This window comes from Anoplopoma fimbria, chromosome 12 (assembly GCF_027596085.1).
Source record: "Anoplopoma fimbria isolate UVic2021 breed Golden Eagle Sablefish chromosome 12, Afim_UVic_2022, whole genome shotgun sequence".
NCBI lineage: Eukaryota > Metazoa > Chordata > Actinopteri > Perciformes > Anoplopomatidae > Anoplopoma > Anoplopoma fimbria.
Window position 1 is genome coordinate 19,057,937 of NC_072460.1, and position 140,133 is coordinate 19,198,069.

Genomic DNA, 140,133 nt, shown 5'->3' on the forward strand with positions numbered 1-140,133 from the left:
CAGCCTCCTCAGTACTGTGACTCTCAGATTTTACTGTCATAAAGGACATTTGAGATTGCAGAAGTCCCCTGACTTAAACAGCCGGACCACATTAATCAGAGGGAACATGGTGATGGAGCCAATTAGCGAGCCTGTCTGTGCTGCAGCTCCGCACCAGACCAGGGCACTGTGGCTCCGGTCTCTCAGGATGACACCCACCATTACTTTGACATAAGACAGTGTCCCGGTGAAGAAGAGCCATGAGAGCACCTGGTGAGGGCAAAAGAACATAGTGGACTTTTGAGAATGATGATCTGGGAAATGTTTAACACATTTGTGTGAGAAAAACCAATCAGGATTTCATATTAACGGCCCAAACATGTTTTATGTCATCAGTTATGAGAGTGAGCAGAGTTGCTCAATACTTTGGGTCTTTCGTAAAGGAGGGGTTGAACTTTGCCACAGATATTTCCCTGATAAAGCCACTGAGAAATGTTTTACTGTATATTTGCTTTTTACACCACATGTCTCTTGCACAACATGTTTGAGTGTCACTTACAATGATCATCTCTCCCGCCAGAGTGCCTTGAAGCAAAGGACATGGACTCATAGCTGCCATAGCCATGTTATAGCTGCCAAATCCTGTCCCCAGTGCCGTCAGCACGCCGAGAAACACCAGCGACCTGAAAACAACAGAGGTTTGTTATCCGTTTCATCATTTCTAAGAATCCACTACGAGATAAAAGATACCATTTTTATCATCCCACATAAACCATGTGCCCGGAAATGAATTTAAGTTGCCTCTGTACTAGCTGCTCTGACTCAATACATATAACATCATTCAGCATTTCTGTCTTGTCTTTCTGACAAAATAAAGCGTGGAATATTTGCTGTCTACATTTTGTAGAGCATTCAGTTACAGGTCTGTGACTTTGGGGGTAATGGTGTTTGTTAAATGCATCTAAAAGACAGAAATATCAGTTATTAGATATAATATTTTTTAAAAGTATTTTGGTTATGAGTATTATTAAAAATGTTAAATGTTTTTTGAATGCGGTTTTCCTCTGGAAGAGAACCCGGAAGTTCAGATTTATCTTTGGCTCTCTGTTAACTTCAAATAAAGTTTCAGTTTTCAAACTAAAGACTAGGACAGCAATATAATTTGCCTTTCTAATGTTGCCACATGGACGTTTTGGGCAAGACGCCCTTCTTTGAGTATTTAAAAAATACCTGTTTTGGAAGAACATTGCAATGGTGCAAGCTACTGGGTTGGCCACTGATGCCAGAGCAGCAGAGAGGTGATAGGCCAGGTTCCCGTAGGGCTTACAGGAGTACGTCTGCACTGAAGGCAGCAGGCCGTTAGTAGCACAGTTAACCCACACCACCATAAAGTAGATGAAGGTCAGTTGGTACACAGATTGTTTTGGGTCAGCCAACAGGGGCTTGTTCTGGCCTGCCCCCTCACCCCGGCCTTTCACACCCTCTCCATCAGTCTCTGCTCCGGGGTTCTCCAGGCCGGAGCAGACCGATGCCACGGTGTCTGGCATGAGGTTTTCGGTAGACAACTCGAATGTCCGAGGAAGCCTGTTCAGCGCAGCAAAAGCAGCCAGGCTTATGCACATCATGACTGCTAGGAGGATGAAGAACACCTCTGTGGAAAAGTTGGGAGGGAGATACTCTGTGTGTGATGACCACAAGCTCCCCTCCGTGAGGTTTCCTGCAGGCTGAGACGAGTTGACGCATTTGCCGATGCCCACACTTTGTGCCAGAGCGACTACGCCAGGAATGAATCCACTCAGCCCCTCTCCAATGAAGTATGTGGTGATGTATTTGGCTGGAAGCTGCATCATGAAAGGCAGGAATGTAACTGAGGAGGTGCAGTCCACCAGAGAGAGGAAGAAGGTGATGATGAAGAAGGCGGTGCTACGCGATGCCCCCGCCACTATCGTAGTCTTGTCCCAGAAGAAGGCGAGCAAGATGCAGGAGAGGACGCCGATGGAGAGGATGCAGTAGATGACGACGTGCTCTTTAAGACGACCCGGGCACAGTTTGTGCATGAGGGTGACCAGCAGAGGTCCCAGGTTGGCCAGCTGGATGATGACGGTCAGGTACGAGGGCAGATCCCAGCCCTCCGGGAGAGTGTTGACGATGAGTGGCAGCTCCACCCACAGACCGTTCACTGCCACCCAAGAGCCCAGGCCGAACGCACAGGCCAGCATGTGGATGAGCAGAGCCATGGTGCAGCCGGATCAGTGGGAAGAAAGCTGAAGAAGAAGAAGAAGAAGAAGAAGCCTCCTCAAATGGTTCCACCTCTGCAGTGTGTCATACCTAGAACAGAAAGTCAGTAGCATTAAACTTGGCTATTATATTTTGTTCCAAGATTATAACTCGCATCATGTGGCATCCGGATGCAGAATGTTTGGTTTTCATTTTTGTGGCCAGATTTTGAACCACAAACAAAATGTCTTCCACCTGCATTGTATTGGGATGGAGGCTGAAATCACTTAGATGGAGAACATTAAAACATGACCAAATAAATCTATAACTATCAGGGTTACCGTGTAAAATAACACAGACACATTGTGTCTTGTATGAAAAGGAGGATGGTCCTCTGTACATTATTTATCTATAAAGCTCTACTTAAAACAGTTGTATTTAAATGAGCAATGGGGTGTGGACATCAGAATTTCTAGCCATGAAAGCATGTGGTCTGTGGAGCAGTTGAAGGTTTAAAAGAAAGTGATGCAGGGAGTTTGTCAGCTGTAGGAGGGGAGATGCAGGAGGAACCACATAGACCAGTTTATATAGCCCAAAGGCCCAGGTTAAACCTCTGAAAACCCTCCACCTTCAACCAAATGCCTACAAGGGCCAGAGCAACTACAAACAAATTAAATGTCAACAAACGAATGTAGCTTTGTAGTAAAACAATACAATATTTCCCTCTGTAGGGTGTAAGGTAGCAGAAAATGAAAAAAGAATCAAGTGTCGCAATATCCTTGGTTGTTCCAGAGGCAGTAAATCCCAGGTAATTCATCAGAGCAAATGTCTGTTGAGGCCAGCTGAGTGAGTTAATTAGTCATTATCAGTAAACATAAACTCCTGTGCATTAATGTAACACAGCAAGTCAAGGACAAGTGTCTTTCTTGGTAGATAAAACCGGTGGGAAGTCCAGTCTCTCCTGACAGAAACTAACAGCAGAATCATTTTAGATCACACCTACAGAGCGATCCTCATGTCTCAGTCAGCTGATACAGCTTTCACATCCCTTTTTCAGACGTTGTGGAGAAAATCTCATCATGAGATTAAAAAAAAAGGATCTCATGATGATGTGCAAAAACAATTCAGAAAATGTTTTCCCATGTTCGTTCAAGAAACAGTTTCAAAGCATCTAACATAAACAGTATTGTGTTTTTAAATACTGTAAACACTTGAGATAATGGAAAGAAAGTGTGGTCTTCATACAGATTCTAATGTTTTACAAGAACAGAACATACAATGTTTACCAAACTCTCACTGATGATCCCCACAAGTAATCTGCCTTTTAGAATTGGAAATGTACTTACAAGTTCCTTCAGTCCCTGGAGGCGTTGAAAACGGCTTGTTGTCATCTTATAGAGGGGTCAGCCTCAGACCAGTTCTTACACGCACATGCTGATGAGACTCACATGGGGCTTGTGGGTAGGTCAGAGTCCACTCTTGCTGTTGATCTGCTCCGCTGGATAACAGAGGGCAGTGTCTATATCAGCTGAGCCTTCTTTACTGCACCTACCCTTTAATGAGGTCAAGTCAGTGCTGAAACACTTCAAAGTACCCTTGACATTTTAGCTGGCACATATTTGCCAGACCCAGCAGGCAAATAAAATGTGCTGTAGTGGTTGTTTATGGCTGACCAGGCCTGCAGTGTCCCCTACTGGCCTCAGATGGATCTGGCCACTGAGATCTCAAGAGAGTTCACTTGTACACACAGCAGATTGTTGCACAAGACTCCAACCCTCTTACTCAAAGAGTTGCAAAATGATCCTAGGAAGTAGACACTTCTTCATTCCTACTCAGTTATATAAAGAGGCCACTGTCCTCGTGTCAAAGCCCAAGCCATCTGCCTCTTGTTAAGTGGGTGAACTCAGCTGATACAGTTTCAGTGTCACTAAGTGAAATCAGGATTTACAGTTTAGTATGTAAGTTTAACTGACAAAACTGTTTGCACTGATTTTATTCAGTTGTTTCTTACAACTGCTTTAACAGGCTTTTTCAACTCGCACATTTTGGTTTATGTAATAGTTGGGAAAGCACAGGTCTAAATAATAAAATGAATAATGACTGAATTCCACTTAACTGCTTCAGTGTCAGGGTCCTGGTAGTGTGCTCGTTGGCTTAATGTCAAAATGATTCCTATTCCATAAAAACATACCAATTTAAGCATGTTTCGATTATTGTTTAGTTATTGAATTAAATCCAGTGACTTAGCATTTTCACTATGATAATGCTATCATGTTTATGTTCCCCTGCATGTTAATTAAGCTTGTTAAAATACAGCTGATGCTGATAGGATGTCATTAGTTCTGCAGTTATTATAAAAACAAAGTACTGGACAAATAAGAATTTTGACTAGATGAAAAGTTAAAGAGTTCACCAAAATGTTTACAGTACATCCTGAGTGCAATATGAAAGTGTGGACCAAATGTCATGGCAATATATTCAATAGTTGCGGATACATTTTACTTCAAAACGCAAAAGTCAACCTCACGATGGCGTAACAGGAAAAGTCAGAGGATCAGCAAAGAAAGAAGGATTCATCCCCTGCTGAACATGGATGTCTAAAAGGGGATCACAGCATTTCTTTAATAACACAGACACAGACTTCCTATAAATGCTATTTGTAACATGTGCTTTTCCTGAAAAGGGCCTAATTATATACATTTATATACAGTGCCTGAATTGGAACAAAAGAGGTGCCAGTACCCTAATTATGTAGTTGCATGACATGAGCATTGCATGTGTCATGGATATATTTATATTCCTAAGTACATGTTGTTTATATATCACACTTCATTACATAAATTAGGCCTACATAAGAAATAATTTGACAGTTTGTACATAAATGTATATTTGGTTAATAACGGTTTGGTTTTATGTAGCTATAAATACCAATCAAATTGTACATAAATTCAGCGCTGTTTTCTCAGCATTAAGCTATAGTACTAATAAGAAGTAAGGGTACTCATGTGGACAAAAATCATAAGTACCAACACCCAGTACTGTCGAGTCTGTGGCTTACCGGCCCATTTATTTATATTTATATAGCTATTATTTTGACTTGACAGATGGAATAAGTAACATTAACAATGCCTCTGTATCCTAGTACATGTCCCAGTAAACCAGTATAAACATGAGTCCATAACAGGCTCACCTAAATGGATTGCAGTCCTTTTTAATGTTATCTGTTACACCTGAGACGTGTGAAAATGTCATGAAATCCAACATAATAGTCAGTGTTAACATGATTTGCTGTTCTTTGTGCTCATTATCTGGCAGACAGGTGTTAATGTCTGTTGTTTTTTTCACATGTTCTCTGTTCTGCTTTTCACTCAACGGCTGTTTTCGCCCACCCTAGCTTTAATGTCTGTTGTTTTTTTCACATGTTCTCTGTTCTGCTTTTCACTTTGCTTCAGGCTGCATCGTTTTAAATAACACACCCATTTGCTATTTTTCCGCATATGTACTTTCCTGACACCAACAAACTAGTTATCTTGCCTGTGGGCTTTAACAACTCAAATAAGAGTTATCTACAGGAGGCTGCTCGTGATATCATTTCAGCACAACCCCAGTGACGTTTAGCACTGCAATATTATACCACTAATAAAGTTTATTTATACAACACTTATACAGCAAAATCTGATTACACAGTGATTTACAAAGGGCATGCATGCAAAAAATGCAAATACACATAAAGATATATATGTATTGTATATTATGTGTATTTGATTAGATAAAATGTATTTTATTTTGGCCTTTTTAATTTATTTATTGCCTGATGCCATCATCTGTCACTGTCAAAGGTAAAAACAACAGCTACTCCACTACGACCATTTAGGCAGCCTAAAACACTTGTAAGAAGAAGGGCAACTTGGATTCAAACATAAAATCTGTTTCTTTGGAAATAGTAAAAACTTTCAAAATTAAAGTCTTGTAGCAAATCCACCTTGGATCACAAAGACCCAGCTTTGCTAAAACGCTAAATCCACTGAGGACCAGTTGATCTATATGTGATAGTCTAAATGTAAATAAAGCCACTGACATTGACCTTTTGATTAACGGCAGAAGACGGGGTTTGAGTAACATTTTCTCTGTGTCAATGCAGAATTACTCAGTTACTAGTAATAGCCCTGCATTCACACTCTTACTTAAGTTAAAGTACAACAGTATTAGCATCGCAATATACTATTCTATAACAGTATCAAAGTAAAAGTATTCATTTTGCAGAATGGTTGATTTCAGAATATCATTGGAATATGATTAGTTTTGGATTAATTAATTGATTAACCTAAAATAATACATTTATTTTAATTATTTTAATGTATAAATTGGTTTAGATTTTGTATTAATAATCTAAAAATGCAAAGTTGTGACATAGTGGAGTAAAAAGTACAACACCGGCTACCAAAATGTAGAGGAGTTGTACATGTACATTATTAAGTACATTAACTTAAATACTGTACCTAAGTACAATTTATGATTCTTAATACTTCTACTCCACTGCATTTTTAAAGCTGTGTTTATGACATTATTTACTTGTTGCTTTAACAGATTCAGATTATTAATACAAAATATAAATCAAATAATAAATTGTAATGTATAATTTTAGGTTAAGCTACCTGGCAGTTAATAATAAACATAAAAATGAGCCCCACCTTTACCAGCTGCAACATTTGTGATGTACACATTGTTTTTGTATTAATTGATTATAATCAATAGTTATAATGCAGTGATATAATGTATTTACTTTTGGGGGCAATCTGCATGCGTAATTTTACTTTTTCCATTTTAAGTATATGTTCATACTAATATTTAAGAGTTTTATTTTAACCTAAGTAAGACTTTGAATGCAGGACTTTCACTTACTAAATATCTGAGTACTTATTCTACCACAGCAAACCTGACTAAAATTTCACAAATAAAGAAATGGAGCTGTTTAGCCAGTAAAACAGGAGTTATGAGAAGAACTAACTCCATGAACTTTTTAAAAATCTATTTCTTGGCTGAGTATGATTAAACAAGATACAACATACTAAATAGTGAGCATTAGAGATGTTTGGTGGATTGCATTTCCCTTCAGGCAGAGCCAGGGTAGTTGTTTCTCTCCATTTCTAGTCTTTATGCTAAGCCAAGTTATCTTTATATAAATCTTCTCATTTGACTTTTGAGAAGAGTGAATAAACTTATTGGTTTTCTAAGTGCTTACACAACACTTCTGCTACATGTGAGGGTAGTTAAAGGGCAGACGGTATATGAATGAACACTGTACATAAGACAAGTCATTATGTAGAAATGCTCCATATAAACTTTCACAACTAACTACTACAACAACACAAATGCATGAAAAGCATGATTTAAGATTTATGAAAGAAGTGGAGAAAGTAAAACATATTGTCACATGAAGTATCAAAGACAGTTTCACAAGTCAGACAAACTGCTCTGACATTACACTGGACCAAAAGAGGTAGCTGATTTCACTTCCATATTCAAGCATGGTTTTAAACGGGGACTTCTGCAGACCTACAGTAGATTTGCATACTATGTATATACCTATCAGATATAGAGGTATAGAAACACAACGTTCACTTTGGACAATTATCAAACGGAAGAAAAAAAGCCTTTGTGACAAAAGGTGATCACGTCCAAGCACCTCGCTGAGCTGCAGTCGTGCATTTACACCACGACCACATGGGAACCATTATTATGCTGCGTAAGATTATCCCAACACACACACTGTGGAACATATTTCATTAGACATCTGGCCACATGACAACACATACTTAACATTATTTGCCGAATCAAATGTACTTTGGAGATTTCATTTTAGACCTTGAAGGCTTTTATCTCATAACTAACAACGTTTAGCGAACTACGTCTGAATACGTTAAGTGGCCATTTTTTTTTTAATGTTACAAAAAGGCAACACACAAAAGAGGTACACTCAATAAGATTATTTATGTTATTGTACAATCTGCATTTTAAACAAATAATAATAAAAAAAAAAGATTAGTAACATGTACAGTATTTCGAATGATCATATCTGGGGTGGACTGAGGACTCCACCTGCCTCGTCACATCGAGTCCACCCGGAGCTCCAGTGATGGGGAGGGGAGGGGCCTGGAATGACTTTCATGAATGCTCAACAAGTGTGTGTTTACATACACACATTTATACATATACATATATATATATATATATATATATATATATATATATGTGTGTGTGTGTGTGTATTTGCGTGTACCTGTTATCGTATAGGTCTTCTACTAGTTGTGTGTGTGTGTGTATACAGATACCTTTGTATGTGCGTATGTGTGTTCATATGTTTTGCTTGTATGTATTACTGTGGACTTCAGTCATCTATCTGCTGTGTATACAGATATGCGTGTGTGTGTATGTTTGCATGTATCTGTTATTGTATACGTCTTCAGTCGTGTGTGTGCGTGTGCGTGTGTGTGCGTGCTCAGTCAAGGTGTTGGCAAGAGGTGGGATGTCACATGGCGGAGAGGATGGGGGGAAAAAGGGATGAAAGCAAAACAAAAACAGAGTTGAGGGGGAACAATGGAGGCAAATGTAGCAGGGGCTCAGTTGTTGTAGATCTGACCCTCAGGTGGCTGAGGAAGCTTCATGTTTTCCTTGCAGGTCATGAGCCGTCGCAGCTCCAACAGCACCATCCGGATACTGTAGGAGTTCTGCCACTTGGCCAGTGCAGTCACCGCATTCACGTCAACCTGCAGGACAGAGAACAAGTGAGGATGGGTGGACGGCTTCTACGTCACAAACACAACAGAAATGTCTTATCTAGCATATGACATATCGTTAATTTACCTTTCTTAACGACTAAAATGTTAGAAGTTTAAGTTTTTTTATAGTATTTCATCACAGGGGACTTTATTTAAGTTTGATTGCACTTGATCCGTGGTAAGTTCATGCAAGCTCATTTTGACATAGTGGGAAAATAGAGAGCAATAAAGGGTCAGCTATTGCCACATTTGAAAAACTTAAGAAAGCGCAACCACTTTGTGAAATAAATTGTAAAAAGAAGTGCATGTTCTCTATTCACCCCTTGGGAAAACGGTGTGCATCATCATGATCATTTCTGTGATTCTAAATCAAAAGTAATCGACATACTACAGTTTAACTGAAATGTATCTAGACTACCTCCTTCAGGTGGATCCTGTAAGGTTTCTTGGTCTGGTCTTATTATCAGGTTTTTAGAAGAAAAAAAAAAATATATCAGATTGGGACCTAACTGCTAGAGTGAAAGCACCCTGAAATGTCTAAATAATAGCATAGATGATTTACATCTCATATCTTATTCTCGTGCCAGAATTAATGCAATGGTTGCATTAGCAGTCATGCACATAAATCAGGAACTTTCTTATCTGCACTGAACAGTCTACAGAGCAGGCATGACTAACCTGTTTGTCTTCCTTTCATTGTATTCACCATTCTAATGTGTTAACAAGCTTTCGTGCTGCATGAACATACTCTTTGGTGTTATAAAATATACAAGAACCAAACTGTGTTCTTTCTCCCAATGTGTAGCAAGATCTAGAGCATTATCTCTTTCAGCTGAGGCATCAAAAATTGCGTAATCAAGACAGCATAAGTAGATTTACATACCTCCCCGCTGGAGGTGTGCACGCCATTCAAGTTTATCTTTGTCACAAATTTGACAAACGGTGGTGACTCTGGGTATTCTGGCCCACATACAACTTTCAGATTGTACATCCTGTTTTCAAAGCTTGTCTGTGGTCGGAGACAGGAGAAGAGAGATGAGAGAACAAAAGCACACAATGTTCAACCCCAAATCCTGGTTATGAGTTTAAAAAAACAAAAACAGTCAATATGTTTGCTGAGCCAGCTGTAGTCTGACATACGTCAATGGTTGCAGTCCTCTGCTTCAAGACCTTGTGGTACTGAGGTGTTGTCTAGCTCTGCACATTACAGCGTTATATTGAGCTGCACTTGTACTAACCTCGCCCAAAGGCAGACAACCTAAATTTAAATTAAATATTGTAAAATATTACCAGCATACATTAAAGCAAATACTACACTTAGCTTCTGAAAAATCAATGATAAAATGATGACATTCAAAAAGAAATTAAAGCAATTGTGATGTTCACTCTGAGTAATGTGCCTTATCGGTGCTTCCTGTCATTTTGTGATATTATATAGCATTATTAATTTCATTCCATCCCTTTGCCTTTTGACATAGCTCCTGATTGGTACACTACCATGACAATCTGTTGACCTCTTAGCCACTGTAATGCTCATTGCACAGTCCTCATGTACGTGTTAAAAAAAAAAAAAAGTGGCCCTTCTCACCCTTTGGGGGCCGAGGATCACCCCTCTCCAATGTGTCAGGGTCATGTCATCGTCATCCTCCAGACCCCAGCTCACCGTCCCATCTCCCACACCTTTCTGGCCTTCCTCCAGCTCTTCCAGGAGCCGGAAATTACGAGGGACTTTCACAACTGTTTGTGGGAAGAAAGAAAAAAAACACATACACACACCAAAGTCAGACTGTGCTCACACCCAGTTGATTTATTTACCAACAGAGCAAAAACTGTACATGTACAAGAGCTTCTGCCCAGAGCAATGACTTGCAGTTATGAGCTGATGACTCATTCAGACGGATAGAAAAACAAGAGAAACGCCTCGACTGAGGGGCATTAATCCGCCTTTTACAGACTAGCAGACGTTGTTCATGTCCCCATAAAATGTGGCATCTGGCCTCGACGGTGCTGCATCACTTGGCCTCTGCAGTGGGGTTGGACGTGCTGCACCGTTAACTGATGCATGCATGCAAACACACACAGTCACGCTAGCAGACGGTGCAGCATCCATAGCTCACATCACCGGCATCCCGTTGAAACGCTGCACAGATCAGCTTTTCTTGGTTTGCATAAAAGTCTCAAAAAGGGGTGGGGAGGGAAAAGGAAAAACAAAAAAAAAACGTACCATCATTGTTGACGTTAAACAGTCTCAGGTTAAACATACTGTGACACTGATTGTTGATGCACCATCTAGTTGTGAGGTTTCACGGTGGGCTTTGAGACACATCCGTCCTCTTGTATCGCAGATTGGACCAAACACCACAGGACACGGGAGCGCAGCTGCGGCTCACTAGCATCGGTGAATTACCGTCATTAACCCACGTTATTAAATAAAAAAAACCTGCACATTAACTAGTATAAACGCACATGAGAGGTGTTGAATGAGTATTGACCGGCATAAAACCCCGTTATCTGCAGCCGTAGCGCATCCCTAACATCGGCTACGTTAGCTTAGCTTGTAGCATCGCTTCCTATTCATTGCCTGCAGAAGCTCCAGCTTAGCATTAGCTTTCGTATTTCCACGCAGCTGGCTTGTCGGTAGATATTCAACCTCCTAACGAAACTAGATAGCCGCCTCGTGGTATTTAACTCGGCCGATTATTTCGTTTATGATTGTGATGTGTTTCGCTCGTACATTTACCTGATCCGGCGGCGACCGCCATCTTGTCGCTACACACAGCGGAAGCGCGCACGTAGGTTTTGCTGGTGGTCGTGTGCGCGCCCGTGGAACAAACGCAGAACATCGTTTCCTTTGTTGTCCCTGTGGCGAGTTAGGAAACGAGGATTCGAATGCAATACAAGCACTTAACTCTTTAAGTGTTGTCCTTTAATATATCAAAGTGTGTAGTATTCCTGTTTAATATGAGATAGACAAACTATTACCAGGCTACATAATTAATAAATCAAAACAAACCAAGAGCAGGGAGAACATGGGTGGATTAAATAGGCCTGAAAGAAGAAGGCCTTCCCCAAAACGCAGCACATTTGTTAATAATTTATAGTCCTTTTTCATTGCAGACATTTTTACTTGTCATAGTAGGGAAAGGGCATCCAATAACATTTACAATACTCTGTTTATCTGTTTTTATTTCTTACTGTGAAATCAAAATGTCTTCCTTAAAAACACATAGCCCTCTGCTGGGGCTGTTGGCTTCTTAAAGAGTGATTGTGCAGGCAGAGCAAGAAGATAGTAACAAAATAAAGGATGATAAGCCTTATTATATAAGAGAAGGGAAGATAACTGTATTTATACAGAAGGAATTTGCTTTGTAGCAGTTGCAATACAAAGTTGGTGGAGTGCAAATATAAGTCTAAAATGATAATAATAAGGTGCAAATCCAAAATATATACAATGCTTAAATCATGCTAACAGTGTGGATCTTAAAATAAATAAACAGGCTAACAGTTAATATCAGTGTAGGTAGAGTTGCTTATAGATATGTATGTACAGTAACAAATTAGAAAAAAGTTAACAATGCAATCCATGAGACAGTGATCCAGAGAGAATATATATAAAGCTACAGAAATAATGAAACCAGAGAAAACAGGTAGCAGTAATTATCAACGGTTTATTTAGTTTATTTATAAATACAGTTTAATATGTACATTGTAGGTCTCCCCAATGGAAGACAACAGAAAGGCATCAAGGCATTATTCTGATATCGAAAACTCCATCATCACCATCATACATAACCAACTACAACATCCATAAGATTTGGGTCCCAACTCACAAGGAGTTAGAGGCAAGTGGAGGGAAAATTGGAGTGTCAGTAAATGGTTTTCTTATTTCTCTGGCAAGATCTACAGTGAATCCATCAGGCAGAGGATAAGGCAACTCAATAAGATAATTACAAATGTGTTTTAAAAACACAGCATGATAAACATACCAACAACTGCCCAACCCACTCACCAACAACTTAATTTGCTTTCACAATTTCAAATGAGAAAATATTTAGTTAACCATAAATTGTCACAAAATACCTTCAAATCCACTTACGCCTGTCTCTAAAACAAAAAAAACAAACACAGCTTAATCACAAATTCTACCTCGATAACAAGGGGCTGAGTTAACTGTACTGATTTACGGTTACAATAGAACCTATAATTCATTTTTGAAAATAGTTTGGCCAACAGACGAAAAGAATGACTTAAACATCTTTTATCTATCAAAGGCCTTCACTTGTTTGTATTTTTCACAATTTCATAATAACCTACTTAACCACAATCCTGAGATCATCTGGAGAATAAGAATGAAGAATAAGATAATGCATGTTAGATCTATTCTCACAACCAGACTCCCAAGTAGTACAAAAAGCGACTATGGCAAGCCTGTATCCAAGTTAAGTTCGTTATGTGGTGGCTCACCATATATATTTATTGCGAGGTTGTCAGTTTTGTCAATCTCCAAACTAATTATGGCATGTCTAGTATATCTAACCATTATCCTTTAATATTATATTACAAAAACACAAAATGCCATCAAAGTTGTCATAACTTTCATATTATCCCAAAAAACAGATTGCTGAAGTTCCAAAACATCCATTAGAGCCAACGGCGAAACTTATATTCATAAAATAAGTTGTCAACGTGCATGAGAAAGAGTCTACTTGCCCAATCTATATTTTTTGCCTAATACTGATCAAAAAAGTGCTACAGAGGTCGAACTTCTACAAAAGCCTTAAACTTTGATGCAGTGACAGATAACGGCATCCCTTTACCAGCATCTATCACACTACCTAGAACACACAAAACTGCTTCTCACAATACTCTACAAGCACTATGCTGTCTGCAGTGTATTTCTGCTGTTGACCTATCGGGAATTATTGTATATAATCAAGTATGAAGGATTCAAGAACTGGAAAATTACATCATATAAAGCATAATTTTGGCTTCAAAATTAACTATACCGATCTACTTTAAGCACAATATCAAGATCACTAAATCAGCCTTTTGACCCCTTCAACCCAACTAACGGAAAGGTTAGCTCCACTAATCTACGCCTGAAAAAGATTTATTAGATAACATTTTGATAGTTCAAACATGGGACCACTTGGTCAAAATTTGCGGTCTTCTTTAAAAGCAGCCCAATGCTACCTAGCCAGTGTGTGTTTTACACCAACTCAAAGGGAAGCTGGTGACTCAGTATATCAAATGTTTTATGCATGCACGCATTCTTACCTAGTTACAAAGTAATTTTGTCATGCTGTTTAAGTAGCACAATTTTTAAGCTCCTGTTTTCCAACTAAAATAGCAAATATGTGTTAACTAGTAGAAAAAGAAAGGCATTTGAACCTAATCAGATGAGTTAAGACATATGGTTAAGGGCCTCGTATTACACTGCATAGTTATTCGCGATACAATACATTTACAAATTACTGACCAAAGCATTAAAAATAAATCATCCAACGAATCAATGAACAACATAATCTCTAGCAATGAAGAAAGTCCTGGATCTTTAGCGGTCAGCAAAGCAAATCACCCGAGTCTGCTTGTCACAGTTACCCAGACGGTACACGGTGGCAGCATCACTCACGTTGAATGTTACGCTCTGAAAATGACAGCTCCCTCCCACATTACAAAAGAATGGCAAGACGTGAGGAGTGAAAACAATGTGACACTGTTGGCACATAACTTTGGAGAATCTGTGTCTGACTAGCCAAGACACAAATCCCAGAAAGACACAATTACGGTTGCAACGACACAAAGAAGTGCAGCAAATTAAACAAAACGACAACAAAAAGGACACAAGTACTGCATCTGTGTGTAAGGCAGCTCGACAAAACTACGTCTGCCTCCATCCTGCATTCTTTAAAAACTAAAAAAGGCTTTTCGGAGGACACATGAGCATCGAAAAAGATTAGTCAGTTGGACCAGGATGACTGCGCAGATCAACAGCATTAAACATTTGTAAGTGCCCAAATTTTGAATGGCCTACCATCATGATGACTGCATACATTTCAATGCCACTTTTTCAGATCAAATTACTCATTTTCTGTGTTTCCTCTATCATCAAAGACCAAAATGCAAACTGTTCCAATGGCCAGATAACAATCAAAGTGCCAGTTTAGTGTCTGACAGAAATCGGGGGAATTTGGTTGTACGTTTTTGGTTTGTTGAAATTAAAAACCTGTTTTCTGAGCTGTCAGATCTGTCATTTAGCATCCTGGAGGGATGGTTTTGATTTTGGATTAGCATTGACTCCTCCATCGCAACTGTAGTCATTGTCTCAAATGGAAAATTCCTAAATAAATTATCAAATATTGTCATCACCTCTTTAACAAAACAGCCCGTAAAGCGTGCAGCTGAACCCAAATGTGCAAGAAATCAACAAATGTAGTAATTAACCATTTTGTTCTTTAGCCATCAACATTGGTATAGCATCCCAAAAAACATTATCACCCCTGCCCTTCTACTTGCAATGGCCTTAATCCAGTTGTATTACTTGCACATGAAGTAGACCCTAAATGAGGTGGAAATGCAAAGACGTATCCAGAGATATTAAAAGAAGTGCTAAATATAACGTGACTTATCCACTCTACAAATGAACAGTTGCGTCTCTGGAGGAGAAAAAAGTGAGCCTTCACTCTTTCAACTATTCTTTTTTTGGGATTGTTTGATTTTTCTGACATGAGGGAAATCTTTTAATCTCCTTGGAATCAAATCATCTTGTATCTGACTTTAAAGCATCTGAATGAACCTTCTGAGCAAACGGTTTTGCAAATCACCTCAAAAGTGATGAGTTGTTTTAGTAGACATACAAAGAGTTTAGGATATATTGCGATTTGAAATGAGGATCTCCACAAGTGAGTGATGAAAAATTCAATCCACAGAGCCCTCCTCTTGTAAAACAGACAAACTGTGCAAGACTTAAAGCTATGGCATCAGAAAGTGTTTGTTAGTTTTTTCTTTCTCTGGATTACAGTTTGTGTGAGGCAAAAAAAGGGGGGTGAGAAGCCTGGACGGAGCCATGGGTCTTCTGAGGTAGGGTGCAGTTAGCCTGCGGCGTTACTTCACTTTTTGAGCCCATTTCAGGTCGTCCGCCCTGGGCTTCTCTCCCGTAACACTCTGGATGAGATCCTCCAGGTTCCTCCAGAAACCCAGCTTCTCCAGAGGGTAGTTCAGCCAACCTGGAGAGACAAAGCTCAATAACAAATCTGCCCGACTCTCATCCCATAAGCTGCGAGATTGTGTCTTCAGAACACTTTTTACAGGGTGATTTGAACCTGTATAACTATAATAAAGACAAACCTGTGGTGATGCAGAAGTACGTCTCATGAGGGGAGACGTGATGGACGCGGTGGTGCTTGCGGGGGAGGATGACCTGGCAGTCCTGTAGGAACACCACCCAACGAGGCAGGCCGAAGTATGTGTGCGACCACTTGTGAATCTGGTTGGTCAGGGTCACAAATATGGCTAATGCGAACCAGTAGCAGTACCAGGGGTAGATATGGTAAATCTCCGCTGCAAAAAAAAAAAAAAAAAAGGAGACAGAAACTCTTTTGTTTGGTGTATTTTTTTCCCCCTCTGCATTGAAAATTGCATGAATATTGCATGGAAGGAACAGTTTAGAAAAATCAGACAGAGGAAAATGTCAGATTCTGTTTGTTGATGAAAAACTCACCGGGGGAGAGGGTGAGGAAGCTGAAGGCCATGTTTGCTAGAGGGACTATGGTCAACATGCAGTTGTCACCATTGGTCTCAATAAAGTCGTGACGGGTAATGGCTGTGGGGTCGATGTGGTGCTCTCGAAATGGTCGTATAAAGGCCTGAGAAACATGAAATACGCACTGTGAATGCAGGAGAATGTCCCTTTTTTAAAAACAGATTGTTTACAGTTTAAACATTGGATATCTTACCTTTCCAAAGATGGGTAAATCCACTGATCCCCACGTATCAGCCCCCCAGTGAACAAGGCCGGATGCAAAGTCTGCAGTGAGTATCCCCGTCACTGAAAAGGAGTTTGAGGAGGAGAAAAAGCACAGAAAAAAAAAAGGATGAAAAAAACCATTCAAACAGGCTAAAAAGAGAACAACCGACACTTTGTTTTGGACTGCCGCTCTAAAAACAACAGAACTCATCAACCAGTGACGATACAACAACGGATCATTACATAATGTTCCAGTCAGCACTCACCAATGCTCAACGGGATGTACCACAGATGTCCCAGGTGGAAATTGGCAAGAAGGTGAATGAAATTGAAGGCCATGAGAGAGAAGCAGAGGACGACGCTTAACCATTCTTGACACCTTTTGCCTTAAAAGATAAAAACACAAGCAGACGTATTGTTATGATTCAACAAATGAGCAGCAGTTCTTTCAAGCACAACGTTACGGAGAAAAAAGATCAGTCACATTATGTCCGCGGACCATATCACCTGAACATGATGTGACATAATAGGATCCAAACAAAAACATGGAAAGACATGATTAACTATCAGATGCTTCATTAAATCAGTGAGGCAACATTCCTCCGCACTTTCTTCGTTACATGACCTAAATAACCTGTCAACATCTTACAACTCAAATGAGGCCACAGTCTCAGTGGTTAAAATAAATGTCTGATCAGCTGTCGGAAAAGGTCCGATATGAGCAGCTCAAAAGGAATGAAGTATTTGTACAAAGGGTGTGAAGGCCTTTCACTCAATGCAATGAGTTCATATTGAATGAATGCCCAAATCTACCTTAGGGTACAAATAAAGTAACCTGAACCTGATAAAGGAAGTACTGCCATCTCTAAACTATCCAGACCATTAGTTTGTGGTTATGCATTGCTCTCTGAGTTACAGTCTGTTGGCTGACTGTTATGAAAGGTCACAGCAGCTCCTAAAGCAGAAAGCAGGGGATCCTTCTACCCCGATCAAAAAGGTCAAAGGTCAACAGCGACTCAAACACACACAATCAACCTCGATCTCACATGATTCCTGTTGAGTAACAACTAAAGTATGACTCTGGCAAACACGGAGCAGTCGCTCATGGCCACTTAAGTCCACCAGAAGGAGCTCCAGAGGGGGATCGACTCACCTGGTGAGTACAAAGTAGCCAGTTCTCGGGCACCGGCGTGCTGTGGACCCCATCTGGCCGAACCCCGGCCCGGTCCCTGCGGCTCCTCGGTCTGTGTCTCCACTCCACAACCGTTCTCGGTAACCATTCTCGCCATTTCTCCACTGTGGGCCCAGCCCCTTCGGTCGCTCTCTGCTCGCAGTCAGTAAACCAAACAGATTCAGCCAGTTCTCAGCCCACAGACAGCGCAGCGATTTCAACCAATCAGGTGAAAGTCGTTGAGCGCCGCAGCCAATCACGGTGAGGGAGAACGTTCCACGGATAGTCGAGTGACCAATGGGGGATCGCGAAAGGGGAAAGACCGCATTTCCTGACCCCACCCATCCTGTGTGGTGCCCGCTCTGCTGGATGCTCAGTAGATGGAGCTCTGCCTCCCTCTGTAACATTATATATGTTGTCAAACAAACCAACAGGAGGTGTTACAGCGACATCTGTCACCCGTCACATTCTGTGATGATACAGCCTCAACCAGGTTATGGAAAAGACCCAAAGTTAGTGGACGAATTACCGAGACTTTGTACTTAAATTAAAGTTAAATGTATATTAAATGCATTAAAACGCTTAATTCTCTACAGTCAGGGTTAGAGGTGTGTTGCCATAATTGCTGTTCTGCTATTCTACTCCACTACTTTTCTTAGAGACATATTACACTTTTAACTCCACTACATGTACTTGACAGCTGGTGTTACTGGTTATTTTTGCAAATAAATATTTTTTGCATACAAACTTAAGTTTATGCTATAAGATAAGATAAAGATAAGATAAGATAAGATAAAATAAGATAATCCTTTATTAGTCCCGCAGCGGGGAAATTTACAGGGTTACAGCAGCATAGAGGACAAGATAAAAAAAAACAAGTATTATATAAATAAGCAATAAAAAACAGTAAAGAATCCACAATAACTGAAATATTATATTTACAGACAGAAACTATTATAACTATAATTGCACAGTGTATTTGTATTGCACAGGTTTTTAGTTGCATGTGTTATGTGGTCTACAGGGAGCAGAGTTGGTTGTGCAAGCTGACAGCAGCTTTCAAATGAATTGTTGTAACTGAGTGCTACTTTCTTCTTCTTTTTCTACTTCCATTTTAACCCAGATATGGGGGTCACCATTTCTAGTAATAGCAGAAAGCAGTTGTACAAAAAAACCCAACATAAACTGTAACACCGGTTCATGCAGATGATGGGGGTCCAATTGCTTAAAGGGGAGTATGTAATAAATCTGGGAAAGGCAAGACATGTTTTGAAGACACAAGTGTTTTTGGCTGCACACCAGTCAAACAGTTTATGTAGAGAAACACATGTCCTAAACATTTATATTAACTCTGATGCTGCAGTGTCGTTTGTGCACATTGGTAAAGCTCACCACAAGATGGCAGGAAAGCCGTACAATAACACGACATCACTTAGACCTGATAGTCAAGTTCTGAGCAGCCTGTGTGCATCCAGGCTCATTGAACAGACTGAGCATGTGTATGACACCAAGACCTGTTTTGGCAAAAGAGCCAAGTCACTGTATCCGGTTCTTATCACCTGTTTGTGAACTCTTTATTGTTCGATGTGATGTTCTGAGAGGAACATTATGATGCTCAATTGAACATTTAGGGGGACATCTTTCAGAGTTTTAGTCATAAGCCAGGCTGACTAAATGCTATACACCCACCCTGACCCTCATACACTGTTGGAGTGGATGTATCATCTTGTACAGTTTGACCACGCAACAACAAACTGGTTTAAACTAGTCTGTGTTTGTGTTGTGGGGAAACAGCTGTCTGGAGATGTGTCTCGGTCTGCTTTCGTGAGCATCGTTATAATGGCGTGATTACGCATGAACCTGGTTGACACTGAGTTGGATTTATTTTTTTTTTTTTTTTTTCCCCCCGTTATTGTGGACTCCATGGCATTTGTCTGCATGAGCGGCGTGAATGGACGTGTTGTCCACAGATGCTGGTAAACAGTTGTCCTGCTGTAACCATAAACATCTGGGTTTAAAAATATACTGGTGATGGTTTTTTTTTTTTCTATTTTCACTTTTTCTTTTGGTTGGTTTGGTCAGTTTCGTTTTGATACAATGCTATGGAAAACCACTTGAGTTGACTTCTGCTGCTGAACTCTATACCAGAAAACTCATTGTCATAAATGCCTATAACAAATAGTTACATGCAGGGAAAAGTCCTCAAAAAAAGCAGCACGTGCTATCCGGTTGGCTCTCCGCTGCGCGTCACACACCTGCCCAGCGCGAGCCCCGCCCCGCGCGTCTAATAAAACCCCCGAGACAGGAAGGCTTGTCAATCCCTCCCGATCCATGAGCGCAGCTTCTTCAACAAAAAAAAAAAAAAAAAAAAAGTAGTTTGACTGCGTGCTGTCACAGGCGGTGACAGAGGAGAGCTTTTTTAAAAACTCGTTGCTGTTCAGATCACTTCAGCTGTTTCGCAACTGAGGCAACAACTGAATAACACGCAACAACACAACTCCACTCTGGGCGTCTCACCTCAGCCCTCCATGCTCCTTCAATCCGGCGGGTGTTAAGATCCATGGAAGTGGCCGGCTTCTACGACGAGGGCGGCTTTGCTATTCACAGTCGAGACAGCATTATCAGTCCCATCGGCAACAGCTCATACTGGAGGCTCGGCGACTCGATGACGGAGCTGGGCATCGAGGAGAGGGAGAGAGCGATAGACTTCAGCGTTTACCTGGATTCGGCGTTGCACTGTCCGCAGCTGGCGGCGCAGACGCACCAGCAGCACCAGCAGCAGCAGCACCAGCAGCAGCAGCAAGGGGACGTTTTCTCAGATTTCTTGGCTGAGAACAAGCTCAAGAGAGTTGCAGCTCTGCAGAACTACAAGAACTACTCGCTGCTGAACGAGCTGGAGAGCAGTCAGTGCGACAACAACTTGAGGGACCCCAGGGAGCCTTACGCGCTGGGTTACAGTACCGAGCTGCAGGAGACCCGGGTGGACAGCGTGCTCAGCCCTGATCTGGTCGGGAGCCGCTACAGAGCTGCTGCTGCTGCTGCTGCTGCTGCTGCTGCTGCCGAGAGAGGAGACAGTCAGAAAGACGCCAACATGGAGAACGGCTCGTCTGGTTTCTACATCCATTACCAGTCCACCAGCGGCAGCATCGGGAACATCTCCTCCGCGTCCTCGACCTGCTCCAGCCCGCCCGGCACACCTGCGCCTTCAGGTAAAAGCAGGTCACCCTCTCACGGTGGCAAGATGTCCTCAAAGTCAAAGAAACGCCTGGATAAGGACAGCGACGAGTACAGGATGAGGCGGGAGAGGAACAACCTCGCCGTGAGGAAGAGCAGGGACAAAGCCAAAGTGCGCAACATGGAGACCCAACATAAAGTGCTGGAGCTGGCTGCAGAGAACGATCGTTTACAAAAGCGTGTGGAGCAGCTGTCCAGAGAGCTGGGCACCCTGCGCAACCTGCTCTCTGCCACCGGACAATGTTAGAGAAACACCACCCCCCCTCCACCAGAGACTCCATGCGGGCCGCTTGTCTAATCATTGATGGACTTTAGCATCTGGAGGTGATCCACTGAACAAGTGTTTGGAAAAAACGGTACGCTTCAATGGGTGAAGAAGACAGCGGCCACCAGTTTACAAGAGACAGTTTAAATGGGACTGAAGGAGTGGGCGCACGGATTGCGCAATCATTCACGATTCTTCACATGTCACCTTGGCTTTATTCTCAGATGTAATTTTGTGTATATGCAGTATTTCGGTGCATATTTCTACATACATACGAGTGAATTTCTACATTTTGTGTATCTGGAGCAATGGTTGTTAAGGGAAGAGTTGTGCTGCAGTGAAATGATGCAACTCTTTGTAATAGTATTGGCAATGAATGAAATAAGTCTAATTATTTAATATTGAATGGTTAAATGCTTTAAATGTACTTGATATTTTATTGAATTAAACAGATTTATACTTTGTCTAAACAATTCCATTTGTTACTTCTTATTTTTTTGTCCTTTTTTTCGAAGCAGGTGCAGACAGGGGTGTTGTGCTTGCCTTAAATATTCACACATTCATAGTCAGACTGTGTATTGCGATGTGTTTCAATTACAACATATTGCAGCTAAATATTGGCTCGACATTAAGGCACATTTGCAATCTTTAAATTCAGACTGATGTGCCAAAAATTGAAAGAGATATTAACAAGCTTAAGGAATGTGATGGGGTTTTTTTTTTGATAGGAGTGAATTTTATTTATCTTGTCTTCACCAGTGAGGCTAAAGACATTTTAATAATGCCTCAGATCACCATCACAATACATGATATTACATATACACATTATATAGTGTTTCCACAAAGCAGAAAAGGCCATTCAGTGGTTCGATTAGTGCCCTTACATGGTGACAGAAACCTCATCTGTTTCTGAATATAAAATGAGGATTGCTATGCGATGTTGTGTTCTTCTACCGCCATTACACAATAGAAAAGTGAATGGATTCTTAATACCAGACTGTTCATGATGTTATGTGTTTACTCCTAATGTCAAGGCAATGCATTCCTCTGATTATTCATTGAATGACCGAAAACTCTTCGGATCCTAAAATACATCCAACCAATTTATACTGAAACGATACTGCTGAGAGCAGCAGAAAAATTCTGAAAAAAGAGACACGGTCACACTGCACGTAACACAGAAATGTTAGCTTTATCTTTAGCACACTGCTCTGTCAATAGTCTGCTGGGTCCACTGGCCCAGAGAGGGGTTCAAGGTTGCATGGAAATTAATCAGCAACTAACCTCCTCACACCACCTCAGGTCACGCTTCAACAGCCAGAAGACCTGGCTGGGAGGCGACATACGAATGATCCTAAGCAAACCTTGTTCAAACCTGAGGTGGAAAGCACTCCGCAGAAAATGAAGAAGTTACAAATGGGAGTGACTAAGTAGGTTACACCAGACATGATAGATAAGTAGACTACTTGTTTTGCAGTGGAATTTAACCAAGCCGCTGCATTGCACTGCAAACTATGAAACTTATCTGTCTCAAACAAGGCAAACCCCAGACAGAGAGGATAAAGAAAGAGGCATGGTGGGATTTGTAAGTGATCCATGACAATTCAGGGTGGAGAATGTTTTTCTGACTCAGCAGAAAAGAGCAAAAAACACACCTCATGTAGCTGTTTAGAAGGAGACACTTTTACTTTATTGTCATTGAAAATTCATTCCCTTTATATTCTCCCAAATAAAGTATAAAAACTGTTGCTGTTTTGTGTATTGGAAGATGACATTTTGAACACAGTGGATGTTTCAACACACTCAATGATGGAACAGTTTAGCTTTTAACTGTTGTGCAATATCCTCCCTTTCCAACACATCACCACTTAAAGAATGCTACACCCACATTTGAATAAGACATTGTTATCCTCCATGAACATCACAATAGCTGTAAGAAGTTGTGGTTTAGCTTTAAGCCTTACTGGGTCTGAAACAGTGCCTCTAAACATGATTGTTTTCTTTTTACAGCTTTTAAGAAGAGTTGTAGATACTTTAAAACATAATTAACTAAACCGCAGGAACTAATTAATGTTTCATATAATGTGTTAATGATTTAAAAACCGTCACTCCACTGTTGTGACTATTTTCAGCACATTTTCAGTTCTTCCTGCTCTAATCGTAGCTGTCGTAGCTGTCAGTGTTGGCAAAGAATCATTTAGACATTCTTTGCATTTTTTTCTTCGATGACCCCTCGTTTTCCTATTGGAGCCCCAACGCAGTCATTCCCTGCTCCTGGCTCCCATGCTGACAGGAGAGAGGGAAATTCCCACACAGGATGACCTCTTTTCTTGAAAGTTTAGCCCAGCCCACTTTCCACATTTTACCGTCAATGGGCAGTGTCTGTCCGTAAACTCCTCGTTGCATCACAGCCCCTCCACAAGCCAACTGGCCTCCTAAAAAACTCCTCTGATAAGGCAATACAAACACACACACACACACACACACACACACACACACACACACACACACACACACACACACACACACACACACACACACACACACACACACACACACACACACACACACACACACACACACATCTGTCACTCTAATGTCCACTCTGTACTAGTTGTCTAGTTGTTGAGAAATGGAAGATTTTTTTTTTACTTATTAGTCATGTTTGTACGTTTTTTATGTTCATTACAAGCTGTTCCTCAAGTCATTTTTCTACAACTTTGTGTTAGAGGTTTTTTCCCAAATGAATCAAAAATGTGGATGATAAAAACTCAACCATCTATTACTTAACACATTTGTTAAATTAATTTCGCTTTGGCACAGTTTCTCTTGCTTGTTTAGTTTGACAATGTGTCAGCTAACACTACATTTGTTGCTGTTTTATATCATGAATAAATAACATACAGAAGTGTGTTGTAGTTAAATTGCAATGTGAGCAACAGGGAGCCAAACAGATGAATTAGTGGTTAGTTGCATCTCCATAAATAAGGTTATTTAGGAAAAGGTATGACACAAATTAATAAATGGTAAAGAGCTGCAAGAATTTGTCCATACATTAATTAGTCGATCAATTGAAAATTAATTGGCAACTATTTTGATATCAAATCACAGTTTTAGTATTTTTTTTAAGTGAAAATGTCACATATTTGCTGTTTAACGGTTCCCATATATGAGTATTGAATGATTTTCATTGTTACACATAAACAGAATATCTTTGGATTTTGGAGTGTTGATAAAAAAATAAAAATAAACATTTTGAGGATGTCACGTTGGCCTTTGGGAAATTATATTTTACATTTTTTTTACTAACTTCTGGCATTTTATAACAAATCAATACATTTTAATAAATGTATCTCCAGGTTAATAGTTCATAACATACAATCATTTATTAATTAGAGCAATTACAAAATCCCAAATCAGCACATAACACAGTGATTACTATTTTCTGCTACTTTTATTAAACTTTTGCTTTTAGACATATAGAATGCAATCCATATAAAAGGGATAAGGTGGGCAATATTTGTAATACAGTCAACAGAGACCAAAACCAAAAGTGTATTATTCTAGTCTGTCGATGCGGTTATGACTTCCCTGCCTTCTCTGTTGAACTCAACCCGAAGCTCATTGGTTCCTACTTAAGACGTTAATCTTTAAAAATAGGTCATAAAAACATACTCTGTATGAATACATACTAGTTTAACAGTTTAGTACTGTGGTTTTTAGCAAACCTCACTCAAGCAAGAATAACATTTTCAATTTTTTGTGGACTATTTTGAGCCACAAGACAAACATATTTGGTGCTCCAGTGAATATTTACGGCAACAAGATGGTGTTTGTGGAATTGAGTGAAAAGAACCTACCCACCGTCATCATAGGGAAGGAACATGTCACTCAGGGCAACTATGTGGCTGGAAAAACAATGAAGCTTGATGCACCAAGCAATTAATCATTGTATGGGATTTGTTGACAATTAGAAACAGAGAACATTATGAAAGTCTTTTTTTTTCTTTCTGACAGACACCAGTCAGTTAGTTTCTGTTTTATCTCTTTTAATGTCTGTTATTCTAAATCCACCTGATCACAGTTAATCTGTGGAGTACCTCAAAGTTCTATCCTGGGTCCTGTTTTCATTTTATCGTTATATGTGTTTTTTTGCACATTTCTTCCTTTAATGTCTCAAATTACCTTTAGATAAAACGTAGATGTTATGAGGCTATTTCTAAGCGATACTGCTCAGTTGTGTTGTTTATTTTATTGTATATAGAACATATTCTATTATTTACATTATTATTTTTCATAATCATGTGTAATCTCATAGATTAATTTATAAACAGAGCAAAATGAATAACCAAATAACCCCAAATTTTGAAAACATGCATTGACTTGCAGTTGATTTTAGGACCATTTGGGATCCTCAGATACTACAATGGTTTGTGTAGAAATAATTGATAATGAAACGGTAGGTACTCTTTAAGAATTTTGTTTTGTTCTGTATATTCATGGTTGCAGTGTCACATCATCCCTTCTATCTTTATAATATAAACACTGTTTGCTCAGATTCAGAGTATTGAAGATTTTTAAGGCAAAAAATGATTGCCAACGTAAACTTTCTAATGATTCTCACAAACCTTACCAAAGGCTAACTGTATTCAAGGTGTCTGGACACTCTGAAACTCTGAAATACTCATTAAAACGTAGCCAAACCTGTGTTGTCTTTCTAGCCACAAAAATTAAAACAAATATTTATAAATGGTGATTTTAATACTGTGATTTTGCTTATTTAATTACAGTTCCTCCTCTAAGTGAAAGGAACACCGGACATCCGGACCATGGGTTGTAACGGGAAGCCAGACCGCCTGAGCTACGGTAAACCGACCAGAACATGATATGTCTTCAAGTGCACCAAGATTTCAACATCTTAGTTCACTTCTGCTATTTTCACCGTGGATGACTGTGAAAACACTAAACTGACGTGCAGAAGTGACTTGCGGTGACTACACAGTATCAAGTGCCACTGCCCAGATCTTGTGTAACACCAGGCCATCCTTGCAAAATGACCGTTAATTCTTAGAGTAACATTTGTGTGTAAGAAAAGTACATTTCAATATATTCACAGTGTATGAAGGTATGATAATGGTTTATGTGGAGTGATCAACAGGTGTTTCAAATCCATTTATAGATTAAAATGTAAAGGAGGCCTAATAAAACTTTTCCTTTTCACTGGGCTTTTACAAAATTTGGAAATATGACAGGAAAGTTGTTCATTGAAGCTGTATATAAAATGTGACATATTTGCGATAATAGTGGTTTAGCTGACTATCTTGTTAAAATAAGGAAAAACTAAGGATTTCATGAGAATTTCCCAATTGATAAATAGCAATACAAGAGCAAAAACGACATCTGAGGATGATCCTCCAGAATACATTTGAATTTATTTGAAAATGTATTTCTCTTGTATATCTCCGCCAGATGTGTAGGCAATGGCCACTGCTGTATTGTGTGATGAATGAACGCGACCCACGATTAGCTAACCCTCGGTCTAGACCACAATTTATCAGATGTGTTTTTGACTCGCAAGCCTTACACAACAGATGTGCTGTCATTTTAATCTATCAGTGCAGTGCCCATTGTAAATGTGCCTGTTCAGAACGGGCTGAATGCTTGGCCAGTGATGGTGTTGTTGCTTTCTTGAGTGCCGCTGATACAAATCATTTTACACTCATCACCTCGCTTCCTTGGGTCCTGAGCAATACACCTGCCATGAAATATTTGCATCACACACCCAAGTTGCGGCTACTCGCAGTCAGAAACAGCGGTGAAATACTCTCTAGTTAACGGAAACACAGAGGCTGACTTTACCGTTAGTCGAGGTAGGCAACCTTGGCCCAGGGCCCCCAAAACACCACAAATTATCTTAGATTCATTATGATTTTAAGAAATAAAAAAAATATTGATTTAAGTTATTCAGACTCATTGTATCCCAGAAAGGCTTACAAAAGGCCCCCAAAGCACTTACAATTATATACAGCTCAGCAGTTTAGCCTTCAACTTACTGTGTACTTTTACTTCAGAGAAAAACAGTGTAACAATACATTTACTTGACAGAGAAATGTCACTGGTTACGTTGCAGATTCAGATTTGACTCACAAAATATAACACTTCAAATATTATGCATCATTATTCATTAAACTGTCCAGTAACATATTAGAATTGAAAACTCCACGTTGATAAAAGCGTCTGCTAAATGACTGTAATGTAATGTAATGTAATGTAATGATGAGATGTTAAATACATTTAAGTACATTGTGCTGATAATGCCTCTCTTTCACTCTTCACTCTTTCTAAGTAAACATGCAGGACTCTTACCGTGCAGTATTGATTATTATACTTTATCCCTTACTTTGGAGACATCTTTGAGTATTTTTCTTCAAGCCAAACACACTGTCCAATACATAAAAGATGGAAAACTGTTTTCCCTCTAGACATACAGTCTTTGGTTTCCCCCACTGTGTCTTTGGTATATATATATAGTAGTTTCAGTAAAATGTACTAAAGTAGATGCACAAGTAACTTATTGAAGTAAAAAGTAGCATTAAATGGTTACATGTTTTAAAGAATAAATAAAAACTCATACAGTACAAGTACCTCGAATGTGAACTAAAGTTCAGCAGTAAATTAACCTCTTTTTACATTCCACCACTGAATAAAAGATGGTATTTGTTACACTATATTATAGAGATCTATTACAGGGTCATGATGAAAACCATTCACAGTGAACAAATCACTCAACAGCGATGAGCCAACATTGATTTAGTACAAACTGGCTCCTGCTCACACATAGTAGATCCCAGTAATTTATTATGTAGTTCATTATTGCAGAACTTTATAAAAAGGAAGACATCCAACTCGTCTTTCACAATGCCGCAGTTTCTATGTATATTGAAAGTTCAATCCAGTGCGCTATTCCTCAAAGCTCACCTCTAAAACTTTCCTAGATTACCAGACACTCTGACATGCAGCTCAATTAAACTGATATCCTGTTTTAGTTTGACAACTTGGGCATTGGAAATTGTGAGTAATATGGAAGTGAACCTCTAACACATTCAAGAAATGCCATAAACAGTTGTGCAAACGTAAGGCATGTTGAGGGCACGTACTGTAAATTGTACATTTTAATTAAATCGGGATGAAAGATGAACGCGGTTTGATGGAACCAGCTCTGCAGGAAGTTAAACATTTACTTGGTATAGCGGTTATTTACTGACTTGTCATTCTATAGCTTTGTGGGAAATGTTATTGATAATAATGCAGTTAAAAAGTTATATTCAGGTCTTTTATTCCAATTTAAAGACTTACCTTAAAGAGGGGAAAAAATAAGACATGTATTTCGAGAGAATACATGTGAATTTAGACCAACTATAGGAAAACTGTGGGAAGATAGTTCCCCTCTGATCTTATGACTGCACGTAAGAAAGCCTGACAGAGACTTTTTTTAAAATAAACACTGTTTTGTCGCTGCAAAGTAAGATAATAAAATGTACAGTAAATTGTCACCTCTACACTCATTAAATCACAGATACCTTGACATAATAGTAGGAGTCATGTGTGGGCTTTGACATCTACAGATTACTCAACAGGAAGTAGGGTGTGTTGACGACTTTGGCAGCAATGAAAACATTCCACCCACGATAGCTTAACTATGTGACCATCCCCACGTTCACGTCTTACCTTTCACCTCATTCCCAAAAGTTGTTGTCACAAACACACAATCATTGACATGTGTGTTTGTGTGCTTGTGTCACAGACTCAGTGATGCATCGAAATCAAACTCGGATGCATCGATTTATTTTGCTTTTATTTCCACAGTTGCTATGAAAAAAGCAACAACAATAACCCAAAAGAACACTGTGGTGACATCTGTGGTGAGGCAGGCAGGTCAGCCAGCTTTGTTTACATGTGGACTATTTATCGAAGAGGACGTCATCACTCCTTACGGGGAGCTTTGAACCAAGGGGAAGCACCAGCTCCAACCTCTTGGTATTTACGATATGACCTATATACATGAACCTAGCCAATGACAGTCAGAGTACTTTATGTGACATTGATGTCTGACGTTTTGTCCACAACAGCAACAGACGAGGGGGGGACAGGAACAGGAACAGGAACTGCTCACGGGTGAATGTCTCCACAGATGCAACCAAAGACATCAGCCTCTGAAAGAGAGGCTGCAGTTTAATAAGAACAACAACACAGTGGTGGGTTTTTTCGAACCCATTCCATATTTAAAAAATCAATCCTGCTGCTCGATTAGGAACGCAGTTTTATTCTTATGATAGAGCACGTAAACATGCCATGTTTAAGTAAGGACTAAATGCTGGGCTGATGCTTAGAGGCACACAGATCTTTTACTCAAGTACTAATAGGACAATTTAAAGAACTCCAATACAAGTAGAAATCCTGCTTTCAAAATCACAGAGGTATTATCAGCAGAATGCACTTATATCACCAAAAGTAAAAGTACTCCTATTGCAGAAAAATGTCCGCTGTGACTGATTTATTATGACATTATTAGATTGTAACTACCTTAATAGCATTTTACCGTAATAGCTGGTTGATACGGAGCTTCTGTTATCTAAGTTCTATACAGTTGGATAGTTTAGTCTACTGATTCCCAACCGAGGGTTCTGGCCCCTCCACAAGATAAATCTGAAGTGCCACACATTTGATACTCAAACCTGTTTTGCGCCTTGAACAGTTATTTAAATTAAGCCATTAGAAAAGCTTAGTAAGCTTATAAGGAGCCCCAACTAGACACTGCTTTTCAACGATCAATACCAGTCTCATGTCTGTATGCTAAACATGAACAACCAGTTAGCATAACTTTTTTATTTTTTAGCATATATTGAAGCATATGGTACTCAAATGTAATGCTAGTACCCCATAATTATACTTAAGTACAATACTTCAGTAAATGTATTGAGTTGCATTCCACCACTGGTCGATACTGAGGGCTGACGGTGTCTCACTCACTCCCCTGTCTTTTGTAAGTTTTGAAATGATAAGGGCATGAAGAGACATGGTACACCTGACAGCCCGCTTGAACTTCCTTGTATCAGGCTTCCATTGAAAACCGCTGCCGTGTGTGGTGACTCAGACTTTGCAGAGTCACACTTGGAATGGTCTGACTCCCCTCAAATTCAGGAATTTCCTGATGCCTGCTTGGTTCCCTGCGCAAAAAGGATCTGCAGGCTAGAAAAGAGATTTACAGTCAAAGATGGTCCCACCCACCCTCACAGCTGGCCAGTCATTGGGAAGTTCCAAGTTAATAACTAAACTGAGGACACATGCTGGAAGAGTCAGCAGGGCAGGGCAGATATCCTTTTGGGTCGATTGTGAATGTGGAGTCAGCATTATCCACAATTAAGCTGAGCAAGGAGGCTCTGTAGTGCACTTCTGACATTTGTTCAAGTGACGTTACTTAAAACTGTCATATTGTGAAGAGCAGCAATATGTCATGTTATTTTAAAACATTGAAATGCGTAGGCTTTTGTGGATGACATACATAGATATGATATACATTAAAAATAAGTAACAAAATGACAATACTCTTGACCACAAACAGTCATGACAACACTGTGTGATCAGACGGTCTGTAGTTTCAACAGAAAGAACTGTGGCTTTAAGAAGACTTCCGGTCCTCGGTCACACCTTGATTGTAGTTTTCCTAGATGAGTGCAGCTTGTTCCATCATGCCAGATTGCTTACGTCAGCAGTGAGCGGTGGTTGGGAGTGCTATTACTCACTCTGTTTAAGTTGCATTTTTGTACAGCACGTACGAGCCTCTTATTTCCCAAACAGGAAGTTCTAGCCAAGACCGTTGCCAAATCATCTGTACTATATCAGTGTGGTGGAGTTTACTCAAGCTAGGCATGTGTCAAGACATGTTCTTCCGCCCTTTAGTGTTCACTGACCATTATTATTGTTGTCCTTTACACTTAAATTAAGCTGAACTTATTCTTGGGCTTAGCGGAGCAGTTTGGACATCAACCTAAACATTTTCTGGGTGTGTTTTCACAACAAACTGTCAGAATAAATATAAGAATTTAGTATTGTTATGTTCTATAGTAGTATTTTTCATGTCAAATCATCTTAGTGTAGTTGGAAGCCTATAGATTATGAACAAAATGAGAGCAATATTTGTGGCATGCAACGTCACAATCCCCGTAATGACGAGAGGCCGTTTATGCTCTGCCAATAGAGGATAACTCATGACTCCGTTTACAGTAAATAAAAGTACAAAGGCAATTAAAAGTAATTCATGACTAAACCCAGGTTTTATACAGAAAACAAGAAAGGGAGGGGGGGGGGCTGCAATAAAAGCCAGGGCTCCATATGAGCAGTCAGGAACCAGCATGTTTTACAGTTCAACAGAGCCACCTGGTGGTGTTTTTAAAACCTTTCACTCAGACTCTGGAAGCAGAGAATTATCAACACTCACCAAGCTGGAAGAAGTACTCAGATCTTTTATAATACAAATACTGTTACAATTGACATCAAATTATACGTACCTAAATCAAAAGTACTCATTATGCAGAATTGTCCATTTCAGAATAACACATATAAAATCATTGGATTTACTTAGTGACGCATTAATTAGTCCTTAAATGTTTTTGCTGGTGAAGGTGGAGCAAGTTTCAGATACTTAATATATTGCTGGCTAGTGTAAAACATAATAATACATCATCATTTATTAGTTGATAGATTGGTTTTGTAATAATAATCTAAATCTGCAAAGTAACAAATAACTACATCTGTCACATAAATATAGTGGGGTTCAAGTACCTGAACATTTTATCTATGTACTGTACTTTAGTAAATGTACTTACTTACTTTCCAGCACTGTACTCATATTGTTAAAAACTAAAATAATAAAGGAAATGTAAAGTGACATAAGAGTACAAAACATTGACATCCTACTGGAAGATTTCCTGACATCCTTGGAGATATGTTGGTACCCTTTGTAAAGGATTTACAAGTCATAACTAATGTTGGCTTTATTCATTAATAGATAATTTACTAATGTCAGTTATAAACATCACACACGGTCATGTATGACATTTTATTACCATAGTCATTACCACAGTCTAGAAGTGAGAATTAGAATGAGGTTATAGATGTAAATGTGTTGGAAAAAACCTGCACAAATCAACAGTAGACTTTGTTTTTTATTTAAAAAGTAAAACAACAAATGTAAATAAAAAAATACATGTTTTTGAGCTCAGCATAAGTAGAAAAACAGGAAAACCTGGTGCGATGGCTGCACAAGTGCTGAGATGTAATCTCTTGCTAAAGCAGAAAAAAAAAAAAAAAAAAAATCAGAACACTGAAACCTGATTTGGAAAAAAATATATATATATCTAATAAGGGTGCGTCCTTGAGGACTTTCATACATTCTAAAGTAAAAGTACAGCTGTCTGACTCACGTACTGAACTTTGTCGAGTCACAAAGGTAAACTGAATGCTAGCAGCTTAGCTAATCTCTTTTTATGACAAAACCTGTTGATTCACAAATGCAGCATGCTAAAATGAAACTGGTTCATACAAAACAATATTGCCAGCTGAGGGCCGCGCCATGACACAACGGTTCATCGCTACAGTGTATTGTTTTCATCCCTGTGCTGGTGTTGGATTTTTGGTTTGTTCAAAAGACCCTGGTTCCCCATTCAAGCTCGAGAGTTTGACAAAGTAAAGGGTGACACATTATTAAGTATTTTTTATTGCTGGCGAAAAGAGTCGGGTGTTCGCTACTTTGTGTCTCAATAAGCTGGCGTTCTTGTGTGAAACTAAACAGACGTAACGATACAACAGCGTCATTCAGGTTGTTACACATTCTCCTGGAATGAAAAGCCACAACACAATTTAAACTACCGTGACTGAAAACACTGAATGGCCAAAGCCAGGTGTTATTTCCTTATTTAAAAATCATCTGCAGATTTTTTCCACTGTCAATGTTGTGAATGCCAAGCAAACGGAGAAAGAGACAAACCACCCTGTGCCTGCACCATTTTGTTTTTAAAAATACTTGTCTGTGTCACGTTTGAGCCACCAGGGAGAGAAAATGCAGAGGGAGTCAATTACCAGGAGACAACTCAGTCTACATGTCCCATTTGACTTAATGAAAAATGTTATATTAATATTTCTCACTGAGTAGATTTAACTCAAGCATCAGTCGAAAGCTCCACTAACTACCTCTCACGCAGATGTCTACACACAAACACACACATACTGCATGTACTCAAATCAGCAGGCCTCCTGCAGACCTACACAGGCCATCAGTGAGGACAGATAATCCAATGCCCACCCCAGCATGCATCGCTTATCTAGTGGCACAGAGTTGCTCCCCTCTAACTTTCACATCCTTCGCCTCACTGTTGGGTTGAATATTGAACCACAACAAACGAACAAAAAAAGGTTTCTGGTCAAAAATCTGGCTGTATGATTTCTGATCATTTATGTAGGCAAAAGAAAGAAAAGGTGACAAAAAACAGTGAAATCCTAACTGACACCTTAGTAAGGGTTGAAATGGAAGAACACATACAAGTGTCATTTGGTAAATAAGAGAGGAGACACGTGTTAAATGGGCTGACGGGCCATTCATCCTGGTTCACAGAACAGGGGTTGTGAAAACAAACCCTCCTTTTCCTCAACAGACACGTATCGTCTGTTGAGTCTGTGTTTGAGTCGGGACACGTATTTGGGATGTGACACCTGAAAAAACTAAGGCCCTGAGCATCCATGATGACACATTGAAAGAACGTTTGGGTGGGTAAAGAGGATTTGCAGCCTGTTATTGCCAACAAACCAAAACCCCTTCACACTGCATTTGTAAAAAAATAAACGAGTGAACCTGAATCTGCTGAAGTCCAAATAGTCCACTCACTCGTAGAGTAAACCCAAAGTCAAAGCAGGCTGATTGGCCAGCCTAGTCCACGTTGAAACAATCGGTGGAGAGACAGAGAGCAACAAAAAAAAAAAGGAGGAGGAAGGACAGACATCAGTGGAAACAGGCTCGATAACAGACGTAAGCACTGAGAGCCAGCACTGTGCACAGGCACACGTTGGTTAGTAGGGGGGACCAGGTCCCCGGCACAGGAGAGCTTTCCTTCGGCGGCTCCACGACCTCGGGCTGCTCCTGCTCCTCCGTCTCCTGCTGGTGGGATATCAATGGAGCTTTGGGGTTGTGATCTTCGGTTCCAATGTGGCCGTGGAGCTGGTCAGCACCGTCAGGAGGAGGCTGGGGGGCAGCGATGTTCCTCTTACGCAGCTCCGACTCTTGTGTGGACCTGAGCAGAGGAGAGCAGCGTCAAGCTTTAATGTCACCGAGCAATTTGGTTTAGTTTGGTTTTATTAAGTGGATGTAACGGTTGGGAGATGAAGTTTTCCCTGAGAAACACTCCTGGAGCCGGTTGCCCCAGCTCCTCGGAGTTCAAACATAGTAATAACATGTTTATTAATTTAAATGTATTGAGCATGTACTAGTAGAGATTAGCTGTTACTAAATATTGTCGCCCAACAATCTAACACTAGCTTGCGAACATGAAATGTTCAGAAAGGTATTATGAAAATATGGCCGACACATCTGACCCAACACTTGATAGGATGCTTCTTAATAAGAATGTAAATGGGGATTATTTTAATCTACATACCATTATATTAACGCAACAGACAAAACATTATGCCAACGCGATCGACCTAATGATGTCAGGTTAGCACAATCGACATTTTCCACACACTTCCATCAATACTGCCATCACTGAAACGCACATTTCTCCACGTAAACACAAATAAAGAAAGCAAAGTCATAACTGCATTAACAACGTTTTGTCAGGTTTTCAGTGTAGCATCATGCAGCTAGAGCATTACTTCCACAAACACTTTGGAATGGTTATGCTGCAGCTTTAGAAGCTATAGTGACTTTCTGTTTACATTTTAAATTGGACTGCTTTACACACACAACTAAAATCTGTACTAGCTAAGATGTTAACGTTTGAATGGTGCAACCTGCTTTATTAAGTCACTAGTTTGAAACTAGACTAGTAATTGACGGCTGCCCTCCGAAACCCGACCAGTTCAACTGGTCAGCTTTACTGGTTGAGAGCTCCGTTATGGCACTTCACAAAATATGTGCACTACCAGCTTTCTCGACAAAACAGATTTTTTTTTTAACCTGGCTTGTAGTCGCTGAATCCAAACAGAAACAGTTCTTGTGGCTCTGCCAACTTTTAAAAGCTGTGATGAAATTTGAGTTTATCTCAGCATTTCTACCAGCTGGTGCTGTCTGATTATCAGCATGTAGAAGTTTAATGTCATACCTGCTGCCTCATATGCCTCCTGTGCTCCCTTTAAGCGTGTTTAGCCAAGCTTGCCACTATGTATGCCAGCATGATGGTTTTATAAATAGCTGTTGCAACCTAATCCTGTCCTTTTCTTTTAAAGTTCACACTAAAGATGACAGACAAACTAAAACTAAATCTTTCAATTAAATGATTTGGATGATTACCCCAAGCTTTGGATCTCCATCGGTTGGATGAACTCATCTTCGGGAAAGAAGGATGTCTCAATTTTGCCGTTGTCAGGGTCTCTGGGAGGAGGAAGAGGAGGCGGAGGGGTGAACTCTGGAGGATCATCTTCCTCGTTTGAGAGCTCCTTCCAGGAGTCCTTGAGAAGAAACAAAATCCTTTTATTTGCAAAAGTACTTAAATAAAAACTGTACTTAACATAATACCCAATTGATATATTTCTTAAATCAAAAAGAAGATACATTGAGTGAAACTTGAGCGGAATAGACAGGAGGACTTGCCTGCAGAGATGTATCTCCGTTGATATACTTGGCACCTTCAATGACGGCTAGGTAGGAGAACCGAAGTTGATCTGCTGTCTGAATCAAGCCCATGCGATAGCGTCGCATCTCCAGCAGCACTTCACGAATACGCACCGAAGTAGGGTCCTTACGGATGGACATCTACATAATACACCAAAAACGTTTAGTACACAAGAGCCTCGAGTTTCAAGTCAAAGTTTATCTTACAGCTATAACTGTGGATTTCTACACGGTAGAGTCAGACCGTTTACACTCTCCAGTACTGGTTTCTTGTTTCAATGATCAAGTAATTGAGTGCTATTCTATTTTTTGCAGACAGATAGATACAGCATCATGATTTCTCGATAGCAGAGCTCTGTACTGACCAATAACAGGCAGGTGTCCACAAGACAAAAGGTCCCAGAGCGTCCGATGCCGGCGCTGCAGTGCACCACCACTGGTCCCTGGTCAGAATTCAGACAACCCGACTTCCGCACCTTGAGCAGGAAGTTAAGGAAGGATGCGGGAGACTCTGGTACCCCAAAGTCAGGCCAGGTGGTGTAGTGAAAATGTAAAACCTCACGAGTCTCATGAGTCTGTAAAAGAAGATCAGATATGCAAGGAATAAAAAGACCATAGAAGAGACTAGGATGGATGCACAAAGTATTAAAGGCTGAAACCAAGTCTACTTTTACACACATATTTAAAAAAGAAAAAAAAGAAACAAACTTACCGACAGATTTTCCAGCTCCAGCTGACGGACTGTGTAGTAAGATTTGACGTCTTCTGAAATGAAGGTGAGCTTGAAATTGGCATCTTCAAAGATGGCATCTCTCTCCTCTTGCTGTGGCCAATACTGGGCACATTTTACCTAAAACCCAAATAAAATTGACATTACACAAAACCGAAAGAGAAAAGCAATGATGCTACGGGGCAAACAGTCCAGTGACACTGTGAGGAGAGGAACCACCGCTTACAGATCCTTTCTCTATGACTCGGTTCAGCATCACTACACCGTGGGTCTTCTGCTGCCACACCATCTCCCAGAAGTTGCCACATGTGTTTGGAAGAGGTCCCTGAAAAAAAAGAACCACTGTTGTGTTAGAAGAGTGGATTTTATTCTTAGTCAAACTAGAAAAATAGCAATGCATCTATTTAAAGATCTCAGCAAAGAATTTCTTATTGCTGAGCATACTATTATTAAAAAAATTGATCATCATATATAATATAATATAATATATACATATGACAGTATTTGTCAGAAATTCTAATTCCTCCTGTGAAGATTATTTTAATATCTTACTTTATTACACCCGTTTCTACTCATACTGTCATTTATTATCTTTTTACACACCAGCTTCCACTTACGCGTTCCCACAGGAGGATTTGGTTATTGACAAATACATTAATATTTATACCATGTTGTAAACCATTTGTCAAATGTTGTCACACTCAGTTACCAGTTTATTAAGTACAGCTGCAATAAATCAAACATTCATGAAGGTTATGATGTTCTGTTTTAACTTTACATCTCTGTTCATCTTTATAAATATTTTGGAAGATTTGTCCACCCCTATATGTATCAATGAGGCAGGCTAAATATATATAATATCATTTATTTATATATATATATATATATATATATATAAAATATCGTGCAATATCATATAATAACAGATGTGATCGCTGTGCAGAGGAGTGAACTGGATCTTTCTTACCTGAGTGAGGATATATTTCCTCTGTGCCTCTTCTACGGTTATGAGGCTGGCATTAATGTAGTCATTCGTTCCCAGCTGCAGACATATTCTGCTGTGGTCAACTTAAGAGAGGATGAAAAGAAGAAAAGTGAAAATAAGCTTGTATGTTTCCACCATGACACAAACCCTCAGGGGACTACAGATCAGACACAGCTGCTTCAGGGAAACAAATGATAAGTCTGTCTTTGAGCAAAACGCAGGTGTTTGCTTTTAATACTGGGGTGGATAACGTACTCTGTTCTTTATCCACTGAAAAAAGTAAGTTTCAGGCCAGAAATTTTTACATTTTTACACACTTGATGGCACATATGCAGTTAGTATTTGCATCGATTATTCAGTGTGAAAAGGAGGAAACCACATGGTTCAGCTGTTATAGAAAAACATTTTGGTCATTTATTTTATTTCAAACACTGGACTCCTCTGAATAGTTGTTCTTACATGAAAAGAAACAACTGTAGTCAAAGGCAGTGGGTCTGTGGGCATAGCTGAGCATAAAAGATATATAATAACACTTAAATGTACTTCAATGTTGTGTTTTTAAAGAGTAAATGTACGATTAGAAGTGGAGAAAACAAGTAGTATAGTTTTTAATTATGCTTGAAATGTGAATCAAATCTACTGAGATATGTACAGATGGATGATCTGATCGATGATCAACGCTAACTTCTTGTACAGCGTTTTAAACTTGTACGACTGCATTGTTGGTTTAAGATTATTGGGACAAATTGGTGTGATTCATTTCCTACTGTAATGTACTATTGACAACCTTAATAAATTCACAGTTAAGAGGCCAAAAGTAATGAACTGGAAGTCACCTCCTTGATGACGTCGATCCCCAGTGATGCAACCCTCTGCCTATTGTGTAATACTGACATTGTGTTATTTCAAATGACTGAGGTCAAGCAGCAGAACGCTGTTTGTATAACACTCAACTATTAAAGACTCAGTTGATGCTGCTGTAACTTCAAACAATAGGTCACCATGTTTGAACACGAAGTAGCAGATTACAGAGCTGTCACCAATTTAAAAAGGAATATTTTAAACATTGGGAACCGCTCTGTTCGGTGCAATCAGTCGGATAGAAGAGCTACTCACATGGGCTAACATCTCTGTAACGATTCCGATTCTTGTTTTCAGGCAATTTGGCAACTTTGCATGGGAGTTCACATGACTGCTGGCGAATCTCCTGTGACAGAATAATAATTAAAAAAAGATTAACATTTACATAATGTTGACATGACATTAAAAGGTCTGATGTAACATGGTGCAGGCTGTCCCCATGGCTGTTAGATGCTTTAAAGCTGAACGCTGTGATGGATCTTGAGGGGGGTTTTTCCTTCGTTCATTGAAACAATTCTATGAATTCTAAAAACAAAACAAAAAAATACTTTCAACTCCCTCAAAAATATCATACTCATCTGTGTGGGCGGGGTGTTGAACATTTTAGTTCACACACACACGACTGAATAAACTGTGAAAATATAATATTAACACCTGATCCACACTGATTAGTAATGAATGGATATTTTGTGCAAGAAACTGTGGACAAACCGTTAAGAAAGAATCCAAAGCAGTGATGGACCGTAACTAAGCATGTTTACTCAATCCCGTACTTAAGTACAGTTATACTTTTACCTTATTTGAGTATTTCCATTTTGCACTAGGCCTAAATATCTTGCTTATACTCCACTACAATTTGAAAGCCAATATTGTACTTTCTTCTCCATTACATTTACATAATTACATTACTAACATTACATTACTTTGCAAATTCAGATTTTGAATACAGAGTATGAACCAACTCATGTATTATTATAGGTTAAGCTACAAAGAAGTATATAAAGTAGTTGCACCAATAATCACCGGTTATATATAAGAATCTGAAATGAGCCATTCTACACAATATGTACTTTAATATTTGGTACTGTGAGTATAATATGATGCTAATACTTTTGTACTTTTACTTGTAGACCACATGACACTAAAAACCTCTGCAACACAAATACACTGTGCAATACAATAGTTATAATAGTTTCTGTCTGTATATATAATATTTCAGTTACTGTGGATTCTTTACTGTTTTTTTTATTGCTCATTTGCTTATTTATCATACTTATTTTTGATCTTGTTTTTTTTTACCAAGTCTCTTGTTTGCACTATCCTCTATGCTGCTGTAATCCTGTAAAGTTCTTGTTTGAATGCCGCTTCTGGGACTAATAAAGGATTATCTTATCTTGTTTGAATGCAGGACTTTTACTTCTGTAAGATTTTGAATGCAGTACTTTTACTTCTGTAAGATTTTGAATGCAGGACTTTTACTTCTGTAAGATTTTGAATGCAGTATTTTACTTCTGTAAGATTTTGAATGCAGTACTTTTACTTCTGTAAGATTTTGAATGCAGTATTTTACTTCTGTAAGATTTTGAATTTACTTTTACTTCTGTAAGATTTTGAATGCAGTATTTTACTTCTGTAAGAATGGATTTTGAATGCAGGACTTTTACTTGCAACACACATTAACTGTGGCATTGCTGCATGTGCTCAAGTAACAGATCTGAGTACTTTTTCCCACACTGACTCAATGTACAATTTGTATTAAATATAAGATAGCATCAGTTTGGTGATGGTGGAGGAGGAGGTGGTGGTGGTGGTGGGGGGTTGCAGCTCGCTTCAGACCCGGGCAGATTCATCAGTCATCGGGTTGAGCAGGGACCAAACTAAAAGCCTTATAACAGACATGAAATAATAGCTCTGCTGCTGCAAACTCGTGTGCATGATCTACGAGTCGTCCTGAGAGTGGAGCCTCACTCACAGTCCGTCTGCACCCCGGTGGTGCCGGAGATCTCCTACCTGGTAGATGGCGTTCCAGCTCCCGTTTTCATCGATTTCCCGAAACTCGGCTTCCATTGCTGACAGTCCAGCTGCCACTCCTTCTTCTTCTCCTCCTGCTTCTTCTATGTCCTCCCCAGAGATGGACTTACGGCGGCTCCAAGGTGTTTAAACAACGTGTACTCTCAACTGTGTCCCGCACGAAGCTGCCAATTGTTCCGTCTTATATCCTGTAATTCTCGGTCGGACGGCTCAGATCACCGTGTTACCTCTCGGCCTGCTGTGAGCGGAAACACGCTGCTGGCTCCTCCCACTCCGCGTCACCGCCGGAAGGGCATCTTGCGTACGGAACGTAGCACCGGCGGGAGCGCGCACGCACACTGACGTAACGCTCTGTTTACGTCCAATCTGTGGAGTCTCTGCTGCAATTTTAGTCAATGTTCTAGCTGGTTAAAACTCGTGAGAGGGGCTGATATGATGATATTTGTGGCGTTTTAGATATGAAAGGCTTTTAAGCAGGCGGTGCATTGTGTGAAACATCAAAGGTCGTCATGGTTTAGCTGTAGTTCAGAGGCTTTTTCTCCAGACAGGGTGACTGACAGCAGGGACTGGGACAAGGGACTTTGGTGCTACTGACGTGAGCTAGCATCGCAACTTAGCTAGACGCTTTGAGTCAGCTTTACTGCTGCGACAGGTATTATACACATCCTTGACTAGTTCCTGTGTGTGTGTCCCTTCGTGTGTTGTCTTCCTGCGGCCGTCGGCTCACTTTCTGTGCCTGTGTTTTCCTAGTTGTTGTCCAGCGTTGGCGTTTAGCCCTCAGCTGTCTCTGGCTGCTGCTTGCTAATGTGTAGCTATAGTTATTGCCTCCCAGTGGTGGAAAAAGTATTCAGATCTTTTAACGGTAAGTTGCATTAGAAATACCACAATGCAAAATGACTCAATTCAAAGTTAAAGTCATGCACTCACAAATGTCAGTAAAGTAAAAAAAAAAAAAAAAGCATGTATTAACCCTTTCATGCATAGAGGTCACTACAGTGCACTGCTATTCAAATGTTGTTTTCTTGTATATGCATGGGTTTTTTAATGGCATAGTTGCACATCAGACACTACAGTGAGTTTTGCATCATCCCATACTGAAGCAAAAAATGCAAACAGATGCCATGATGCTGCATGCACACGAGGAACCAAGCACATCTGCATGCAGTGTCTTGTGGCTTTGTGCCCTGGGTGCTTTGCCAATTGTCATAAAAGATAGTCTGCACATTTTCTTTGTATATACATATATTATTTTATAGTTTTCACATCTTTATATATCATTTTATTCATTTGTTTGTTAAATACATATTTCTTCAGTTGAAAACAAAAACGCATGCTGTCCACCTGAGTGGACATGTAAGAATCTCTTTGAAAAAGCTGGATTAAAAAAAACTAAAGTTCAAATCTTGTTTTTCATGCCTAAAGAGCAATAAAAACACTTCCTGACTGAGGTTGTCACAATTCATGCATGAAAGGGTTAATGTATCTAAACTGAAAGTCCTCTTACTGAAGTACTGACATAGTTTTCAATATGATTTGCAAGGAAAATCTTAAGCCTTTCATGCATAGAGGTCACTACAGTGGACATCTATTCAAATGTTGTTTTCTTGTATATGCATGGGTTAGTGATAGTTGCACATCAGCCACTACAGTGAGTGCTATTGTAGTGGCTGAATAGCTGTCCACTGCAGTGACCTCTATGCATGAAAGGGATAATCTGCTCACTACAGCTATCAGACAAATTACATAAATTGCTATAAAGTACAATATTATCCTTTAAAATGAATTTTAAATCTCACAAATTGAACATACTCAAATTGTGCACCAATACCTCAAAACAGAATTTGAAGTTCAGTACTTGAATATACTTTGCATCTTTGTTTCTCGTGCTTTCTAACTTGTCAGCCTTGACATATCCATTGTTTCTGTCAGCATGCAACACAAGCTTAAAACTCTCACACATTAGACACCCATTTAATGCACACATATATACACAAACACTCACTCACCAAAGGATAGATACAGTAAGTGCTGCATGTTCAAATTATAAAGTGAAGGGTGACTATGATCAAATGTGATGTGACGATCGTTTCTCAACAAAGCTTATTCATCTGTTTTAGATTCCTTGAGCAGTTTGAGATCCTTGAGAGATTCTCAGGGCAGCATGGCTCCCAAAGACATCATGACCAACTCCCATGCCAAGTCCATCCTCAACGCCATGAACTCACTTCGCAAGAGCAACACACTCTGTGATATCACTCTGAGGGTGGAGAACACAGATTTTCCGGCTCACCGGATTGTTTTAGCCGCCTGCAGTGACTATTTCTGTGCCATGTTCACCAGTGAGGTAATACTAAGACTGCTGAGTGCTTAGAAATATGTTGATTTGTTACTATTATTTACCATTACAGGGAATGTTACATACGGATATATAGAATTAAGAGTACTGTTTCCATTCCCAGGCATAGAAAAGGTGGAAATATCAGAATATGATCTGTTTATTCTTTACTCGTCTTTTGGCTTCTCTGACAGTCTCTAAATCAAGTCAATTTAATTTTTACAGTCCATTATCACAAACCACAAAATTTGCCTCAGGAGCTGTACAATCTGTACAGCTTACGACATTCTCTGTCCCGATGCCAAAAGGAAAAACTTTCCTCGAAAAAACTTTAAACAAGGGAAAAAAAGGTTACAAATCTGAGGAAGAGCAACTGAGGAGAGATCCTTCACACAGGACAGACAAACATGCAACACATGTTGTGGACACAGAACAAGTAAAATGACAGAATAGACAATCAGGGTGACAAAAATATAGATAGTAAACACACATGAACAATAAGGCAGTGTTTGTATTTACTAAAGCAACACGGTAACAAGACATTTATAGATAATACCCAATGCCGATAACTAAAACCTAAATGAGTGTTTCTTGTCATCGTTCCTGACTCTGTTTATGTGGCTCTGCAGCTTTCAGAGAAGGGGAAATCTTTTGTGGACATTCAGGGACTCACTGCATCGACTATGGAGATCTTGTTGGACTTTGTGTACACAGAGACGGTGCTCGTCACAGTGGAGAACGTACAAGAACTGCTCCCTGCAGCCTGCTTACTGCAGCTCAAAGGTAGGTTTAGAAGTGCCGGCCGTACCTTTATTTGAGGAGTGTGCGCTTGGGCCAGTTGATATCATTGTGAGTATAGGCAGAGGTTATCTGCAAGTCTTGTCAAGCATTTAATTCAGTTTCCCCTTTATAAAAAGCATTAAAAAGTTAAAATCAAAATTTGCAAAAGTCTTAAATATTTTATCTTGCCTGCTGTACAGTATTGATAGTTATAAAAAATGTTTGTATCTGATACAGGCTGTTTGGAGACCCTTTACACCTTTAAACTAAAAGCAGGATTGTTGCGACAGTATAATGTGTTTGTAGGAGTTTGTTCAATCCTTTTAGTGGAGTTTCAATCTGCACCATCAGACCTATAACTTTTTAGTAAAAGCTTAAATAAATGAATGAATCATTTAAAATTGGTTAATCCTTCTATCCATTTTCGAAGAGTAAGAAAGGTGATATACTAAATAATTCTTGCCACTGTGGTGGCTATTATCATAAAACAGAATGCAATTGCATTCTATGTGTTATTTAAAAAGGTCTTAAAAAGTCTTCAATTAAAACCCTTCAGAAACCCACTTTTCAATTAAATTGGCTTCGGCTTTTCCTAATAAAGAGTCATTGAATGATATCAGAGTCTTGTCTAGAATGATTTGTGTGTGTGTGTGTGTGCGCGTGTTTGTGTGAATGTGTATATACTAATGTGTTTTTTGATTTTCCTCAGGGGTAAAAAGAGCGTGTTGCGATTTCTTGGAGAGTCAGCTTGATCCCTCCAACTGCCTGGGTATTCGTGACTTTGCCGAAACTCACAATTGCCTGGACCTGATGCAGGCGGCCGAGCTCTTTTCCCAGAAGCATTTCTCTGAGGTGGTTCAGCATGAGGAGTTCATGCTGCTCAGCCAGACGGAAGTTGAAAAGCTCATAAAATGTGATGAAATCCAGGTATGAAAACTGGACGTCGTGAGGTTTTAAACCTTATTGTCAGTTGTACCGTGGAGGCTGCTTGATCTGCTGTCAATGAATACTATAGATAACTATATGTTGTTTGAAATACCAAAACCATAATGACAAACTAACCGTAATGGTTAGATTTGGTTTTAACATGCCTGAAAAGCAAAAATTAAAATAGTTAAGTGTCTACTGTCTTTCACAGCTTTCGTATTGTCTTTCAAACAACTGAGTGCGAAAAGAGAAAAAGCAGGCACCAACCTGCTGTAATCCCCCCCCCCCACACACACACACACACACACACACACACCAACTCCATTCGATTTTACAGATAGAGCTGACAAAGAAATTGCAGAGAAGAAAACCTGATTTGGGTTTGCCTTTGTGCTCAGGAAATTCCTGCTTCCAACCACAGACCTCGTGTTGTGAAAACAGTTATTATCATACAAATGATTTATGGATCGTCACATCTCTCTAATGGTTCTTTTTGTTGTTTTTAGAATAAATCTAGGCCAGACATGTTAATCAGCGTCAAGCATGATTTGCCTTCAGTAAAACTTTGTGTCGTCTGTTTCGCGTAAGGAATTTAGGGCTTGTTTTACCTTCATGCATGCTGCATTGTTTGCAGGTTGTGTCTTTGCACTTTAACAAATAATTGCCATTGCTGAAGAATTAATGATAAAAGAGTGGTAGCATCACAAATGAATATTGTGCAACATCTCTAACCGCAGTTGTCAGCTAGGTGTTTAGTAAATATGTGGATTTACGGTCTTAAATGTAGCTGTTACTCCTCTGACTGTACGTGCTGTCTGTTTGTAGGTGGACTCAGAGGAGCCTGTATTTGAAGCCGTGTTAAACTGGGTCAAACACAACCGCAAGGAGCGAGAGCCCTACCTGCCCGACATGCTGGAGTTTGTTCGGTTGCCGCTCCTGACCCCACGCTACATCACAGATGTCATTGATGCAGAGGTGAGCCAGGCGACACACGGCAGGTTGTTGTCTAATCATACACCAAGCTCGGGTTATGTGTCAAAGTATTTATCACACTTACCACCATAATTATGCGAGTTTTGACATGTTGTAGCCCCTCATTCGGTGTAGCCTGCCATGTCGAGACCTCGTTGATGAAGCCAAGAAATTCCACTTAAGACCGGAGCTGAGGAGTGAGATGCAGGGCCCACGCACACAAGCTAGATTAGGTAGGAATCCTTTTTTCTTTGTAGCAATTTTGCTTTAAGCTTGCTTCCTATGTGACTACTCTTTAATCAACACTGATAGTAAAAGTGATTTGTGGGTGTTTTCAGGTGCCAAAGAAGTCCTGTTGGTTATAGGCGGGTTTGGCAGCCAGCAATCACCAATAGACATAGTAGAGAAATATGATCCGAAAACACAAGAATGGAGCTCCCTTCCTGTAAGTAATTAATATATGAAGAGCATTGTGATGTTTTTTTTATCCCAGTGGGTTTGGCTAATACAGACAGGTGTGTCTTGAATAGAACATTGCACGGAAAAGGCGTTATGTCGCCACGGTGTCTCTCCACGACCGAGTGTATGTGATCGGAGGCTACGACGGTCGGTCGAGGCTCAGCTCCGTGGAGTGCCTGGACTACACAGCGGACGAGGACGGGGTTTGGTACACCGTCGCCACCATGAATGTGCGTCGAGGCCTCGCTGGAGCCACGACACTCGGAGGTGAGCGTAGTTTAGTTTCTTCAAAATCAAAGATGTTTCCTGCCTGTGAAATCGCCTCTGACTTACTTTTTTTTATCTCTCAGATAAATAACATTTTGTTTCTATCTTGTTCGGCCCGTGACAGACATGATCTATGTTGCCGGTGGCTTCGATGGCAGCCGGCGTCACACCAGCATGGAGCGATACGACCCAAACATTGACCAGTGGAGCATGCTGGGAGATATGCAGACAGCTAGAGAAGGAGCTGGTCTAGTGGTGGCAAGTGGACTTATATACTGTCTAGGTATGGACAGATAATCTTTTATAACTTTGACGCGTAGGATCATATTAGAGCTGCAATTTATGATTATATTCATTATCAATCAATTCATTATCTAAACTAACCTCTCAATCGTTTGTTTATAAAATGCTCAATGTGGCCTGTTCAAATTGCCACCTGGAAATCAACACCTGTTTTTTTAAAAAGATTGGACACACTTTTACATTATTTTTGGGGGGGAAAGTTTCCCTGAGCTAATATTTATCCAAACAGAAGGGTTAGAGTTAGTGTTGACATGTTCTATCATAAATGGAATAATATGATGATACCCATAAAGTGCACATAAATCCCAGATTCACATAGCTACACATTCTCTTCTCTCCTCTCTTCCTACTCTCTTCTGTCGTCAGGCCCTTGGAAGCTCCAAAAATGAATTTCTAAATAAGTAAACTTTTTGTCTGAATTGTCAGCGGTAATTCTTCATAGATCATTCAGTTCATTTATGAACTAAAGAGGTTGGGATACTCAGAACCTCCTGTGGGTACTGGGCTAACAAAAAACTTTGATGGTTGACTAACTCTAAAAAAAACACACTTTAAACAGAGTTGAAGAAACTCGCTAACCTCACCTAGCAACACGCTCTTTAAGACCTGGTCTTAACTCAGGTGCTCTCTCCATTCATGAAAATATTTGGTGTTATGAATATGTAATTATCTGATCCTGGAATATAATACAAGCACACTTTTTAAATCCCAGAAAAAGATATCACTTATATTTAGGCCAATATGGTTAATGGTTGATTAACCATCTTAGTTCTAGCTCATATCTGTAAAATGTGCTAAACTTTCTAGGATTATGTAAATTAACGATTAATCTGACAGTTATTTTCTCAACTAATCGTTTGGTTTATAAAATGTCAGAAAACTGTTAAAATTGCCCAACACTATTTCCTAAAATGTGAAATTAATTAAATTTGCATGTTTTGTCTTACCAATACTCCAAAATCCAAATATATTATATTCACTATCACATAAGACAAGAAAAAGCAGGAAATACTAACAAATGAGAAGTTAGTACGTGGGAATGTTTTGCATTTTTGCTCAAAAAAATCTGTCAATCTGTCAAAAGACTATTGTCAATTACAACTGCCATCTTCTTTGTATTTCCTGGTAGGTGGATATGATGGACTAAATATCCTGAATTCAGTGGAGCGGTACGACCCGCACACGGGCCACTGGACCAGTGTTACTCCGATGGCCACCAAGCGGTCAGGTAGGTAAGAAAACAGAACGCAGTCAGATATACCAGCTGAACTGTGTGAGTCACTTTTTATCTGAGACCTTCCCTCTGCTTTCAGGCGCCGGTGTAGCTTTACTCAACGACCACATCTATGTCGTGGGAGGCTTTGATGGTGTTTCACACCTCGACTCTGTCGAGGTCTACAACATCAGAACAGACTATTGGACCACTGTGGCCAGTATGACGACGCCTCGATGTTACGTAGGAGCGACCGTCCTCAGAGGACGTCTCTACGCCATCGCCGGGTAAGAAAGAATGTCCTTCTTCCTGTGAAAGTGGGATGAAGGATAAGGTTTGAATGTTATAAAAGTTCAACCTCGGAACAAAACACACATGCTGCAGGAATGTCCTTGTTAATCATTCCTCCTCTCTAAACTGGCCCTGGATAATTCCTTCGTGGGAGCATGACTGCACTATAACAAATCAGGAACGGAGATCCAAGTGCAAAAATGCATCCTGAGTTTAACCAAAGCTAATGAGAAGCAGTCTTAGTCAGCCAAATCAAGTGCAGGTTTATTGCCAGTGTTTTGCCACAGTGCCAAGTAGCAGGATGATCTTTACCCCACGGCTGAGCAACACTGCCCAGGGGGGACCACAACAAGCTAATTTTGAACCAGCTCGCAACATCACGAGGTGGTGATGCAATTTCTGCTTGTGGGTCCAGGATTGGTTCTCGAAACGGTACCGGTGGGAGCGGGTCATAACAAACCCTTACAGGGCAAGACACTGCATTGGCCAATAACTGTGGCACATCATGTTTGACTGATCAGTGCTGATTATCATGGTTAAAACTCCCAGTTCACCTCTGTTTGTCTCACTTCTCTCCGTCTCTAGATATGATGGGAACTCTCTCCTCAGCAGCATTGAATGTTACGACCCGGTCATCGACTCCTGGGAGGTCGTCACTTCGATGGCGACGCAGCGATGCGACGCAGGCGTCTGTGTTCTACGAGAAAAGTGATCTCTGCCGAGAACCACAAAAGGAAAAGCAAACGCAAGGACAGGCGGCTAGACCTTTTGCTAAAATGCCACTAAAACGGAGCCAAACAAAGGGAGATGTTTGTTCGCCAGTATGCAAATGGTTACTCTGGAAAAAAAGAATAGGTGCAGCGGTTTGGACTGCCTTATCTAACGGATGGTCAACCCTTCGACAGTCGGACTGTGCAGCAGAGATCGGTGGCAGACTTCACCTCAAAAGAGGCCTCCGACGAGCCCATCACCACTTGCATGACTCTTCGGTGGTACATGTTGCTGTGGTTACCTGTGAGATTATTTTTTCAGTTTGTCTTCAAAGTGCAATATATTTCTACACATCATAAAACAGAAAGAGATGGAGTTGGTTTAGACTCCGGTTGCTGCTATATGCCTTATGACTTTGGCCTCCATCAAACAGTGAACATCCATGTTGCCTCCCATGTGACTTTGATGACAGTTACAGTACATCGGCTTATCATCGAGTGTACTTGTTTGGCATTTGCGAGGTCATTAATGGGTCACTAATTCAACCCTTTTTTGTAATCCCTTCCGTTAACAGTGCTTTTGGATTCAAATCGCTTTCATACAGAAGGTTTAATACTTATTGTTGCTCTCAAAATATATATTTAGAGATCAATATTGTTTTAGCAAATGACTGAATTGTACCAGTTGACTTTGATTATTTTGTCCCTAAAAAAAAAAAATCACAAAGTAATAAGTATAAGGTGCATGTGATTTTTTTTTTTATTTTTTTTTTCTTCCTCCGCTTATAAATCTGGACATGTTCATGTAGGACACAAAGTCCTAACATTGTTGCCTGGGAAGTGAATAAACACGCTGAAAACTGACGCGTTTCCTCCTCTCAGTCTGTAAACACTTGCTAAGTGATGCAGAGAGACTAAAGGCTGTATATTCGCTTCACACGTCGTCAGCTGAGTCAGTGGCATCACCATCCACATCCACGTGAGACGGATCATCAAGCCACTCGAAGCAGCAGATTCAACAAACTAAACAAGGTAGACATGTTCATTTTATCCCTGTACAACTTTATGTGTCCATTTTAAGAAACAGTAAAAAAATTGTCCACATGACCCCTAATTACTTAATACGCCTTCTGATAACGGCTGTATGACACCACAAGGTTGATATTTGTGGTTCAACTATTTTAAAGAAATTTGGTAGAAACAATTGTGTTCCCTACAGAATAAACTCTAATAACTATTGTGATCCTCTGACGTTTCATCCGGCACAATCCTCAGGTCAAAATTGAATTTGTCTAACACTTTTTGTACTTCCTCGTTGGCGACAGCAATGGCCAGAGGCTTTAATTTGTTTTGGGTCGCCCATCTGATTCTCATGAATGTGATATCTCAGGATCACATTGAGGGAATTTCCCTACATCTGGCAAACACTTGGACTCAAGGGTGAACTCATTTAGAATTTAGTGGTCGAAAGTCACTGTGCGACACCTCACGCCTGGATTCCACCGGAGCGTCGGTATGTTCACCATACTAATAATGCTGCCAAAATATTTCACCATACAGAAGAGTCACCTCGGTTTTTATCAAGGTGCAGCGTTGTCGGTTTTGTTGAATGGGGCAGTCAGATAGTGTTACACGTCTGTTTCCTAGGAAAGACACCATGTGAATAATGATTAAACATGTTGCCATACAGGAGAAGTTTAATATGTCTCTGTTGATAAAAGGAAAAATTACGATTGAATAGAAAGTAGGTTAAAATGTTTACCAAATAATAAAAGAATAAACACATTTCACCATCATCTGTAATTTAATGTACAATTGTCAAGATCAAAGGCACAACACACAACAGGATGATAATATACAGAAATCTGTTTATAAGCTCCTTTGCTAACTTATAACTTAAAACATGCATGATGTCAGCAGTGGAAATAACTAATTACATCTACTTGAGTGTAATTTGAGACATTCTACTGCACTACATTTATTTGAGTTACTAGTTACCTTCCAGGTTCAAATCATCCGAAATGTATTTTCACCTTATAAAATATGCTCCACTGTTATAACTAATCTTTGCTACAATTATAACTTGGAATACAATTGTAGGCTTTATACACCTCAGATTAGTCATTAGTACCACTTCAACTAATGCAACATTAAAATGCATCAGTAATAACACTGCAGCAGATGAATGAAACATGTTTTCAAATACTAAAAGAAAACCAATTCAATACATTTTCTCAATTAGATTATCAGAACGTTCATAAATCACTGAAATACCTAAAACTGGAGAAATCTGAATAAATACAAAATAATTAATCCATGTGAGTAAACTTTAACGAATCGAAACCAAATGATTTTTCCTATTTCTTAGTACACCCAATTATTTCATGCAAATCAAAAGGGGACTCATTCTCCACCTCACAGCACACTTTATCTTTTTTCTCATTTAACCAATATGAATTCTCTCTCCAACTGTTCTTTCCTGTGCCAGTTACAAGACCTCCCAAAAAAATTACTAAAACAACTTTTGAGGCGGAGTAGCAATTATGTGCGAGGAAAGTCAAAGTAATCCCCCCCCTCCCCCAACCTTCCCTTTCTCCCAAGCCAGAAGAAGCCCCACCGCCAGACAGACACACCAGGTGAGTCTGTTTCTGTCTGCAGGTATAAAGAGCAGCTGGCAGCGCGGCGGGCGGTACAGAGCTGATCGGAGGAGACACGGTACTGGTCCCGGATCAGTGCAGAGGAAGGGTCGGTCTGTTTGGAGCATTGAGGACAGACGAATAAACTCAGTGTTCTGCAGCAAACATGGTAAGATAATTACAATTCATTCATCATCAGCCTTTACATGCAGCATTTATCCTAGTTTTGATGAAATCTGCACCAGTTTTTAACAGCTTTATCAAAACTCTTGCAGCATGGATTGTATGAAAATGCAGTTGTTTGTGTTAAAATTCATACATATAGCAACAGATGTTTTAAGGCTAAAATGACAATTTATATATATATGCTTCAACTTTGGTTGTTAATAGTTTAATAACTTTAAAGTCACTGATAGTCGGCAACAGGATCTCAAAGCTTCTTCATCTTCATCCTCAGAGCCTCTTATTTCTGAAGTTTTTTATCTCGTTTTTTTAAAACAAGTTCATATTTCAAACTAAAATTCATACTCATGTCTTACAAATATCACTCAACAGCAAAGAAAAAAAAGAAAAAATCATCTTGGGGGATGCTCTCCCTTCAGGGAAAACTGAATTCTCAACATGTTCAAACAGGACTGCTGGAGGCCCTTAAAGCAGTTTAGTGTTCCTATTCTTTTTTTGACTTTGATTACTCTTAACAAATGTATTAACAGATCACAAACACAAGGAATTATACTTTGAATCAGATCGTCTTGCATTTTTGTACACTGAGCTGATGAATATGGAAGTAAGAAAAGGCCATAATTATGTGAATTACAATAAAAAATAAATGTAATTTGCTATTCATGACTTTAGTATATGACTTTCTCTGAATCTAATTTCAGTCACTTTTTTTTAACCAGACTAGAATTTTTTTTTTTTTTTACTTTTCAAAAACATTTAAGTTCCATTTCTGTTTGTTCTCCACCATAAGGTTGACAGTTGTGTCATTTAGTGAAAAGCCTTCACAGCTATTGGATTGATTAGCATGACATTTACCTCAATAACCAGGGTTACAAGAGAATCCATCCTAATGACTTTGGATATCCTGTAACTTTTCCTCTAGCGCCATCATCAGGTCAAAATTTAAAAAAAGTATTTAACATGTCAGTGACTACTTGCAAAACTAATGAGAATCCTATCAACCTCACCTGATAGCATGCTAACAGCTAAACTAAGATGCTTTACATAGAGCGCCATCTAGTGGTCCGAGGAGGAATGGTTAAATTAAATTAAAAATACAATTAACAAAGCTAGTTATCGAAATGTGCTCAAGAAATCACATAAATAAATAAAAAACAGAGTAATTAAAAAAAAAAAACATAGTTTCAATGACCAGTAACATTTGAATAACACCACAGCAATCTCGACACATCATCAGGTAAAGACAAGCGTGTTTGGTCTCGGTTAGCTAGCTAACGCTCCCTCGGATTAAGTGACACAAAAAGCACCATTAAAAGTTCCAAAGCCTGTGTTGATGCAATATGACCCTGATATATATAATATTTATTTCATATTTATCATTACAGCTGTGATTGGCATAAGACATATTTACAGCCCAGTTTATTTTTTCTACTTTGTTTGCATATTATGTTCTTTTTTGTCATTTATTTTGGAAGGTGGTCCTCAGAATCTTTTTTAAAATCAGAAGTGGGCCTTAAGTAACAAAAGGTTGAGAACCCCATGCAATCCATAAACATTATACCTGTTTCATATGTTTCATATGCACTTACAGTGAAGCAGGTGCTGGCAATACAATTCTTAGATCTCAGTGTTTGTCTTCTGTTTGCTGCCGAGCAGCTGATGTGCAATGGGTTTATAGAGCTTTTTTGCTAAAAACAGCTGCCTGCTGTGGCTGAAAACAACGCTAATGACAGTGGCGGGGCTGAATCTGAACAGTAAAGTTGCAGCCGGAGAGCTATACAATAAACTAAAACTCTATAAAGCTCAGTAAAGCTGAGGGGAGCTGCAGATTTAGGTGATAATTATTTGGCTCATCACTAAGAGCCCCCTCTTTCACACTGCCACACATTGTTTTCACATTGTCATTTGATAAGTAGTTATTAAAAGAATATTAATTATAGCAGCCTTAAATTCAGTTGTATTTAACTTTGAATAGTTAATATTCTTTGCTGATTAAATTAAGGATTAAATTAGGCATTCATTTGCTTTTTACATTCACATCATTATAGCCTTTCTTTGCTTCCATGTTCCTTTTTTATCTGTTTGTAAAAACTTTAGCCTGCATACAACAGCACTTTAAAATTGATTTATTCAAATCCTCATTATTATTCAGATTCATTCATGTATATGTTTCAATAGATGGCTAACAAACTGCAAAATGTTTTTGGGAGTAAAAATGTTGATAAAACAAGGATTGTTTTACAATATGTTTAATGTTAAAAACTTAACCTCCACCTGTTGTGTTTCTTTCTGTCCAGAGAGAGTGCATCTCCGTCCACATTGGCCAGGCGGGAGTCCAGACAGGAAACGCCTGCTGGGAGCTCTTCTGCCTTGAGCACGGCGTCGGCCCTGATGGTGTCTCCCTGGACGGTCCTACAGCACCGAACTGTCGCGAGGACCCATTCAACACCTTCTTCAATACTGGGAGCTCTGGGCGCCATGTTCCCAGAGCGATCTACGTGGACCTGGAGCCCACCGTGGTTGGTGAGTCTTCCTGTGTTTGGCTTTATTTTCATCCTTCTTATCCCTACTTTTTATTACCATTTTCCATTTGCCATTTCGTCTGTTATCGTCTAGTGTGAGTGCATCTCCATCCACTCGGGTCATGCAGGTATCTACTGATGGGAACACTGGTATCCAGGCAACCAGTGCAGTGGTGACTCCTTTTCCTTTTATTCAGTGCTGGCTAACATTTACAGAAATCAAATTGGGTAAATAGCAAATTGCAGATAAGAGTGGGTGGATTTTGAGACAGGACAATATGTCCCTTCAATTTATGGTTAAGATGCTTACATTTTTTAAAACAAGACGTCTTTTCCACATTTTTCAATCTAGATCTTCTCAAATACAAGTGATCATATATTTAACATTTCTTTAATATAGTTTCAATGAAGCCCTGATCCTGCAAAACACATTAAAAGGTTATATAACTGAAAACATCAATATTAAGTTAGAAAAGTTAGTATAAAGAGACATATGACGATTTATAATTTTCCTTCAACCTACAGTTTGTTAAAATAAAGCAAAACTGAGTTAATTTGACACTTTTATTCATCTTTCTGTGACTTCTTTTATTTTACACATTTAAATAATAGGTTCAAAATATTTGAAGTCAGAAAAAGGAGGAATGATCACAGCAAACAAAAATCTGTTTTGATGTTCATGAAGGTACCTGATTTGAAAAATGGAGTGAAACTATCCTTTAATAATTTATCTACTCTTATTTTTCCTCATAAACATTTCCTATTTCTTACAACAAATTTCAAATTGTGCTTTTATGAGTTAGGCTCATACTGACATGTATGTTCTGTATTATTTATCAGTGTATTCAGTTTTATTGTTACTACATTGTCTGTTTTTGGGCTACACACTATATGAAATATACAAAACATTCAAATACAAGACTCAATTCTCTGTAAATCTTCAGATTCAGGGTAAAGAAAAGCAACGTTAGTCATGAGTTGCTGCATCAATTATGGAGCCATCAATAAGTCAATACTGTTGAAAAGGTCAAGATACCGTGACAGTAAAGCTGATAAATTATAACTTATCTATAAACTTTCTTTTCAGATCAAGTAAGAGTTGGGAAGTACAGAGAGCTTTTCCACCCCGATCAGCTGATCTCTGGAAAGGAGGATGCAGCCAACAACTACGCTCGAGGCCATTACACCGTCGGGAAAGAGATCATTGATGGAGTCATGGAGCGTGTTCGTAAAATGGTCAGTCATACCAATAATGATAAACACCTGATTATCATCGTTTGGGTTTGACATTTTTGTTTTGCTCTAAATCACTTTTTAAAGTCGGATCGTGGAAATAAAGATGCTCTTACAATAATCACAGTTTCATTGCATGAACTTAAAGCTCAAACATTAGCTAACATGTGAACTTTCTGCACTACATCAAGAAATATTTCAACATTTTGCGAATTAAACTCATTCCTTTCTTGCAAAGAGTTAGATGAGAGGATCCAAACCACTCTCACTGTCCAGACCGGTTAGCCTGCCAGGTTAGACGTTTCAATTCCAGTGCTAAGCTAACAGGCTGCGTGCTGTAGCTTCATATCTACTTGACGGACATGAGTGGTATCGATCCTCTAATTTAACTCTCTGCAGGAATAAGTGCATTTTGCAAAACTATTCCTTTAATAGTCGGCCCTGTCCTTATTTCACTCCCATCAGACGGACCAGTGCACCGGCCTGCAGGGGTTCCTCGTCTTTCACAGCTTTGGAGGTGGAACCGGTTCTGGTTTCACCTCTCTGCTGATGGAGCGTCTGTCTGTCGACTACGGCAAGAAATCTAAGCTGGAGTTCGCTGTGTACCCAGCTCCCCACGTGTCCACCGCTGTGGTGGAGCCCTACAACGCCATCCTGACCACCCACACCACCCTGGAGCACTCTGACTGTGCCTTCATGGTCGATAACGAGGCCATCTATGATATCTGTCACCGCAACATGGACATCGAGAGTCCTGGTTACGTCAACCTCAACAGATTGATTGGTCAGATTGTGTCCTCCATCACGGCCTCCCTTCGTTTCGACGGCGCCCTCAACGTCGACCTGATGGAGTTCCAGACCAACCTGGTGCCCTTTCCCCGTATCCACTTCCCTCTGGTCACCTACTCGCCCATCATCTCTGCTGAGAAGGCTTACCACGAGCAGCTGACTGTGAACGAGATCACCAGCGCCTGCTTCGAGCCGGCCAATCAGATGGTAAAGTGTGACCCTCGTCACGGTAAATACATGGCGTGCTGCATGCTGTACAGAGGTGATGTCGTCCCGAAGGATGTAAACTCTGCCATCGCAGAAATAAAAACCAGACGTTCCATTCAGTTTGTTGATTGGTGCCCAACTGGCTTCAAGGTGAGTTACCTCATGAAGGTAGGAAGAGCAGCTGGAGGTTCTTCATCTCTCTGATCATTCTCTTCGTCTCCACAGGTGGGAATCAACTACCAGCCACCCACTGTGGTTCCTGGTGGAGACCTGGCCAAGGTCCAGAGGGCTGTGTGCATGCTGAGCAACACCACTGCTATTGCAGAGGCCTGGGCTCGGCTTGACCACAAGTTTGATCTGATGTACGCTAAGCGTGCCTTTGTCCACTGGTATGTGGGTGAGGGTATGGAGGAGGGAGAGTTCTCTGAGGCCAGAGAGGACCTGGCCTGTCTTGAAAAGGATTACGAGGAGTTGGGTCAAATGAGCCCCGATTCTGAAAACGACGACGAAGGCCAAGAATACTGAACGTTGTGAGGCCGTGACGGCTGCACAGCGGGGATTTAATCCTGTACTGAGGCTATAACGAATTCATATCTGTTCTGTGTTTCTTCTTAACTACAGTTAACCAAATTAATAATCTCTCTCACTGCCATGCTTTTTTTTAGCATCTGATTTAGATTTAGAAGACAGAATGCTAAAGTTGTATTTGAATTGTACTTTGAAATAAAGTTGGACCTGAAACTTGTTAGTGATGCAGAATGTTACAGTGGTCAAAGAGGACACTACGTAACGCCCATCCACCGATTATAAATCCATTCTGGGAACACAAGTCTGAAAGGTGAGTATATATTCAGTGGAAGAAATACAAAATAAGTACTTCATCTAACAAATACAGTTTATTTTAGTTTAGCTAAGCTTAGCAAAATGTTGAGGGTAACACAAAAAAGGTCCAAGACTGATTTCCATTGTGGTTTTTGATTTAAAACAGCATTGATGGCAACAAAGTACTATGGTATACATTTGTTGTACTTGTGCTTTACTAGAGCAAATCCATTTTATGCTACTTTATACTTCTACTCCACTACATTTAAGAGAAAAATATTGTACTTTTTACTTCCCTACATACACAATAGTTGCTTTTCAGATAAAAAAATTACAAAAAATGATATCAGAATCAGAATCAGCTTTATTGGCCATGTATGCATAAGCATACACATATTTGATTCCGGTTTCTTTCTGTGATATGACGATTTATTAAATATGATGTCCAACAGCATGTGAAGTAGTCAAAATTAGCTCCACATTGACCAACTAAGTTAAAACATTAAAGCATTGCTTACATATTGATTCATGAATAATACAACAATACAACATAACACTGGCAGAAGCCATTCTGCATAATGAGTACTTTTACTCGGATACTTTAAGTACATTCTGTTGCCAAAAATGATTTTACTTCAGTAAAATTTGAAAAAGGATCAACTTTTACTTGCAATGGAGTATTTTTATGGTGTTTAACTTAAGTAGGTCATTTGATACATTGAACGCATTACATTTACAGTTTAACTAAAATGATAAGCTTGATAAGGTTCCCCATAACTGGTTTTATGACCCTGTTTGACTTAGTTTTTTTGCATAAAATCAGCTGTAAAGTGCCCGTGTTTGCGAAGCAGCAGATGTTACAGAACCAGGAGAAGCATCCAATCAAACCGCACGGACTGCCTATTTAAACAACGAGTCCCGGCAGCCGTGAAGGTGTCACCTGAATATATTCATCCGCGCGTAAAGTGTAAACAGTAGACATTCTACAAAGAAGAGACTTGTTTCAAGGATTTACTATTCCTTATCAGTGAGATGCGAGACATTCTTTGTAATGTTTCCATAGTTATAAGCAATGTACTGTTAAATATCAAGAAGGGCTGCAGAATGTAGAGCATGCTATGAACACATTTGTGTGGTTTTTTTTAGACATAGCACATTTTAATCTGAATAATCTTTCAGACTTTGGGCATTAACAGAAAGTACTCAAGTATTGCCTAAGTTCAATTTGAGTATTTCTTTTTCATGCTACTTTATACTTATACTGTACTTTGTGCTCCATTACATCTAATTTAACAGCTGTAAACAAGTTACTCTGGGAATCTAGGTAATCATTTCAAAATCAAATTAACAAATGAATTATGACGTAGGAAACTATTATGAAATCAGCAACCTGGCAGTATATACATGTGTTATAATTAGCTCCACCTTTACCAGCTGTAGCATTTAAGTGATGATTACACATGAATGCACCCACAGTTATAATCCAGTTACATAACATTTATTATTATGAAATGAGCCATTCTAAAAAAAAAAATAAATACTTTACTTGATTCTAACACTTTTATACTTTTACTTGAGTCCTATTTTAAATAAAGGAGTCTTTTTTTTTACACTGTGGTATTTCTACTTTTCCTTCAGTAAAAGATCTAACGTTAAGTACTTCCTTTACTACTAATGTGGTTTAGGGTAGGAATATCCCAATTCAGGCTTTCTAATATAGCCTAATATCTAATTATTTATTTAATTTATTTAGGTAATCATTTCAAAATCAAATTAACAAATGAATTATGACGGAGGAAACTATTATGAAATCAGCAACCTGGCAGTATATACATGTGTTATAATTAGCTCCACCTTTACCAGCTGTAGCATTTAAGTGATGATTACACATGAATGCACCCACAGTTATAATCCGGTTACATAACATTTATTATTATGAAATGAGCCATTCTAAAAAAAAAATAAAATACTTTACTTGATTCTAACACTTTTATACTTTTACTTGAGTCCTATTTTAAATAAAGGAGTCTTTTTCTACACTGTGGTATTTTATACTTTTCCTTCAGTAAAAGATCTAACGTTAAGTACTTCCTTTACTACTAATGTGGTTTAGGGTAGGAATATCCCAATTCAGGCTTTCTAATATAGCCTAATATCTATTTATTTATTTCATTTATTTATCATATTTGTTTGGGCTGTTTGCACATTAAGACACAAGGGAAACTTCATCTCTAATCTGCTAAATGAGGCTGAATCCAAGTCTAGACTGTGTGGTTTCTACATTTTGAGGCTATGATAAGATCCGAAATGTAAATGTAACAATATAAGATAAAATAAGATAAGATAAGATAAGATAAGATAAGATAAAATAAGATAAGATGAGATGATTTTAGTCAGGTTTAGAATGTGTTTTTATTTTAGAATCACTATTATTAGTATTCTTTTTTGAATAAAAATATCTCATTCCCTTTTATTGTCCTACATTCGTATATTGTATGTTTTATAAGATAAGATAAGATAAAATAAGATAAATAAGAGTGGGGAAATTTACAGGATTACAGCAGCATAGATATAGTGCAAACAAGGTACATAGTAGAAAAAGTATTTTAAATAAGTAAATAAGAAAAAAAAATCCACAATAACTAAAAAAAGTCTTATAAATAGACAGAATAATTATAGTTATAGTATCTTTGTATTGCACAGATGTATTAGTGTTTTGTTTTATTGTCTACAAATATGATGTCTTTATACAAAATAGGGTGTAAAAAAACCATTTTTAATATTTATTGCACAACAGCAGTGACAACATTGAGAAGAAGGTAAAACACCAAACATGGTTCAAACATTGTTCATCACTTCCACATCAATTACAACCGTCTGGTGTCTAGTTTTTTCAGCGGACGTGCTCACTGCCTTGGAACAGTCTCCTCACTGTGCATGGAACTGTGTGTGTGTGTGTGTGTGTGTGTGTGTATGTTTCTGTGTGTGTGTGTGTGTGTGTGTGTGTGTGTGTGTGTGTGTGTGTGTGTGTGTGTGTGTGTGTGTGTGTGTGTGTGTGTGTGAACTGCCTCCTCTCGTGCTGGTGACGACTGACTGCCACCGAGTCTGAACAAAAACGGGGATTTTTAAAAAACACACACACACACACACACACACACACTCCAGAACGACACTTTTTATTGGTGTGACCCCTGTCCTTCGGGTCCGAAAAACGATGAGCCATCCTCGGCCGGACGAGTTCAAGCCTCCCCCGGAGTGCCCGGTCTTCGAGCCGAGCTGGGAAGAATTCAGAGACCCGTTTGCCTTCATCAATAAGATCCGTCCCATCGCCGAGAAAACGGGCATCTGCAAAGTCCGGCCGCCCCCGGTGAGTGCGATTCAAACGACAGAACGCTCCAACGGCTCCGCCAGTTAACCGTTGAGAGCGTTAACCGTTGAGAACGTTGGTAGATGGACATGAGCGCTCCGGGTTTAAAGGGACGATCCAACATGGCGGATGGAACGCCGCCGTTGGGTTTCACTCTTTGTGCTGCTCGCTGCTCCGCTAGCTCCCATCCCTCTCTGTGCGTGTTTGTTTACGTCCACAACAGTGATGCCTTCTGCTCCATTTATTATTATTATTCTTTTTTTAAAAAGCCCCCAAATAACAGACGTGTTTGTGTATTTAAAAAAGTGCATTTGTGCTCCCGGTTCGCCCGTGTGTCAACAAAGCCCGGTCCATTGAGTCACGTAAAGCTGGCTAGGCTAGGCTAGGCTAGGCTAACGCTAGCTAGCTAGCTAGGAAGCTCAACCAACCAAGCTGTCATGGTGTAGCTCCCAGGGTTTGACACAGCGGAAGACATTCATCCTCCTGCTTCATGCAGACATGATGATGATGCACATGGGTGTTAGCTGTTGTTATTTATGTCCTTTTTTTTTTTTAATGCCTTCACATCCCTGCAGGTTCATTGTGTTTGATGTCAGATCTCCATGATGCACATGGGGTCATTTGCATCCATCACTTCCCATGAATATCTGCAGCAGAGTGTGTTTATGTCATGAAGCAGCCTAAATGCATGCTCCCTCTAATGGTTGCATTGTCATAAGCATTGCATCATGATGGCACAATAGGCACCCTGGGTTGTTTCCATATAAAGTCCACTATCATTGTTAAATAACCAGCTGTGACTGTTGTTGGTGTAATATCAATGTCTTGGGAGGTAACCACTGTTCATGTGTGGGTGTTGTAGGGTGTTGTCCTCCATGTTGGCTTTGTGGTAAGCTGGGCTGGTGAATGAGTCTTCTTCCATCTGGCCATTTTGTGTGCCAGTGGGGGGATGTTGGCTACTGATTCAACAACAAGGACTTGGGTATCCTGCTTATACAATAGGATATTTTTGTTGTGCACGCAAACGCTGTGTTGTTTGAGTATTGACACAAATATTGATCGGTGTTGTGAGTTATAAACTGAGAAAGATCAGTGTGTTCTGTCTTTATCAGCGAGGCCTTGGTTTTCAGGCAGACTTCATTCTCACAAATACTAAACTGCCTCTTTTTATCAGCGTAATTTAAGTTTATTTAAGTCGCCGAGAGTAGAGAATATAGACATTTCTTTAATTAGGTTCCGTGCTTTGAAAAACAATTGTCATAAAGGCGACCATCTGCAGAGGAAAAAGAAATTGCCTTTTCTAATTCAGCATTTCAATACAATAATAATAATCAGAAAAAAACTGCCAACTGCATAAATATCCAGGCTATGTGTTATTATGACCTTCATGTGCCATTGTATGTATTTCTGTTGCTGTGTAGGGTTGGCAACCTCCGTTTGCTTGTGACGTTGACAAACTTCACTTTGTTCCTCGGATCCAGAGGCTCAATGAGCTGGAGGTGAGATTTGTTATTCAAATTATATACCAGTAATCATCTAACCACATCAGTCAAATTGTACATTTCAACAGCATGTCTTTACCTTGTTTATGTCATTACTCGGGCTATGCAGGCTACACTGATAATAACGAAGAAGATTAATGTTATTAATGCCTTGTAGTTATATAATATAAAACATGGATACACTGCAAATTTTGACAGGAAATTACAATTCATAATTGTTACTTAATCCAAACTTGAAATATAAACTGGAAGTGAATTTATTTATTTTAAATAATAGGACACACTACCCTGTTCTTGAATACAAATTCAATTCAGCCCTATTTACTTTTCCCAAATGATTGCCTTGGTTTGAAAGCCTTGACTTCCGTGTCTCGGATGATTTCTTTGAGCATAGTTAATTTGTGACCGACTATTATCATTGTTTCTTGTATTTTATCCAGGCACAGACCAGAGTCAAGCTCAATTTCTTGGACCAGATTGCCAAATTCTGGGATTTGCAGGGGTGTGCCCTGAAGATTCCTCACGTGGAGAGAAAGATTTTGGATTTATATAAACTAAATAAGGTTGATAATTGATATCACTGCTCATTATTATTTTTTTAAATAAATTGCAATTAAACAACCTGCATCATTCACGTATCTCACTGTCATTTCAGCTGGTAGCAGATGATGGAGGATTTGACATCGTCTGTCAGGACAGGCGATGGACCAAGATTGCACTACAGATGGGTTTCGCCCCTGGTAAAGCTGTCGGCTCACACCTGCGAGGGCATTATGAGAAGATTCTCTATCCCTACAATCTGTTTCAGAGTGGGGCAAACCTGCTGGTGAGTTGGACACATGCATCATTATGACAGAATATCTTGTTCCTGCTGATACTCATAAAGAGAAGCTGTATGTGGCTCATCTGTAAACAAAACCCTAATAACGCTTACCCATACCTTTTATTAATACCAGTTATTTAACATTACAGTCAAAGTTAAATAACATATTTATTATGCTAAAACATTTGTGTTTCACTTTGAGTAAGCTATTATAAATAATAAACTATTCCTATCAAAGATTTAAGGGAATATGGATTACATTAAGACCATAAAGAGGATTGGAAACAGATGGATTAGGATATGCATCTTATTTAGAGATGAAAGTTGGTTTTTTTGGAGAAGTTAACTCTGTTGTCTGACTAATATTCCGAGCGTGAAATTACAATCTGGTGTCTCGTCATGTTATTTAATCGCTTTTGCACCCAAATATTCTATAACATGTTGCAAGAGAGCTTATGAAAGCCATTAGATTGGTATTCTCGAAAGAGGTCACTCTAAATTTTTTAATTACCTAAGCTCTCTCTTGCCTCAGGCACCAGAGCCAGCTTCCAAACAGATGCGTTTGGAGGCTGATCCTGAACTTGAAAAGGTATGTTTGTGTCATGGTTAAAAGCCACTCGGCCTCACAATTAAGAAAAATGCATGTTTATCTACGGCTGGACAGTATACGTGATGTCCAGTTTACTGTTTGTAATATTTCCTGGCATGGTAATGTGTATTTAATCCTTCTTGAAACACTCACTAACTGGTTTTACAGCAGAAGAATAACCTCAAACAAGGGATATTTCACCTTAACCTACACTTAACATGCATCTTGGGAGAAATGTAAAATACAATTATTTTGTTTGTGTGACAGGAAACAGTCCTAAATTTGGTGCTTTTTATTTATCAGTTCAAATATTGTTGTATTTTCTCTTCTATCATTCTCAAGTGCAACTATATTTAAACTGCTAACTCAACAGGCAGCGCCTTGAATGTCGGATATTCTTTACCTGCATGTTCCTCCTTAGTTTCTGTGCTCCCTGTTTGGGGTGACACACTAACTAAACATGTCATTCTCATGGCCTTTTTGGTCCTATGGCTGTTTAAGTTTAAACTAAGTTAGTACCATATACTGTCTTTGATCGAGTATATCCCCGTATTTGAACCACTTTTGGTAGCTGCTGATACTCCCTTATGTCTATTTTATTACAGCTGGTAAATGGAAGTAATACTCATATAAGGGGATCTCTTTTTAAAGAGCAAGCTGTGGCTCACTCACACTTCCTGTTTTAGACAATAAAATCTTTCATGTATTTGTTTTGGTGGCCATATTAAGCAGCATCTAATATTCCATTCATATCGTACCAATTGCTGCATTTGAACATGCCGGTTATTCCAGTTAGACACGGGCATGTTCTTTTGAATAGCCAGCGAGCTGTGGTTTTAACTGGCATGCTATTTCCTTCAGTGTGTTCCGAAGCCAATCCAGCCAGTGGAGAGCACAGGAAGCACAGACAGCATGGACGCCAAGGACGCCAAGCTGCAGGACCAGGCTCAGAGGATGACGGCCCAGACGCCCGACACTGGCCCCACTGCTCGCCGAGGAAAGCGCATGAAGTGTGAGGTGGGTGTTGTTTAAGAAATCCACAAAAACTGTCCTGAAACAATCAGCACAGACTCCACTCGTCACTATTTTCCACATATTTCTACATCATGATTTTGGTAGTTTTAAATTGCCTGCAGTTTAACTTGTTACTCTTTCTGTAGGACATCTGTGTGAAAACTGAACCAGGTGAGCCGGGTGACAGCAAGCCCAACCTGAGGCGGAGGATGGGTTCTTTTGTCGCCAAGCAAGAACCAGGTCAGGCTCCACATCCCAGAGCGAAAGAATTGTTACCCTCATAACATTTACAGTATGACTGCACATCAGTTAAACCATTTGGCATTCATAAGCAGTATATAAACATTTTAGAAATGGTTTATAGCACACTAAAGTGTAGTTGTAAGCAGAGATGAGCTCTCAGTCATGTATCTTTCAACAACTTGGATTCGTCCTGTGGGCGGTTATAACTGTAGACTGGTTTATAAACCAATAATGCATGAAATATTGTAAAACACAGCTGTAAAAATATGAGATATGTCCCCATAGGAGTTATAATTGTTGACAAATACCATAATCATTTGTGCATACTGACTCAATTCTCAGTTAAAAATGTTTACACAAAAAAATTAATGATGTGAGTATACAGACAAAGGAATGATTGGTTAATATACAAATGCAATTTCAAGATAATTATTGGATATACAAAACTAACACCATTTTTTTAATGACATAACTTAACTCAAAATAACACAGTACAAGACAAGAAGGGAAGGATAAAAGAAAAGTAAATGCTCAAAACAAAACCTAAGGATCCTTCATTATGTTGGTAACAAAAATCAGTAAATAGCATTAGACTGTTTATTATCTTCTCCAAATATTCAAAGAGAGGCTGCCGGATGGCATCAAATGAGTTCACTTGATTACTTCTGATGTATCTGTTCATTACAGGTGTGAATCTTAACAGGCCTCACAATTTCATTTGAATGCAGAACGATTCTCAATTAAAAACATTATTACACATTGCTACTTTTTCATCAATTAATACAAGCAGTCAGATAAATCAGAGTTCCCATTTTTATTTAGAAAGAGCTTTCAAAAATCTGTCTACAACAGTTTATAATATATATAAAGCCGCATCTTTTTTTAATACCAGTATCTGTGTGAGCCACATCAGCACATAAACATCACAAAAATGAAACACACATCTTTGTGCAGTGCATGACAAGTGTCTTGTAATCTACAACAATAAGGTTTTTACACATGGCAGCTGTAAGACAAAGCTCTGAATGCCTATGGCAATTTACAATGCATGATTTAGCCCAGTGTAAAGCAGACTTTGCCTTACTCATAGCTCTTCTGCTCTTACTTTGTTTGAGTCACTGCATCCCCCAACATGGTTACAACACCACGGTTGAATTTCAGGCTGCATACATGGTTTTTTTTAGCCCAACATTATTGACAACAGAGTAGCTAATATTGGTATGGAGAGCAAAAAGCTAGTGAACTGCTGAGTGCCGTCTCTCTTCTCCACACACAAGGTGTGTGTGTGTGTGTGTGTGTGTGTGTGTGTGTGTGTGTGTGTGTGTGTGTGTGTGTGTGTGTGTGTGTGTGTGTGTGTGTGTGTGTGTGTGTGTGTGTGTGTGTGTGTGTGTGTGTGTGTGTGTGTGTGTGTGTGTGTCTCCGCCAGTGAAACACAGAGATCAAAGGAGAGAAACAAGTGACAGCAAAACGCAGTAAAGATTCACACTGAGCTGGAATGAAACCAAGCTCTTGACTAGTTCTGTCACTGCATCAATGCATAATTGTTCAGGTCTGCATCTTGATGCATCTAAGAATAAAAACCTTTCCACACCTCTATCCTACATTACTAGACACTTTAAAATGTCTATATCGCTGTTTAAAACATACGTTCTACATTTTGTAATGGTGTATTTAATGTTTCCTGTTATCTTGCAGAAAAAGAGATTCCAATTCCAGTGAAACAGGAACCAGTTGAAAGTAAAGAACCAATAATTGAAGCTGACAAATCCAAGTCACGGTACAAGAAAATCATCCCTCCTGTTCTTCCGAGTCCAGTAAGTAGAAATGTCTTTTACATCCTCTTTTGGATGTGCTATACCTGCATGTGATATCAATGTGTCTTGCATCAACAAAAGATGAAACCCATCTTAAATCTATTAACCTTATACTTTTGTTGTAAAATTCTATTTGTTTATCTAAAGTTTGTTTATAGAAGCCCTATTAATAGCTTGTGCTTATGCAGCTAGTAATAAAGGTTTTTTTTTTAGTAGTCATGGCTCTGAAACAGATTCATTACAATCTTTCCTCCTTTTGTTTTCCAGGTGGATCTGGTGGTGTGTCTGGTGTGTGGCAGCGGGGGAGATGAAGAACGTCTGTTGCTGTGTGACGGCTGTGACGACAGCTACCACACCTTCTGCCTCATCCCTCCCCTACCCGACATCCCCAAAGGAGACTGGAGGTGCCCCAAGTGCCTCGCTCAGGTGAGGGTAAAGTCAGATTAAAGTGATGCAAATGGACTCTTGATTAATGAGCTGTGCAAATGGACTCTTGATGCTAACCTGTTTAATCCTAAAAGGGAGTTTATACAAACATTTATAACATAAAAAAAGGATATAAGAATGTCCCGCAAACACATTTAACATATATGTTCTATGTCTATTTTTTATTTACCCGCAGGAATGCAACAAACCTCACGAGGCGTTTGGCTTTGAACAAGCATACAGAGACTATTCCCTCCGTGCATTTGGACAAATGGCTGATGCCTTCAAATCAGATTACTTCAACATGCCAGTTCATGTAAGTACAAACAGTTCCAGAGTAAATCTATCAGTCTCTCTTGCTGTGAGTATTTTTTATTTATTTTTTGAATGTTGCTTCATGTTTTCATTACAGATGGTACCCACAGAGCTGGTGGAGAAAGAGTTCTGGCGTTTGGTGGGAGCCATCGAGGAGGACGTTACTGTAGAATACGGAGCAGATATTGCCTCAAAGGAGTTTGGGAGCGGGTTCCCCATTCCGAACGGAAAATTTAAAGTTTCTCCAGCTGATGAGGTAAACCAGTGAAACAAGCCACACCGAATCTTTAAGCTAAAACTTAAATTAACTTAAAACAATTTATTATTTTGAATTGGTAAATCCAGTCCTCCATCCATCCGTCCATCCATATTATGCTTTTCTGGGTCCAGGTCACATGTATTGATTCTATCATTAGGAAATTGTTGTTATATACTGTGCGAAACTAGGTACCGTATTTTCCGCACTATAAGGCGCACTTAAAAGCCTTTCATTTTCTCAAAAAACGACAGTGCGCCTTATAATCCGGAGCGCCTTATATATGGATTAATTCTGGTTGTGCTTACTGACCTCGAAGCGATTTTGTGTGGTACACGGCGCTCTGTCAACATGTTTTAGTACGACTTTGGTAAACTACAAAGCCGCACCGCTTGCAGCATTACGGCCACCGTAGTCAGGAGCGTCGCGGAGTAATACATACTGTGCTTCACCATAATATTACAGTGTGTGTGTATAAGGACCCCAACATGGCTCCTGTCAAGAGACACGCTTACGACGCGGACTTCAAACTCAAGGCTATCAGTCACGCAGTAGAACATGGGAATAGAGCAGCTGCGAGAGAATCCAACATTAATGAATCAATGGTACGGAAGTGGAGGAAGTTTGACTGACTGACTGACTGTTTTGTTTCGCTTAATGCGCCTTATAGTCCGGTGCGCCTTATATATGAAAAAAGATCGAAAATAGACCATTCATTGACAGTGCGCCTTATAATCCAGTGCGCCCTATAGTGCGGAAAATACGGTATTTAAAAAAAATGATATATAATAAATAATTCTAGGCTATATCATCCTGACATTAAGATCAAGAAACGGGTAATAAATTGCATTCTATGTGGTATTGAAAAGGTCAGACTAATGTAAAATGAAGTGTTGTGAACAGTATATTCCTGTATTATTAAACTCTCTTTGCTGTCTGTCTTTCAGAAATACCTGAAGTGTGGCTGGAACCTCAACAACCTGGCGATGATGAACCCTTCTGTACTGACTCATGTGACAGCTGACATCTGTGGGATGACGCTGCCGTGGCTTTATGTTGGCATGTGCTTCTCCTCCTTCTGCTGGCACATTGAGGATCACTGGAGCTACTCCATCAACTACCTGCACTGGTACTTAAGGGATTTTATCTCGATGAGAGCAAACTGATTAATGGTGGTGGCTTGTGACGCTTAATATCCTGTCTAGACTTTGGTATTATTGTTTCATTTTAAGCTTAATATTCTGTTTATCTTGTTCACTACCAGGGGGGAACCCAAAACCTGGTACGGAGCTCCTGGATTTGCTGCAGAACAGCTGGAGGAGGTGATGAGGAAACTGGCCCCAGAGCTGTTTGAGTCTCAGCCCGACCTGCTGCACCAGCTGGTCACCATCATGAACCCCAACACCCTGATGGCCCACGGAGTCCCAGTACGTATTCATGTAGCTCCTTTGTCATGCACTGACCTTTTATCTGCAGTAATGCCTAACATTTTCACAAACAAGCAGCTGCTCTTTCCAACAGGAACATAAATCATCTTGTTTTTTTCTCTGCCGTCCTTCAGATTTACAGAACAAACCAGTGTGCTGGTGAGTTTGTCATCACGTTTCCCAGAGCCTACCACAGCGGCTTCAATCAGGGCTTCAACTTCGCTGAGGCCGTCAACTTCTGCACTGTGGACTGGGTATGTATCACTTTACACCTTGCTCTTTGTAAAAGAGATCAAAATACTTTATTATTGCGTAAAAAGGCAGCTCTTTTAAAAGACGGAGAACATATATTCAAATTTTGTTTTATTTTAGTCATGAATGATTACACAACATATCACACAAAACAATGGCTAAACTAAGAGGTCGCCAACCAACCCACAAGTACTGGTGTGAGTAATTGTTTTAGTGTATGAGACAATCAATATAACCTGGACAGAAGAAAGGACTGGCTCTGTGTAGGATTTTATTTCACACATTTTATTTCCATTAACAATTGATTTTTAGGGGGTGCCGATCAAGATAGTTAGGGTCGCTCACCAATCGCTGAAAGCAGTATCGACCAATTATTAATTTAACTATTCTAAACAACACTATATTATTAAGTATTAAAATTAGGAGATAAGAGAGTATAATGAATTGACAACTGTTGATTTATTGGCAGGCAACATGTGCAACATATTCAACTCTCTCTCATAAGCTCCTTTTATGAAGAGATCCTGCAATACCTCTTTATAGATGACCCCTCACTACACCGGCTTTGCTTTTTTATTCTGAACCAAACTAAGCCGGCATAATTCTGCACCAGTTGTGATTTGAGATAGCCTTCCAGCGTGATGTGTAACACAGCATTGGTGTCTAGTGTATGTTTGTGTAGTCTTGTTGATTTGACTTCTCCTTACAACCCATTTCATTCTTCTCTATATCACCAGATGCCTCTTGGCAGGCAGTGTGTTGACCACTATCGTATGCTGCGCCGGTACAACGTGTTCTCCCATGATGAGATGGTGTGCAACATGGCCTCAAAAGCGAGCACACTCGATGTTGTCCTGGCGTCAGCTGTCCACAAGGACATGGTCGCCATGCTCCGAGAAGAGCAGAAACAAAGAGAGAAAGTGAAGAAAATGGTAAGAAAGCCTCTTTTTTTTTTTTTTTTTTTTTTTATTACAAAAAAAGTGTTTTACTGACTAGATTCTTGAGGCTATACTCTCTTTTAAAGGCAGCATGTGCACAGATCTAACTTTCTGCAGTTCTTAATTTGTTCCTAGTTCGTAAACACCTGTAATAGTGAGTCACTTTTACTGTGTGTTTGTTTTGTTGATAGCAATGCAACAATTACATGTTAAATAAAGTGTTAAAAATATTTGTTTACTCAAAAAACATTTGTCTATTTCCTTTTAACACCTTTTGTTGTTGTCTCACACCTTCAGGGGTTGGTTCTTACCAAGGAGGCAAGATACGATCACCTCCAGGACGACGAGCGTCAGTGTGCCAGGTGCAGGACCACCTGCTACCTGTCTGCTGTCAGCTGTTCCTGCAGCCCAGGAGTACTGGTCTGTCTGCACCACATCAACGACCTCTGCTCCTGCCCCGTCACCAACTACACACTGAAGTAAGTCCCTCTGGAGCTGATTAAGAGGGAGTCGACAGGCTTTGTACACAGAGATCAGAGTACACCTGTTAGCTGTGCAAATGTAATTAATACTTGATGTCAGTAAAATATATTTGATCACAGACTACCCTGGGCCTTTTGAAGTAGATTTTGGCGTCCTGTTATTACCTCTACCTCATAAATTAAGTGTTCTGCTCTCTCCTGCAGTCTCAGGTACACACTGGACGAGCTGTTCCCCATGATGACTGCAGTGAAGCAGCGAGCTGAGCTGTATGATCAATGGGCCTCCCTCGTGACAGAGACTCTTGAGGCTAAACTGGAAAAGAAGAAAGGTAATGTATTACATAAACAATGTATTAAAGGAGCATACCTGTGATTTTGCATGTCATATCTCAAAGCATGCTGCCATAATTTAGCTTTTGTAATATTGCTGGTATGGTTTTTTTTAAGAAAATGTTACAAAATGCAATCACTGTGGTAAAAAATGCTGAACAATAATAGCTATTAATGTGTGTTTTATGTTCTCTAATCTGTGAGTGTCGCTCTACATGTGTGAGACTCTGATTAACCAGGTGTTCTCTCCTCAGGTCTGCCAGTCTTTCGCTCCCTTCTTGCTCAATCAGAGTCCAAGCTGTTCCCTGAGAGCGACCTGCTGCGTCGGCTACGTCTGGTCACACAAGATGCAGAAAAGTGCTCCTCAGTGGCACAGCAGCTATTGAATGGCAAAAGGCAGACCAGGTAGCTTTAATATTCTCTTCGTCATCAGATTTATAGATTAGCTGCCTTCACATTCCTCTTCATGTTTCCTCAAGTCAGGAAGCAGAATAAGTGCCTTAATGGGGTTCATTTCTTTAACCGATTGCACGCTCTTTCCTAGGTATCGGGTTGGAAGTGGAAAGTCATGCAGCCAGCTGAGTGTGGAGGAGCTGAGCTCATTTGTGAGGCAGCTGTATAACCTCTCCTGCAGTCTCCCTCAAGCTCCCATGTTGAAGGTAGGAGAAATGCATCCTTGTGATTTATACCACAGGAAAAAAATAGCATTAATTCAAATTTAATCCGTCCAGACTCTGTGCGTTTTGATTTTAACTTGTATGGCCTGTCAACTCACATTACACATTTTAATCTGCACGGCCAGAAAATTGTCTTTTATGCGCACGCTGTACAGGTCAACTGACGACCACATCGCTGCTCACAGCGAATGTTAGCGAGGAAAGAATACACTTCATTTTACTTTAAGATAAACTTCCAAATACATTCTACGCAGACCAAGGACTGCTGAGTTTGTCGCGTACATTAGAAGCACATTAGGAACAGATCTCTCCAGTTTAAACTGGAGGGATGATTACAGCAAGAAAACGTGTTTCAACGTCAAACAACCTTGGAACGATTGTGATTTGACTTCCTGTATGTTTGAATCAATGTCTCTCTTCAGGAACTATTGAATCGCATCGAAGACTTCCAACAACACAGTGAGAAGGTCCTGGCAGACGAAGTTCCCAGCGTCGCTGAGATCCAGAGCTTGTTGGACGTCAGCTTCGACTTTGACGTGGAGTTGCCTGAGCTGCCCCGTCTGAGAGTGAGGCTGGAGCAGGCCCGCTGGCTGGAGGGGGCGCAGCAGGCCAGCGCTCAGCCAGCCACCCTGACTCTGGAGACCATGAGGAGGCTCATCGACCAGGGAGTCGGCCTGGAGCCTCATCCCTCCGTGGAGAAAGCCATGGCACGCCTGCAGGAGCTGCTCACTGTATCCGAGCACTGGGAGGACAAGGCGAGCAGTCTCCTCAAAGCCAGGTGAGGACAGCGCCGACGGATCCGTGACGATGTTAGCATCTCACCCACAGGGTGGAAAAACATCCACAAGATCACCAAGAAGACGTGATAGGTTGCTCCGTTAATACCTGTAACTTTCTGTCCAGGTATTTGCACTGATAGTATGTGAATAATGTGACATTACGTCGGCGCTCCTGATTTTGCTTCATTTTAATTACAGCTAGTGCAAAATGCTGCCGCTAGAATATTCAACAAGACCAACAAAAAGTGAGCACACATTTAGTTCTGCCCTCATTCCATTGGTACTCAGTGCTGTTCAGTATTAACTGTCACAAGTGCTTTTCAAAGGCTTTAATGGCATGGCTGTCGGCAATGTGCATCTCCCCATTATCAGAAAAACTAATTTCAAGTCAGGTGTAGTCAAGTGTTATGTTCCCTCACCATGCTCAGTTCACTGCAGCTTTTGAATTTTGGCTCCCACATTATTGAAAATATAGTTAATAGAGTTGAGTTATAGAATAGATTGTTGCCCCAGATGTTTGACACTTCTAATGAATTTATATTCCATCTAGAGAGTCTTGGTTTTAAAGGTCTGATAAAACTGTGCATACAGGATGTTTTAAAAGTGTTGGTTGGGAAAAATATTTCAGAAAGCTTCCTGTGAAGATGTCTGAAGAAAATGCCAGAACAGTTGTTGTTATAAAGAGTAATTCATTTGGAGGTGATGCAGGTTGTTTACCTACAGTATGTCATTTGTGTTTCCCTGCCTATCAGACCACCTCACTCCATAGAGACTCTTAGTGCTGCAGCTGAGAAGGCGTCTGGCATCCCCGCTTACCTCCCAAACTGTCTCCTCCTAAAAGACACCGTCAGAAAAGCCAGAGAGTGGCTTCAGGAAGCTGAGGCGCTTCAGGTTAGGACAAACAGGACCTTGCATGACTTTAGGGTGGGGTTTAATGGATAACTATTCTCTCGCATTCGGGTTTGTTTGAGTCTGATTGTAATCCGGAAATCGCTTGCTTTTTTTCAGGTCGGTGGTTGCACACCGATGATGGACAGTCTCTATGACATGGTGTTACGAGGACAATCCATTCCAGTCCACCTCGAGCCTTTAGAACGGCTGGAGTCTTTGATGGTAGAAGTGCAAGAATGGAGAGAATCTGCAGCTACAACTTTCCTTCAGAGAGACTCAACCCTCTCCTTACTGGAGGTAAAATTGCTCATTTTAAATGTCAATTTAGCCGATCAGCAGCGAGCGCAGCGACTTAAGAATAACGGCCTGGTTAACACATATTTAGGAACATCATCTAAATCCAGTTCTTCCTTTTTTATCTTACATCTTACAGCAGAAACAGAATATGTATATTTAATTATATTTAAGTATTTATCATCACAAAGGACATAATGGGTGTTTAAAAGACTGCCTTCCTCCTTCATTCTCTCTCTTTAGTCCTTCTTTCTTTCCCTCTTTTTCTGTCTTGAGACAAAGTCAGTAAGAAATCAAAGGCATCATTAAATATTAATTTAAAATCAATAGCCAACACAGGTATTCATATAAATTTCATGACCTACAAAGCTTATTTAGTCCTCTCCTACCTCACCACCCTCCTGCCCCTTCATACGCCTACCTGCTACCTCAGACCCACCGACGGCAACCTCCTCACCCCTCTCACCCAGTCCAAGTCCCGGACCCTGGGGGGACAGGGCCTTCTCCACAGCTGCCCCCTCCCTCTGGAAGTCTCTCCCTGACAACTCAGACATTATTCCTCACTCCTCTCTTTCAAAACCACGTACATAACCCACCTTTATGAATAAGCATTTAATATGTGATCCAGTAGTCCGCCTCTCTTCTTTCCTTCGCTGTTGTTGTTGTTGTTGTTGTTGTTGTTGTTGTTGTTGTTGTTGTTGTTGTTGTAGCTCACACTCCTGGCCTGTTGGTGCAAAAATACAAACACTATTTTTTTAATCACAGGTCCTGTGTCCAAGATGCGAAGTTGGAAATGTAGGTTCTCCAAAGAGGAAGGCCAAGAAAGGGAAAGAGTCGCCGAAAAGTAACAAAAAGAAACCGCCAAGGCTAAACACTCTCAGTGACGTGGAAAAAGCTCTTTCAGAGACCAGAGACCCTACCTCTGCAGTAAGTGTAATAATTCTAAGATAAATGTATCAGAGACTTTGGTAAAAGATTAATGAACCCTCGTTATCAGGAGATGTTCTTACTCAGTCTTTATTTTGTTCACCAGATGGCAACTCTGGAGGAGCTGCGGGCGAGGGAGATGGAGGCTTTCTCTAATCTCAGGGCAGCAAATGAGTCAAAGCTCCTTCCTACAGCAGACTGCATGGACCTGAAGGTGTGCGTCTGTCAGAAGGCGCCCATGGGTGCGATGTTACAGTGTGAACTCTGCAGGAATGCTTTCCACAGCGTGTGTGTCAGAGACACATCGGACTCCAGCGACACACAGCCGTGGCTTTGTCCGCAGTGCCAGCGATCAGAAAAGCCCCCCTTGAACAAAGCCGTCTCTCTGCTAGCATCTCTGCGGCGCATCGGGGTGCGCCTGCCGGAGGGCGACGCGCTGCACTATCTGGTGGAGAGGACGGTTAACTGGCAGCAACGAGCACAGGAGATGTCACAGTATTTTAACCTACCGGAACTGGAAGAGAGACCTGGAACTCCTCCCACTTTAACCCGCTGGGCGTCGGGTAGCCATGATGTTCACGACAACACTCAGGTAACTCCTCATCTCACTCTTCATCCGAATTAAAGTATTATGTGCAAATGTTAAGTTTGGCGTTTTTGATGTTTTTGATACAGGCTCCATGTTTGACTCCGGAGTGGAATAGGACAAGCCATACGGAGACGGTCTTCTACACCGAGCAGAGATGCATCCCGCTGCAGGGTCAGTGCCTTCTTATTATAAACTGCAGAGTCATGGCTCATTATAGATTATTGGTGTTTATGTTCTGGGTGTTTTCCTGTGTGACAGGCCTGAGTCATGATCTAGAGGAGCTGATGGTGGAGGGGCTCCTGCTGCAGGTGTGTCTGCCCGAGGTTCAGAGCCTCTTCCGGGTGTTATTGGACAGAGCCAGCAGCGAGCACACAAACAGATGCATGTCACCTCCGCAGGACGAATCCACAGACTGTGACAAACACATGCAGTTTAACTCTCAGGGAAAAAGTCTGCCTCTTAATCAGGTACAAACTCTTTTCCACTAAAAGAATTGATAAAATCACTCCTAAAAACTGCCTCAATATCAGTTTTTATTTTTATTTTCAGGACGACGTCAGCGGTGCGAGGGAAACTATGGCCGGCTCAGAAAAGAAATCAAAGCGACATCTGGAGAGGGAGGGATTAAATGCAGAGCACAGAGTGAAGGACAAAAAGCACTCCCATAAAAGACAGAAGATGAATAAAAAGAGGCCGGCCTCGACCTCGTCCTCGCCACGCTCTGATTTCTCCCAGTCCGATGACTCTGATGAGGAAATGGCCGTGTGTCCGGCAGAGAGGTGTCAGCTGCCAGAGGGAGATGAGGTGAGAGAGTCGGGTCACTATAGATTCTGTCCTCTGCAGAGGTCGGTTTTCCTTCCACTGCAGGGAGCAATTATGCAAATGCCGATTGTATGTAAGAAGTATCATGTAACAAAAGTGAGTTAAGCTGCAGAGAAAGACTTTTGCAATTGGACTCCCTGAATGTGAAGCGTCTTTATTACATGTTGGTCACAAACAGAAAAGATAGCAGATGAAGGAAATCCTCTGACAACAGTGCTGGTGATGGTGAATGTGTTAATGGTTAATGTTGTAATTTGAAACAAAACAAGACAAAAACGCAACGAAATTACTTGGTTCGGTTTAGTAAAACATGATATGGCTCAATATAAGTATGTTTGTTACGTTATTTAAGTTAACTTAGATACTTCAATGTTGACATTTTTCAGTTTCCCACATGATACGAGCTGCAGCCTCCTTGGTGAAAGTGTTAGTATGAGTCATCCATCCACCCAAACCTCCTCCGTACGCCAAATTTGATGAGAAATATTTGCGGTTTGTCAAAAGCAAATGGAATCCACTAGAAAATGTGTTTCCCTCAAAATCTCTCGACAATTCAGTTTCATCATGTAATTATGTGATTATTTAGGAGACCAAGCTGAGCTGACCCATGACTTTATGAGAGTATAAACTCTTTTTATCCCTAGTTTTGTCCCTAGTCTCTTCTACTCGAAAGCATGATAGTTTGTATAATTTTAACGGCCAATATGAACAAGACCAATGATAACAATGTTCTGAGTGCAAAAAGGGGCATGTGAGTAATGTTTTAAGACAGACTTCAAATAACCTGAACCTCTTGAGATCAAAGAAACTGAAAAACTCAATTTGGTGCTTAATCCAAATAAAGAATTGGAGCACACAAAAAAAAGCTATTATAATCAATAGTTTTAATTTATTCGATGGATCACATGACTGCTTCATACCTCCTCAGCTCCATGGAGAGTTTCAGTGTTGTTGCTGTTCATTGTTTAGGTTTTCTGGCTCCGTAAATGAACTGTTTTTGTTCACTCTCACTGCTCTCATTGCATAATTGCATAACTTTGGTTAAATCAGGTTGTGTGTGTTTGCCTGCAGGTGGATTGGGTCCAGTGTGACGGCAGCTGTAACCAGTGGTTCCACCAGGTCTGCGTCGGCGTTACAGCAGAGATGGCGGAGAAGGAGGACTACATTTGTGTCAGGTGTACACTGAATGATGGACACAAAAGAAAATGAAGAGAAGGTGTATAGGGTCTGTCTGTCATCAGTCCGTTTTAATCGAGCCACCCGTCTGGATGCGTCACTGATCCTAACCCCCCACCCAACCTCCGACACGTCTGTCCAACCCTTTTGTAACAACGGTGCTATCTCCTCTTTGACTTGTTGTCCAGAACTATAATGTTTAGTTATTTTTTGTATTTTTACATATATATATATATATATATATATATATATATATATATATATATATATATATTATATATATATATTTCTTTCTTCTTATGAATTGTGTGTGATCGTCTAAATGGAAAAAAAAAAAAAAAATACACAGGATGTGAATTGTGCTGCATGGGATTCCATATCATCAGCGCAAAGGAGTCTTTAGATCAGTAAAGAAGGTAAATCAAGGGTTAATATTATCTCCTCTGGAACCTCCTTGCATGTTGAACCAGAGCTAAGGGGACAGGAGTCACGGTTTTCATCCCCTATCCCCCCAAAAAATGACTATACGTTTCTTTGAACTCCAGTGTTTAGTACATGCATCTTAATATAATTATTCCCATTTCTTTTTGTAGAATAGGTTTATTTATCTGAGCAATAATGTTTGTCCGAATCGACTTAAATGGTTGATCTCCGCTGAGTTGTGTTGGTGCTTTAGCGATGGTGTGATGTACAGAGAGCTTCACAGACGGATGGATTTCTATCTGTGGTGATCGGCGATGACATGTTACCACCGCAGCATGTTATGTAGGATACTGTGGGGAGGACTTTGGGGTAGCTGAAGATGTTACAAGTTTATATTGTGGAATAAAGCCCTTTTGTTCTATGGAGAAGTCCCGTCATTTCACTTGAACACATGGAAGACAGAAACCACTAGATGTCCTCGTAAACATGATTTGAAATGGAAAGCCATTCAGGGTTTAGCTCCTTTATTGTTCTTTTTATCTAGTGTACATTTAACTGTTGGTAACCAAGTGTTGAAACACATAAATAAAAATGCACTAAGGGGAGGGATTATTTACATGCAAAGACTTTGATTGCAAGATCCAGAGATAGCAACGATAATAAAAACTATTCAATATTTAAGAAGCTCAAGCTCAGCATCCTGTTATGACAAGTTTTTATGACCTCGGCCATTGTCCTGCTCTTTAAAATTGAAAGTAAGTAAGAAGAGGAAGCTGATAACAGCAGGTACAGCCGGGACCATAAAGTATCCGTAGTGATAATAACACATCCATGAACTGTATCCTTCAGGCCGTCTATTATTAAACAGCTGTGACGGTACATTTAGTGCTGAAGAGCTGCTGAGTGAAATTATGATCAGCAGTAGTCAAAGTGATTTTAGAAGAAATATTTTTTCTGATGTGTCACAGATCAGGTGTTTTTTTTTGTTTTTTTCTTCTTACAGAAGAGTGTTCAGATCTCATAACACAAAGACAAACATTGAGCAACTTGAGCCGAAGCTGAAAAACACACTGAGCAAAGAAAGCGACGTGTCGGTGAGATTTAAGTAAGTCAAATACATCCTTACAGGGTTTTCCCCTTTAATCAAAACAGCAACCAAACAAACAATGACATACAGTTCATATCAAGTATCTTTTCATGGTAACGGAAATTTAAACTGATTAATAAAATCCAGCGTTGAAATGAGCAAGCAACATTCATAACACGGTACACAAGGTTCTGTCCTCATTCAACAGCAACTGAATATAGTTTGGGGAAATGAAACAGCTCATGTTAGGACACATTCATTAACAGGAAGCTGCTATACAAAGATAATTAAACACTCTTCTTTATCTCCTCCACTTTTTGTTCCAACATGGGGGCATGGGGCTGGAGTTACTGGTTTATGTTTAATTGTTCGACTCTGAGCGGGAAGTGACTACAGCGGAAAGGTTAAAGACAGCTAAAGCCTTGTGGATTCTCTTTGTATCATATATATGACTTCTGTTGATGTCTCTTTTATTCTAGTTAGGCCCAGAAGCTTTGTCGCCAGAGTTGCACTAAACTGACAAATATGTGAGTGTTTGTATGATTAGTTTTGAAGGACAGCATGTCCGTGTTCATAAGGTCTGTTTGTATGACAACAGAGCACACAGTCTAACTGAAACTGTTTACATTCTATTTAAATAACTTAAGGCTGCCATTTATAACATCCATATCTGCAGTTTATGACCATTGACTGTGGTAATAGCTCTTTAATTTGTTTGTTTTCAACAAGGGCAGGAACCTTTTGTTACAGTAACATTGCAGCACTGTGCCACAGTACTCAGCACATAAAATTATATTTGCAGTCATAAGTCTTCTGATGATGCACAGCCTGTCACCGACTCCATATTTAGTCATTGAAGAAACACATCTAATCCATGCCGTCACTGGTCTGAGACCAGCTGGCTGTACTGCTCTTTCATGTGGGCCTTTGTCATGCCAACAGTCACGGAAACAAAGCCGACACACACAATGGCTTATGGAAATATTAAGTGGATGATCAACTGAAGAAAACATTTAGATACAATCAGTAGTGGGACACGCCTACATGAGTTAAATGTGTCACAGTGAGAAGGCAATAATAGGAACAAAGTGAAACTCAAACTCTACTCATCTTGTTTTATGTCTGAACCAAACAATCCTTCCAATAGTTGTAAAGACATTTCGCTCAAAAGCCACAATGTCAATCTCATGTTAGTGCTAGAGAAAACGTCAGGGGATCACCAAATTGTTAGGATTCTTTGTCCTAAAAACAGAGAAATATTTCTACCATAGTGTTTGCCAATCCACCCAGTACATGTTGACATGTTGTCTGTGTTTCACCAGACAAATGAAAACTTTGACCTGCTGGTGGCGCTAAAAAAAGCTGAAAATATTTCAGTCTAGACCAACAAAAAGTCATAAAATACAGAGGTGTTATTAATAAACGGTCTGGTTGCAACTTTCTTAATGCTCAATATAAAAGAGACTCCCTTTTTCTTGGTTGTCTACATTCATTCAAAAACTCCCTGCATCTGCAACCATGGGAGCCCTGATATTACTGAATTATAGATATTATTAATCCTCCTTAGTGAGTCTGTGCACATGAAATACAATAAGTAAGGTGACTCAACGCTCCCTCTGCATTCTGTTCCTTATCAGCTGCTGTATTTACTCAAACATTGGCGAGACAGATGTGTGATGACTCAGGTCTGTTGCCTTAAACATCTCAGTGACCAAAGCTGAAGATTGCAGCAATGTAATCACAGCACTCTGTCTGCATATATACATATATGTACTTTTTTTAAAATCTAAAAATACAAAAAGGAACAGGAGCGACTCAGACTGATGCTTTGAAAAACATATCACACAAAAAACAACGAAACCAAAATCAAGTTGAGATCAGATGTTGAGACTGATAGACCTCAGAAAGACAAACCTTGTTTGGTTGTGTTATAGACTGAAAATAACATCCTGTTTTGTTACAAATCTAAGATGCCAAAAGTGAACAAACTTTATAAATCACATGGGGGTTTTTACTTGTTATTATTGGATTATACTTCAAACGTCACCTCAAAAAACATCTGCCAAACATCAGCTCTCAGTGCAGCTGTGCTACTTTCTTTATAAACAAGGCACTTTCTCTTCCTGCTGAATATCTTCTGGGATTCTTTAAGATTCAATAATGTTGTCTTTCCTGGATGAAACACCAATAAATAAATACCACAGCAATACCACACTGTATCAATACTCTAAAGTTAAAGTTCTGCATTTACAAAGTATCTATTAAAAGATACATTTCCTAAAAGTAACAAAAGTAAAAGTAATCATTGCAGAAAATGGCTTTTACTTTTAAGTAAAGTACATATACTTAAGTCAATTAACACAGTAAATGGACTTTGTGAACCACATTTCACCACTGGAGGTGACACAGGTGACATCCTAGCTCTATAAAACAAACATGCTTTTCACTTCCTGGTGACATCACTGTTCAGTGGATTATCACGTATTTATCTATTAATTTATTCTTTATTTGGATCTCCTTTATTTTCAACAGAATGGTCGTTAGTCTTCCAGGGATTCCCTCTAAAACAATACAAATAAAAACACTTCAATCAAAAACTCAATAAAACAAGAAAAGGCAAAAAAGTAAAATGTAAAGACCAAAAAATGTAAATTACTCTGAAGCAATAAACAATAATGGCCTATAATAGAAACTAATACAGCTGGTACACACTGCTTACAGTCATCATGCTTTGCATCACATTTATTATCTTTTTGAGTGTGAGTCAGATCTGGTGTCCTGCAGCACGGGGGCCCCACAAGGAACCGTTCTGGCTCCATTCCTCTTCTCCATCTACACATCAGACTTCACACATAACTCTGCTACCTGCCACCTGCAGAAGTTCTCTGACGACTCTGCAATCGTTGGCCTCATCTCCGCCGGCGATGAGAGGGAATACAGAGAACTGAACCAGGACTTCATAGGATGGTGCCGGCGGAACCGCCTCCAGATCAACTCTGGTAAAACCAAAGAGCTGGTGGTGGACTTCCGCCAGGGTAAACACTGTCAGTGAACATCCAGGGACAGGACATTGAGATTGTGAAATCTTATAAGTACCTGGGTGTTCACTTGAACAATAAACTGGACTGGACTAATCATACAAATGCACTTTACAAAAAGGGTCAGAGCAGACTGTATCTGCTGAGGAGACTGAGGTCCTTTGGAGTGCAGGGAGCACTCCTGAGGACCTTTTTCAACTCTGTGGTGGCATCAGCCATTTCTTATGCAGTGGTCTGCTGGAGCAGCAGCATCTCAGCAGCAGACAAGAAGAGACTGAATAAACTTGTCAGGAAGGCCAGCAGTGTGCTGGGGTGTCCACTGGATACGGTGGAGGTGGTGGGAGACAGGAGGATGATGGCCAAGCTATCATGCCTGATGAACAATACCTCTCACCCCATGCAGGACGCCCTGGCAGCTCTGTGCAGCTCCTTCAGCCAACGGCTGCTTCACCCCCGGTGTGTGAAGGAGAGGTACCGCAGGTCCTTCCTTCCTGCTGCTGTCAGGCTGCACAACCAGCTCTGCTCCCAGCAGACCACATGACACATGTGCAATTCAATACACTGTGCAATTATAGCTTTAAAAGTTTTTTCTGTCTGTAAATATAATATTTCAGTTATTGTTGATTTTCTACTGTTTTTTATTGCTTATTTATGATACTTGTTTTTTTATTTCATTTTTATTTTTATCTTGTCTTTCTTTTACTACGTCTCTTGTCTGCACTTTACCCTATGCTGCTGTAAGCCTGCAAATTTCCCCGCTGCGGGACTAATAAAGGATTATTTTATCTTATCTTAATGGGACTTTGTAGATGCTATATTCTTCCTAAAGAGAACTTGTGTACAATTTAATAAACTATGTCTCCTCACTATACCTAGAATAAAATCTAAATCAGCATATGGTGTCCTTATAATCCCATAATAAAACCCATCTTTTTTTTTATTTGCAAGCTTTTAGTCAGGTTTAGAACGTGTTTTTATTTTAGAATCACTATTATTAGTATTCTTTTTTGAATAAAAATATCTCGTTCCCTTTTATTGTCCTACATTCGTATATTGTATGTTTTATAAGATAAGATAAGATAAAATAAGATAATCCTTTATTAGTCCCGCAGTGGGGAAATTTACAGGATTACAGCAGCATAGATATAGTGCAAACAAGAGACATAGTAAAAGAAAAACAAGATTAAAAAAAACAAGTATTATAAATAAGCAATAAAAACAGTCCACAATAACTGAAATATTATATATACAGACAGAAAACTATTATAACTATAATTGCACAGTGTATTTCTATTGCAAATACATGAATTTATGAATGTAATCCCTCCTTATCTTATATGTTCATATCATACAGTACCAGTCAAAATCTTCTCATTCAATGGTTTTTCTTTATTTTTTTATTTTTTTTCTACATTGTAGATTAATATTGAAGACATCCAAACTATGAAGGAACACATGTGGAATTATGTGGTAAACAAACAAATGCTCAACAAACCAGAATGTTTTTATATTTTAGATTCTTCAAAGTAGTTGAATGAGAAGGTGTGTCCAAACGTTTGACTGGTACTGTATATATTTTTGTGGTATAGCCTTTGGTCTTTGCTTTTTATTGAGTCTACACCTTAAAAGAAATAGACTCGACTTGAGCTAAAGAGGTTTAAACTGTGCCTTAACCTTGACAGCTGTGATTGGCTGATCCCCAACCAATCAGCGGCCTCCGCTCGGCTGATCCTCAACCAATCAGCAGCCTCCGCTCGGCTGATCCTCAACCAATCAGCAGCCTCCGCTCGGCTGATCCTCAACCAATCAGCAGCCGCCGCTCGGCTGATCCTCAACCAATCAGCAGCCTCCGCTCCGACCCTTCCGTACATTGGCACATTCACATAGAGAGAGAGCGCACACATAGCGGAACACGGTAAGAGTCTGCGAAGCGTCACCCGTGGTTAAAAACTGCACTTGTATCGCTAATTATCAAGTTTTGTGACTTTTAATAGTTTAATGATTAGTCCCTAAACCGTGATTGTCTCTGAAGAGGCGCTAACATGCATGCTAGCTCCTCTGTAGTTGAATCGTTCTCCTCAGTGAGAGAGCTTTAGCTTCCGAGCTAGCATCAGCTAACCGGCTAGCTAACGAGTGGAAACAAACCGGGTCTGTGGTTCAGTAGGTCTGTGTCATGTATATATATATATCAGTGTATCCACATGTTAACAAAGCTCCACCAGCGAGTGATGAGCTAAACATGAGCAGGAATAAATGAAAACACGAGAGTTCAGAGTTCAGTTTGGAGCTAGCTGGCTAGCTAACAGTGCTAGCTAAACATGTATGTTGTCCGTGAGGCTACTTTAAAACGAGTTTAATGTGTGTCACATGATAATAACATCAAACCGTGAGCTCAGATGTTTTCCTCCACCTAACCATCGATAGTTAACACAGTGTTTGTGCTGCACAGCTCTCCGGATCCTCTCCAGGCTAACACCCATGTTAGCTAGCACTGCTAGCCGAATGCTAACATTTTCTAGTCGTATTTAAGCGACTTTTTTTTTTTTATACCTGTAACGACTTTTCCCTCCTCAGCTTTACAGTGCTAATCAAGCCACGTTGATCCACCGACATATCGGACAGTGCCGACCTAGACTGGTGCTGTTAACCGGGTGACGGTCGCACTGTGGCGGTGGAGGCTCATAGCCACACCCTTACTCACCCGTAGTTTCGAAACCAGCCAGTGTTTCCACATAAGTTATCTAAAAAAAATAAGCTCCTATTAGTTTAATGGTTTCATTGGCAGTATAACACGCACGTTGCTCGATTAACTTAAAAAAAAGGGACATTTTTATAAAATTGACTTTTTAAAAGTTTTATTAAATCAGAATGAGGGTTTGTGCTCTTAACTTAAATCAGTTCACCCCAACTTGACCTGAAGAGTAGATCAGTGAGTCATTACTACTTTAAAAAGATCTACCAGCCTTGTAAATGTTTTTGACAAACATGTATTGCAACAGGTCATTCATATAATACTTTTTGTTTGTTATGTAACATGTGACAAACAACCTCCTGATTATAAAGTAGACCCACACAACACTTATATTAGCAACAAAAAGTCATCCCAGAAAAGCATCTTCATCATCACACTGGATGAATAAGCACAGCAGATGGTTTTATAATAGTTCTTCTTTAATGTTTTTCCGATTAGTTCTGGTGTCCAATGTTGTCCTTACATTTTAATCTTTCGTTTGACTTTATTAACACATAGCAAACGAGTTTTGTTTAGAATAAATCCAGTTTCATCTAGTTTGACTGTAAACACTGTAATATTTGGTTTATTTTAGGGCAAGGTTCCTGTCTGAACAGTTTGAAGTTTCGTTTCCTGGCTCCGTTTCCTACAGACCCTCAGCTTCTGCCCGCTGACATCATCGTACCTGAGGACCTGCCAGTGCCCCCCTCCCCAGATGTAGAGGGAGTTGTCATCTGCAGCAGCCGTCTACACAGTAGGTTGAGCTGTTTCCTCAGCACAAATGTGCTTTTTTTGTTTTTACTGCACAGATTTTGTGCAAAATACTCCTTTGTGTCCATTTGTAAAATGTGATGGATGTTTACATTTTACTTCTTGATCAGGAACGTGGGATAAAGTGTTCACTAGCTGTTAGCACCAATGAGACCCTCGTCAACAAAACCAGCAAATGTTTATGAGCAGGTTTGGTGAAGGTTGTCAGCTCAAGTGTTTGGTACTTGAAATGTTTGAGTCCGGCTCATATCTAATCGGGGGAATGCTTAGCTTTCTTATCTGATGTCAGGGCTTAGAAGCAAGTTTTGTGACACCCACACACATTTACATTTTTTAAACGCATAGTGGTTTACAAACAATTTCTTGGCTAATTAATGCATCAGGCACACATTGGTGTCATCCTAGGTGCACCCACGACTGCCTTGGTAATGATTGCAGTGCACTGGTCATGCATGCACCCTCTGATCTACATTTTCTGTTTGTATGGTGTACTTGAGTAGAGGAGGGTCACTACAATGGCTCTTTGTAGAGAGCCTCGTGTGCCGGTCTCACACTGTGGGTTTCTGGTGGTGCTTCATACGTCGTAGTTAGAATTGCAAATGCCGGTCGAGTGCAACAGAGTGTTTTTTGTATTGTTTGTCTCAACGTTTGGCAAATGTCCAACAGACTTAGTATGATTAGTAGATTCAAAGAGGTTCGTAAATGAGATTTTAGTGTGCATCACCCCCTCTTTGACATTTTGTACATCAAGTGAAGATTTAATTTGCGTTTCAGAATACCATTTTAAACACAAAAAGCACTACTTAAAAACTATGTGGTTATGAGATTTTTGGCTGCCCAATATGTGTTTTTTTTGTGTTGTCATTCATATCTTTGATCTTCTTCACCTTAAAATCAGAATTCCTTAGTTTAAGTTTGACTCGAGATGGATCCATTCATTCAAATCTCTCAAAGTACACAGCAAATTAGGCAGATCCACTCTGGCTTTCTCTAAAATAATCTGAAATGTTTGCAAATGAAACCCACAACAGTGAACAGTTTGATTATCAGTGTTAGGTTTGTGACTTTCCCAGCGTTATATCACACATTTTCAAAGTTATTCATTAATATCAGCAAAGTCCTCAAAGATTTTGTCTTTTTTGATCCCTGGACGATTATTTTAAGAAAAAAATATGTCTTCATCCTAAACATTTTCCTGCCGTTGACAGTTCTTCTGACTTCATATTTTCTAGGCCATTTCTTGTCTAAACTGTGTCAGGCTGACGGAGTTGATGATGGGTCATTGTCTGTGGCCTTTCTCCTTCGTATTATAATGAGATGAAGTTATTTGCGGCACTGGAACTCTTATGTACGGACTCCTACACTGACATTTCTAGGATCTATAGCACTTAAGAGTCCATGGCTCCACATTACATCTTTTGGGTCAGATGTAGCAAGTTTATATTAAAAAGGCACTTAATTATTCTTAGATGGCGGTGTCGCTACTTGAAACGCCAGTCTGAATCCACTTACCAAGCATGTCTTTGATTTCCTTAAGCTCTTCTTTTTTTGGAGGCGACGCCCGAGGTCATGACAGCTGAAGTCCCATGGTAGTGGGTGGGAAAGAGAGCTGATTTCTTTTGGCAGAGGAACAGCGTTTTAATCTGCTGATGTCACTGGTGATTTATGATTGTTGTAGACGCTGTACTGACCCGGTGTTCACTCTTACATCAGCTTTGGTGCTCAGCTTCACTACCTCAGTTCCTGGACATCGTGAGCATTTGATTGCACTCAGAATCATCTTTATTGGCCGAGCATATTAAAATTTACAAGGATGTTGACTCTGGTTTTAAGTTGCTCTCAATATACTTAAACATAGTTCCAAAGTCTACTTACTGTAAGATAAACATACAGCTAAAACTAGGACAACACGCTTTACAAAGACGGGTAAAAGTAAAGAACTATTATGTACATACAAGTGTTATGTATAAATATACCTTATGTAACAAAGAGAATAGCTAGCTTTCCAATGAGCTGTTTTTTTTATGTTGACAGTCTGAAAGTACTGTTATACAAATCTTCCTTTTATCAAATAGGAATTAATGCATTAATTAATTTCAGTCAGTTTATTCAAATTGTTCTTCATGATATGTTTCCTTATGGACGGGGTCATTTGGAAAAGCTTGTGTGGATTGAGCAAGCTCTACTGGTTATTAGTCTGTTGCTATGAACAACACAAAGACACAATCCTCTGTCTCACTCTTATCACTCTCTCTCTCTCTGTCCTTCCACAGACCCTTGTGCTGTCCAGTGAAGTTGCCCACCATGCGTGAGTACAAGCTCGTGGTGCTGGGATCAGGTGGCGTGGGAAAATCAGCACTGGTGAGTGACGGCTGCTGCAGCACCGACAACCAAATCATTATGTTTATTACATTTTTATTGTAACGGGTGTTATTGACATGGTTATGATGCAATATACAATAATGCGTTTTAAATGAGAAGGCAATTATTTTTAAACAATCCATTCTTTAAGTTGTAGGTAGCTTCTTTTTTTTTTTTTTTTTTTTTTTTTTTTTTTACAAAAACTGCATTCTTGCACGGGGCTTGATTCTGCAGAGAATATATTCTGGGATGCGATATTTCAACAGGCCACAATAAATAAAAAGAGACAAGGAGGCACGAATTTGCTTAGTCGAGGGCTGTGCAGCCTCGAGAATGTAAATTATCTTTGTTAAGAAATTAAAGTAGCTTCTATTCAGAGATGGATGTTGATGATGAATTGTAATAGTTGAAGTGTTTTTTGTTTTTTTTAATACTTTGGGGAATAGATTTGCGTGTGTTTCATTAATGATGATATACTCTCTTGATGTATTCTTTGTTCCATTTGTCCATTTCAGACAGTCCAATTTGTGCAAGGCATTTTTGTGGAGAAGTACGACCCCACAATAGAAGACTCCTACAGAAAGGTAAGCTCAGAAACACACTAACCTCAATGCAACTCTCTGGTTGGCTGTTAAAATGCCTTCATGTTTCTTTTACGATAAATGTGCATGTGTTTTATTTTTTTCAACAGCAAGTCGAGGTCGATGGGCAGCAATGTATGCTTGAAATCCTGGACACGGCTGGAACAGTAAGTCAAGTCAGACACGGGCATCGGATGGGGGTAGAAGATAAATGTAAACATGCTGCTGATGGCTGCTGCCTCCTCTCTGTTTTTGATCTGTAGGAGCAGTTCACGGCTATGAGGGACCTGTACATGAAGAATGGCCAAGGTTTCGCTTTGGTGTACTCCATTACAGCGCAGTCGACATTTAATGACCTACAGGACCTCCGGGAACAGATCCTACGAGTGAAGGACACAGAGGACGTGAGTGTTATATTAAAACATACTTTATTTTTCATCATACTGTTCTCATTCACACTTACTGATGTTGTAGTCAATAAAGTGGGTGATTATGTCTTTAAAAACAGTAATGGTAAGCATGGCAACACGGTATTTTGACAAAACAGTGAGAGGAAAAAAAAACACCCACTAAGATTTCTTACAGCCCAAAATGGTCATGTAATGTCTTGTTTCACTTGAAAGTGACTGTTTTTTTGTATGTTTTTTTTTTCTTTAAATGTTCTATTGATATTGCATTATTGTAATTATAAAGCCACAATAATTGAGTAGTGACAGTCTGACATTGTATATACAAATATATCAATCTTCCCAGTCGCATGAAAAATAATTCTATTATGTAAATACGAAATGAGGAACTGAAAATGGAAATAAAGAAAGAAAGTAAACGAGATGATTCAGAACTAAATAAAGATAACTTAATCTTTCACTTAAGGTAATCAAAACTCATGTTTTTTTTTTTTTCTAATTGTAGTACAGGTGACATCATTCTCACCGGCTCCTCTATAAGGCACCTCCTCAGTGTGTGCAGAGGCTCTCCTCAGTGAAAACCTTTTATCAGTGTTTCTCTGTATAATCTGCCTGTCACCTCTCAGGCTCATCACCCCCTCATTAGAGTCGGCTCTGTGGGAGAGAAGGCAGAGCGAATGGAGGTGGGGGGGCAGGCAGGAACTTTGTGACGGGGTGTAAATGTCAGAGCTGTTAGATGCTTTCTGCCACTTCCAGTCTTGGTCTCTTCATCTCTTGATTTAGCGAGAGGACGTGCAGCATGCTGAGTCTGCGCTTCATTTATTCATAGCAGGTTACTTGATTGGTCTTGTGTGTGTGTTTCTTGGTTAAAGGCTCACTTAATATTTTGCTTGTACATGTATTGTATATCGGATCATTAACCAAGTGGATCAAGCATATTTGGCTGTGTAGAAATGAAAATGATGTCTGCAGTAAGATATTGCCGTGAAGCTCTAAACTTTTAACATTTCTGTTAATCGATCAGGTGCCAATGATCCTGGTGGGAAACAAATGTGACCTGGAGGACGAGCGTGTGGTTGGCAAGGAGCAGGGTCAGAACCTGGCCCGTCAGTGGAACAACTGTGCCTTTTTAGAGACTTCAGCTAAATCAAAGATCAATGTTAATGAGGTAAGTACGGCCACTATTAAGGGTGTAACGGTACAAAGAGGTCACGGTTCAGTTCATACCCCAGTTTATGTGTCTCCGACGTTTCAGTTCATCATTAAAAAAAATCAAATTCATAAGGATACAGTTTTCATCAGACAGTAGTGCAGGTTTCAAAGACAGTCAGCAACTATTTTCAGTATCAAAATAAGGAACATTTTCTTTATTAAACACACATCTTTAATATTATGAAATTGAAAATGCATAGAATAATACAAAATAAAACTTGTGCATTAGAAGGAGTTATTCGATAAGATTGAATTGACTATATACAAACATTCAAAGCACATCTAGTTTTTCTGTTTCCTTTAGTTATGTTTGTTGTTTTTTACTTTCTCGGTGATCGGTGCATCTGGTTGACGCTGATGAGTGAGCGTTAGCATATTGGATGTGTTTCCACTCACGTCCCTTACAATGCTGGAGCAACAACAACACTCTCCTTGTCTTGTACATAACTTTCTCTCTCTCCATTATTGATGAAGCTGACCAGGACCCCGCTGGTGGGTCTTCTAGCTCCAGCATTTCATTTGGGCTGCCGTAGTGTAACTGACTTTTGCACGGCAATCGCCTTGAAAAACTAAGCTTAGAATATGTTGCATACAGCGCATAGACAAATAGTATCTTGGCTGAATTCGAACTTGTGAAATTTGTGCACAGTTTTGTTGAAAAACTGCTCAAACCAGTCACCAATAATCATTTGTCGTAATTTGACAATCATCCATAAACTGTATATAACAACTTCTAGACTATCCAAATGTTGTCCGACGTGATTGATTAAAATTCTGATGGTGAAACATGTCATTCTCCAAATAACTGATTTAACATTTAGAATAGAGACATGAGTGACGGATAAGGCTACAGTGAAACCTGTAACGTAACACAAAAAAGGAGAAAAAAAACTGTTTTAAGGTCTAACTCCCCAATTCATTACTATATAGTTCAGTCTTTTCACATGTTTTCAGCATTTACCTTCTAACGTGTATAGTTTCTTCAGAAACAAATCGGACGACTACATCTTGAAGTTGTTGGTTCTGTGATCGCTGAAGCGAAAATGTTGAGCCCAATGAAATTTCTCTTGTTCTAGATTTTCTATGATCTGGTGAGACAGATCAACAGAAAAACGCCGATGGAAAAGAAGAAGACAAAAAAGAAGTCGAGTTGCACACTGCTCTAAAATGCCCTCCCACAGCAGCTCCAGGCCAGGTGAGTGGGAGTTGAATCTAAATTTATTTCAGACGGGAGGAGGGCTCCCGCTGCACACTGAGCTCGGGATTGTCATTGAATGTTTAGATGTTTATTGCAGTAATTATTAGAATGATTTCATTCATTTTGATGGCACGCAAGTATCGTGTTGCAGTAACCAGATAAACTTTGTGAATGGGGTTTAAAGTATTATTGCTGTCTATGAAACATTAATGACTCATAAAGTAAATCTTTTCAGGGGGAACGAGATGAAATCCACCCTCTCTAGTCCCTGTTTGCCTCATAGTGCCGTTTTCATGTGAACAGATAAAAGCAAACCTGGAACTAATGTGCAGTGAAAAATCCATTTTTAGGGCTTCATCTTTTAATTTGATCAAAGATGATTTATAATGTTTTATCCAAAATGTATCAAGTTCTGGGTCTTTCATGAATGTTGAGGTGCCACCTGCTGTTGAAACGTTGTAAGTGTAATTAAATACACCAGCCATACTTCATGTTCTGGCTTATTTTCTACAAATAATGCACTATACTAATGTTAGACTTAATATTACCCTAAAAGCATGTCATAGTTTTTTTGGAATGCGTTTTCTCAGGTTCGTGATTGCAAATTCCCCGCTGCGGGACTAATAAAGGATTATCTTATCTTATCTTAAATCATTGGTTAACAGGGTTTTCACTTTAATGTGAAAGTCAAACTCTTGATACTTGAAGCTTGGTTGAAATATAGAATTCATCAAAGTGTAAACTTCTCGAATGATACTAAACTTCTTTTAAAACTGATTATGTAACTTTGGCATCAATAAAAGCAGACGCGTCGTTCGCTTGTCCACCTACAATTCCTGGCAAACAAAATTGACTCGAACGAATGCTGTGCGCACAAAGTAAAACACGGGCCATCACACATGCAGCGTCGTCCAGTTCCAGTTCTGACTCTTTTACTGCAGCAATCAAATGTCACTAATGCAACAAAATAAAAACAAAAGAATAATAATATAAGGGTGCACGTTTTGTTGTTTGCTGTCTTTATTCTTTATATGTTAAAAATGGTAACCACAGATGGCAAACAAAGGCTACGTATTGTTTGCCAACTTCTCTAAATGGTTGCCAATGGCAACTTGACGACAAGCAAAACCTGTTTCAGTGATCATACCAGCATCTGAGTGATGTTTTAAGTGTATGATTTCAATGGAGGGGATAAAATACTTGTAATAATAGTGGTTGTCCACTCTTGGGGAATCCATCATCTCATACCATTTGCTCTATAAGTGCGTTATCACCTGAGAGAATGTGATATAATCCGTAAGCTTTTACAAATTACTTTAGTCACTTATGGTTACTTCAGGCCACTGTGAAGGGAACTGAAGTCTTCTTAATATCTGTCTTTGTTTTATAAAGACTCTAACGCCTCTAGAGCCTCAACCCACTGTGTGGGCCTGGGGTCCAGATCCAGCGAGACGGTTTCCTAATGTCCCCAAATTTATTTTTTTTTTTTACTACAGTTCATTACTTTGAAGTAATAATTAATTTTTCTACCAATTCTGCAAAATTAGAGCAAAAGTATTTTTGTTTTACATTTAGCAAGCTTCAACAAAAACAAATGCTGGAGTTTTTTCCCCACCAAGAACAACCAACCAGTGGATCATTTGAGTTTGATGCATCTCACAACTGAGGCTTTTATTTCTCTGCATGTCCTTCACAATGTTGAATATCCACTGACATTATATTTCTTCTTGCTTGCAGAAACGTGTAATGATTAACTGTTTCCCAGTGGATCTTGCCGGCATTCCAAGTCCTCTCCAGAGCATTTTGAAAAAGGCAGACATAGAAACTCCACCTATCACAAAATGGCAGGAGATGGCACATACTCCCAAGATGCTCTTTTCTGCTTTTTAACAGTGAAGAAATCCACCTCTTTTTTGTATTGTCAGCCTTATGACAACTCTGTTTTTGTTTTTATGTTGGTTTTTTTTCTTCTCCAAGGTGTCTTTCTTTTCTGAAATATTAGTGTAAAAGAAGAGACCATGGGTTTAAATCCATATATGGGAACTAAAATGTTTTTATTAAAAGTAACATCAATCTTTGGCATATTGTGACAATACTTTTGCAAAAAGAAATCTTGTGAAATGTTGACCTTTTTCATACATTTCTGCACTAACAGTGTCAACAAAGATGCATCATTGTGCATAAGTTACTCGCTCCTACATTCAAGGATGTGTATTGATGAGATAACATCTTTCCTAAGTGACTTTGTTTTTTATTGAGAGCTGCAAGCCTTCCATATTTCCCATAATATATTCTACTTCCATTTTTGCATAATAAAGCTAAGGAAATTAGTATTTTATAGACTGATGGGGGAAATAGTGTGTTCTGATTTGTGTCTTGAGGCTGAAAATATATTGTACTAAACCAACTCTAATATTGCTGTCACAGATGCTTTTCCAGCTTTTATGAATGATTAAATTTTAGTACATTTTCATTAATTTTGTCTTGTTTTTTTTCCTTAGTGTGTTTCCCATGGTGTTACACGTTTGTATCATTGCTTGATAATGAGGAAATATAATGCTTGATATTTCCAAGTGTTGATTTGCTCGGTACTTTGGCTGAAGTATGAACAAAACAACTTTAAATGTTTTTTATAAATCATGCGTTTTCTCCACAACACCCAACAGCTGACGTTGGTAGAGTACTGCTCAGGACACAGTAGTGAGAGGATCAATACCCCCAAGAGAGCCTTGAGAAGCTTAAAGTGCAACTGCAGTGTTTCCTGTTGGCAGAAGTGACGGCCTCAACCTAAGTCACCAGTGTTTTAGCTGAGGAGTTGCTCAGCTGACCAGCAAAGAGAGGAAGGAGCACAGAAAGAGGAACCCTCAGAAGTAGAGGCAGCTAAAGCAGAATAGAAACTGATGTTATTGTGGGCTAGAGGCAAGTGAAGGCAGATGAGACTTAATCAGCTGATCCACCTTAGAATGATGGTGAGACACAAAGGCTTCTTTAAGATGCAAGATATAAGATTAGATAGCTGTCACTAGTTATTTACAGATATAAAATACATAATATGCCTTTATTGTATTGTACAATGAATTGTTGAAGATAAAACCAGTAGTTAGACTAACTGTCTATTTGGGAGCCATTATACCGGAGTTATTAACATTTCCTCCAAACAGATCCCCCTCTAAACTTCTTATGTTCATTTATTTAAATATTTTCTAATATCCCCAAAATAATAAATAATATCCTTCCTTCCTGCTGCTGTCAGGTTTGCACAACCAGCTCTGCTCCCAGTAGACCACATGACACTAATACACTGTGCAATACAATAGTTATAATAGTTTCTGTCGTAGATATAATATTTCAGTTACTGTGGATTCTTTACTGTTTTTTTTTTTTTTTATTGCTCATTTGCTTATTTATAATACTTATTTTGATCTTGGTTTTTTTTTTTTTATTATTGACTATGTCTCTTGTTTGCACTATCCTCTCTGCTGCTGTAATCCTGTAAATTTCCCCACTGCGGGGCTAATAAAGGATTATCTTATTTTATCTTATCTTAAAAGGGGGAAAATAGAGTCCAAAAAAACTAAAGCAAATTTGTGTAGAAGATCTTCTTTTTTTTTCTTCTTCTCCCTCACCCCAGTGATCATCTTACCACCTCTATGATCTACTGTATCTTGTGAGCCCTTTGAGGGGCCCTGACCTCGAGGTCTCAGTAGATCCAATTCAACCAGCTCAAGTAACAAAACGCCCCTTACACATCCACACTGATGCATGTAATATATCTGTCACAGAGACCATTCTCCTGCAGGACGAGTATGTTTTACTTCTGTTACTACTTAGTGCATTTTTCTAAAAATTTTACTTAACTGGATTTTGAAAGCATGGTGTTTCCTTATAGTATTTTATTTTTAGAGAGTTTTACTTTACTTACTTACTCTACGTTTGCTGAAGTAAAGGATCTGAGTTACTTCTTCCACCACTGGCTAAAACTGCAACTTAAGCAAGATGATTTCTTCATCACCCATGTCAAACTAAAGTAAATCTACCAGCAGAGACATCTTCAGCCTGGAGCTGCAGTCTTTCTATAGCAGTAATCAGAATGCTATCTCTCTTTATTATCACTGCTGAGTGAGCAGCAGCGGTGACTCCCCCATCTTTCTCACCTCCCCTGGCCCTCCTCCCTGCCTCCTTTCTCCTCCCTCTCTCTCCTCCACGCATGCATACAGACCGACAGGCGAGGAGACCCCCCCCCCCCCCCCTCCCCTCCCCCCCCCCTTCCATCATTTTCCCATCTCTTACTCACTCTCTTCCCTACAACAAACATGGCCGCGAAATCTGATGGTGCACCCGTCTCTCTACGAAACCAGATCCCACCCGAGTGTCCCTCCAGGTCGGACCCGCGGCCTCCCCAGCCCCGTCCCGCCGAGCAGCGCTACTCCGTCCCGGACTGCTGCTGGACGCTGTGCGCCCTTTTGGTGTTCTTCTCGGACGGGGCCTCAGACCTGTGGCTGGCCGCGGACTACTACCTCAGGAGGTCCTACTGGTGCTTTGCACTGACTCTGGTCTTTGTGGTAATCCCGTCCGTGGTCGTGCAAGTGTTGAGCTTCCGATGGTTCGCCTATGATTTCTCGGAGACCGTCGAGAGCGGCACTGCTGCTGCGGCCGCCGTGGTGGGCGCGTCGGGAGCGGAGGAGACCGACTTCAGCACCAAGGACAGCGGCGAGCGGGGCGCTGGCCGCTCCGCCGAGGCCGGGGTGGTGCTGCCGGGGCCGGGGCCGGGGCCGGGGCCGGGGCCGGGGCACCGGGGGGAGGAGCCCGGGGCTGCTGCAGAGCCTTCATGTGGCTCTTCCAGGCCCTCATTCACATATTTCAGCTGGCACAGGTCTGGAGGTAAGTCTGAACAGGAGGGGAAGCTACACATTCTGCCTCTGCCTTTGTGTGTGTGTGTGTGTGTGTGTGTGTGTGTGTGTGTGTGTGTGTGTGTGTGTGTGTGCACATGCATTCTCCACAAACCCAGCATCACTCCCAGTAACTCAACGCTTATGCAACGTAATCATTTTCAGGGAACACTGTGCCCAAAATGCCAGAATGTCTTTTTGTATTGTTTGACATGACTCCAGCTTAGGAAGAGAGAATTAGACTCCACCCACCAACCCCACCCCCGACCCCCTGACGCGCTTTTAGGTCAATCATCTCTCAGAGAAAAAAAAAAACTCAATCATCAACTCATCCACACCAGTCGCCTTTATATAGAAAAATAAATAAATAAATCCCTTTGTCTTTAGGGCTTTTGGCAAGAAGGAGCCTGTGTGCTGATGGAAATGAATAGTCTTAAATGTCATGAGAGTTGCTTCCTATTTGCAGTGATATGTGCACCCGCCTCCCTTTCACTGAGTATTTTCAGTTCTTAGCTCGAGGCTCTTGCTCTTATGTTTGCTAAATCCATATTCTCAAATCTCCCAGCTGTTTTTAGATTCAGTCTGTTCCTCTCAGTTGAGCCCAAGCATGTTTAATTATCAGGCGCACTCTGAGACTAAAAACAAACCGGTGCACACTTTGCTCTCACATGATGGATGTTTAGTCCTAGTAGGTCTGTAGGTCAGCTACTCAGTCAGCGATGGAAAGGCAGTGATCAAGCTTAGAGTGCTCTGATAGGTTTTGACAGGCTTGAGCTGCTGCCAGCCAGGAGGAGTCATCCAGATGAACTGTAGTGGGAGGAGGGTTAGACAAAATGTGATGATATTCAAAGACAATTTGTATTTTATAGACATACTAAGAGGTTACAGAAGGACAAATTATGTGAAATGATGAAATCAGATGCAAATCACTTGTTTGATTTATCCGTAGGCCTTCATAATCTCCCTGTCCGTCTATCTTTGTGGTCGCTCTCTTCCTGCCTCTTTAGACAGCCATATGGGTAATATATATTGATTCCTTATTTCCTCCCGGAGACTTCGACTTATATGTGTGTGAGTGTGTCCGGGAGCACATTAAAACATTGTGGCGGCACAGAATTACCGGTAATGCCATTAAAGCTGTTGTGTGTGTTCTCCGTTCATTGCCGCTGCTCTCAGACCAGCGTGTCTGCACATTAAGAGGATTACCGCTCTGTGTTTTACCCTCAGCTGTTAACTCTGGACTGATCCGTCACCGATACACTGTTAGTCAGGTGAACCGGGATCAATTTGGGCCAGCTACCAGAATTAAATGTCAGCGCACAGGAGATGGGATATGGTATTGTGTTGCAGACTGATGGTGTGCGATGAAACTCTGTCTTTGTGTGTCATCCTGAGTCTTTGACCCTCATTATTGCACGTATGCTATATTTTCTCAGTGTGTTACATCCCTAGGCGCACTTTGTGTAGTAAGAAGCAGAACAAAAAAAGGGTTACACAAACCCCCTCGTGGTTCACTGGGCTTGTTGACATAGGGCTCCTCAGACCATTCTCCCTAAGGCAATTACTGATACATTTATAGCGACAGTCCTCAGTGTGAACCACCACTGGTGGTAAAAGTAATGATTTACACAGTGTGTATTTACATTGGTACAAGTAGGTGTCACATGTCAAAGCATTTGTGCAGAAATATGTTTGCACAGTGATTGTATGTCAACCTGTGCGTCTACAAAACGATGTGTGTTTGTTATACAAGGTCATTATAGAACAAGCAGAGAAGGGGGTGGGACGACATGTCAGCAAAGCTCAGGAGTTCAACAGGGGATTTATAGCGAGCCCCCCCCCCCCCTCTAACCTTGAATCTGAAGACTAGATTGAGTGCATCTATTTGGATTTCTTTGCTCATATTTGGCTTTTTCTGCAGCACTCTGACTGGTTTTTATTTGAAGAGAGATCGCAGACAGGCTCCACATTCACCCCCTCCGATGCCTGTACTAAAATTAAAATCACAGAGCTGCTTAGATAAGTCTAGTCGGAATCCCAGAGGAGCAAGCAGCCAGCTTTTTTGGCAAGAACCACTGACAGGCCGGAGTTTGGAATAACGAGTTATGACTTCTGAGAGTCCGAGAGTTTTAAAGTCCAAGAGTTTTTGATGCACAGTTTTCAGACCTAAGTTTTCTGCCTTAATACACTGATGAATGTGTCTGAACTGCGTCTGCCTCTGATACACAGGTATGTCCACGCCCTGTACTTGGGCGTGCAGAGCCGCTGGCACAGAGACCCCGAGCGCCGACACTACTACTGGCAAATGATGTTTGAGAGCGCCGATATCAGCATGCTGCGTCTGCTTGAGTCCTTCCTGAAGAGCGCCCCTCAGCTGGTGCTGCAGCTCAGCATCATGGTCCAGGCCAGTCAGGTGCTGCCCCTTCAGGGTGAGTGTCCCAGAATGGCCCATCACCACATCAGTCAATCACACGTCTGCAGCCCACGCTACGTAGGATGAGTCACTTATGATGCGCCTCAATCAGGCTCCCACAGAGCGGAGAAATGTATATTCTTGCTGTGCTAAATGGTTTGACAGTTACCCCCCCCCCCCCCCCCCGAGCCATTTTCATCTGGTCTAACTTCTCTTGCTCATCTCTCACTTCCCTCCGTCTCTCCAGGGCTTTCAGCTTCTGCATCACTGATGTCTCTCGCCTGGATGGTCGCCTCCTATCAGAAAGTCCTAAGGGACTCCCGAGACGATAAGCTACCCATGACCTACAAGGCGGTCATAGTTCAGATTCTGTGGCACCTGTTCACCATCGGCGCCCGCACTCTGGCCTTCGCCCTGTTTGCCTCCGTGTTCCAGCTGTACTTTGGCATTTTCATCGTGGCCCACTGGTGCATCATGACGTTTTGGATCATTCAAGGCGAGACGGACTTCTGCATGTCCAAGTGGGAGGAGATCATCTACAACATGATGGTGGGCATCATGTATGTTTTCTGCTGGTTCAGTGTGAGAGAGGGGCGCACCCGCTGCAGGATGCTCATCTACAGCCTGACTGTGTTCGTGGAGAATGTGGCGCTCACCACTGCCTGGTATTTGTACCGCGGCCCAAGTACCTCAGACTTCTACGCCGTCATCATGGTGTGCGTGGTGGCCAGCAGCTACGCTCTGGGCACCTTCTTCATGTTTGTGTATTACTGTCTGCTGCACCCTGACGGCCCCGTCTCAGGGTGGGGTTATATAGTGGAGAAGGAGGTGCCTGTGGAGATGCTGGCCTCCCCAGTTACCAGCCTCCCCCCCGACCTGGTGAGCAGCCCCCCCAGGACCCTTCAGAGAACTAAAGGGTCAGAAAGAGAGCAGGGTTCTGGGGTAGACGGAGACGTGTTTCAGGTGCGAGCCCTTCGGGGAGCTCAGGCCCCGGTGCCCAACTTAACACCCAGGACAGAGGGGCCAGTCATCCGCATAGACCTGCCCAGGAAGAAGTACCCTGCCTGGGATGCTCACTTCATCGACCGCCGGCTGCGTAAAACCATCCTGGTGCTCGAAAGCGCCGCCCCGGTCACGCCAAGGATTCAGTACCGCTGTCTGGGCACACCCAAAGAAGTGATGGAGTACGAGACCACCGTGTGATGTGGTGAAGGTGCTGTGTGAGCTCGAGCCACGTGGACACCCTGCCTTAAATAAAATGGCAGGTGGATGACTCTCGCTGAGCAGTCTGTTTCAGCTCCACGCCCACTTGATTGCTCTCTGTACTGTCAGGCAGTGGAGACAAACAGGTGTGAGAGTGTGGTGTCTTTATTTTTTACAAAAAGGCAAAGTGCTGTGATGTTGTGTAACGATGGTGCATATTTCGGTTTCTGTATCATTTCTCAGGTCAAGTTGTGGTACAGGTAAGAGGTTGACATTAGCAGCAAACTTGCTGTGAAATGAAGTTAGAGAGAAGCACAGGTAAGCAGAGAAGGTGAGCTGATTATCAATCAGAGGCAGAAAGTCCTCCTCGGTGAAGCTGCTTCAGCGCCTCCTCTCAAGGCGGTCAACAACTGAGAACAGCCTTCAACATGCATGATTATTTATGGCAGCTAGAACTGAAACATCACTGAACAAGATGTAGAAGGGTGAGAGGCATTCAAAGATGGTGAACTCGCACTGTAATTTTAAACACAATCTACAATAAATACATTACAGGCACAGGTTATCAAAATCACAATTTTCCATAGCTACTCACTCATGTTGAAGGTTTCTCTGAAAATGCTGCTTCATATCTGAAGGGCGGTTAAAAAGCAACATTTTAGTTGAATGTAAAAACAGTTGAAAATGTGATTATTTTGTGACAAGGCTTCAAGCATTTTTATGCTGTTTGTGGGATTTACAACATTCCTGTGGTACAACATTTGTTTTAGTTTTTTAAGGTAAGCTAGAACAAAAAAGAGATTTGTGTGTTTACAAGCAATCTGTTGTTTTTGGGACACGCCATCACTATTATTCCAATAAGATGTACCTTCATACAGAATGTGTACTGAACAATACATTACGATTTACATTTACAGGATCTATTCTGATAGGACTCTCAACAATTGTATTTTCACACCGCATCCGTCTTACACAGCTAAAGGAAACAGGACATTCATTTCCATGTAAATTAAACTGTATAATGAAGAGGAAGTTACAGAGGGACAGCACTGTCTGTAACAATACTGTATCCAATACTTTGTTGTCTGAATAATGTAGAGAAAAAAAAATTAGCTGCAGACTCCAGACTCGGAATAGCTTTGATATTATTGATGGTACAGGCATGTGATACTTGTGGTAACACTTTTATTTTACAGGATCTGTAATTTCCTTTTAATTTCCTCAAAACTTTCCCAGAAATAAGTATTTTATTTGATATGAGTTTTACGTTAAATACAGACACAATTTGAGCTGTTGATTTCCAGAGGATTTCATTGACACAATTGCTCTATTTAAACCCCCAAATAGGTTATTCATAATCCAGTAATTATTGGAAACTTAATTCTTGATAGCTGATGAGTTGCATACTCACCATACTCAACAAATTACACATTTCTGCCCTGCTGTAGAGTCAAGGTCACACTAGCTTAGCATTTAATAGTAATTTAATATTTGGTATTTATTATTATAAGTTTCCAAGAACCTTTCTATGAAATTATTTATGAAATTATTCTATGAAATTATTAAGAATTTGGGGTCCTGTAAAAGAAAGTGATACCGTACTTTATTTTATCAGGGTTCTTTTTGTATAGAGTAGTCACAGGAGGAACATTTCTGAACGTGTGTGTGTGTGTGTGTGTGTGTGTGTGTGTGTGTGTGTGTGTGTGTGTGTGTGTGTGTGTGTGTGTGTGTGTGTGTGTGTGTGTGTGTGTGTGTGTGTGTGTGTGTGTGTGTGTGTGTGTGTGTGTGTGTGTGTGTGTGTGTGTGTGTGTGAGAGAGCTCATGTACCAGCATGTGTATGGGTGTATGTGTGGGAGGGGAGTCCTGCCATGTATATTTAAGTTAATTGGAAATGTGTCGTTGAGATAAGACAGTTTTGTTGTAAACACTGTCCAGTCAGCTCAGTTTTCCCAGATGACACTAAAATAAATAAGTCTGAGCCCGATGAACACCTTTAACATCCCTGTTACAGTAAACAAAAAAAACAAAAAGCCAGAGAGGTTTCAATTATGGTGCTAACTGTTTGAGTCCATCACGTTACTACCACACGGTGAACCATAAAATGAGCTTGTTATGGCAGGAGTTTGGGCGGGGCTGTACCTCAAAACACAAACACAAAGCTAGAATCAAAACGCCTTAAACTGATCATACCAGACTGTTGCTGTCCAGAGCAAGAAAAAAAAAAGAAGATTAATAAGAAGGTGCAGACAATTTCATTATGTTGTTGTTGCTAAAATAAAGAGCAATGTGTTTACCTGATTTTTGCTGTTGGTGCTTTTTTACACAGAAACAACACACACGAAACAAAGTGGACATCTAGAGAGTGGGCCTCAATAGAGCATTTAATATATTCAAGTTACTGTTTGATTGTTTTTTATGTAAATTACATATCTCTACATAATGGCTATTTTGCAAAGAATAGTTTGGGTGGGTAATACCAAATCCTCCCCATTTTTATAATGTGTGCTTAATTCTAAAATCTAAACTCTTTCATGCTTTGGTTGTAGCAAACGCAATATTTATCAAAAATTAGAGAAAATCATTGAGTGCATATATATATTTTGGCTGCATCAAATGTTAGACCATCTCTGATTAGTCTAAATGTGTACAGATTGTCTTTTACAGATCTACTCATGTTTGTCAAATTTTTGGTGAGGGTCCAGCAAAAGACCTAGATATTTGACCTTGTGAGACTTCATGGATTGACTGGCTATTAATCTTGAAATACATGCAGAGGAAAAGCATATGGACACTTCTTTTTCATATTAAGTGTCAAACAAGCCAAAGGGCTATTTCATCCAGGGGCTTTGATAGTTGATCTGTAACTGCAACAGCTGTTCTTTATAACTGTATAATGAAGGAGGAGAGGTACCGCAGGTCCTTCCTTCCTGCTGCTGTCAGGCTGCACAACCAGCTCTGCTCCCAGCAGACCACATGACACATGACAATAAAAACACTGTGCAATAATAGTTAAAATAGTTTTTTTCTGTCTGTAAATATTATATTTCAGTTATTGTGTTTTTCTACTGTTTTTATTGCTTATTTATAATACTTTTTTTTTTTTTTTCATTTTTTTTTTTATCTTGTCTTTCTTTACTATGTCTCTTGTGTGCACTTTAACTCTATGCTGCTGTAAGCCTGCAAATTTCCCCGCTGCGGGACTAATAAAGGATTATCTTATCTTATCTTATCTTATATCTTATCTTATAAAAAAAATGGTTTAAACACTATAAATATAAATGAATCAGCAATCAAATTTAATTGGTGAATCTAGTAAATACTTCCTTTGTTTCAAGAGCCCCGCCCACTACTTTACCACAGCCAATCAACGGCGAGCCTGATACATGGTTTCCATAACAGCCAATCGGCGCCAAGAGGGGGCGTGGCTTACGCGGTAGGTCCCGGTCTCTCGCTGCGGCCACATTTCAAACTAGAATGGCGACGGCGGTGTGCGGTCTACAGTCCACCGGCAACAGCAGCAAACCGGGGAAAACACACCGAGAACACCGGCGGAAAGCGAAGGATTCCAGGAGGAGACAAGCGGCTCTGTTGTTTCTAACTAACATCTCTCTCGACGGGCGGCCGCAGTGTCTGCTCAGCGATGCAAACACCGAGCAAAAACCCGCCGAGGAGCAGCGGGACGGCGGCGTCACGGTGCTGTCCCCGCCGGAGGACGGCCAAGAGCCGGCCGCACAGGTGACAGAGCCCACCGGGCATGGCTCGTCCTCCAGCTTCCCCGGGGCGGTCAGCCCGGTCGGACCTGCTGCGGGGGCCAACGAGGTGTTTCTGGAGGAGACGCTGCCCCCGGACACCCCTCTGTCTCCCGGTACCGCCGGACACCAGCCCTGCTCCCGGGTCAGGTCAACGCCCGCCGCCGCCATCAGCCCGGCCCCGACCGGAAGCTCCCTGGATGCCCGGCAGAGGTGAGTCTGAACGGGGCCTTTACCCGGGCCAGGTGGCTCACTTCCGCATCAGAGGAAACCAGTTTGTGTGAATTAACGAAGAAGTCTCGTTAACCCCCTGAGCTTATGCAGCCTTAGTGAAGCTATAAATATATATGTATATATAATTATATATATATATATATATATATATTAATATATATATATATAATATATATATATATATATATATATTAATTAATATATATATATATTAATTAATATATGATATATATATGGGATATTATGTTATTGATATATATAATGGGACATTATTATTAATATGTGACATTATGTTTATGTCAAGTATTATTAATATGTGATATATAGATGGGATATTATGTTTATGTCAAGTATTATTAATATTATTAATTTCGCTTTTAATGTCTGACTAATGCTGTGTGTTTTAAGTTTTAAGTGTGTAGCTTTTAAATGCTGTTTTTAAATGTCTGTAAAGCGTCTTTGAGTACTCTGAAAAGCGCTCTATAAATAGAATATATTATTATTATTATTATTATTATTATTATTATTATTATATACAGTACCAGTCAAACGTTTGGACACACCTTCTCATTCAACTACTTTGAAGAATCTAAAATATAAAACATATTCTGGTTTGTTGAGCATTTGTTTGTTTACCACATAATTCCATATGTGTTCCTTCATAGTTTGGATGTCTTCAATAATAATCTACAATGTAGAAGAATATTTGAAAAAAAACCAACCCATTGAATGAGAAGGTGTGTCCAAACTTTTGACTGGTACTGTATGTATCACATATTAATAATACTTGGCATAAACACCCTGTCCCATTTACAGTACCAGTCAAAAGTTTGGACACACCTTCTCATTCAATGGTTTTTTTATTTTTATTTTTATTTTCTTCTACATTGTAGATTAATATTGAAGACATCCAAACTATGAAGGAACACATATGGAATTATGTGGTAAACAAACAAATGCTCAACAAACCAGAATATGTTTTATATTTTAGATTCTTCAAAGTAGTTGAATGAGAAGGTGTGTCCAAACTTTTGACTGGTACTGTAAGTCAAATATTTCACTCTTTTTAGCTCTATTTCTGGTCTCCATACCCCCGAGTGGGATGTCTGGAGACCAAAAAAGTATTTTTAGCTGCTGAAAGCTTCACTTTGTTCACTAGCTAGCATTAGTTAATAACTGTGTGTCTGTCTGCTGTTTGGTGCTGAGCAGGTAACATAGTGTACAGTGAGTTTTCTAGGGATTTTTCTCACAAAACAGCTGCCTTTTATAATAGTGGGAGTGAACTAAAACAGGGAAGTTGTGGGTCAAGTATATATTAATATGTGATCTATAGATGGGACATGATGTTTGATATGTCAAGTATTATTAATATGTGATATATAGATGGGACATGATAGGTTCATAGTGTCTCCAATGTTGAACACTTTTACTTGATGTCTTGGATATAAATCACAGCCAATAGCCTGCTTTAAAATATGACATAACTCAACCTTATAAATCTTGAGCCTCTACTTTTGCACAACTCAAGATTCTGTCAGGTTAAAGAGATTTGCACCACAGATTACAGATTGAGCCATGTCATGTGAAGGTCCCTTAGTTTTGTTAATGCTTTTAATGAAGTGTTTTTTTTCTTGATCTCTAACGATACTCAGGTTGAGGAATGTCTCTGGTTCTCCTGGACCCAAGGTGCCAAAGAAAGTCCACTTCATCAAGAGTATGAGACAGTATGATACCAGGGGATGTAGGTGAGTCTCCAATTTGCATAAACAAATACATTTTCATACTACATACATAATAGAGGAAACTTCCTGTCAGACTTATGTAAACAAAACAAAGGCTGCTTTATTTTGTACTTTTGAAATATGAAATGAGCTCACAGGCAGTGTTATGCTCCTGCTAGTATTGTAATAAGCTGCTTAACTCTGGTACAGAGACTTAGTTTGGCCTGCAGAGGGATAACAGCAGTGCAGCTGCTGCGTGGCGACCGCTACAGTAAATTTAATCACCATTGGAAACTTTGCCAAAACCAAAAGAGGTGCAGTGTGGAATTTAACACCCTATAATATAGCAGCAACAGTAAAGTACACCAAAGAACACCAAAGAATGATAGGACTGAAGACTGTGGTATTTGTTTGGATTTATTTTTTGCAATATTACTCACTGATAAAAACATGTCATAGTTTTTCCCACGTGCCATACCATGAGTTTCTTTACTCTCATTTTTTACATTTTTCCTCCACCTAACCAACATTTCATGCCCACATACATGAATATGTGTCGTATGTTTTCTGCTGATGAAGAAGCAACCTTAATGGCCCCTCAAGTCTCACTTTCTGTTTGAGGCAGTGCATGTTACTTACTTGGCTGAAGCAAGGCTATTTAGGTTATGAAACTAAGCTTATTAACACAAGTAGATTTCTGTGTTGCTATATTGTTCCTTGTGAGAGATTTGATATCTCTCGCTGAGACCCGGAGTCTGTGACTGTTGCTGGTTGGTGTTTTGTGAGCAGCTGAAGTTGTGTTCAGTGGTTGTAAGGGGACTGGGAGTGCTTTGTTTAGGTTCTTTATCAAAACATAAGAGTTTTAGTGAATGTATACTGCGTTTGTTGATATCAATCAGTCCAGCTTGTGGCCCAGATTTGTGCCTCTCATGTGTTTAGACAACCGTTGAGTCATAACCTTGAGTTGATATCAGCGTCAGATTTTTCAAAAAAAAAGAATTGCCCGCAAACTTTAAAACCCAGACTTATTTTTCAAAACACTTGAACCGTAGACTATATTTTTGATAACATTTTTATGATAAAGAATGAATAGCAAGAATCACTGGCTACAGCTTCTGTTCAGGTTGCGAGCTTTTTAAGTCTTTAATGATGATTAACTTTATGTTTGGTTAATCGTTTAGACAGAGATTTTGATGACTATTTAATTGTTCCAGTCATTAATCCAGCAAACATGCCAAACAACAGTTTCTCCAATGTGAACATTTGCAGCTTCTACAGACTTTTATTCCTATAATATTTTTCGGGTTTCTGACAACAACAAAAGCAATTTGAGGAAGGTGTCAATTTAGGCTCTGGAGAAGTATAATTAAAAAATATATATAATTTATTAATCAAGAAAATAAATAGTAAATTAATTGATAGTAAAACTAATCTTTATATTCAAGGAACTTTTTAACCCATTTTCTAAGTCGTGCCTCTTTTTATTCACAGTCCAAACAAAGGTGGTAGCCAATTACGCCATCTTAACTCAATAAGTTGTAAAACTAATTTGAGTTGAGATGCATCGTGCATTAGATATAATGCATTAGATATAATTAGATAGTATTATTTCATGCAGATGGTTAGAAAGATCTTAGTGCAGCGAGTGTTGTAGAATGACCTGTTTTTTTCAAAGATCACTCTTTATATATGTTTTGGAAACTCGAGGGCTGAAATCAAAGTTCATATTCGTGATTGATTACTCTGCTGGTTATTTTCTTAATTTATTCATGGATTGTGTGGTCTTGTTTTATCAGAAAATAGTGAAAAATGTCTGTCACAGTTTCCTAGTGCAAAGTGACCTCTTCTTGTTTAGTCTTGCCAGGCGACCAGAACATTAAGAACTTAAGTTAGCTGTCAAAGAGAGCCAGAAGATAGGCGATTTACATTTTGAACAGAACGGATGCTGTAGCCTGTGATTTGTTTTGCATTTTTGCTTTTAAATTACAATCAATTGATCATCAAAATGGCTTTACTTATCTCTGTGACTTGGATGTAATGGTAATACAATAGAGTCACAAACTAGGGCTTGTCCAGGGATCCTCTAGTTTAAGCTTTATGTAGTTTTCATAGCTGTAAAGCTTTGGTAGAGATTCAGATCAACATAGAAACTCGTAGAAAAGGCTCTGTGACACTGATTTAGTTGTCACTGTAGCTCAGTTGATAAGGAATATCGCTGGGACACTTGCTGTCGAGTTGCAGTGACTAATGCTTGTAGACTGACACACCATCTGTTTTGTCTGCCTGTATTTGCTGTGTCCTGCAGGATCGTGCTGATTTGTGCCAAGCGGTCGCTATATGCTGCTTTCTCAGTGCTGCCCTATGGAGAGAGTGCTCACCTCAGGTACAAAGAAAGCACCATCCCAAGCAGAGAGCACCCACCCACCCATCGCTTTTAATTTTTTCATTATCCTCCTGTGTGATTTATTCATCATCATCACTGTCAGAAAAAGGCCAGTATGTTTTCCATCGTGTGGTGAGAATGACACAATTGTGACTCTTTCTGAACAGTGATCCTAAGATGGAGGCTCAGAGACAGAGGTTGTCTTCTGTGGTGGCTGCTGACCTGCTTCCTTCACTGGAAGGCATGGAGCTCGGAGACTATGGCAAGGTAAATGTCTATGTGTTATATAGCACAATAAGGAGGAACCAAAATACTTTCATTACTCAGATATATATGCTTGATATGAAGGTTGCTGATGGTCTCATTTTCGCTCCTCAGACGGTGTCGTACGCTCAGTTCCTTTACCCGACCAATGCCTTGGTGAGACAGAAGAGCGGCGGTGCACCAGAGAACGTCACAGCTCAGACTCCACAGTCCCGTTTCCGTTGCAACGGGCAGAGGAACTTCACCCCGGCTCGTCCGAACAACAGTGTGGGACAGGACCCATGTAAGTCTCAAACAAGCACACTACACATCTGCTTCTTTTCTGTCTTAACTGACGATCAGATGTTATTGCACACTGTCTATTTTGTGTTTTTCAGGTATAGAGGAGGTGGTAGAATACGATCCTAACCTACTCAGTGACCCTCAGTGGCCCTGTGGGAGACACAAGAGGGTTCTGACATTTGCATCATATGTGGTGAGTTTCTACTTTTCATTCAGTGCATTTAAAAGTTAAATAGTCAGGATGAAGTCAGATTTCTCCAGTAAGCAAATTTATTTTAAGATGATGTAAACGAGAAATCTAGTTTTTTCGTTATGGGGTTAAGGATCATAGTTACTTTTTTCTCTGAGTAGGTTTGGAAAACCAGGTTTGTAACCTGCATTTTAAGAGTAGGTGTGTGCATGACAAAGACTGCAGACAGGGAAAGTGGAAAGGAGAGGATATAACATCAAGCAATTCTTTAAGTTTAAAGTAATAAAAGTTTGACCAAAAATGAAACTACAGGGTATCTGCAGTTCTTGAAAAGTCTTAGAAAACACTATATGCATATAACGATTAGATTAAATTGTATTTCTCTTGCCTGTTGTATGCAGTCATTTTAGTTATAAAATGTTTGATAATGGGCTGTCAGGAGACATTCAAACATGTTAACTATTTGGATTGTGCGTGTTGAAATTTCTGGTTGCAGCTTGGTATTTCCAACAGCTGATAGGCAAACACACCATCCAAAACAATAAAACTGAGCAAACTGTTTTCCCCAACTGTGTCTAATCTGTGGCTCCTACCGTTGGGGCCCTGTTTAGAGTAGTGAGTGAGCCGTCACCAGTAGATCAATGGCAGTATCAAACAGACAATAAAAGGTGTTTCAAGTGTGAGTCGTTGCAACCACGAGAGGTCCTTGAGCATTAAGCCATAAATGATCACCCAAAATATTATGCAGTTTGGTGCAGCAGTATGCAAGATCAGTAGACAGACACAGAGATGCACACACACACACATTCATGCACGCAGAGTTCTGTTAAATTCAACTTGTACATTAATCTGTTAACATCTGTAAAATGAAGCGGATCTCAATTCTAAACCAACTTCCAGCTGCGTTAGAGTAAAATACATCCATTATCTACTATTCACATGATTTTATTGCTTCAGAGGCGATCCTATCACAAGACTGTAACCTCTAGCGTGAGAAACAGTCTTACCGACAGAGAAAGAAGAAAACGCAAAAGTGTAAAACTTTATTGCAGCTGTAATTCATGCAGTCATGAGGTACTTCTGAACTGACATGCTGATGTTTTTTTCATCTTTTCAGACGACTGTTGTTGAGTATGTGAAACCATCTGACCTGAAGAAGGACATGAATGAAATTTTCAAGGAGAAGTTTCCTCACATCAAGTTGACTCTCAGCAAAATAAGAAGGTACAGATACCCCTTTCGAAATGTCCTCGAAGATCATTTTAGGGTTGAATTTGTTGTAACTCGTCACATTTTCCTTTTAAATTTAAATCTGGTTCAAACACGGTACACTCTTTCTTAGAAAACTGATCCGTTAGATTGACTTCTCTCTTGCTTTCAACTAGCCTGAAGAGGGAGATGCGGGCCATGAGCGAGGACTGCGGTCTACAGCCGGTCACCATAGCGATGGCTTTTGTTTACTTTGAGAAGCTGGTGCTGCAGGGCCGCCTCAACAAGCAGAACAGGAAGCTGGTGGCCGCTGCATGCGTGCTGCTGGCTGCTAAGATCAGCAGCGACTTGCGGAAGCCAGAAGTCAAACAGCTCATTGATGTAAGTAAAGATTCCATAATGAAAAGATCTCAAAAACACAAACAAAGCATGACAGGTTAACCTGTAAACTGTAGCCCGCCTTTTGCTAATAAGAGAAAACCTGTAACACACGTAGACCTTGACTAAATGATATAGAAGTTGTCTTAATTGAGCCCCAGAGTGGAAATTTAGGTGGTGCAACAGCACAAGTCGAATTAAAAGACATCATGAATATCATACTGTACAATGTCATAAAAAAGTCATAATATGGTTTGTCATGTAAAAAAATCATGAAAAGATCATAGAATAGCATGTCGAAAAAAGTCATGGTATAGTGTGACCAAGAAAGTCATAAGTTATGTTGAAAAAAGTCATAGTAAGGTATGTTGAAAAAAGTTGTAGTATAGTATGACTAAAAAAGTCATAAAAAATTCATAGTATAGCATGTCGAAAGAAATTATAGTATAAGTCATAGTAATAAACTCAGTGTGTGGTACGTCAATAAAAAAAAAAAGTCATAGTATAGTATGTCGAAAGAAGTCATAAAAAATGCATAGTAAGGTATGTTGAAAAAAAGTAATTAAAAATCCAAAAACTGTAATAGTATAGTCTGTCGAAAAAAGTCATAGTATAGCGTTTCGAAAAAAGTCATAGTGTAGTATGACTAAAAAAGTCATACTATAGCATGTTGAAAAAGTAATAGTAAATTATGTGGAAAAAAGTCAAATTATAGCAGGTCGAAAAAAGTCATAGTAATAAACTCAGTGTATAGTACGTCTAAAAAAAGTCATAAAGTCATAGTATAGCATGTCGAAAAAAGTCATAGTTTAGAATGTCGATAAAAGTCATTAAAAAGTCATAGTGTAGCCTGTCGAAAAAAGTCATAATATAGAAATTCAGTCTTAGTATAGGTTTTAGAAAAAAATTATGAAAAAGTAATAGTATAGCATGTTGAAAAAAGCTCATAGTATGCTGAAAAAATACATAGTATAGAATGTCACAAAAGTCATAGTATAGCATGTCTAAAAAAGTAATTGTATTGTATGACCAATTAGGTCATAAAAACTCATATTGTGCTAGTAAAGAGGTCATAGTCATCTATGTATGTGAAAAAAAGACACAAAAATGTTGCAGTTAAGCCTTTTTAGAACAAAAAAAACATTGAATATGTCTTAATAAAAATATACTAATGTAATAAAAACACCTCGTCTCTAGTGACTGTCACTATGGACAAAATAAACCTGCATGAGCGTCAGACAGATACTTATATTTCAGTGTTTATGATCATCTCTAACCACATCATTTCCCGTATTCCTTTAAACTCTTCCTCCGTTTCCTCCCTGTGGACGAGCAGAAGCTGGAGGAGCGTTTCCGCATCAACAGGCGGGAGTTGATTCCGCTGGAGTTCCCGGTGCTGGTTGCCTTGGAGATGGGACTTTACCTACCTGAGAGTAAGGTCATGCCACACTACCGCAGGCTGGTGCAGCAGGGCTAGACTGCATACGGAGACGTCTGGCAATCCGCTGGTTTCATTAATAGTGTAACGTCAACGCGTGTGTGGTGAAGTAATTGGGACTGTTTGTGTGGTGGGTCGACCAGTTCATAAGCTGTGGTGTTTGAAACAAATAACTCTGATGCTATTTATTTTCTGTCGGTCGTGGCTGAAGTCTATCACTGTTTATGAAGGATAAACTAGTTTACACTCATATTTTAGACTTGATGGCATGTTTGTCTCCCTGAATGTCTTTTTTTTTTTTTTTTTTTTTTACGTGTGACGTTGGTGATGCGGTCATGAACTCTATGTTAGAGATGTTTGATGAGCACGTTAATTGTGCTTTTATTTTGGTATCCCGTGACCCTTTTTATTTTTTTGGTACGGCCTGGTATTCTTAAACTATTTAAATGAAACGTACGCTGTGATGTTTGTGGAAGACTCTTCACCTTTCTCATGACTATACACAGTCTGTATAATACTTCGAAATACAAGGAACCATACTTTTGATTTTGTAAATGCCTTTTTGAACCCACTGTGACATTGAAGTAATTTTAACCCTGAGACTGAAACATGATACTGTAAATTGTTGGTGGAAAGAGGCAGCCTTTAATTTATGTTTATTCAATACTTGTACGTCCAACAGTAATCCAGCCACTTTCATATATTTATATTGTAAAAAAGAAAAATAATAGTTCAGCAGTTAGTGGCAGCTGTGTTTCCAGACTGTGCCAATATACAGTAAAGCCACTGTTGTAATGTAAGAAAACAGGAGCGAGGAGGCGTTATTTATAGTAAATGTGATTTCTTTTTAACCAGGAATGTTTTTATAAAAATAAAAATAAAAAACACTGTACTGGAGTTTATTCCTCAATAGTCTTGCTATTTGACGGATGTTTCAGTTCTCAGGAATTTTACTTTCTCATAAATCTAACCCAAAGATGTTTTAAATGTATTACCGTTGCTATAATCACTGAAATCACCTGTGCTCCCATTGTAAATTAATGAAAGGTAACTTAATTGTTTTGCTTTGACAGATAAATACAAGTACCACACTGTATTAACATGACTGCAGTTGCCACTTATTGTGTAGTGATTCTTGAGATTTAGGTGTTCATGTATGTAAAGAAAAAGTGCCTGAAACTACAGTGGCAGTGAAATTCTCACCCGTCTTATCACGAGTGACATTTAATGTTGACCTTTCTGAGTATTGCTGCTGTAGAGATCTTTAAGCGTTGTGGTTGTTCTGGTCTGGGAGAGATAATCCTAAACATTTTTTGTGGTAAATAATGTATTACGATAAACATCCGAATCTATGTACCTGCAGAAAATGTTGTATTTGTATGGTTGGTGTCAAATGGGTATTTATTCATTGTTTTCATACTGTAAAATGAATGTTTTTCAAATACATTTTCAGAAACTGAAAAGTCATGAGTTTGTTTTTTTTCCCGGGGCAACAATCAATCAATCAATCAATGAAGCCGTTTCCATGTCCTCGAGGCGAGTTCTGTGAAGAGATCGTTAACTAAACAGTCATGAGAATGAACACAAGACAGTGGAGCATGTTTCTCATGATTTTACTGTTCCCATGTGTTAGACAGCTCAGACTAGCTGACATACAGGTGGGTTACATGTTCACTTCAGTCAGTTTTAATAATACAGCACACTGTTGGAGGATGAACACGGCATTATCAGAGAGGGAGGGGAGTCTTAGTTACAGTTTCTACTATATGAGCCACGATCTTTATCCTTAATGTTTAATAGTTACAAAACAGGTGAAGCAGCTAAATAAATACCTTAAATAATACACTTTAAGAATTCTTAGTCCAGACTCATGTCTTCATCATCGTCTTTCTTGTCTTTGGAATCTCCATCCTGGTCCGACTTTTTCTCTGTCTCCATGGCTTTGGCAAAAGCCTCGACATCTAAAATAGAGGGATAGAAATGTCCATGAGATTAGTGCTGCAGATTGGGTGTTTTCGATAGAAAATATTTAGCAAATGAGTTTCTTGATTAAATGTTGAGTCTGAAAATATGGTATGAAATGGATGTCACAATATAGTATGCCATAAAAGAAAGCCATAATAAATGTCAGTATATGGCACGTCATGAACAGTCATAAAAAAATCTGAGTATAGTACGTCTAAAAATTCATAATATAGCATGTGAAAAAAGTAATATTATAGTATGTCGAAAAAATATATTATAAAGTCATATTATAAAGTCACAGTGTAGTATGTCAAAAAAAGTCATTGTCAGTCCTATGTGGAATAAAGTCATAGTAGATAGATTTTTTTCTTTTTTTCGTGTCGTTAGACCCATATGGGTTTACAAGACACCAACAATAGTATAGCCTGTAGAAAAAAGTCATAAAAAGTATTAGGTAGCACAGTTTGGAAATACTCACACAGTAATACAGTAAACAAATTAATCCAAAATCATCTTACATAATAGTTTATAGTAAATCACTGACTCTGATCATCAAAACAGTTTTACTTTAGTAAGGTTTTTAAGACAGGACTTCATACTTTTACTTGAGTAAAGGATCTGAATAATTCTTCCAACACAGGAAATTGAATAAATGTACTTAGTTACATTCCAGCACTATTAAAAAGATAAACATGTCACTGTCAACATTCCAGTTTACTCTGTCTATTACAATCTACTGTGTGAACATGAACATTTGTTCTTCTAGCAGTGAAACAAACAGTAACAGTTTTCTCTTCTTGGTGTGGGCAAAACACTGACCTCCTTTGTTGGCTGCATCAACAGCCTCCGCAGGCAAACCGAACTGGTTCATCAGAGGCCCTAACTGCCCGGACGCCAGGGCGCTGCTGAACATGCTCATAGCCTGCAGAGAGACAATACATACCCAGATGAGGACAAATACCACAACAAGATACTAAATACCAACAAAAGAGAGACAAAGCCTTGTTGTGACCAGGATCCTGCTACAAAGGGAATATACTGTAGTTTCAAGCTGGAAGCTATGGAGAAAAACCCGATAATTAAAATATCAGGCTGGCGTTTGAGTAGCAAATGAGGAAACAGGAAAACAACATTTTCGTATTGACCTTAAATATAATCATTCCCATAATTAAGGAAAATGACATTGCGTCCAGCAGGAAACACGTTACCTGCTGAAACTGAGGCGAGCTGAGCGTGTTGTGGAGCTCCTCTGTGCTCTGAGGCAGGGACTCTCCAGAGGGAAGGTAAGGCATCAACCTCTGCTGCACCTCAGGGTTCACAAGGATGGGAGCCATGATCTCAGGAGTCAGGACGCTGGCAAGGTCCACTGCAGGTTACAAACAGCACCACCAGACTGGTTAGTATAAAAGTATCCAGATTTTTGTGAGGTATAAATCATTTCTTTTTCAGGTTTATTAGAATGCTTATTTCTGTATGTGATTCTATAGGTGATAATCTTGACAATCTTAAATCTATCTCATAGGAATTATACACTTTAGATGATGAGCAGGGTTTGCATGTTGACCTGTCTGACTTCAGAGTTACTGCCACAGGTGTATTCAATTGCAGTAGGAAATCGCAGCATTCAGGTCATGGAGCTTTAATAAATTAACTTGTTTTAGGAATTCACAAATATGTACGGCGGAGAAAGAAATATTCAGATTTATTTGAGTAAAAGTAACAATATCACAGCAGCAATATCACACTGGGAAAATACTCCAGTACAAGTTCTGCTTTCAAAACCTTTGTAAAGCAAAAGTAGTAGTATTGTCAGCAAAATGTTCCCTGTCAGTGTTTACCAGCCAAGACAGTGTTTGCCCGGTTTTCACAGTCTGTCAGTGTGTGAGTCATCTTGGTAAAATGCAGTCCTGGAGACACCTACTGTAGTGAGTGGGTGAAATACCACAGAAGCAGTTTTGAGGTTTGTTTTGCCAGGTGTTTATATGTCTGTCTATCTGCAGTCACAAATCTTTACAGGTTTGTGACTACAGTGCAAATTAAACCAAAACGGCAACAGACTGCAGTTTGCAAATTAAGGTTTTCACGTTTAAATTACACAGTATTAAATACACTGTTGCATTCATAATGTTATTTATTTGCTGCTTAATTACTACTGAGATTACACCATTAAGGCCTCATTGTGTGCCTTTACTCTGGTGGTTTTATTTTAGTTTTTTCTCTAATTACAGTTCTGAGGAGTGTCGTTCTCACTGGGTCGGTTCCTCACCTCCCGTTCCGCTGGCGGGAACGTTCATGGTGGCCAGGATGCTCTGCAGGTCTCTCAGCTGGATGGGCTGTGCGGGGTTAGCTGCCCCCGCCGCCGCAGAGGACACAGCAGGGGTAGTGGGAGTGGTGGCTGTCGGGGAGGCCACTGAGGTGGCGGAGGGAGTGATGGGGGTGGTTGGCACCTGGGTGGAGCCCAGCCGACTGGTAGCAGAGGTGGAGGTGGGGGTGACGGCTGTGGACGGACTGAGAGGAGACAGAGAGAAAGAGGTCACTAGTCAACATGTTGACAACACATCAACCTGTGATGTATTTACGAATAGACAGAAAATCAGCCATTTAAAAATCTAAAATACCAAACATTCCCTTGTTCTTGCTTCTAAGATGTGATGATTTGCAGATTTTTTTAGTCTTATATGATAGAAAACTGATAATTTTGAGTTTGGGACTGTTGGTCCGACAAAACAAGTAATCTGAAGACGTCAGATTGGGCTTTTAGCTATCAATTAATTTACAAAGATACCAAGAACACAGCCAGTCGCTGTTTTAGACAACAGACACAGTGTTAAAAAAGGTTGATTTTTCTTGGATATTAAACAGAATTAGAAACCTTGTGGAGGAGTTACTGGCTGCAGGAACGCTGCTGCTACTGCTGCTGCTGCTGCCCAGGAGGTTTGCCAATCCCGGACCAGCCAAGGCCCCGAGACCACCTGTGGTTCAGAGAGAAACAGCCACGTTATTCTCCTGAGAGCATTAAACTTTATTTACCCAGATGTTTCCTCTTTGGACTTTAAAGTATGCAGGTACGTACCGATCCCCCCAGTCCAGTTGGTCCAATGAGTTGCATGAGCTGGTTGTGGCTCATGTTACCCAGAAGGCTCTGCAGACCGCCCTCCCCTTTACATGAGAAAAATAACAAACATCAGTGATTCAATTCACTTTTTAGATGTTTTCTGACAGTAATAATTAAGCTTCTACTATAATGTGAGCATCCGTTACCTCCCAGAGCGGACAGATCGTGTCCTCCGCTGCCGCCACTACCCAGAGCACCCGGCATGGGAGGGTTGTTGAGATACTCGTTCACTTTACGGCAGTGCTCCTCGTCCTTGTCAGTCTTTGGCTCCTGAAATCAGAAAAACAAGTGTTCAGGCTTTCTGACTCACTAATGATGAGTTTCCGGGAAAATAAACTGTATTTATACTTTGTTAATTCAGTAATTCAACTACACTGAGCAATGAAATAATTGTGTTTATACAAGTTATATTGTTTATAATTCTATAATAATAATACTTATTATAATATGTATATTCAATGACATGGAAAGATGCCATACGAGTTGGTTAGACTTTCAAGTGTTTAAAAAGACAGGGATGGCTGTATTCTATATTTTGTCAAACAATTTCTTCGCAATGACTCATAAATGCCCCCTTTATAATGTATATTTTATTACGTTGGAAAAAGTTAAACAAACAGGAGTAAGTGGTGCCATTGCTAGGGTCTTTTTTCAGCTGATTAATACATATTTGGTGCACTAGTGAGAATGTACAACAGCAGGACAGTGCTGCCCCGCATTACATTTTAATTTATGTTTAAATAAAAGATTAAATGTGCTTGGATAGAATGAATGAGATTCCACTATCTGTTACAGTGCCATTACCTGCATAATTAACGTTTATCAAGTACATTTACCTTAACCATTTTGTCTTTTTAACAAGTAAAAACCCCAAATTCATGAATTCAGAGGTGTGTGCAGCAGGCCGTCGTGGTTCATACCTGAATCCAGAAGAAGAGTCTCTTGGAGCCAGCTTTGAACTTCAGCACATAGACTCGTCCGGTGGTGCACTGGTTCACCCGTTTGAACTCGCAGTCATCAGGGAAGATGATCAGGTCCTAAATCAGAACATGGAAATGGTGTTAATGAAAAGAAAAACACAGGTGGAGACTTAGTTTCCTGCAGACAGCGTCACCCACATCATCCACGTTCCCGGTCGTCCGATCCTTCCAGCAGAAGTGGATCAGGGAGTCGTCGGTCTGCTGGATGTAGACCTGACCTTTGCGCTTGTCAGGGGTCACCGTGCTGCCTTTCATGGTCATCTTACCGGCCCGAAACTCCACCAGGTACTTGCTGGAGGAGCCGCGGGACCCGGACACCATGCTGGGGAACAAAGCTCCAGACGCCATGATGAAGAGGACAGACTGCTGCAGGGAGGACAGACAGGAGAAAGGCCGGTTATATACACACAGGGAGTATCATTATTAGGGTCAAATCAGAATCAGGTTTATGTTTTTACATATAAGGAATTTGCCTTTGGTGTTTTGGTGCAGGAAAAATAAAAAAATGTAATTGTTAAAGTCAAGAAACATAAATATAAAGATTAAAACATTTACAATAAACAAAAAAAAAATTCAATCAACAATAAAATATGTGTTTAATAATCAAAGATCTGTGTAGTCCCAGATATTAACCTGCAGGAGATATGAGATTGTTTTTTTCCCTGCTGTATCTCACTCTAATAATGAACATATTATCCAGCAGATTAATTTAGGTATCTTTTAAATGCTAGTTCCTGATTGAACATTAATTATGATTTTTTTTTTTTAATATAAAGCTATTAATTTGTTATTTATATCAGGGGATAAGTACGGCTCTCCTGACTGACATAAAAAAATACTAAATTAAACAAAGAAAAAAATAAAGAAGCTGATTTAATACGAAACGTAGGACTGGGACAAAGCTAATCCCAGTGCTCCCATAATAGACCAGCTAACGTTACTGGTGTAGCCTCAGTAGCCACAGATGACTCTGCATCCTTCAACCTTAGCCTGTTATCAGCCCCATGACATCACGACGGAGCTCATAATTCACACATGGAGACTAAACACACACCTGGTTAATATTTTACCAATTCAAAAATATATATATATGAGAAAATAAGATGTTTATACTTACATTTACTCACTGTAATTTCGTTCAGCCGGAGAACAGGCAAACACCCTAAAGATGATCCTTATTGGCTGGCTGGCGCCGGTGCTTCGCTGTGATTGGTCGAACCGTGTGTCAATAACGTTGCCTTTAAATCTCACTGCGCATGTTCGGTAGAGATGACACAGCACAGCCTGTTTCTAGTACTGAGCCTCTTTATATAGACATGGATCAGATACAAAACTACTTTCTAATTAGGCATCCTAATACTAATAGCTTCATTAATGGTTAATAAATCAAATATGTTATGAATAGTATAGTTTTGTGGTACTTTACTTTAGTATTTCCATTTTATGCTATTTTATACTTCTTCTCTACAATTCAACAAGAAGAAACTATTGTTCTCTTTTCCATCTACATTTATCTGAAGTTCATTTATACAAACTGGCTTCAACAAATAAATAATGATGCATTATTAGATTAAGGAACACAGTAGTATATAAAGTAATTAAATTATCTCCATATCAATCTATCAAACTTTAGAGCTTGTAGCATGTCAGTGGATATTGTGCTTTACTGGTATATACTCCCATATTCCCAAAAACAGTTAATCAATCAAATTTCCACAAATCAAATCATATCCCATGTTGCATTATGCCAATGAGTAGTCGTTGGCTTTCCTTCTCAGATTGTTTCTTTTGAATTATTTTAGAGGTCCAAAGAGGTAAAAGGTTTCTTTCTGTTCACAAGAAACAAGCAAAGTTTAGAAATCAGTCTGAAAAAAACACAAAATGTTGTGTAGCAGCAACATGTTTTCTTTCCATCCTTTAAATCATCTAGTGACACTTTATTTGGGAAAGACTGGTATAAATAACACTGATGTCATAAGAAGCTGAAGTCAGTATTCAAACAACGTCAGGGCTGGTAATTTCAATAATCCATAATTTATTTCTCACATATGCCATATGGTTGTATGTGGATAACAGCATGGGGGGGATGAACATACAATGTAAACATTTTCAAATGGATGCTAGATGACACAAGAAGGTACAAATAGTGTGAGATTATAGGGACCACAGGAGTGAACCTGCACCTTTGAGTGTCTGCAGGCGTCACAAAGTGCTTTGAATTCAGGGTAAAGTTGAGAGACGCTGGGAGAAGACATGATGTAGAGTGTTTTTTTTCACTGTACAATATGTGCTTTGGACTGTGAGTGTTCAAATGTGCAGTTTATGCAACGTTAGTGCCTTGAAACACAAAAGGAACATCTATATACCGTCTAACAACTGCTGTATGTATGGAAGCGTTATATCATCAGCACACAACATTCATTAACTGCTGCCACTGAAGCATCTGAAGCACACAATGGCTACAAGCTAAAGAGGAGCAAGTGTTTCATTGTTCACATTTCAGGAGGGCAGACTGGATGGATCTTTTTGCATAGGTTTATGATGGCTACAGTGTCCTGTCTTTTTTTTTTGCTGCTGCTGCTTAGTCCCAAATATGAACAGCTTTCAATGATGGGAAAATATGTCTCAGGGCTTTAAAATTGGAACTCTAAAAACAGTCAGATACTTGTCCATGTGTGAAGACAAATAGCTATAATCAGTCAGTATGACACAGCTTTCTCTATATACAAGAGGTTTTTGAACTGTTCCTCAACAGAGGGCCCTGGAGGGAGATACATGAGCCGCAATTTGACTCACAATTCCTCCTCTTTATCAGAGTCTTAACTCTCAAAAAATATAACAAATATTTATCATCGGCGTGACTTTCACTTCCAAAGAATATCATTATCTCGCAAATAGATAAACGTCCAAAATTCCCATTAGAAAAAATCAAAATCAAAGACTATCCTTATAACTCCAGGACTTGCCTGAGAATCATCATGTTTTTTACTTTTCTTCAGTATCAAAGTCTTCCAGTGATGGTTGTCTGAATATTTAATGGGCACATTTCAAACAGGAACTGCTAAAAGCTAATTTGACAAACTTTAATGGTGGTAACTTGCCCAAATAAACAAATACCAACTTAAAACAACAACAACAAAAAACAGCTAACTACCTAACTGACTCCATGGCAACGTTATTACTTCTTGTTTGCAGTTAGTTTGTCTTAAGTAAGACAAATAATATTAATAAGAGTTTAAAAACACATTAACATGAACTTTTGATTAATTAATTAATATTGTTTTGACTGTGTGGTTCAGAATATCCCATCAACATGTTTCTTATAGTGTCAGACTTTGAAAAACCTCCTGCTGAATCCATTTACATTGTTATACTTAGTGCAGAAAAACGTTTTTATGGCTTTAACATTGTGTAAATAATCATCTTGGTGAACAAGCATGCACCAATTATTGTACACATTATCTATGTTGCAGTGGACAAGAATATTATGTAACAATAATCCGTTTACTGTGATGGTAAACGTGGTTATAAGCAGCTTTCATCTCTACTGTAATTCTCTATTCACAGAAAATGTATCACACTTGTAACATTTAGGGATGTTTACAGCTAACCAAAATGCACATCTAATATTCAAAAAGGTTATATATATAAAAAAAAGTAGAAGATGTGTTTAAATAACCCCTGATATTTGAATGTGTGGTAGGTCTACAGGTAAGATTACGGTAGAGTACCTGAACTAAAACTGAGAATATATCTTCTAGAAGTCAGAGCTTTGTGTCCTGCAGCAGCAGCTTGATCACCACGCAGACATTCAACACACACGCAACACGCACACGCACACACAACGCTCACACGCAACGCAATCCCACACACAAACACACACACACAAACACACATACACACACACAGGTGACTTGTTTAAAAACCCAGACAGGTCGGTAACATACATGTGGACTATTATTGTCATGATTAGGGCATATAAAGATGTCAACATTTACAGGAAGTAAACTCCTAAAACTCTAAAATTCTTAATATAACATTTCTCCTGTGGACAAAGTTCAGTCAGGACTAATCTGACAAACTGTCTGACAACATTTTGAGATCAGCTTTTCATGGATTCAAACATAGACACAGTACCTGTGAGCTTCTGGACATCACAAAGACAAATTGATGTAGAGAAATAAAGTGAATCCTATCAGAGAGGAGGAGATCTTCATACTGAACACCTCCTCCTGGGTCAATAGATGCTGGGACAGTCAGTGTAATTCCTGTCAAAATATCCTCCTGTGTACAGCCAGTCCTCAGCTCCAGTATGAGGGTTAGTTCCCAGCTGAAACCACCTGGAAAAACACAAAACATGCAGGACCTATTATTAAATAACAGGGTTAAAGGAGATATTACATAGCATGAGGGATGTACAGTTTTTATTCTAGTTAGACTGTAATGATGTCAGAAGTGTACTCTTTCAAATTATGTATTTAACAGCAGAAATCCAGGAATTGGGAGACGCTCATGAGCCCCTTTATCTCCTGGAATACGTAGCGTTGCTGGCTTTATTTATGTGCTCAAGTGCTTTTTTTTAATTATTCAATAAAATGTGACTTGACAGGCGCTAACAGAAAGGGACACAAAACTTATTTTGCTGTTGAAGCCTTTCTCACGAAGGACGTTCTTCTCTCTAATACATTTTCTGTAAATGAGTGAAATATGCCGTCTGTTATATTATGGACAACCGCCCTTAATTAGGAGGAAGCCATTAAGCCGGCATTCAGACCAGAATTAGCCCTTTTTGTTAAAAGAGATTAACAATACAATGCTATTTGGACCCAGGGAGTTCAGTTTACAATTCACCAAAAATGTACGCTTGCATGTCTGTGATAGTAAATGCAGCGCTCTGCTGGATGTTAGTTTGAACGTGGCCTTAGTGAGTTGTGGCTCTCGGACCATCATTTATTCATCTGTGCTGTTGGATTATACAAAGAGGGAGTGCTGGAGTTTTTTTTTTGTTAACCTCTTTTTGTCTCCACATCATGACAGGGAAAATCATAGTCTGATTTGACATGAGAAGAATCTCCTTAAAACTTTAAAAAGGGTCTCAATCCGTCTTTTGTGGTTTATTAAACTTATGGATTTGAGTTTTTCTCTGTGTATTAAACGTTGTGGTGTTGCAGCCTTTAAATAAATCTGACAGCATACAATTCAGACTAGTGATGGAAATGTTACATTTGTGACTATAATGTAATGACTCAGATGCTATTCCACCTGCTTAAAATGCCATCACATTTATGTAACGAGGTGCACGGCTTTATGTGCGAGCTCTTGAAAATACACCTTTAAATTTGTGACCACCACCCACCTGGTTGACCACTCCTCCTCATCCACGGAGCGTTCCCTGCGTGAGGCCCTTTGTTTCTCCTCTAACCGCTCCTTCTCTGTACTTGATGTGTCTATAAAGACACACAAAAAAATATGAATTAAAGAGCAATTGGAGAATTAACGAGGGGTGTGTGTGTGTGTAGAAGTAATGGAGTCAGCTTCTCTCAGCGTGTTCATGTGAGGTTTGTGTTACCCATGTCTCCGTTCTCCATGGCTCTGATGTCGGGCCGTAGCCGGCAGTCGGTTGTTGCCAGTAGTCTCTCCATGCCGGGCTCCAGTTCGTTTAGTGTCATGGCAAAGCTGGTGAAGTTATACATCTATACAAGGAAACACAGAAAATAAACATCTTTGTTCATTAAGTGATTTTTCAGGCTGTAGAATCAGCTAATCCATAGAATCCTAATATATTTTGCTACTTTTGAGACAAACTCCTGATCAATAAAGACCCTTTTATAAATCTCTCTGTCGCAAAACACACTTTAAAAAAAACTCGGCCACATCACTGTTTTGGCTGCTCTGGCTACAAGTAAAATGTAATCGATACCCAATCTTTAAAGGGTTTGTTTACTCAAATGATGTTTAAAAAACAACAATTCCCATTTACCTCTAGTGGTATCTATTCATGAAAATAGTTTTACATTTCTTTGCCCAGTTTTGAGATGTCGGACTCCACCCCAACAGGATGGATGTCAATTTTTTTTCAAAGTGTTCACAACATTAAGGGTTGTGGATTTTTTTTAAGAAGAATTCTACAACATGTCTTTCCAGAATCTGTGTGGCTACTACTACTGTTCATCCACTTTGTCATAGGAAATAATATAATTGTCTGTCGGCAGATATCTCAGAGACTTATAACATAAAATCTGGTCAGATAAGAACAGAAATACCTGCCAGCTAGATACCACAAGAAGGTTGAAACATATTTGATTATAAATTGTATTAATCAGCCTGTAGAAATGAACTTGACGTTAAAAGGAAATAGAAACCCAGCCAGTCACTCCAATATAAAAGGCATCTATCATCGCACCTCTGCCTCCCCACTTAAACTGTCACAGCCTAGAAGTTAAAAGTAACCTGAGAAATGCAGTTGACACTTCCCCTGCAGTTTCTTTATAGATGGGACACAGTTGTTGTTGCTACCCTGCTTATTTCAGTTGACGGTGGTGATGTGCTAAGAAACGTAGACATGTGCAATCAAAGGTAGTAAATAAGTGGTGAGCAAGCTAGTGAACAGGGATGTCAACAAGCAAGATTTATATATTAAATACTAAAAATTCATGACAAATGAAAAATGTTTTATGAGAAAGGAACAGACTGCACTCAACATGTTTGTCAGGCCTCAATGATAAACACAACGGGTTTTAGTAAAGTTTGTTTACAAGCAAAGCCTGTAGGAGAGCTTTAACGGTTTAGCAAATGTTCTTTGTGTCGTTAGTGTGTGTGTGTGTGTGTGTGTGTGTGTGTGTGTGTGTGTGTGTGTGTGTGTGTGTGTGTGATATTGGTGGTGAGTGAGTGAGTGAGTGAGTGTGTGTGTGTGTGTGTGTGTGTGTGTGTGTGTGTGTGTGTGTGTGTGTGTGTGTGTGTGTGTGTGTGTGTGTGATATTCACCTGCGCTGAATCAGCAGGCCGCGGCGTTATCCTCCACAGTAAGGCACTTCCTGGTATCACAGTCACAGTCTCTTGAACTTCTGGCATCTCATCCGTCTCGTCCGCTTCACAACTATGTCCCTAAAAAGAAAGACACACACAGATAAATAACATTATCAAAGGTGGACCAACAGGCTGAAGCTGACAGTACGTACAGTTCATGTGCAAACAGCTGATTCACAGAACAACAGTTGCCACAAATTCAACATGTCTCTCAAGCAACAATGCATGTCATTGCAAGACATTATTGAGTAGTGCAATGATCTAATCATACACTACACTTTGAACATAACTCGAACTAGACAACAGCAGTAGCACATTACAGATATCAAATACACTTTTACCTTACCTTCTACTAAAGCCACTGCATGTTATTGTGAAAGGAAAAGATACCATTTGAGAAAAGAATTTAGAGTGATGAGTCACAGATTAGTTCACGTTGTAAGACAGATAAAACACGTCAATGACAAACGTGAGAACAAACTCAAGCAGCATTTCATCTCAGTGGAAGATCTGATATCAGTCAAAACCGGATCTGACTGTAAGTCTGTACTCCCTCACCTGTTTCAGCTTTTTTGAGTCTCCCCCCGTCTTCTTCTCTGACTTCTTGTATGCTTCGTAAACCTTTGGGTCCACGCTGTACATGCACTCTGTCCACTTCCCGTAGATCATTCGGCGCTTCTTCTTACTGGTTCAATAGCAAAGAAAATCAAAATTCAGTTTAGAGAAAATGAATCACAACCGCTGGCTGTAAACAATGTTGTTGTGATGTTGCTCTTACCTTTTGTCTTGGATATGACCCTCGACTTTGTGCAGCTCTTTCCCAAACATTCCACACGGTTTGAAGTTCAACACACACTTATCTCCCGTGCTGATGAAATAAAAGTACATATCTAAATCAATAATCAATGATACAACCAGTTTAAATCTTGCAGTTAAGAATTGTCACTATACCTGTGGTTGACTATCTCCACCGTTCCATATTGCTCGATCCAGAGTTTTCCCAGTATGATGTTATGCACACAACACATTGGGTTTGTCCATGTGTACACTTCTTTATGTCTGTGAGAAATTCCCAGAATCACAAAGGAATAGTTTGTAATTTTGAAAAAAACATATTCCTTTTTCTCGCCGAGAATTAGATGAAAAGAATGACACCACTCTCGTGTCTGTCTGTTAAAAAGACAATTTATTACCATCGGACAGAGTCAGGCTATCCATTTCAAGTCTTTATGCTAAGCTAAGCTAAGCTAACCCACCACTGGCTGTAGCTTCATGTAACGGAAAGATATTAGAGTAGTATCAATCTTTTCATCCAACGCTCAGCAAGAAAGCAAATAAACATGTTTCCTAAAATGTTGAACTAACGCTTTAAAGATTACTTGGAGTAACAGTCGCATTAATTTCCACATTTTCATAAAAAATTTAACCTCAGTTTTAATGTAAATATAAGAGTAAGCAAGAGAGAACAACTTTAGAAAAACGACATTGAGTGCTAACAAATAATCAAAACAATCAGATGCAGCTTAAAAAGCACATAACATATAAAAGGGCACATATACTCACTTCAGTAGCTCCAGCGTCATGGTGCCTTTGGGCTCAGCCTCCACACTTTTGCCCCAAAACTTGAGTTTCGGGTAAATGGAGCCGTGAAACTCAAACTCTTGTTTCAGAGACTGGGCATGGAAGGCACTGACAGGGGGGTGGTGGCTCACCTGCTCCGAGATCAATCTGTAGCCCTCTTCCTCTCTTTAAAAACATTTGAATTTCACATAAATTAATAAGAAACATTTTGTTATCCGTCTATCATCAAGACAATATTTCTTTCTCTAATACCTTGTGAGTTCATATGTTTCCCCCAGTAAAGGATTAAATGGCTTTCCAGTCCTTTCCCATTGAGATGCTACAGCCGAAACAGCAAACGCAGCAACAACCTGTTACAGAGACATGAAGCGAATCAGAGAAGAGCAGCAAAGAATAAAATGTTCATTGACTGATAGAAAATTAACCCTTTAAGTCGTTTTTAAGCAAAACACCAAAGATTTCCTTGTTTTAGCTTCTCAAATGTGATGATTTCCAGATTTTATTTGTCTAATGTGATTAAAAAGCAGAATATCTTTGGGCTTGGGATGATTGGTCGGACAGAACAAGCTATTTGAAGATGTCACCTTGGTTTATGAAAACTTAATGGAACATTTTCAAAATGTTTTGACATTTTAAGGACCTACTACTATTGAACTACTCAATAAAGAAAATGATTGTTCGCTGAAGGTTTAAATCAGAGTAAGATGTGTAACATGCATCTGTCCAGAAGATTAGAAGAATGCAGAAAGAGAAATAATTTAATTAAAAGAGAAATGAAATGGCTGAATTTTTTTTCAGTCATCCTTTATCTGTACCTGCATTCGGTCTATTGAGTCAGACAAACTGCAGGCTGTGTGGATGAGGTGAGTGTGCTCCATGTACTCCGAGATTCTCTGAAGGAAGCTCAGCGGCTCGTTAAACACAACGGGCATCGCTATTTTGGACAGTTCCTATAAGAGCACATGAAAAGATCAAATAAGCAGGTGAACTTTATACGAGATCGGATTCAAAGTTTGACACTGTTGTACAAAATTGCTTACTTAAACAACTCATGCATCATATTATTTAACTTTCATGCAACAAATATGCTCTGCCAGGACATGTGTTTAAAATTCCTTGATTTCTGATGTTCATTTATGCCATTTTGTTTCTTGAGATGGCTGTAAAAAAAAAAATTAAACTTCTAAGCCAATTATAGCCAGCTGAGCAGAGAGGCGCAAAGAGTTCAGACATGATTATTCTTGTAGCGGCGCAATGGAAGCTGAAGCATGCAAGTATTCAAATATAACCAAAAAAAACATGTTGCACTAGACCCAGAGTCTGACAACAGCTGGTTTATGGCAAATTTGATTTTAGAAATCCAGATTGGAAGCAGATATGACTCACCATGCCAATGCATTTCTTCAGTATACTCCACACACTGAAATTGTTTCTGGAGATCATTTCAGCAGGCAGGGTTTTCCTGGTACACATTTGGACCAAATACAAAAAAGAAAAAAAGAAAAAAAGAAATCAGACAAAACTTTTGACAGTGTATCTGTTAAAAGCTTGAAGAATATTGTTTACACAATGTACTGCATTAAAAGTTGAAACAAAGTCTTGACTAGCTGCACCAACAGTAACTCCAAATGTTCTGCAGAAGGACGTGCACAGACTAGTGTTGTTGCACTGGCCTCGTCTGCTTCTACAGGTGAGTGCATGCATAATGAAACCCCTCCAGACCCTTACCCAAAGACTCATGTGGTGACATGCACACAAACAGACATACCACACCTCTGAATGATTCCTCACCTGCGCTCCCACACTCCATTCTCCTGTTTGGCACTGCTGTCAGTCCCCTGCTTACTGTCAAACACCAGGGCATCTTTGAAACTGACCTCACAGGAATCATCTGACTCCAGCCCTGATGGGAGACAACCAGAGGGTGAGGGAGGAGAGTACAGACTTGAATCAGCACAACCAGCAAGTATATTTAACTTTAAGAGGGATCAGTCAGCGTGTCTCACCTGTCTCAGCGTCGTAAAACTCTTCCTCACTGTTCATGCTGAGCGGAGAAAGTAACTGTGTGTTACTCAGCAGTCATGTCTCCTCCACTGGCCTGTCCCTGCAGCCCAGCATCACAGACAAAACACACACCACCTGCAACAACACGGAGGAGTTACACCAAGCATGGCAGCCCCAAAAAATATATAGTAAGTTGCATGTTATTGCATAAAAAACAAGTTTCCCAGCTCGCTGTCAGCAGCTCTGCTCCCTCCCAGCTAGCCATTAGCTAACCTAGCTAGCTCTGACTAGCTAACTAGCCTTTAGCATCGCTTCTGCTAAGTTTCACCGTTAGCTGTGCAGAGGTTAGCTAACTTATCAACACGAACACCGACACGAAGATTTATACTCGATTCAGTTGAATATACCTGTGAATTCAGGTCAGATTAGCGCTCAAGAGACATCAACAAACGAAGAGAGTAGTGCTTCTCAAACGGGGCGGAAGTGGGCGGCAAGGACACCGTGAGTGACAGACCCGTCAGCCAATCACAGCGCGGCAAAAGTGAGGTCTAGAAATAGAAGTCAAAGACAAGTGTCCTGTTTACAACTTCACACTGGACTTCAGGGCTGAATGGACTCCTCAAATAAATGGTTACATTAACAATTATATATAATGTATCTATAGAACCCTTTTCAAAACATTACATTACAGTCATTTAGCAGAGGCTTTTATCCAAAGCGACTTACAATAAGTGTATTCAACATAGGTATTCAAGAGAACTACTAGTCATAAGTGCATCTCCTTTCTTAAACAAGCGAATACGAATACAATAAGTGCAACAAACTAATACTAATTAGTATTAGTTTGTAATACAAAGTTTGTAATACAATAAGTGCTAAGTGGAAGGCTCAGGGTAGTACTTCTTGAATGTGCCAAAGTGCTTTACATGGTTGAACCAGGATCAAAAACATGTCAGGGCTGCAATGAGGCAAATAAAACCAGACAATTAAAAATGATACAAAAATTAAAGTTAATGAAATACCCAACAACAATATAAGATAAAAACCAAAACAATAATAAAACAGATAAGTGTATTCAACATTTGATATTCAAGAGAAAACTAGTCACCAGAAGTCATAATTATATATTCTTTTTAAACATTACATTAAAGTCATTAAAGCAGAGCTTTTATCAGAGGCAAATTACAAAACAATATTCAACATAGGTATTCAAGAAGTTTTACAAACTAATTAAGAGGATAAGTGCAAAAACTCAAATTTACGAAATCATTATTTTAAATGTACATGCAGATTCAAGGATTGACACCAAACATTGAGATAATGAATAAATAAATGTACTATCACATTAAAATACTTCACTTTGTATCAGTTGACAATATCCACAGTTATTTTTTTTCTATTGTTTTTACTAGTTCTCAATAAATTAAAACCCATACATTCATAAAATCTCATTACAAATGCCTTAATTGCATCATCATAAATGGGAAAATCATCGATAATGTAAGGTAAAATCATCATGTCAGCTGTCTCTTTGTCTTTTTCAATGACTTTCTAGTAAGGCACACTATATTTAAAAAGTATATTAATAGTTACTAATTACTTTTTAATGTGTTGGTATTTGTCGAATGTATTTGGTTATATATTTGGTTATAGGTTATATAACACTTTTTTCTTCCTTTATTTTCTACAGCCCCAACTTGTGAGCCATCAAAGAGTTCTTGTGTTTTTCGACACACCTTCTCTCTTGTCCAATGAGCGGGCAAGGTTTTAAGACAACAGAATGACGCGCCTCAATTAAAAATCTTTGAATGAGCCTCTGGTGATGGTTGTTGCTTAAATTAATGAGACTTTTATGTATGTTTGATCTTTCTGCAAATTGAAAAATAGTTCTGCATGTTCACTGATAAGCTAGCTGGGACTCAGTATGTTACAAAAACACAGGATGCTGCCTGTGGCCCCACTTAACGCAGCTCAAGTCATCCAGAAGGTGGCAGCTTTCTACAATGAATAAATAAAAAATACTTAAAGATTTATTTAAATGTGATAATTTATTAAAATTCAAATTCTGTGCAGCAGCAGGCATCAGATGTTTTCAGTGTATGTATTTATATTAATAAAGGTTTTATTATGAAACCTTAAAAAAAGGTAAATATATAAAAGCATGGGTCAATAAAATCACATTTTACAACTATGAACATGTTGTTCCAGGATCTGTTCATAAAGTTATGACTTTTTAAATACTAGCAAAGTAAATATATAAAGCAATTAAAATATTTCAAGCTACTGATTGTGAAAGTTATAGTTAATTATCCGAGAGTAGCCTAATTGTTATTGTCAGGTTTCCAAAGGAGAAAGTGCAAACTGTGGGCAGCAACATCAACTTAACGGTGTCAAGTCAAAAAGAGTCAGGGTGAGACCGGATACTGTGATTTTCAAAGTAAAGATTTAAATGATAATTTCCCCTCGATTAGCGATAGATAGTCATTGTCAATTGATTTTTATTTACAGGATTTATTTTTAATGGATGTGTTTCACAATAATTTGAGACAAGTGTTTGGAAACATTTTCATCAAGGGTCAATGTATGAGTTTTATTTTGGAATTGCTGTCTGGAAGTCATTAACACGCTGCGTTAGTCAGACATTAGTCACTTTCTGCCTCTTTTTTACGCTCATTTTGGCAAAGTTTTAGTCTTCAGCATGGAGAGCAACCAGACGGGTGTCTTCAGTAAATTTTGAGCTGTGGACTTTAAGACTCTTTAACATATTTGTGGAAACATCATTATCATCTTGAACTAAACAAATAAACTGGAAAAAGAAGAATAAGAGAAAGAGATGAACAGAGACGGGGACAAGAGCGCAAAGACTGCGCTCCGGAGCCAGAAACAACCCAAGGCGCAGCAGCATGTTTCTGTCCAGAAAAAGAAGAAAGATCCGACTTCAAAAGATGCCAAAAGTGTCTCTCAGTCATGTCAAGGTGACTCTGACAGGGAGGTGAAATCTACGGGACTGCAGGGAAAACGAGCGGTGAAAGTGTCCCCGGGAGCCGCAGTGGAGGGTCAGAGGAAGCTGTCGGATGCCAGCAACGCGTCCGAGGACCTGAGCAAAGACTCCGGCTGCCCGTCCGGGAAGCTCTCCACCTCAGACAGCAGCTCAGAGATATCCGACTGCCCCTCGGAGGGCAACAATAAGCACGACTCTCCGAGCAGCGACAATGATTTAAGCTGGATAGACGGTGGAGCTCATTTGATCCCGGAGAGCGAGGGGAGAGCCGACGGGAGACGGTGCGTAAAGGTGCCGAGGGACAGCTGCTCCCTCCAGCCTGATGCTGCCGGAGCCGGTCTTAGTTTGTTCAACTCTACTGGGTCGTTTATGGATCTCATGATGGGGGAGACAACCGAAGATCTTGTCCGGGAAGTGGAAGATTTGAGGTCAGAGAACGAGTATTTGAAAGTAAGTATTTAGTTTTAATCCAATTTGTTTTATTTATTTACATTTTTTTGATTATATTTGCATTATATATAAATGTCCTACTATGTGTATGTTTGTTTGTGTGTCGCTTCTTTGTGAGATCTATAAGAGGGCCTCAGACTCTTAACACCAGAGCCGATTTTCTGTAAATGCTCTTGTCAGTCCTCATTAGAGAGTGTAGGACAAGTGAGGGGAAGGTCTCATGCGAGAAAGCCACAGGGGCATAAATAATAAATAAATAATCTGTGGCACCATCAGTAGCCTTTCCATATTATTTTGAGATAAAGCTGCTAAATGGAAGACAAATAACAGACATTCAAACACAAACATACCTTTTTTTATTGGTATAGTTCAATGCAGGGACTAACATATGTTTGTTTCCATTTATTTAGATATTTCAGTGTATGTATGAGTTGTGTAGAGCGCTGATTTATTGTGTAAGACTTTGTGGTAGTCACTACACTTGATCATGATGATATATTTGTAGTAAGAGAATAGAATAAGGCTGGAAAATAAACCAATTTGAAGGTTTGGTTTACTTATTTGGTATTAAAAGGTTTACTCAAGTAATGAAAATGTTCAAAACGCAAAAGCGACAGAGATCTTTTCACCATTACAGTATGAACTAACACAACATATAAATCAATAAGGAAATACAAAGAGACACAGACAACAATAAAATAGTATACAAAGAAAATGTAGTCTTTAAAGTCTGGAGCTTTTGCTGTCTTCCAGTTTCTTAAAATAATTGGAAACTGTAATCGTAATTGACATTTATCCCCTATGAGTAAAAGGGATTACTGAACCAGGACCAGAAATCTGACCCAGAATGATTGTAACTTTAACATTTCTATAATATGTGGGGGGAAAGATATAAAAGTTTTTCTGTGTCGTTTGTCACAGGATGAGGTGGAGGAGCTTCGCTGTGAGATGCTGGAAATGCGCGACATGTTCCAGGAAGAGGAGGTGTACCAGCTGCAGGAGCTGCGTCTGCAGCTGGAGCAAGCCAACAAGAGCTGCCGCATCCTGCAGTACCGCCTCCGCAAGGCCGAGCGCCGCAGCATCCGAGTGGCTCAGACTGGGCAGGTAGACGGGGAGCTGGTGCTGAGCTTGGAGCACGATATCAAGGTCAGAGGTCATTACGGTTACTCCTCATCCTTCATCATCATGCGGCCTTGTTAAACCTCGCACTGCCATAAAACAGTACATTCCTGCAAAATTGGCTTTTGACTGAATCACTGCTTTTACAGTCAGAAACATCAATCTGTTATTCCCACAAAGCTATTTCTCATTTCAGTGAATGTTTTGCTCAAACGCACTGAAAGGCTGTAATGATTTGACAGCAGCCTGACTCACGGCTTTTCGCTGTGCAGTAAAACGCTTCCTGCTGTTCGTCAGCGCCAAAGAAATTTCATTAGTTGGAAATGTCTTCATCATGCATCCTGTTGATATTTTCGTCGTACCATGCTGTAATTACGTGGTGAGTTGTTCTCCATCGGTAGGAAACATAAAAGCGCAGTAATCTTAGGAAGAATCAAGGCAGGTCAATCGCTCTGTTGACTTTGTGGTGGCAGCCAGACTTTGTTTCTTTGAGCCGGGCTGAGCGTGATGGTGTAGGATTCCCAACAGCCTCACCCTCTCACCCCCTCATACACTCATATGGTGAGTTCCTGTCACAAGCATTTCCTTGTAAAGTCTCTTTTACAACTATGGGAAGGAGGTGAAATCTGGGCCAAGAGATTTTCTTTACAGCAGTTTTGCACGATTGAAGCCAGAGCTCCAGAGCCTCTTTTTGAAGTGACATTTCTTGTTGTAAAGTTGATCAAACGACTAAAGCAGGATGTAGAATGAGATGCAAAAGGAGACATACATTTACCACAAAGATGCAAAATGAGACAGAATACCACCACAAATAGATGAACAACGACCACCAAGAGATGAAAGATGACCACTGAGGGAAGCAAAATGACTACAAAGAGACATAAAATGAGACGCAAAAGACCAACAAGGGATTTGAAACTACCAGAAAGAAACACAGAAAGAAGAAACTCAAAATGACTACCAAGAAAATCAAAACAACCACAAAGAGACAGAAGACAATAACTAAGACAAGCAAAATGGCAACAAACAGATGCAAGACAAACACAAAGATCAGCAAAACCACTATACAAAGATGTAAACGACCACTATATCTCATTAGCGGTTGCCACAGCGGGTCATCTACTTCCAACTGGTTTTTCTGAAAAACCTTTTAGAAAAACAACCACGTTATTCGTCTCTTTCAATCTTTAGTGTGTCAACTCTTGTGTTGGAGGGGTGGGGCCCTTTTGCATGTCTGTTCCCAAAGGGCCCATTTTCTCATAACCTGCCCATGATTGGAGTTACACTAACCTGCTGTTTGCTTTGTTTACAGGTTGCAAAGAGCGTGTCCCTCCGGCTGTACAACGAGCTGGAGGCGATGCGAAAGAAGGATTCCCGGTTGGAGTGGGAAAATGAGGCGCTGCGTGAGAAGACTCAGGAACTGGAGGTGGCCAAGCAGGTGTTACAGGCTGAAGTGGAGAAAACCAGAGAGGTGCGACGTTTAAGCACAACATTTTACATTTAACCCCCCTCTCCCTCCAGTCCAAAAAATAGTTTTGCTTATTGCTACTTCACTTGGATGTTTGAGAATGAGGAAGGGGAGTATTTTTATATAACTTAAATCAGGTCTCGAGGGAATCTTAAATAAATCTGTTTATTGGGGTTAAAAAGTTCAGCCTAAATCTTGACAGAAACATTAGCTGCTGCCACCGACACCCTTCACCAGCCTCCATCACTCTGGTCAGGAGTCCTCCACAGCATTTCTGCGGCTGCACAGCTGCACCCAACCCGGCCAGTTGTCACCCTCATCCCCCGGTCACCCTGATGTCAGGTGACACATGACCCGGGTGCAGATCAATGATATGAGAGGAGGGCACGGCCAGCAGCTGCCCGGTGCCTCTGCAGGGCGAAGCAGCCTGGTATGCTGGAGTCTGAACTTCAGGCACAGCTGACGTCCTCACAGAGAAAAAAGGGAGAGAGAGATTATAAAAATAGACTCGCATTCTCCCTTTCTGCTCCTATTAAGATAAGGCTAAATCGGGATCAGCGTGTATATTGGCATTCAAATCGGTGTTTGTGTGGCAACATACTGACCTGCAACCGCACGTGATTTTATCATACAGTGGCTACCACACCCTGACAGTGACTGAATTTCTGGCCACGATGGCTACAGTGATAACGGCCGTACACTTCAGTGACACGTGTTTGGTTTAATCCAGGATTCGGTGCTTTTGCTTGAGCTCAGTCTGGCCCGCTCTTCAGAGGCAGCTGCTAGTCCCTTTGATCCCAGCAGGGAAATCCACTTAGATTACCTAATCTAGAGGCACAAAACACAGTCTAGATGGATGTGAAGGAGGATGAACATTTCAGAGACTCACATTGCAACTGGACTGTCTGTGACCTAGTTTGTGGGACTTGAATGGTAATTTAATACAGACAGGTCACAACATAGCTGCAGATTCTTGAACAATCACAAAACCATCAATGACTAAAACTGCGCTTGTATTTTAAAATGCAACACGGATTACAACAATTCCAGTTCCAAACCATATTTTCATGATGCATATTTCTTACTTTTATCACATTTTAGGTCACCGCTTACAAGGACACTGACCTTGAATTGAAAACACAGTGGCCCCCTACTTATTTTAGTCAGCCACTTCTAGCCTGTAGAAGATGACTATAATTAAAACCCTGACATCCTGACTGGCGTCTAAAAGCCAGACAATGCTGCCAGAAAGAAGTTTACATTCCTCTCATGCTCAGGCTTACAATAAATCCACACATGTAGAGAAGGGAACGACTTGAATGTGAGAAAAAGTTTGGATGAAATCCCACTGTGGACTGTAATTTCATTTTAGGTATCTCCTAAGGTAGCCCAAGATCTTAAAGCACAGTTTAAATTGTATTTTCTTCAAATGAATAGTTTGAGATTTTGGGAAATACTAATTCCCTTAGTTAGGGGAGAAGATGGATACCACTCTCTTGTCTGAAAGTGGTATCAGTCTTCTCCTTAAACTCTCTGCATGAAATGAAGAACTCTTCCTTCATCTGTATTTGTATATTGAAGTATTCCGCTGAGCTTTCTATAGAGTCTCACAATTTTGGAAGGCAAAAGTGATGCTTGGATTGCAGTTATAGCCCCAGCAGCGGCTAGGAGACACTGTGCACATTTTACACACTAGGAACAGCAGCGTGACTTCATTAAATTATTTCAGAAGCTAAAAGTTTTGTTCTGTTTTCTCTCTTAAATTCATACTTAGTCTACAGTTTTAAGTTTTGATAGTTAAATGTACCACAATATTGGCTGCAGTGAACATTACACGGCGCATGGAAACATTTACAATTATTGAAAGCAGCTTCTCTAATCGTTAAAGTAAATTCTTAAAATATATTGCAGCCTTCATAAACCGCTTTGCCATGTTTGTATCCCTCAGAGCACTCTGAAGAAGAAGAGCATGCGATCATCAGCCAGTAGAGCTGAGAAGAGGCTCTCTCAGCAGATTGAGGTTTGATATGTTTGATAATCACATCTGATTTAAAATGTGGCTGCACCAATGAAACATTTGCACGTTGCAAACTATATGAACTTATCATCCCCAGAATGATACATACTGTTGTTTGTTTTTCCAAAGGATGACAGTGCAGACCTCAGGTGCCAACTCCACTTTGCCAAAGAGGAATTAGCTCTAATGTGCAAGAAGCTCACCAAGTTGGTGTCAGAGAGCGAGGGCATGCGTGAGGAGCTGGCCAAATACCACTCAGCCTACGGCGACATAGACACCACCCATTCCCCAGAGGGAAAACAAAACTCTGCCCACGCCAGGGAGGCAGGGGTCAGAGTTCATCTCAAACTGGTGGAAGAGGAGGCCACGCTCCTGAGCCGGCGAATCGTCGAACTGGAGGTGGAGAACCGTGGACTGCGAGCAGAAATGAGCGACCTGAGAGAGAAAATGGGAAGAGGAGGAGGTGAAGAGGAAGAAGAAGAGAATCGGGATGTGTTGGAGGAAAATCTGTCAGTTTCCACAGGGGTGATGGACAGAAAGAGAAATATTAATAAAGGATGCACATCGTTTGAACAGGGTCAGGACAAGGAAGCAGAGAAAGGTAGAAGTGATGCTGAGACTTCCTCACAGACTGATGGGATGTCTGCTTGTCATATTACTCGAGAGGGTCCTGTGGGTGGTGAGTGGGACCCTTCAGACAGTCATGAGAGTGGTAACAACAAAAAAACTGACAGAGGTCTCAAAGGCATGACGGTGAAAGACTATGAAACTCTTCTATCTCTAAGAGATCATTCCAGCATTTTGAGTTCAGCAATCCAGCTCCTGACGACGCAGCCAAAAAATGGCCAAAGCGTATCTACCTCATGTGCTTTTACCTCGCCGACAGAGGTGGACTTGAATGACAAGGCACATAAGATATACCCACCTTCAAATGAGGCTTTGGAGCTTCTACAGGCCATGTTGTTGGCTTTCATTGGGAGAGTGGAGACGCTCCTAACAGGAGAAGATTTTGGCAAACTCTCCGTTCACAGGGACGGACATGTTTGGGATTCCTGCGCTTTCTCCTTTCTCTCTGGAGACTGTACAGATCGTGACCTCAGAGAGTCACCAAGTACGCAGGAGAGCGTAGAGGACCTACGCACCTCCGAGGTTAAGGAGAGAGAAAAACAAAAGAGACAATCAACTTCCTTTCAATCGGACCTCATTCACAGCTGCAGGGACCCAAAAATGCAACTGTGCTTGCAGGTTCTTTGGATCCTCCATCAGTGGTGCCAAGTTAAAGGACCTGGGCTGGAGGGAAAAGAGGTAGAAATTAAAGTTGTTGATACTTAAATCAGAAAATTGTGTCTGTTTCTTTTTCAAATATATAAATATGATTGAATATATCTTGATTTTTTTGATTCAGGGTAAAGACAAAACCATGTCTGTGCTGCGGGGCTTGTTGCAAGACCTTGGTTCAGAGCTTCAGGAGGAGTGGATTGAATTCAACAGTGAAGCCAAGGGCACGCAGGGCAAGGCAGCTGAGGTAAGGACGGTGTTAAACCTTCAGGCATTTGTCTCTCCTGCTGTGTGCGAGGCTCGGTGTGAGGCTGTGTGATACAGCGGGAAGTCCTGCTGATGATCTGGCTCCCTGGCCACACATCCTCCATACACTCAGTTCAGCAGGCATCATGAAAATACTCATGCCAGCGTATCTAGGCTAATCTCTTGAAGGGGCTTCAGCCAAACAGGACATGTTCAAATCTGCTGCATGAAAACACAAAACTGATTCAAAACCTGATGCATAATTCTTCAAAACGTAACAGCTTCTTATTTGTTGTTTCCAGCTGCTTGGTCGAATGCAAAAAGAAAGCTTTAATGCTCAAAAGAAATAACCTCTAAACTGTTTGTTGCACAGCATGACTCAAGATCTGCTTTGAAGGGTCGGATTTATTTCTTCAATGTTTTTTTCCCTCCTTATTCCACTAGCTAGACTGTAATCCCTCCTGTCCTCTGGGGCACATTTAATTTGCATAAGTGCCAAATAGGGGCTGTCGCTCAATGTAACCCTAACTTAATGGTTATGGTGTTATAATGTCAATACACAATATTCTAATCCTCACAATACAAACGTATATGTCTTGATGGTGTGAACGCTTGCAAGTCGTAAATGGGAATGTTTCCAATTTCTACCATCAGTCTAATATGACTTGAACACTGCATATTGTTTAGTCACACCATGTTAGTTTAGCATGTTAGCATGCTAAAGTTTGCCAATTATCATTAAACACAAATTACAGGAGAGGCTGACAGGAAAGGCATTAACAGGTATTCCATGTCAATCCATCCAATAGCTGTTGAGATATCTGAGTCTGGACTTATTTACAAGTTCAGTAACCATTATTTGGCTGATATGTATTTTTCTCCCTTTGCTCAGTGTGGCGCCTTTCATGATGGAGCTGACAGGTGAGTGTTTTTAAAGCGTTCACATCTTAACCATTTTGTTCTTGAGGTCACTGGGGTTACAATTCATATATCACCGGCTGTTTTCACAGAATGAGCAGCTCCAAATTGAAAAGTCTTAGGCGACAGTTTTCTCCACACGGCTGTAAGAGGAAGAACTGGTGCTATCTGAGCCAGGAGGCTGCCCAGCTGGACCGAGAGGACCCTGTTAAGACGTGGGACCATCTAATCATGCCGCTTAGCTTCCCTGATCTCGACTTTGAGCGGATGTCCATGGAGAGGAGCCACACTGCCCCGGAGAAATCCGCCGTCCGCATCTACTACAGCCCCCGTCAGCTCGCAGAGTCCAGCTGGCTCAGCTGAAGCAAAGCCCAGCCGCAGACAGACAGTCTGTCAACTCTGGCTCTCCGTGGTGCACGCCGGCGACCTCCTTCTCTCCGCTCTGTCTGGGCTCAGCTGCCAACCTCAGCGACGACATGAAGGAAATGACGGCCAGCTGGAGGCAGACGGTTCAGGGCGGTTCACAGGAGAAGAGAAGGAGATCACAGCAGCGGTGGGTGGACGTGGCCTGTTCAGGGACTCAGACCCACGTGAAGCCACAGATGGTGAGTGTTGGTCTGCAGACAGACGGGTCAGTCAATGTCAGAAGCAGTCCATCCCGGGTCCTGAGCACCTCCCTGGTTACCGCCCGCCTACACCACATCTCAACCTCCCTAGACGGGGAACAAGCCGAGCCGAGAGGTCCAGAGCCTCCACCTCCTCCCCTAAATGCTACCGGAGACACTCTGCATCCGGTACATACTCTCCCACCTCATCCACCAATTTGAGCTCCTGCTCCTCATCTTCATCCACCTCTAGAGATCGAGCACTGTGGAGCCAGAACCACCATAGCCACCCCAACCTCACATGGACTCGACAAACCACTAACAGATCCTGTGCAGGACTTAACCACAGCTCTCTGAATAGCCTCAAGACTCCCAGCAAACCTGCAGGCGGCAACCGCTACGGCATGGTCACAGAGTTCCTGCGCAGGGTGAGCGGCCGGGCAGAGAAACCGGTACCGGTACCGGGGTCAGGGCAGAAGACAAAGAACGGTCTGAAGAACCTGGAACGCGTTCCAACT

The 140,133-nt window shown here is 40.0% G+C and overlaps 14 protein-coding genes across 23 annotated transcripts in view; 8 read left to right on the forward strand and 6 right to left on the reverse strand.

Moving 5' to 3' along the window:
- slc52a3 (solute carrier family 52 member 3) overlaps positions 1–3,814 on the reverse strand; it is a 4,733-nt gene extending 919 nt beyond the window's left edge. The window contains exons 1-4 of the mRNA XM_054609531.1: positions 3,543–3,814; positions 1,210–2,307; positions 539–662; positions 1–249 (exon numbers count right to left, since the gene is read on the reverse strand). The exon at positions 1–249 is cut by the window's left edge and continues 919 nt beyond it. Coding sequence (XP_054465506.1) covers positions 37–249; positions 539–662; positions 1,210–2,216 — 1,344 coding nt within the window. The 5' untranslated portion in view covers positions 2,217–2,307; positions 3,543–3,814 and the 3' untranslated portion in view covers positions 1–36. The remainder of the gene's footprint in view (positions 250–538; positions 663–1,209; positions 2,308–3,542) is intronic.
- A 4,354-nt stretch (positions 3,815–8,168) lies between these two features.
- On the reverse strand, positions 8,169–11,815 carry ube2v1 (ubiquitin-conjugating enzyme E2 variant 1). 3 transcript variants are annotated; one of them, XM_054608737.1, is made up of 4 exons: positions 11,716–11,815; positions 10,564–10,712; positions 9,859–9,984; positions 8,169–8,963 (listed from the first exon to the last, which is right to left on the reverse strand). In XM_054608737.1, the coding sequence occupies exons 1-4, from the start codon at positions 11,735–11,737 to the stop codon at positions 8,817–8,819; spliced, it is 444 nt and encodes a 147-aa protein (XP_054464712.1). In that variant the 5' UTR covers positions 11,738–11,815; the 3' UTR covers positions 8,169–8,816. The 3 variants fall into 3 exon arrangements, with proteins under 3 accessions (XP_054464712.1, XP_054464711.1, XP_054464713.1); XM_054608736.1 differs by having other exon boundaries at positions 11,710–11,802; XM_054608738.1 differs by lacking the exon at positions 11,716–11,815 and adding an exon at positions 11,200–11,362.
- An 814-nt stretch (positions 11,816–12,629) lies between these two features.
- Positions 12,630–18,284, reverse strand: peds1 (plasmanylethanolamine desaturase 1). Its single transcript, XM_054608735.1, has 6 exons — positions 18,095–18,284; positions 17,208–17,327; positions 16,931–17,022; positions 16,696–16,840; positions 16,323–16,535; positions 12,630–16,201 (listed from the first exon to the last, which is right to left on the reverse strand). The coding sequence occupies exons 1-6, from the start codon at positions 18,228–18,230 to the stop codon at positions 16,080–16,082; spliced, it is 828 nt and encodes a 275-aa protein (XP_054464710.1). The 5' UTR covers positions 18,231–18,284; the 3' UTR covers positions 12,630–16,079.
- A 2,184-nt stretch (positions 18,285–20,468) lies between these two features.
- On the forward strand, positions 20,469–22,084 carry cebpb (CCAAT enhancer binding protein beta). The gene has a single exon (XM_054609498.1). The coding sequence runs from the start codon at positions 20,673–20,675 to the stop codon at positions 21,591–21,593; it is 921 nt and encodes a 306-aa protein (XP_054465473.1). The 5' UTR covers positions 20,469–20,672; the 3' UTR covers positions 21,594–22,084.
- A 10,740-nt stretch (positions 22,085–32,824) lies between these two features.
- On the reverse strand, positions 32,825–41,370 carry LOC129099630 (tyrosine-protein phosphatase non-receptor type 1-like). Its single transcript, XM_054608939.1, has 9 exons — positions 41,079–41,370; positions 39,324–39,414; positions 38,190–38,290; positions 37,449–37,547; positions 37,205–37,342; positions 36,858–37,067; positions 36,472–36,633; positions 36,172–36,329; positions 32,825–34,954 (listed from the first exon to the last, which is right to left on the reverse strand). The coding sequence occupies exons 1-9, from the start codon at positions 41,133–41,135 to the stop codon at positions 34,666–34,668; spliced, it is 1,305 nt and encodes a 434-aa protein (XP_054464914.1). The 5' UTR covers positions 41,136–41,370; the 3' UTR covers positions 32,825–34,665.
- Positions 41,371–41,463: 93 nt separating this feature from the next.
- LOC129099830 (kelch-like protein 12) lies at positions 41,464–52,145 on the forward strand. Of its 6 annotated transcripts, none has more exons than XR_008531645.1 (14): positions 41,464–41,751; positions 41,850–41,961; positions 43,217–43,443; positions 44,064–44,217; positions 44,924–45,141; positions 45,967–46,116; positions 46,232–46,346; positions 46,452–46,558; positions 46,644–46,839; positions 46,964–47,122; positions 48,272–48,370; positions 48,456–48,642; positions 49,232–50,388; positions 51,958–52,145. XR_008531645.1 is itself a non-coding variant. In XM_054609226.1 (13 exons), exons 2-13 carry the CDS (start codon positions 41,904–41,906, stop codon positions 49,356–49,358), a joined length of 1,797 nt encoding a protein of 598 aa, XP_054465201.1. In that variant the 5' UTR covers positions 41,464–41,751; positions 41,850–41,903; the 3' UTR covers positions 49,359–50,500. The 6 variants fall into 6 exon arrangements, 4 of the variants coding, with proteins under 4 accessions (XP_054465201.1, XP_054465203.1, XP_054465204.1 ...); XR_008531646.1 differs by having other exon boundaries at positions 52,015–52,145; XM_054609226.1 differs by lacking the exon at positions 51,958–52,145 and having other exon boundaries at positions 49,232–50,500.
- Positions 52,146–52,566: 421 nt separating this feature from the next.
- Positions 52,567–57,655, forward strand: tuba5 (tubulin alpha 5). Its single transcript, XM_054609230.1, has 5 exons — positions 52,567–52,648; positions 54,473–54,698; positions 55,785–55,933; positions 56,396–57,076; positions 57,152–57,655. Exons 1-5 carry the CDS (start codon positions 52,580–52,582, stop codon positions 57,449–57,451), a joined length of 1,425 nt encoding a protein of 474 aa, XP_054465205.1. The 5' UTR covers positions 52,567–52,579; the 3' UTR covers positions 57,452–57,655.
- A 3,156-nt stretch (positions 57,656–60,811) lies between these two features.
- On the forward strand, positions 60,812–77,895 carry kdm5bb (lysine (K)-specific demethylase 5Bb). 2 transcript variants are annotated; one of them, XM_054608874.1, is made up of 28 exons: positions 60,812–61,115; positions 62,537–62,614; positions 63,058–63,180; positions 63,273–63,443; positions 63,973–64,029; positions 64,891–65,046; positions 65,190–65,283; positions 66,982–67,100; positions 67,368–67,526; positions 67,723–67,842; positions 67,939–68,097; positions 69,045–69,226; positions 69,362–69,524; positions 69,659–69,778; positions 70,514–70,708; positions 71,012–71,193; positions 71,401–71,525; positions 71,781–71,931; positions 72,071–72,185; positions 72,626–72,981; positions 73,735–73,873; positions 73,991–74,170; positions 74,933–75,094; positions 75,201–75,686; positions 75,770–75,854; positions 75,942–76,150; positions 76,233–76,487; positions 77,577–77,895. In XM_054608874.1, the coding sequence occupies exons 1-28, from the start codon at positions 60,963–60,965 to the stop codon at positions 77,712–77,714; spliced, it is 4,632 nt and encodes a 1,543-aa protein (XP_054464849.1). In that variant the 5' UTR covers positions 60,812–60,962; the 3' UTR covers positions 77,715–77,895. The 2 variants fall into 2 exon arrangements, with proteins under 2 accessions (XP_054464849.1, XP_054464851.1); XM_054608876.1 differs by lacking the exon at positions 63,973–64,029.
- A 6,164-nt stretch (positions 77,896–84,059) lies between these two features.
- Positions 84,060–93,963, forward strand: rap1aa (RAP1A, member of RAS oncogene family a). Of its 2 annotated transcripts, none has more exons than XM_054608437.1 (9): positions 84,060–84,144; positions 85,556–85,714; positions 88,005–88,092; positions 88,608–88,676; positions 88,784–88,840; positions 88,937–89,077; positions 90,105–90,248; positions 91,369–91,487; positions 93,228–93,963. In XM_054608437.1, exons 3-8 carry the CDS (start codon positions 88,036–88,038, stop codon positions 91,456–91,458), a joined length of 558 nt encoding a protein of 185 aa, XP_054464412.1. In that variant the 5' UTR covers positions 84,060–84,144; positions 85,556–85,714; positions 88,005–88,035; the 3' UTR covers positions 91,459–91,487; positions 93,228–93,963. The 2 variants fall into 2 exon arrangements, with proteins under 2 accessions (XP_054464412.1, XP_054464413.1); XM_054608438.1 differs by lacking the exon at positions 84,060–84,144 and adding an exon at positions 84,162–84,393.
- Positions 93,964–95,803: 1,840 nt separating this feature from the next.
- Positions 95,804–99,995, forward strand: LOC129100309 (XK-related protein 7-like). The gene is given in 4 exon segments (XM_054609906.1): positions 95,804–96,256; positions 96,259–96,371; positions 98,609–98,808; positions 99,040–99,995. Coding segments are annotated over 4 exon segments (1,722 nt in total).
- Positions 99,996–103,457: 3,462 nt separating this feature from the next.
- On the forward strand, positions 103,458–113,251 carry cables2a (Cdk5 and Abl enzyme substrate 2a). The gene is made up of 9 exons (XM_054608711.1): positions 103,458–103,957; positions 105,631–105,723; positions 108,005–108,082; positions 108,250–108,349; positions 108,461–108,629; positions 108,724–108,821; positions 109,936–110,042; positions 110,204–110,408; positions 111,742–113,251. The coding sequence occupies exons 1-9, from the start codon at positions 103,470–103,472 to the stop codon at positions 111,880–111,882; spliced, it is 1,479 nt and encodes a 492-aa protein (XP_054464686.1). The 5' UTR covers positions 103,458–103,469; the 3' UTR covers positions 111,883–113,251.
- Positions 113,252–113,371: 120 nt separating this feature from the next.
- LOC129099463 (proteasomal ubiquitin receptor ADRM1-like) lies at positions 113,372–119,109 on the reverse strand. The gene is made up of 10 exons (XM_054608712.1): positions 119,021–119,109; positions 118,042–118,269; positions 117,844–117,960; positions 117,070–117,193; positions 116,878–116,967; positions 116,681–116,780; positions 116,075–116,316; positions 115,017–115,174; positions 114,628–114,730; positions 113,372–113,804 (listed from the first exon to the last, which is right to left on the reverse strand). Exons 2-10 carry the CDS (start codon positions 118,249–118,251, stop codon positions 113,701–113,703), a joined length of 1,248 nt encoding a protein of 415 aa, XP_054464687.1. The 5' UTR covers positions 118,252–118,269; positions 119,021–119,109; the 3' UTR covers positions 113,372–113,700.
- Positions 119,110–119,819: 710 nt separating this feature from the next.
- LOC129099675 (oxysterol-binding protein-related protein 2-like) lies at positions 119,820–129,020 on the reverse strand. The gene is made up of 14 exons (XM_054609011.1): positions 128,921–129,020; positions 128,516–128,648; positions 128,301–128,412; positions 127,896–127,971; positions 127,325–127,459; positions 126,762–126,859; positions 126,492–126,674; positions 125,880–125,987; positions 125,707–125,796; positions 125,487–125,613; positions 124,887–125,006; positions 123,473–123,596; positions 123,260–123,350; positions 119,820–122,243 (listed from the first exon to the last, which is right to left on the reverse strand). The coding sequence occupies exons 2-14, from the start codon at positions 128,550–128,552 to the stop codon at positions 122,141–122,143; spliced, it is 1,404 nt and encodes a 467-aa protein (XP_054464986.1). The 5' UTR covers positions 128,553–128,648; positions 128,921–129,020; the 3' UTR covers positions 119,820–122,140.
- A 2,326-nt stretch (positions 129,021–131,346) lies between these two features.
- The window catches only part of LOC129099476 (protein SOGA1-like), a 9,672-nt gene continuing 885 nt past the window's right edge, over positions 131,347–140,133 (forward strand). The window contains 10 exon segments of the mRNA XM_054608730.1: positions 131,347–131,964; positions 132,886–133,110; positions 134,396–134,554; positions 136,500–136,571; positions 136,698–137,873; positions 137,974–138,093; positions 138,985–139,013; positions 139,103–139,332; positions 139,335–139,729; positions 139,732–140,133. The exon segment at positions 139,732–140,133 is cut by the window's right edge and continues 162 nt beyond it. Coding sequence (XP_054464705.1) covers positions 131,347–131,964; positions 132,886–133,110; positions 134,396–134,554; positions 136,500–136,571; positions 136,698–137,873; positions 137,974–138,093; positions 138,985–139,013; positions 139,103–139,332; positions 139,335–139,729; positions 139,732–140,133 — 3,426 coding nt within the window.

Excerpts from the sequence above, each read along its gene's own strand:
- ube2v1 (XM_054608738.1), bottom strand. The coding sequence starts at position 11,236 with ATGTTTAACCTGAGACTGTTTAACGTCAACAATGATG. Across the intron at positions 9,985-10,563 it reads TGATCCTCGGCCCCCAAAGG|ACAAGCTTTGAAAACAGGAT; the intron begins GTGAGAAGGGCC and ends CTCCGACCACAG. Across the intron at positions 8,964-9,858 it reads TGCACACCTCCAGCGGGGAG|GTTGACGTGAATGCGGTGAC; the intron begins GTATGTAAATCT and ends TCTGTCCTGCAG.
- peds1 (XM_054608735.1), bottom strand. The coding sequence starts at position 18,230 with ATGGCGAGAATGGTTACCGAGAACGGTTGTGGAGTGGAGACACAGACC. Across the intron at positions 17,328-18,094 it reads GGCTACTTTGTACTCACCAG|GCAAAAGGTGTCAAGAATGG; the intron begins GTGAGTCGATCC and ends TTATCTTTTAAG. Across the intron at positions 16,841-16,930 it reads ATTTACCCATCTTTGGAAAG|GCCTTTATACGACCATTTCG; the intron begins GTAAGATATCCA and ends CATGTTTCTCAG.
- cebpb (XM_054609498.1), top strand. The coding sequence starts at position 20,673 with ATGGAAGTGGCCGGCTTCTACGACGAGGGCGGCTTTGCTATTCACAGT.
- LOC129099630 (XM_054608939.1), bottom strand. The coding sequence starts at position 41,135 with ATGGAAGCCGAGTTTCGGGAAATCGATGAAAACGGGAGCTGGAACGCC. Across the intron at positions 39,415-41,078 it reads GCTGGAACGCCATCTACCAG|GAGATTCGCCAGCAGTCATG; the intron begins GTAGGAGATCTC and ends ATTCTGTCACAG. Across the intron at positions 37,068-37,204 it reads TGGAGCTGGAAAATCTGTCG|ACTCATGAGACTCGTGAGGT; the intron begins GTAAGTTTGTTT and ends CTTCTTTTACAG.
- LOC129099830 (XM_054609226.1), top strand. The coding sequence starts at position 41,904 with ATGTGTAGCTATAGTTATTGCCTCCCAGTGGTGGAAAAAGTATTCAGA. Across the intron at positions 44,218-44,923 it reads CTGCTTACTGCAGCTCAAAG|GGGTAAAAAGAGCGTGTTGC; the intron begins GTAGGTTTAGAA and ends GATTTTCCTCAG. Across the intron at positions 48,371-48,455 it reads GATGGCCACCAAGCGGTCAG|GCGCCGGTGTAGCTTTACTC; the intron begins GTAGGTAAGAAA and ends CTCTGCTTTCAG.
- tuba5 (XM_054609230.1), top strand. The coding sequence starts at position 52,580 with ATGCTCTCCCTTCAGGGAAAACTGAATTCTCAACATGTTCAAACAGGA. Across the intron at positions 52,649-54,472 it reads TGCTGGAGGCCCTTAAAGCA|AGAGAGTGCATCTCCGTCCA; the intron begins GTTTAGTGTTCC and ends CTTTCTGTCCAG. Across the intron at positions 54,699-55,784 it reads CCTGGAGCCCACCGTGGTTG|ATCAAGTAAGAGTTGGGAAG; the intron begins GTGAGTCTTCCT and ends CTTTCTTTTCAG.
- kdm5bb (XM_054608874.1), top strand. The coding sequence starts at position 60,963 with ATGAGCCATCCTCGGCCGGACGAGTTCAAGCCTCCCCCGGAGTGCCCG. Across the intron at positions 65,047-65,189 it reads GAAAGCGCATGAAGTGTGAG|GACATCTGTGTGAAAACTGA; the intron begins GTGGGTGTTGTT and ends CTCTTTCTGTAG. Across the intron at positions 71,932-72,070 it reads AATGGCAAAAGGCAGACCAG|GTATCGGGTTGGAAGTGGAA; the intron begins GTAGCTTTAATA and ends GCTCTTTCCTAG.
- rap1aa (XM_054608437.1), top strand. The coding sequence starts at position 88,036 with ATGCGTGAGTACAAGCTCGTGGTGCTGGGATCAGGTGGCGTGGGAAAA. Across the intron at positions 88,093-88,607 it reads GCGTGGGAAAATCAGCACTG|ACAGTCCAATTTGTGCAAGG; the intron begins GTGAGTGACGGC and ends TGTCCATTTCAG. Across the intron at positions 89,078-90,104 it reads GAGTGAAGGACACAGAGGAC|GTGCCAATGATCCTGGTGGG; the intron begins GTGAGTGTTATA and ends TTAATCGATCAG.
- cables2a (XM_054608711.1), top strand. The coding sequence starts at position 103,470 with ATGGCGACGGCGGTGTGCGGTCTACAGTCCACCGGCAACAGCAGCAAA. Across the intron at positions 108,350-108,460 it reads AGCTCGGAGACTATGGCAAG|ACGGTGTCGTACGCTCAGTT; the intron begins GTAAATGTCTAT and ends TTCGCTCCTCAG. Across the intron at positions 108,822-109,935 it reads TGACATTTGCATCATATGTG|ACGACTGTTGTTGAGTATGT; the intron begins GTGAGTTTCTAC and ends TCATCTTTTCAG.
- LOC129099463 (XM_054608712.1), bottom strand. The coding sequence starts at position 118,251 with ATGGCGTCTGGAGCTTTGTTCCCCAGCATGGTGTCCGGGTCCCGCGGC. Across the intron at positions 117,961-118,041 it reads CGACCGGGAACGTGGATGAT|GACCTGATCATCTTCCCTGA; the intron begins GTGGGTGACGCT and ends GTTCTGATTTAG. Across the intron at positions 116,317-116,680 it reads GCCAGTAACTCCTCCACAAG|TCCGTCCACAGCCGTCACCC; the intron begins GTTTCTAATTCT and ends GTCTCCTCTCAG.
- LOC129099675 (XM_054609011.1), bottom strand. The coding sequence starts at position 128,552 with ATGAACAGTGAGGAAGAGTTTTACGACGCTGAGACAG. Across the intron at positions 125,988-126,491 it reads ATGACGCTGGAGCTACTGAA|ACATAAAGAAGTGTACACAT; the intron begins GTGAGTATATGT and ends AATTTCTCACAG. Across the intron at positions 123,351-123,472 it reads CATGGAGAACGGAGACATGG|ACACATCAAGTACAGAGAAG; the intron begins GTAACACAAACC and ends GTGTCTTTATAG.